This window comes from Pseudophryne corroboree, chromosome 8 (assembly GCF_028390025.1).
Source record: "Pseudophryne corroboree isolate aPseCor3 chromosome 8, aPseCor3.hap2, whole genome shotgun sequence".
Lineage (NCBI taxonomy): Eukaryota > Metazoa > Chordata > Amphibia > Anura > Myobatrachidae > Pseudophryne > Pseudophryne corroboree.
Genome location: NC_086451.1, coordinates 187,242,115 through 187,386,293, shown reverse-complemented (window position 1 = coordinate 187,386,293; position 144,179 = coordinate 187,242,115). Strand labels below are relative to the sequence as shown.

At 45.3% G+C, this 144,179-nt stretch overlaps 1 protein-coding gene and 2 long non-coding RNA genes across 4 annotated transcripts; 1 reads left to right on the top strand and 2 right to left on the bottom strand.

Moving 5' to 3' along the window:
- Nucleotides 1-48,667: 48,667 nt before the first annotated feature.
- LOC134947593 (uncharacterized) lies at nucleotides 48,668-78,588 on the bottom strand. Its single transcript, XR_010182641.1, has 3 exons — nucleotides 78,323-78,588; nucleotides 69,775-69,838; nucleotides 48,668-48,764 (listed from the first exon to the last, which is right to left on the bottom strand). It is a non-coding gene; the product is annotated as an uncharacterized LOC134947593 (long non-coding RNA).
- Nucleotides 78,589-118,251: 39,663 nt separating this feature from the next.
- LOC134948787 (uncharacterized) lies at nucleotides 118,252-126,109 on the top strand. Its single transcript, XR_010183018.1, has 6 exons — nucleotides 118,252-118,383; nucleotides 118,511-118,577; nucleotides 119,456-119,535; nucleotides 121,959-122,051; nucleotides 122,828-122,977; nucleotides 123,505-126,109. It is a non-coding gene; the product is annotated as an uncharacterized LOC134948787 (long non-coding RNA).
- On the bottom strand, nucleotides 121,946-129,444 carry LOC134948785 (serine-rich adhesin for platelets-like). 2 transcript variants are annotated; one of them, XM_063937009.1, is made up of 6 exons: nucleotides 128,324-129,444; nucleotides 127,530-127,607; nucleotides 125,614-126,078; nucleotides 125,323-125,511; nucleotides 123,314-125,178; nucleotides 121,946-122,031 (listed from the first exon to the last, which is right to left on the bottom strand). In XM_063937009.1, exons 1-5 carry the CDS (start codon nucleotides 128,775-128,777, stop codon nucleotides 123,323-123,325), a joined length of 3,042 nt encoding a protein of 1,013 aa, XP_063793079.1. In that variant the 5' UTR covers nucleotides 128,778-129,444; the 3' UTR covers nucleotides 121,946-122,031; nucleotides 123,314-123,322. The 2 variants fall into 2 exon arrangements, with proteins under 2 accessions (XP_063793079.1, XP_063793080.1); XM_063937010.1 differs by having other exon boundaries at nucleotides 123,314-125,160; nucleotides 128,324-129,032.
- Nucleotides 129,445-144,179: the final 14,735 nt, after the last annotated feature.

Sequence of the window (144,179 nt, the reverse complement as noted above, 5' to 3'; positions counted from 1 at the left end):
GGATTGGCCAAAGAAGTCACCGGGAGTTTCCCCGGGGGGGCGATTGGGCTGTGGGGCCGCCTGTCCTACGCGGCCCCGCCCCCCTCTGCGTTACCAGGCAGGCACAATCCCTGCATAATGTAATACAGTCTGCGGCCGCTGTCAGGAGAGCCGGCCCCGCAAATCACCATCTCATGCTGCCCCCCCCTTCCCCTCAACAGCTTATGCCTGTGTGCGGCCACGCCCCCCCACCCCCCGCACGGCACGTCACCAGTCAATGCTGAACAGTGAACACCCCCGCCAGCAGCTTTTGCCTGTGTCCGGCCACGCCCCCCCCCCCGCACTTCACTAGTCAATGCTGAACACCCCCCCCCCCCGCCAGCAGCTTATGCCTGTGTGCGGCCACGGCCCCCCCACCCCCCGCATGTCACCAGTAAATGCTGAACCCCCCCCCCCCCCGCCAGCAGCTTATTCTGTGTGTGTCCGCGGGCTGCTAGCGAGAGCTGTGTGTGTCAGAAGTGCTGCCCCCACTCCCCGCACGTCACCACTTCATGCTGCCACAGGCAGCTTATTTCTGGGTGTTCTGTGTGCGGCCGCAGGCCGCTATCAAGAGCATTGTCAGAGGTGCTGGGCCGGCCGCTCGCGCCCCCCCCCCCAGCACATCACCACTTCATGTTGCCACCTCCACCCACCCCCCAGCAGCTTATTCCTGTTTCAGGAGAGCTGGCCCGGCAACTCCCACCCCCCGCACGTCAGAAGTTTATGCTGCCCTCTCTCCCCCTCCTGTGTGGGCACTGCAGCTGCCAGTGAGCGGCTCCACCCCCACCCACCTGACCTGAAGAGGAGGTCCGCGCGCCAAACGTCTCAGACGTCATCAGCGCGGACCGTGCGGGAAGGGAAGGTGCGGCCGCAGTGGATTCACATGATTCTACAGTAAGAGAGGTGAGGTGTAATTTTATGTCGGGGGGGTGAGGTATTATTTTATGTCGGGGGTGTGTGAGGTGTAGTTTTATGTCTGGGGGTGTGAGGTGTACTTTTATGTCTGGGGAGGGGTGTGAGGTGTAATTTTATGTCGGGGGGGGAGGCATCATTTTATGTCTGGGGAGGGGGTGTGAGGCAGGGCCGTAACTACATATGTGCGGAGTGTGCGCTGCCAACAGGCGCAACTGGCACACTGTCCCACCCCCGCCGCAGTCGCCCGCATCCAGCGCAAAGCAGCCGTGGCGGCCCCCACCCGTGCTCGCTTGAATCCATCTGCCCACCACTGCCTACCCTCTTGGCCGCAGCTCGCCTGTCCTTTTCTGTCAGCTTGGCTGTCAGGCACCGGAGCTGTCCCCCCCTCCGCTTCCTATTTCAGAGCTCCGGAGCGCTGGGCAGCGGCTTACACATGACTTTAGGAGCCGGAGGAAGATCTGCAGCTCAGTAGCGGACCGAAGCGGTCAGATTTCCTGTCAGGCACCAGAGCTTTTCCCCCCTCCGCTTCCTATAGCACACATAACTTCAGGAGCCGGAACAGAGCTAAGGAGCTCTCTGTTATCTGCACCGTGGTCCCGGCTTCTGCTGAGATGGAGACACAGCTGTCTCCGTCTCTCAAATAAAAAGACTGGGTCTTCAGGGGGTGTTACGGATACTCAGAACCCCCCCCCCTCCTTGCGTGCTACACTGTCGGAGGAAGATCTGCAGCGCCGGAGCGGACTGAAGCTGTGTGGGGTGAGTTACAGAGGAGGGGGGAGGTTCCAACTGGCAGCGGCTCCACACTGATGTCCCTCACTGTTCCCTACATACTATCTACACCCACTCTCTCTGCTCCCCTCACTCTCCCACGGTCACTGCTTCCTACACTCACAATCACTGCTCCCTACACCCACTCTCTCTGCTCCCTACACTCACCCTCACTGCTCCCTACACCCTCACTGCTCCCTACACTCACCCTCACTGCTCCCTACACTCACCCTCACTGCTCCCTACACTCACTGTCACTGCTCCCTACACTCACCGTCACTGCTCCCTACACTCACCGTCACTGCTCCCTACACCCACTCCCTCTGCTCCCTACACTCACCCTCACTGCTCTTTACACCCACTCTCTCTGCTCCCCTCACTGCTCCCTACACTCACCGTCACTGCTCCCTACACTCACCCTCACTGCTCCCTACACTCACCCTCACTGCTCCCTACACTCACCCTCACTGCTCCCTACACTCACCCTCACTGCTCCCAACACCCACCCTCACTGCTTAATACCCTCACTGTTCCCTACACTCTACTTTACTCACTGCTCCCTACACTCACCCTCACTGCTCCCTACACTCACCCTCACTGCTCCCTACACTCACCCTCACTGCTCCCTACACTCACTGTCACTGCTCCCTACACTCACCATCACTGCTCCCTACACTCACCGTCACTGCTCCCTACACCCACTCCCTCTGCTCCCTACACTCACCCTCACTGCTCTCTACACCCACTCTCTCTGCTCCCCTCACTGCTCCCTACACTCACCCTCACTGCTCCCTACACTCACCCTCACTGCTCCCTACACTCACCCTCACTGCTCCCTATACCCACTCTCTCTGCTTCAGTCACTCACGGCTCCCTGCACTCACCCTCACTGCTTAATACCCTCACTGTTCCCTACACTCTACTTTACTCACTGCTCTCCACAACGACCAGGGACGTAACTAGGTGTGCACATTTGCCCGTGGGTGCACCATCTATAGACAACCTGACTGGCCGCCTATTCTCTCATGTGGTCCACTAATGGCCGCTCTTCTCGCTCCCCTGTGCGCTTTGTCTGCAGCAGAGCATCTGCCGTCTATCGCCCTCAGCCCCAAGCTCTCACTCTTATGCCCCTATATTTTTGTTGCACGCCTACAGCGCGCACTGGACCAATTTTTAATATGAAGGGGGGGGGGGGGGGGGGCGATGCTGCTTCTTGCACACAGCGCAAAAATGTCTAGTTACGGCACTGGTGTGAGGTGTAATTTTATGTCTCAGGGGGGGGGGGGCATCATTTTATGTCTGGAGAGGGGTGTGAGGTGTAATTTTATGTCTCGGGGGGAGGCATCATTTTATGTCTGGGGGTGTGCGAGGTGTATTTTTATGTCAGGGTGTGAGGTGTAATTTTATGTCTGGGGCGGGGAGTGAGGTGTAATTTTATGAGTGTGTGGTGTATTTTTATGGAGGTGTAACTTTATGTCTGGGGGTGTGAGGTGTAATTTTGTGGGCGTGAGGTGTAATTTTATGTCGGTGGGGATGAGGTGTAATTTTGTGGGCGTGAGGTGTAATTTTATGTCGGGGGGGGGGGGGGGATGAGGTGTAATTTTATGTCGGTGGGGGGATGAGGTGTAATTTTGTAGGTGTGAGGTGTAATTTTCTGTCGGGGGGTGAGGTGTAATTTTATGTCTGGAGGGTTGAGGTGTAATTTTATGTCTGAGGTGTTTTATGTCTGCGGCTAACCCATGGATTCTCCTTGGAGAAGTGGACCGAACATCGTGTCAACATAGGTAAGTACGTGTGTGTCGGCATGTATGTAATAAAGTTTTACTTTCACGGTGTCTGTGTCCTGTTTTTTTGGGGTATTTTTTTTGCAGTAGAACTACAGGTACCAGCGGGCCCGTTTTACCACCACATGCTGGTACTTGTGGTTCTCCAAGTACCAGCTTGCGGGGGAGGCTTGCTGGGACTTGTAGTTCTTCCACAAAAAACAATATTCTTTCATTTTACACAAGGCTATCAGCCCCCCATCCGCAGCCCATGGATGGGGGGGGACAGCCTCGGGCTTCACCCCTGGCCCTTGGGTGGCTGGAGGGGGGGGGGCCCTTGATTGAAGGGGTCCCCACTCCTCCAGGGTACCCCGACCAGGGGTGACTAGTTGGGGTTTTAATGCCACGGCCGTAGGGACCGGTATAAAACTGTCCCCCGGCTGTGGCATTATCTCCCCAGCTAGTGGAGCCCGGTGCTGTTTCAAAACATACGGGGGACCCCTACGCTTTTTGTCCCCCGTATTTTTTGCACCAGAACCGGACGCAGAGCCCGGTGCTGGTTCTAAAAATACGGGGGATCCCCTGTCATTTTCCCCCCTGTATTTTTTACAACCAGGACCGGCTCAAAGAGCCCGAGGCTGGTTATTCTTAGGAGGGGGACCCCACGCATTTTTTTTTCGGGTTTTTAACCCATTCCATTTAAAAATATATATATATATTTAAAAAAAAAAAAAAATAATACTTGTGGCTCCTAAATAGACAAACCAAGTACCTAATCCCTTCTAATATAAATAGATATGCTATTAGCAATAAAAAAAACACACAAAAACATGTTTTTAAATTTTTTTATTAGATTCCGCCAGCAAAGTGAGGCGGAATTAAATTGACGAAATTACTGTCGAAAAGCACTGTCGTCGAATCGACATTCTTCAATTGAATATACTTTTGTCGAAATGCCGCATTTTTACCACTGCAGACATGTCGAATTTTGAAAATGTCGAATTGCAAAAAGTCGAATCTGAAACGTCCATTTTTTTTTACGAAAAGTACTGTATTGCAGTGTCGAATCCAATTCGACATGTTTTTTTTTTGTCAAAAACGGCCCGTTTTTCGACTTTTGCAGCAATTTGCCGGCAATTGCATATACCCCATAGTATTCTACTTTCTAATCTATATTACACCTATATATCATTGGTATTTTAAAAAAAGTTTGGTATACCCCATAGTTATGCGCTGCTAATACAATGGGCGGGATTCAAACGTATTTCCTGCCGGCAGCCACCAGATGGTGCCCAACTGGGCTATTTAATTGTAACTCCGTTTCTAGCATGATCGCCTGCCAGCATCTGTATTCTAGTTTGCACCCCTCAGGGGTGGCGAGCTGACATGTAGAAAAATTAACCTGTTTTGACACCCAAACTGCACTTTTCTCGATTGTACCTATTAGTCCAATACTAATGGACGCGATCAGTGTGATAGGGTACAATTAAATTCCCCCTTTCATGGTGCACTTTAAATTACAGATAATAATAGTTAATATTATTAGCAGTAATGACTCCAAATCATTCAAAGTTTGATGTGTTTTATTTCAATTCAATTTCATCAAATTTGGAAAATCTTACCCCAACTTTCCAGGAACCAGGGAAACGGTAACAAAACGCAAGAAAAGGTAGAGGTAAAACAGCATAGTCTGTCAACATTGTGTAGTAATTTAATTAATACAATATTTTAAATTAAATTTGTTGGACTTCTGTCTAACGTAACTCAATTGAATGCATTGTGTATGTATACGTGGATGCGTGCATGCGTGTATACGTGCATGCGTGTGATATTGTGTGTGTGTGTGTGTGTGTGTGTGTGTGTGTATGTGTGTGTAAATGTATAACAGCTACTCTAGGACTTCTTCAATACCAACAATAAAAATATTCTGGTCTGCTCCAGTGTTATTATATATACACGTGTGTGTGTGTGTGTGTGTGTGTGTGTGTGTGTGTGTGTGCCACGCGTGTATGTATACATATATAATAGCTACTCATAGGACTTCAATACCAACAATAAAAATATTCTGGTCTGCTTCAGTGTTATTACATATACAAGTGTGTGTGTGTGCTCATATGGGACAATGTCACCTAGAGAGCTTATAGTCCTTGTTAGGGTTTGTAAGTGACTGCACATGCACAAAAGAGTGAAGGAGAAGCAAAGTCATTAATGATGAGCCAAAAGAGAGTACACAGCATTAACACACAGAAGCGGGAACCTAATTAAAAATGTTCCAATGGCAGACACTGAAAGTATGTGAATCAGTCGCCTAACTGGCTTTGATAAAATATAGATACATTACCAAAAGCAGTCAGTGGATGTGAGTATGTTACGCAGGGCCGGCTCCAGGCCTACTAGCACCCTGAGCGAGAAAATGTAAAAGCGCCCCCCCCTACCCCCCCCATGCGCGCGCCGAAGGCGCGCGCGCTCCCGGAAAAGTGGGTGTGGCCTCTGGAAAAGTGGGCGTGGCCTCGTAACTTCATATCATCAAACTATAAACATATTTTCACACAATTAGCAGCCTTACACATAGCCACAGTAGTGTTCCTTACACACAATGTCTCCAGTATAGTGCCAGATACACATAATGTGCAGTGCCAGATAGACATGACATGCCCCCAGCAGTACCAGCTACACATGACATGCCCCCCAGCAGTGCCAGCTACACACGATAGTGTTCACTTTTTAGGGCATGGTGCTGATCACAGGGAGGGCACATTTTTAAGTTAGGAGGGCAAAATGATGTACATACTGCTTGTTGTTCCCATACCCATACGTCAAAGCATGGACAGTGCGCGCCGAAGGCGCGCTGCAAAAATTAAGGGGAGTTACTTCGTGGGGAAGGTACGTGGCCACATAATAGTGGCAATTTGCATTACACCACACAGTAGTGCAGCTAATACACACTGCACCAGGTAGAACCTCCTATACACTTTGCGCCAGGCACAGCACTGAGACACATTGCACCAGGGAGAGCACTGAGACACATTGCCTAGCCACAGACGCCTAGCGGGAACACTACATGACATGCTCCCCAGCAGTGCCAGCTACACGTGACATGCCCCCCAGCAGTGCCAGCTACACGCGACATGCCCCCCCCAGCAGTGCCAGCTACACGCGACATGCCCCCCCCAGCAGTGCCAGCTACATAAATGGCCACACAGTGCCAGATATGCCCCCACAGTGCCAGATACATTAATGCCCCCACAGTGCAGATATACCCCCACAGCGCCAGATACATAAATGCCCCCACAGTGCAGATATGCCCCCACAGTGCCAGATACATCAATGCCCCCACAGTGCAGATATACCCCCACAGTGCCAGATACATAAATGCCCCCACAGTGCCAGATACATAAAATGCCCCCACAGTGCAGATATGCCCCCACAGTGCCAGATACATTAATGCCCCCACAGTGCAGATATGCCCCCACAGTGCCAGATACATTAATGCCCCCACAGTGCAGATATGCCCCCTCAGTGCCAGATACATAAATGCCCCCACAGTGCAGATATGCCCCCACAGTGCCAGATACATTAATGCCCCCACAGTGCAGATATACCCCCACAGTGCAGATATGCCCCCACAGTGCCAGATATATAAATGCCCCCACAGTGCCAGATATATAAATGCCCCCACAGTGACAGATATGCCCCCACAGTGCCAGATACATTAATGCCCCCACAGTGCAGATATGCCCCCACAGTGCCAGATACATTAATGCCCCCACAGTGCAGATATACCCCCACAGTGCAGATATGCCCCCACAGTGCCAGATATATAAATGCCCCCACAGTGCCAGATATATAAATGCCCCCACAGTGCAGATATGCCCCCTCAGTGCCAGATACATAAATGCCCCCACAGTGCAGATATGCCCCCACAGTGCCAGATACATTAATGCCCCCACAGTGCAGATATACCCCCACAGTGCAGATATGCCCCCACAGTGCCAGATATATAAATGCCCCCACAGTGCCAGATACATAAAATGCCCCCACAGTGCAGATATGCCCCCACAGTGCCAGATACATTAATGCCCCCACAGTGCAGATATACCCCCACAGTGCAGATATGCCCCCACAGTGCCAGATATATAAATGCCCCCACAGTGCCAGATATATAAATGCCCCCACAGTGCAGATATGCCCCCTCAGTGCCAGATACATAAATGCCCCCACAGTGCAGATATGCCCCCACAGTGCCAGATACATTAATGCCCCCACAGTGCAGATATACCCCCACAGTGCAGATATGCCCCCACAGTGCCAGATATATAAATGCCCCCACAGTGCCAGATACATAAAATGCCCCCACAGTGCAGATATGCCCCCACAGTGCCAGATACATTAATGCCCCCACAGTGCAGATATACCCCCACAGTGCAGATATGCCCCCACAGTGCCAGATATATAAATGCCCCCACAGTGCCAGATATATAAATGCCCCCACAGTGACAGATATGCCCCCACACTGTGGGTGGCTGTGACTAAGCAGAACTGGTCTGGACTGGTCTCTGTGTGACTCACGTGTTAAGCAGCTGCAGCAGGAGGAAGGGAAGGCGGCGGCCAGGCAGTCTGCAGCAGCGTCCCGCCTCCAGGCTATCAGTGGCTGCCTGTGCCGATGACTCATCTCTGAGGGGGAGTACTGTGGTCTGTGGGCGGTCCGCAGACGGCAGAGGCAGAGACTAAGCTGTAAGGTCTGATGATCGATTCGGCTATGTGCGCTGTGCGGCGGCGCCCGGCGTCTGACGTCAGACGCCGGAGCCGCTGCCGCCGTATAGCGTCAGCGCGGACAGCCTGTGTTACTGTGTAGTTTACATTCAGTCCGCGACCCGCCCACAGGCAGCACTCCCACCTCATGATGACGAGTCATCGGTACGGGGCAGCAGGGCGGCACGCACACACCACACACAGTCAGCCGCGGCCGTCCTCTGCTACTCGAGGCTACTACTATACTACCACTATTAGGAGGCGGGCGGGCCGGGAATGGATAAAGGGACGGATCGCTGTGTGCTGCAGTCACAGGTGCTCCAGCCAGGTTCCAATATGGCGGCGCAAGCATGCGGCGCCCATTAAGGGTGGCGCCCTGCGCGGCCGCTCTATTGGAACATGCCTGGAGCCGGCCCTGATGTTACGTACCACTGGAGTCCTGACCAAGCTTTTCTACTATCTGGAGGAGGATATGAAAGAGGACATGGATTGCCACTTTCTTCTACCTGATAGGTCTCCTTACATTTACACGCTGGTACGGACTGAGATTGGATGCTGTCATAATCAGGTTTGCTACATGTTTTTCTTAATTTTTGGTATCTAAGGATTTTTCAAATATTATTTTAATGTACATATTTTTCACTATGTGTTATTATTTTTTCTGTTTCTGGGGAACCAACACATTGCAAAGTTTCTCTAGCAATATTTCTGGAATGAGGACAAGAGTTATTCCGACATTTTTTGCAGTAACTAAGAAACTGGGATATACACAATAAAAAGTTAAGTATTTTTGATCATCATTAAAAGACATGGAAAATGACTTCTGACTACATAAGAGTGGCCATGCTGGCAAGAAGCTACACACACCACTACTGCCTCCACTGGACTGGACATGGACTGACTGATGTAACTTATTGTTGTGCTAGTTACATACTGTAGACAATCCATCCAAGATAAGAGAGCCTCCCAGCTAATAACAGAACATTTGTATCAAACTTTACAGATGGACAGAAAAAGAAAATTGAAAGGTGGTGCACAGAAGCTACGTGAGAAGAAAAAGCAGCTGCTGCCCTCAGAAGCTGAAAAGTGTACTAAGTTGACTGACCTTTTTAAGGTTACTGCAACTAGTGGGCCTTCAGTGGAACAGCAAACAGCACCAACAGATGTAAGAGAAGAGGATTACAGCAGTTCACCTTCAGCGGCACAGCAAACAGCACCAACAGATGTAAGAGAAGAGGATTACAGCAGTTCACCTTCAGCGGCACAGCAAACAGCACCAACAGATGTAAGAGAAGAGGATTACAGCAGTTCACCTTCAGCGGCACAGCAAACAGCACTAACAGATGTAAGAGAAGAGGATTACAGCAGTTCACCTTCAGCGGCACAGCAAACAGCACCAACAGATGTAAGAGAAGAGGATTACAGCAGTTCACCTTCAGCGGCACAGCAAACAGCACCAACAGATTTAAGAGAAGAGGATTACAGCAGTTCACCTTCAGCGGCACAGCAAACAGCACCAACAGATGTAAGAGAAGAGGATTACAGCAGTTCACCTTCAGCGGCACAGCAAACAGCACCAACAGATGTAAGAGAAGAGGATTACAGCAGTTCACTTTCAGCGGCACAGCAAACAGCACCAACAGATGAAAGAGAACAGGATTACAGCAGTTCAGCTGGGCCTTCAGAACTAACACCATCATCAAAAGAAGTAAGAGAAGAAAAAACTGCCAGCACCAGTGCAGAATGGCTTACTGCAACAAATACATTAAAAAAAGCAATTGGTTTCCCCAGCACCCTGAATGATAACAGTAACCAGATATAAATCCCACATGATAATAGAATTCAGAGATCTTCGTTACACATATTTGCGCAAATGTGTGGTTAAGCCCCAAAGCCGCATCAAGGCCTCTCTGTATATTTGGGGTCCCTAGCGCTATATCTAGGTGCAGGGTGTGGCACCCCAAAACACCAGAATGAGCCAGAAAGCCCAGCATGGCATACCAGTGTAAAAAACTATAGTGTTAATAAATTAGTATTTAGGAAGCCGAAGCTATAGAGAGGGTGATACAAACATGAAATGTAATTAAAATAGAGAAATAGTGTTAGAAAATTAATAAGTGAAAAGTGTTAATAGAATGTAAATGTATGCCATACTAAAGCCATCCAGCTCAGCCAGTCCAGAGGCACCACACCTCACACCTCCATTACCCCAATCTGGGTCTAATATTAACCAGCAAGGAGCCACATGATAATGGCTCCTTACTAAAATATGTCTAAGCTAAGAGCTACCTACCTTGAAGCAACCCCATAATGCTCCATGTGGCATGTCAGGGCCTGCACCTCCTCCTAATGCAGGAACCTCTCTGCCTCTCACAACAGACATATAGATTGGTAAATGCTCAATTAGCTTAGTGATATCATTCAGGTGCTCGAAAGGAAGGGGTATTTCTGAGCAAGAAAAAAAGCAATTGGTTTCCCCAGCACCCTGAATGATAACAGTAACCAGATATAAATCCCACATGATAATAGAATTCAGAGATCTTCGTTACACATATTTGCGCAAATGTGTGGTTAAGCCCCAAAGCTGCATCAAGGCCTCTCTGTATATTTGGGGTCCCTAGCGCTATATCTAGGTGCAGGGTGTGGCACCCCAAAACACCAGAATGAGCCAGAAAGCCCAGCATGGCATACCAGTGTGAGAGGTAGAGAGGTTCCTGCATTAGGAGGAGGTGCAGGCCCTGACATGCCACATGGAGCATTATGGGGTTGCTTCAAGGTAGGTAGCTCTTAGCTTAGACATATTTTAGTAAGGAGCCATTATCTTGTGGCTCCTTGCTGGTTAATATTAGACCCAGATTGGGGTAATGGAGGTGTGAGGTATGGTGCCTCTGGACTGGCTGAGCTGGATGGCTTTAGTATGGCATACCTTTACAGTCTATTAACACTTTTCACTTATTAATTTTCTAACACTATTTCTCTATTTTAATTACATTTCATGTTTGTATCACCCTCTCTATAGCTTCAGCTTCCTAAATACTAATTTATTAACACTATAGTTTTTTACACTGGTATGCCATGCTGGGCTTTCTGGCTCATTCTGGTGTTTTGGGGTGCCACACCCTGCACCTAGATATAGCGCTAGGGACCCCAAATATACAGAGAGGCCTTGATGCGGCTTTGGGGCTTAACCACACATTTGCGCAAATAAGTGTAACGAAGATCTCTGAATTCTATTATCATGTGGGATTTATATCTGGTTACTGTTATCATTCAGGGTGCTGGGGAAACCAATTGCTTTTTTTCTTGCTCAGAAATACCCCTTCCTTTCGAGCACCTGAATGATATCACTAAGCTAATTGAGCATTTACCAATCTATTTGTCTACAACCTATACATTACTTGAAGGAAGAACAGAGGAATCCGAGAGCTCTTCCTCAGATGTGGAACTCGCAGATCAGAGGACAGAAACAGAGTTATCCAGGGGAACATTGGATAGCCAGCATACAGAAGAAGATGCAAATATTTTTGCTAGGCCAAAGGAAAATGAGAGAGCTTTCTTCTTTCAATCACATCCAATACAACCAATCGATGATGACTGTCTCCCTTTTGCAGCCAAAAAGGTATTTTTACGGAAAAATGGTTCTAAACGTTCTTGGATATCCTACAGCAAGTCATCAAATGCACTATACTGCATAGTATTCTTGGCATATAGCAAATCTAATGAAAATAGTGCGTTTATAGATGGAATGAAAGACTGGATGCATACTTACCAACGCATAAATGAACACGAGACCAGCAAGCACCACACTACTTGTGCAGAAGCGCATATGCAAACTCTGAAGCACAAAGACATTGGAGAATTACTGTTTTCAGAGCAACATCAGAAAAGAAGAGAGGAGATTAAAAACAACATACAGGTAATGGAAAGGGTTGTTGAAGTCATCAAACTGATTGGTAAACGAGGATTGAGCTATAGGGGAAATAAGTCTGAAGCTGCATATGCACTGGATGATTCACTATTAGACCATGGCAATTTTCTAGAATTGCTTATTCTCCTCAGCAAGTATGATCCAGTGTTGAAGAGACATTTAGACAAAGTAGTCAAGAAAAGTCAGCAGGCGCACAGATCAGGAAGTAAAGGGCGTGGAAGTTTGTTAACATTTATCTCAAAAACAATGGCAAACAATGTAATCCAGGTAATTGCATGCTTAATAAAGAAGACTGTTGCAGATGAAGTAAGGGAAGCTGGTATGTATTCAGTACAGCTGGACACAACACAAGATATTTCATCAAGGGACCAATGTTCCATTATAATTCGGTATGTTGACAAACCGAAAGGCATCCAGGAAAGACTTATTGCTGAAGTCAATTGTACAGATTCCACAGGAAGAGGGTTCCTGGAACTTCTGAAGGGAGTACTTGAAGCAAATGGCTTGGATATAGGTCACTGCATTGGTAATGCAACAGATGGAGCTGCAAATATGCAAGGAATATACAATGGCTTTTCTACATGGCTTACCAATGAATCACCAGGACAAGTGCACGTGTGGTGTTATAGCCATATATTAAATCTTGTAATTAGTGATGCAACTCGATCACCAATTGCTGCAACATCATTCTTTTCTCTTTTAAATGGGATTGCTGTTTTTTTTAAGGAATCTTATAAAAGAATGGATATATGGGATCAGACGAGTGGACAAAGCGACGCTGGACAACATCGAAGGCTGCAAACCATTGGAGAAACACGTTGGTGGTCAAAGGATGCTGCAGTGAGCAAAATATTTGGTTTATTTGAGAACCAAAGAAGTTCCATGTATGTCGATGTCATTCTAGCACTCAGTGCAATTGTAGAATCTGAAAATAACAACACAGATTTAAGAGCAAAAGCTAGAAGTTACAAAGAAGCACTTCTTCAGTATGAAACAATAATCACAGGATTTGTTTATCTACGCATCTTTAAATTGACAACCCCATTATCTAAATATCTGCAGACTGTTGGAATTGATTTGCTAAAAGCGCATCAGATGGTGATGGGCACTGTGAACCAGCTAGAAAAAATACAACATGACATTGAAGAGATAAAATTTAGAGTCTCTGATTTTATCGACTGGGCAACAGGGGAACTTGAACAACGCAGACCAACACAAAACGTTGTCATCCATGCATCCTTTCCACCAAAGAGAATACGGAAGAGAAAAAGCATGCCTGGAGAAGCTGCATCTGAAGAACCAATTTCTGATTCATTTAAAGATTTTGAGGTAGGTGTGCATAACCGAATAATGAACACAACAATTGAAAGCCTAAAAGCAAGATTTGAGAAAAATGCAGCACTGTATAGGGATCTGACATGCTTGTCTCCTGTACAATTTGGAGAGATAAAGACCTCAATGCCTTGTGATGCGCTTCAAAAGCTGAGTGAAGTACTTGCGAAGTTTGATGTGCAAATAACGAAAGAACAGTTTCAGTCACAGTTGTTGAGTTTGGCAAATAACTGGGAAAGGCTGAAAAGATCTCTACCTGAGGAATATATTTTGAACAGCCTAGAAGAAAATGTAGATGATTCTATCATACTGATGGAGAATTGTGAAGTGGCTTACAATGAGAAGAAATCTGTCTGTAAACGATGCAACAACTGTGCAGTGTGTGTTTATTAGAGATGTGCACCGGAAATTTTTCGGGTTTTGTGTTTTGGTTTTGGGTTCGGTTCCGCGGCCGTGTTTTGGGTTCGACCGCGTTTTGGCAAAACCTCACCGATTTTTTTTTTGTCGGATTCGGGTGTGTTTTGGATTAGGGTGTTTTTTTCAAAAAACACTAAAAAACAGCTTAAATCATAGAATTTGGGGGTCATTTTGATCCCAAAGTATTATTAACCTCAAAAACCATAATTTACACTCATTTTCAGTCTATTCTGAATACCTCACACCTCACAATATTATTTTTAGTCCTAAAATTTGCACGAGGTCGCTGGATGACTAAGCTAAGCGACCCTAGTGGCCGACACAAACACCTGGCCCATCTAGGAGTGGCACTGCAGTGTCACGCAGGATGTCCCTTCCAAAAAATCCTCCCCAAACAGCACATGACGCAAAGAAAAAAAGAGGCGCAATGAGGTAGCTGTGTGAGTAAGCTAAGCGACCCTAGTGGCCGACACAAACACCTGGCCCATCTAGGAGTGGCACTGCAGTGTCACGCAGGATGGCCCTTCCAAAAAACACTCCCCAAACAGCACATGACGCAAAGAAAAAAAGAGGCGCAATGAGGTAGCTGTGTGAGTAAGCTAAGCGACCCTAGTGGCCGACACAAACACCTGGCCCATCTAGGAGTGGCACTGCAGTGTCACGCAGGATGGCCCTTCCAAAAAACACTCCCCAAACAGCACATGACGCAAAGAAAAAAAGAGGCGCAATGAGGTAGCTGTGTGAGTAAGCTAAGCGACCCTAGTGGCCGATACAAACACCTGGCCCATCTAGGAGTGGCACTGCAGTGTCACGCAGGATGGCCCTTCCAAAAAACACTCCCCAAACAGCACATGACGCAAATAAAAATGAAAGAAAAAAGAGGTGCAAGATGGAATTGTCCTTGGGCCCTCCCACCCACCCTTATGTTGTATAAACAGGACATGCACACTTTAACCAACCCATCATTTCAGTGACAGGGTCTGCCACACGACTGTGACTGAAATGACGGGTTGGTTTGGACCCCCACCGAAAAAGAAGCAATTAATCTCTCCTTGCACAAACTGGCTCTACAGAGGCAAGATGTCCACCTCATCATCATCCTCCGATATATCACCGTGTACATCCCGCTCCTCACAGATTATCAATTCGTCCCCACTGGAATCCACCATCTCAGCTCCCTGTGTACTTTGTGGAGGCAATTGCTGCTGGTCAATGTCTCCACGGAGGAATTGATTATAATTCATTTTAATGAACATCATCTTCTCCACATTTTCTGGAAGTAACCTCGTACGCCGATTGCTGACAAGGTGAGCGGCGGCACTAAACACTCTTTCGGAGTACACACTTGTGGGAGGGCAACTTAGGTAGAATAAAGCCAGTTTGTGCAAGGGCCTCCAAATTGCCTCTTTTTCCTGCCAGTATAAGTACGGACTGTCTGACGTGCCTACTTGGATGCGGTCACTCATATAATCCTCCACCATTCTTTCAATGGTGACAGAATCATATGCAGTGACAGTAGACGACATGTCCGTAATCGTTGTCAGGTCCTTCAGTCCGGACCAGATGTCAGCATCAGCAGTCGCTCCAGACTGCCCTGCATCACCGCCAGCGGGTGGGCTCGGAATTCTGAGCCTTTTCCTCGCACCCCCAGTTGCGGGAGAATGTGAAGGAGGAGATGTTGACAGGTCGCGTTCCGCTTGACTTGACAATTTTGTCACCAGCAGGTCTTTGAACCCCAGCAGACTTGTGTCTGCCGGAAAGAGAGATCCAAGGTAGGTTTTAAATCTAGGATCGAGCACGGTGGCCAAAATTTAGTGCTCTGATTTCAACAGATTGACCACCCGTGAAACCTTGTTAAGCGAATTAAGGGCTGCATCCACAAGTCCCACATGCCTAGCGGAATCGCTCCCTTTTAGCTCCTCCTTCAATGCCTCCAGCTTCTTCTGCAAAAGCCTGATGAGGGGAATGACCTGACTCAGGCTGGCAGTGTCTGAACTGACTTCACGTGTGGCAAGTTCAAAAGGTTGCAGAACCTTGCACAACGTTGAAATCATTCTCCACTGCGCTTGAGACAGGTACATTCCACCTCCTATATCGTGCTCAATTGTATAGGCTTGAATGGCCTTTTGCTGCTCCTCCAACCTCTGAAGCATATAGAGGGTTGAATTCCACCTCGTTACCACTTCTTGCTTCAGATGATGGCAGGGCAGGTTCAGCTGTTTTTGGTGGTGCTCCAGTTTTCTGTACGTGGTGCCTGTACGCCGAAAGTGTCCCGCAATTCTTCTGGCCACCGACAGCATCTCTTGCACGCCCCTCTCGTTTTTTAAAAAATTCTGCACCACCAAATTCAAGGTATGTGCAAAACATGGGACGTGCTGGAATTTGCCCATATTTAATGCACACACAATATTGCTGGCGTTGTCCGATGCCACAAATCCACAGGAGAGTCCAATTGGGGTAAGCCATTCCGCGATGATCTTCCTCAGTTGCCGTAAGAGGTTTTCAGCTGTGTGCGTATTCTGGAAACCGGTGATACAAAGCGTAGCCTGCCTAGGAAAGAGTTGGCGTTTGCGAGATGCTGCTACTGGTGCCGCCACTGCTGTTCTTGCGGCGGGAGTCCATACATCTACCCAGTGGGCTGTCACAGTCATATAGTCCTGACCCTGCCCTGCTCCACTTGTCCACATGTCCGTGGTTAAGTGGACATTGGGTACAGCTGCATTTTTTAGGACACTGGTGACTCTTTTTCTGAGGTCTGTGTACATTTTCGGTATCGCCTGCCTAGAGAAATGGAACCTAGATGGTATTTGGTACCGGGGACACAGTACCTCCAACAAGTCTCTAGTTGGCTCTGAGTAATGATGGATACCGGAACCACGTTTCTCACCACCCAGGATGCCAAGGCCTCAGTTATCCGCTTTGCAGCAGGATGACTGCTGTGATATTTCATCTTCCTCGCAAAGGACTGTTGGACAGTCAATTGCTTGGTGGAAGTAGTAAAAGTGGTCTTACGAGTACGACTTCCCCTCTGGGATGACCATCGACTCCCAGCAGCAACAACAGCAGCGCCAGCAGCAGTAGGCGTTACACGCAAGGATGCATCGGAGGAATCCCAGGCAGGAGAGGACTCGTCAGAATTGCCAGTGACAAGGCCTGCAGGACTATTGGCATTCCTGGGGAAGGAGGAAATTGACACTGAGGGAGTTGGTGGGGTGGTTTGCGTGAGCTTGGTTACAAGAGGAAGGGATTTACTGGTCAGTGGACTGCTTCCGCTGTCGCCCAAAGTTTTTGAACTTGTCACTGACTTATTATGAATGCGCTGCAGGTGACGTATAAGGGAGGATGTTCCGAGGTGGTTAACGTCCTTACCCCTACTTATTACAGCTTGACAAAGGCAACACACGGCTTGACAAATGTTGTCCGCATTTCTGGTAAAATACTTCCACACCGAAGAGCTGATTTTTTTGGTATTTTCACCAGGCATGTCAACGGCCCTATTCCTCCCACGGACAACAGGTGTCTCCCCGGGTGCCTGACTTAAACAAACCACCTCACCATCAGAATCCTCCTTGTCAATTTCCTCCCCAGCGCCAGCAACACCCATATCCTCCTCATCCTGGTGTACTTCAACACTGACATCTTCAATCTGACTATCAGGAACTGGACTGCGGGTGCTCCTTCCAGCACTTGCAGGGGGCGTGCAAATGGTGGAAGGCGCATGCTCTTCACGTCCAGTGTTGGGAAGGTCAGGCATCGCAACCGACACAATTGGACTCTCCTTGTGGATTTGGGATTTGGAAGAACGCACAGTTCTTTGCGGTGCTATTGCCAGCTTGAGTCTTTTCAGTTTTCTAGCGAGAGGCTGAGTGCTTCCATCCTCATGTGAAGCTGAACCACTAGCCATGAACATAGGCCAGGGCCTCAGCCGTTCCTTGCCACTCCGTGTGGTAAATGGCATATTGGCAAGTTTACGCTTCTCCTCCGACAATTTTATTTTAGGTTTTGGAGTCCTTTTTTTACTGATATTTGGTGTTTTGGATTTTACATGCTCTGTACTATGACATTGGGCATCGGCCTTGGCAGACGACGTTGCTGGCATTTCATCGTCTCGGCCATGACTAGTGGCAGCAGCTTCAGCACGAGGTGGAAGTGGATCTTGATCTTTCCCTAATTTTGGAACCTCAACATTTTTGTTCTCCATATTTTAATAGGCACAACAAAAAGGCACCTCAGGTAAACAATGGAGATGGATGGATACTAGTATACTTATGGATGGACTGCCGAGTGCCGACACAGAGGTAGCTACAGCCGTGGACTACCATACTGTGTCTGCTGCTAATACAGACTGGATGATAATGAGATGAAATCAATATAATATCACTAGTACTGCAGCCGGACAGGTATGTATATTTATTATGTAATGACTGATGACGGACCTGCTGGACACTGTCAGCTCAGCAGCACCGCAGACTGCTACAGTAAGCTACTATACTATAGTAGTATGTACAAAGAAGAAAGAAAAAAAAAACCACGGGGAGGTGGTATACAATTATGGATGGACTGCCGAGTGCCGACACAGAGGTAGCTACAGCCGTGGACTACCGTACTGTGTCTGCTGCTAATATAGACTGGATGATAATGAGATGAAATCAATATAATATCACTAGTACTGCAGCCGGACAGGTATGTATATTTATTATGTAATGACTGATGACGGACCTGCTGGACACTGTCAGCTCAGCAGCACTGCAGACTGCTACAGTAAGCTACTATACTATAGTAGTATGTACAAAGAAGAAAAAAAAAAAACCACGGGGAGGTGGTATACAATTATGGATGGACTGCCGAGTGCCGACACAGAGGTAGCTACAGCCGTGGACTAACGTACTGTGTCTGCTGCTAATATAGACTGGATGATAATGAGATGAAATCAATATAATATCACTAGTACTGCAGCCGGACAGGTATGTATATTTATTATGTAATGACTGATGACGGACCTGCTGGACACTGTCAGCTCAGCAGCACCGCAGACTGCTACAGTAAGCTACTATACTATAGTAGTATGTACAAAGAAAAAAGAAAAAAAAAACCACGGGGAGGTGGTATACAATTATGGATGGACTGCCGAGTGCCGACACAGAGGTAGCTACAGCCGTGGACTACCGTACTGTGTCTGCTGCTAATATAGACTGGATGATAATGAGATGAAATCAATATAATATCACTAGTACTGCAGCCGGACAGGTATGTATATTTATTATGTAATGACTGATGACGTACCTGCTGGACACTGTCAGCTCAGCAGCACCGCAGACTGCTACAGTAAGCTACTATACTATAGTAGTATGTACAAAGAAGAAAGAAAAAAAAAACCACGGGGAGGTGGTATACAATTATGGATGGACTGCCGAGTGCCGACACAGAGGTAGCTACAGCCGTGGACTAACGTACTGTGACTGCTGCTAATATAGACTGGATGATAATGAGATGAAATCAATATAATATCACTAGTACTGCAGCCGGAGAGGTATGTATATTTATTATGTAATGACTGATGACGGACCTGCTGGACACTGTCATCTCAGCAGCACCGCAGACTGCTACAGTAAGCTACTATACTATAGTAGTATGTACAAAGAAGAAAGAAAAAAAAAAACCACGGGGAGGTGGTATACAATTATGGATGGACTGCCGAGTGCCGACACAGAGGTAGCTACAGCCGTGGACTAACGTACTGTGTCTGCTGCTAATATAGACTGGATGATAATGAGATGAAATCAATATAATATCACTAGTACTGCAGCCGGACAGGTATGTATATTTATTATGTAATGACTGATGACGGACCTGCTGGACACTGTCAGCTCAGCAGCACCGCAGACTGCTACAGTAAGCTACTATAGTAGTATGTATAAAGAAGAATGAAAAAAAAAAAACCACGGGGAGGTGGTATACAATATTATATATATATATATATATTATATACAATTATATATATATATATATATATATATATATATATTAAACTGGTGGTGATTGATTATTAAACTGGTGGTCAGGTCACTGGTCACACTATCAGCAACTTGCAAGTAGTACTCCTAAGCAGACAATCACAAAATATATTATACTGGTCTGGTGGTCAGTGTGGTCACGATGGCAGTGTGGCACTGACTCTGGCAGCAAAAGTGTGCACTGTACGTTATATGTACTCCTGAGTCCTGCTCTCAGACTCTAACTGCTCCCCACTGTCAGTGTCTCCCCCACAAGTCAGATAATTAATACAGTCACACTATCTAATCTATATCACTTCAGCAAATAGTAGTAGTATAGTAGTACTCCTCCTAATAATGCTCCCCAAAATTACTACTACTGTGTCTCTCTCTACTGTCTCACTCTCTTCTCTAAACGGAGAGGACGCCAGCCACGTCCTCTCCCTATGAATCTCAATGCACGTGTGAAAATGGCGGCGACGCGCGGCTCCTTATATAGAATCCGAGTCTCGCGATAGAATCCGAGCCTCGCGAGAATCCGACAGCGGGATGATGACGTTCGGGCGCGCTCGGGTTAACCGAGCAAGGCGGGAAGATCCGAGTCGCTCGGACCCGTGTAAAAAAACCTGAAGTTCGGGCGGGTTCGGTTTCCGAGGAACCGAACCCGCTCATCTCTAGTGTTTATATGACACTGGAGCGCTACAGCTTGTTCTCTGGGGCATACCCAACCATTGGTCTAGCATACAAATACCTCCTAACACTGTCAACAACTCAAGTAGCCTGTGAGAGAAGTTTTTCCACACTGAAATATATCAAGAACAGGCTCAGGAGTACCCTTAGTGCTGAGCATTTGGAAGCATTTCTTCTGATGTCTGTAGAAAAAGACCTTCTACAACAAATAAATTCAGATACAATCATCAATAACCTATCACTGCAAAGTCCACTGCTACGCAAGGAGTTATATCTGCAGTAATATTAATAGACAAAGCCTTCTCCTTACCACCGGACCACCCTGATCATCCATTACCTGGGCGCTTGGTCAGTGCACACAGTCATCATCCCCATAAGGGTGTGAAGGAGCTGACCAGTTCCCACACCAAAACAATCCTTTTCACGCCAAAGGATCAGCTTGCATTTTCCTTCCAGTTTGTTATATTAGTGGTAACTTTACTGCAGTTAGGCTGTGCCCATAGTTAGGAGTTTCTAACACTAAAGTATTCTGTGAGTGGCTTTGTGGCGCCACAAATACCTTCAGCCCAGTTTGTATGTGAGTGTGCATGTTTGTCCTGTCCGCCAATCCCAGATAGGAGGTGACCCCTGTGTGCATACGCTGTTCACAAGCAGAAGAAATGATTAGTGTCCCAGGATCATACCCCTGTCATGTTGTCAATGGTTCTTCTACTGTCATTCTACCATTACAAGGTGTTTTTTTGTGTTTATAGTACCTATGTTGATGTATTTGTGTATACTATGTTTCTTTTATGTGTTGTGTTTTGCATTGTTAGCATAGGGTGCTTAGTTAAAGATAGTAGTACACACACACAGCCTGTAGTTGTGTTACACACTAGTGGGTCAGTTTTAGGGCCTGTGTGTTGTTAGGCTAGTGTGGCTGGGAATACTATCCTGTAGATAAGGGTAGTGCAGGCTTGAGGGAGGGCTGTTGTGTTCTTTGCATCCAGGTGCTGAGATACCGTGACTCATCCATCAATGGGACAAGTGTGATCCTGGTGAGTGTCATCTGTGTATGTAGTGTTTGGTTTGTAGGCCTGGACTGTCTGACACACATGGGTGTTAGGACAGACCATCTGTGCGTTCTACTGTTTGTCTATCCATAAGCAAATGGATTCTAGGACAGACTGAGGGCGTTTCCTGTAGGTCGGTTAGGTTGTCAGGTAGGCGATACTGGCAATGTTCACCTCAGTGTGTGAGCGCTTATAGGTGACTGCCGGGTGTCTGAGGCGCTAGCGCCCATGATGACGATAACCCGAACTACCTACTGATTTGGCAGACTCTTCCATGTTGTCTATGTCTAAACATCTTGCAGTTGCCGGGCCCTAACTTCTGTCTCTTTCCAGAGAGAGCAAGAGAGAAAGAGTTGTCGTATAGCACCATCTGTACAAATCGCCAGACTGAAGGTGAGAGCAGGTGGATCAAGGTAAGTGTCAGACTGCACCTGCACCCGCACCCATGCAGGCTCCACTACATTTCTTACATCTCCACAAACAAAAAGGAAAGTTAATGTTGATTGGATCTGGCATTCTGACATGTTTATTCCCTAAGTATATAATAACTGGTTTTGCTTTTAGTAATTGCCTCTAAAGCAGGTAAGGCTCAACACAGTTAAAATACATAACAATGATCTTGTTACATTTCAGATTGAAATGATGTTTATATTTAATGTAGGGCTGTCCAGAAGGGAAAGATTTTGGTGTTAGTTGGTCCTCTCAACATGTATTGCAATATGTGGAACTAACATTCCCTGTTTTTAATAAAGTGCAGATTAAATTAGAATGCATTAATAATGTATAGGAGTATTGATGATCCTATGTCTTTTTGTTTCCATCTTGTGGTCACAGCCCACTTTCACCCCAGCCAGGTAACACTCTTTAAAATCATTAAATACATGGACTACAGAGTAATACTTTCTAGACTTCTTTTATTTATATTAGCTTTGTGGACAAGACCTTGGCCCTCATTCCGAGTTGTTCTGCTTTTAGCAGCTTTACACACGCTAAGCCGCCGCCTACTGGGAGTGAATCTTAGCTTCTTAAAATTTGCGAACGAAAGATTCGCAATATTGCGAAAAGACATCTCTGTGCAGTTTCTGAGTAGCTCCAGACTTACTCGGCATCTGCGATCAGTTCAGTGCTTGTCGTTCCTGGTTTGACGTCACAAACACACCCAGCGTTCGCCCAGACACTCCCCCGTTTCTCCAGCCACTCCCACGTTTTTCCCAGAAACTGTAGCGTTTTTTCCCACACGCCCATAAAACGGCCTGTTTCCGCCCAGAAACACCCACTTCCTGTCAATCACATTACGATCACCAGAACGAAGAAAAAACCGTGAGTAAAATACCTAACTGCATAGCAAATTTACTTGGCGCAGTCGCACTGCGGACATTGCGAATGCGCACTAAGCGGAAAATCGCTGCAATGCGAAAAAATTTACCGAGCTAACAACTCGGAATGACCACCCTTATTGTAGCTTCACTCCAACTGGTGTTAAGTATTCACCAGTAGTCTAATAGCTGCTATTGCTTGGTGAGTACTTGCCTTTAAAAGCTGTGTGCAACTAAAGCTGTGTACACACTGTGCGATATGCACTTAACTTTTCTTACAATTTTGACTAGTCAAAATCATAAGGAAAGTTATAGCATATTGCACCATGTGTAGACAGCTTGCGATGCCGATGCAGGGTCCCGCGGGATCGGCATCGCAAGCAAAAATAGACTGTGCAGGCAAGTCAATTTTGACTCTCGTGTAAAAGATAGTCAAAATTGTCACTTAGCCAAAATCAGTATCACAAGCACAGTCATCTTTGCTTGCAATACCGACCACAGTCCATGTTGCATAGTGAGAATCGGGCATTGCCCGAATTTCACCGTGTGTATGGACCTAAAGAACCAAACAAGTTAAATATTTATATGTAGTGTAGGACTGACCAGAAGGGGAAGACTTTGGCGTGAGTTGGTCAGCTTAACATGTATTGCAATATATGGAACTAACATTCCTTGTTTTTAATAGGGCACAGGTTCTCAAATTTGGTCCTCAGGACTCCATACATGGCATATTTTCCAGGTATCCACAGAATTACAAGAGAAATAATTATCTCAACATATGCATCTTTTAAAATGTGTTAGTGAGAAATGAATACACCTGTGCATCTGCTAGGTGACCTAAATAATGTGAGCTGTGTGGGGTCTTAGGACCGAGCTTGGGAACCACTGTAATAGAATATAGCATGAAGTAGCTATAATTGCTTTACAATTTATTTAGTGAGCGTGCTGAGGATTATATGTCACCTCAGTTTTAATTTCTTAACTACTTATGCTACAGCACTATACTTTCTAAAGTTTTTTATGTTTTATATCCGGCTAATATAACATGCTCTGCCTTTTGTTGGTATAACTCCATGCACATTACATTTTGAAGTATTAATCCCGCCTACTTTGGTATTAGCTCCACCCACAGTTCATTTGGTGCCGCCCACATGAGGCCACTTTTAGAAATTTTTCCAGGGCCACTTTTGTTTCCCAATCCGCCCCTGGCCACAAGGGTCTGTACTTGGACCACTTTTGTTCAACATTTTCATCAACGACCTAACAGTAGGTCTAGAGAGCATGGTGTCAATTTTCGCAGATGATACCAAATTGTGTAAGGTCATAAATACGGAGGGGGATGCTGAGTCTCTTCAGAACTACTTAACTAAACTGGATGGGTAGCAAAATGGAGAATGAGATTCAACACAGACAAGTGTAAGGTAATGCACTGTGGGGGCAAGACCAAAATTACACCTACATACTAAATGGGGTAATATTAGGGGATTCTGTATTGGAAAAAGACTTAGGGGTTCACATAGATAACAAATTAAGCAGCAGTACCTAAAGTAGGAGTGCAGCAAAAAAGGCTAATAAGATATTAGCATGCATAAAACAGGGAATTGATGCAAAGGACGAGAGTATTATACTCCCATTATATAAATCACTAGTGAGGCCACATCTTGAATACTGTGTGCAATTTTGGGCACCATATTACAAAAAGGATATCCTGTAGCTATAAAAGGTTCAGAGGCGGGCAACCAAATTAATCAAGGGCATGGAGACGCTGGAATACGAGGAAAGGCTTGCAAGGCTAGGCATGTTTACATTGGTAAAGAGGAGACTAAGAGGGGACATGATCAACATCTACAAATATATAAGGGGTCAATACACAGAGCTTGGGAGGGACCTGTTTTCTATAAGATCAGCACAGAGAACACGTGGTCACTCGCTTAGGTTAGAGGAGAGGAGTTTCCGCACACTGAAGCAAAACGTTTTTTTCACAGTAAGGACAATATGTGTTTGGAATTTCCTGCCTGAGAGAGTAGTAACTGCGGACTCAGTCAACACCTTTAAGAATGGGTTAGATAAATTCCTATTGGATAAAGATATTCAGGGTTATGGTGCGTAGGCACGCATTATAGTTAATTTAACTAGTCCTAACATAAAAATAACTAGTCCTATAATAAGACTGCATAGGACACCACAAATAGGTTGAACTCGATGGACTCGATGTCTTTTTTCAACCTTAGTTACTATGTTACTATGTTACCTTAGTAAATTTACCCCTGTGACTTTAAGCTTATATTTAATGTCACAATTACCAACCCATATTTCTTGTTTTATTATCAACTATCTGGACCAGATAGCAGAGGAGGTTAATGATAAATTGCAGAAAGCCAGCCAAGTGGATATATCAGAACTGTGTAAGACTTGCGACCTTCCAGGAGACTTCCTGACAGAGGTGATAAAGGACTCAGCCAGAGTCATATTTCAGCAGCTCTGTATTTTAATTTATTATTATACTTCTGCTTTAGAGCGTAAATCGGTTACACCTCACAGTTAACATTTTCTGGAATACAAGAGGTCATTCAGATCTGATCGCTGGGCAGCAATTTTATAGTAGTCGTCGCCTACAAGGGGAGTGTATTTTCATTGTGCAAGTCTCTGTGCAGCCCAGGACTTACTGTTCCTGTGCGATAGAATCCTGAGGATCGGGGCCGTAGCTGACGTCAGACACCCTCCCTGAAAATGTCTGAGCCCGCCTGCGCTTTTCCAATCACTCCCTGAAAATGCTCAGTTGCCACCCACAAACAGCCTCTTCCTGTCAATCTCCTTGCAAATGCCCGTGCGAATGGATCCTTCGCACAATCCCGTCACAGGGCGCCGATGCCCGTTGCAGCCATGTGACGCACCGACACAGTGCAGTGCATACGCAGTTCAGATCTGATCGCCCGCTGCGCGAAAATGCACAGCAGTGATCAGATCTCAATGACCGTCATAGTTTTTCTGATTAACATTAGCAGCAGAGGCGGATCTTCGGGAGGCAATGGAGTCTGCTACCGCCGGGCTCATGTCCTGAAGGGGGCATTTCGCCTCCATTGTCTCCCATTCCGTGTGCTGACCTCTATTTTTCTGCTGTGAAATAGGGGCTAAGCGGAGCGTTATCAGCATACACACTTCCGCTTCCTCTATACACAGGAGCGGAGGCAGCCTGAGGAATTGCAGGACCCAATGCATGACAGCCTTAACTGTAACCCGCTGCGCTGCCCTGCTGTTGATATATGGCAGTGGAACATGCGCATGGTGAGCGCAGAGCCATAGACATTTCCTCACTGCTGCCTGAGTGCCTGCCATCTCCCTCAAGTCCCCATCACTACACACACACAGTAAGTAACATCAGCTCCAGTGACTCCACACTCTACAAACTTTGTGCCGACATTAATGGGCATGCCCATGATAATGTAACCTGCTGTAAAATAAATGTATCCCTATAATCAGTTCCTCAGGTAAACTTGCTCATATTTAGGGGGTATACTAGAAGAGTCATATGTATAGGGAGCACTATAATAATATATGATGAGTGTACCACCCAATATATATGCCACTTATATTACTTCCAATGCATATCATGACCCTTCTATCACACTCACTACAATTTATGACCTTTATAGTACTCCTAATACATACTGTGTGTAGTAAATATGCTATGTAGCCCTCCCTTTCGCTAAAAGTGTCCCCGGTATATGTCAGTGCCTCCACTAAAACCTTTGAACTACGATGTATGAATGTAGTTTAGGGGAAGTTTGAGAAAACCCTAGATAAAACTCATATTTTATCACTACTTGTGTACAACCTCCCGACCTCATGCATAAAACGGTGTTCACAGCATCAGACCGCAGTAGGAGAAAAGGGTGATCTCACCTGATGCCTTCGCCTTCGCTTTCAAAGTCAGTGGAACAGTTATCAATAAATGTAAAGACGATGCAATAAATTATAACTTTACTTTAGTTCCGTTATAGACACAACCTTTAACTTATAACATTCTAAACTAAACTATTTCAAGTGCATATCAATATGTCAATATAACTACTGTATATCTGAGATTTCCATGCCAAACACTTCACCCCAATATAAATTATATATTTGCAAATATATATGTAAGTGCACTGGTACCGTCTCTCTCTCTATTTCCCAGACCAACTGGCGAGGATCCTTGGTTAGCCATAGGTTAACCCAACAATGGTGGTGGGGATGTTTGTGGGCTTGGCCATAACACCCTAGGGGGTAGGAGAGAGTGTCAAATCATCTGTCAGTGTCCAATCTGCCTCGGTCACACTTTGATCCGGGATCTCTAACCGGGCTGACAGATAAGTGGCCCTGAGGATTCCGGTGGCCGATTTGCTGGAAGTAGTCTGTATAATCTGACAGTTCCCTGTTTTTTTCTTGTGTTTTGGGGTGCGTTGTAATACCCTAGAGATAATTTTATGGATGGGTGGCTTGAGCGATTTACATCAGTGTTTCTGCTTTATTTACAGGGGAATCACCATCCATATGTATATATATATAAAGTACCCTTCACTGTTCCGTTCGGGTACGAGTCTGGAATACACAAGGACGGTAAGTAGCTAGTGTCTCTAATTTGTATTAAATACTATGTTACACGTTATGTGGTACAGTCTCCCCTCCAGACCTGGTGAGTGTTCAGGAATGGTTTAATTCTCTGTGATCTATGTCACTGATGCTGCCATACAATGTGGATGTGGATGCCGATAATATAGCTTTGTTATAATGCCCCGGTCACTCACTATTTCTGCTAGGCTCCCATACTGGTCCAGTACATCCAGGGAGTTAGGGGAGGCGTTACCCGGCCTTAGTTCCTTCTAAAGGGGCGACTCCGGGGCGGTGCTTTCAGCTCTAGTCCTGATATGGTGCTGCACTGCTTGCCGGATGCTCCTCCCGACCTGCGGCTCCCACGATCGTGGTCTCAGCCGGGTACAGTACCCTCCCGTCTGCTGCGGCCTCAGGCAAGGCCCGCTCCCCCAGCTCTGCAGTCTCTGGGTGCCGGTCCCTTTACCGCGGGTCGAGTGTGGAGCTACCTCCGGGTAAGCGGTGGGTGGCTGGGCGGCTCTCTCTCTCTCTCTTGTTCGGTGCTCTCGTTATCCGCTCCCGGCAGCCATTCCCGTCCCGTCTCACACCACCTGCTTCTCCTCTGTCTCTCCCCGTGACGCACTCCAGTTTTTCCTAACCGACACACCATTCCTCGTGGTCCACACGCGTGCCTCCAATGTCCTCGAGCCCAACAGGGACCCGATCCTCCAGCCTGTCACCTCCGATCCCATTCATGCCAGTACAAGAAAATCCATATTAAATACAGCAACAAGCACTATTCGTGCAATGTAGTAGTACCTTGACATTGCAAATTCTTGTATACTAAATGTATACATATGCACTCTTGTACACGGGATCGGTATGAAATACCTCCAATCAAAATCCCGACGTTCAAAATACCGACACCAATTGACCGATGGTCAATATCCCGACATGGACAAAATACCGACATTTAAAATACCAACAAGGTCAAAATACCGACATGTAAAATGCCGACAGGTCAAAATACCGACATGCTATTTTTGTTGTTTTTTTGTTTGTATGTCGACATAAGTCAACATGGACACCATATAAAGTGTACCGCGTGCCTCGCTGCGCTCGGCACACTTTTATATTCCCCCTCCAGGTCCACTGGGATGGTAGAGTATGAACAAGTTGGTTTCAATGAAAAAAAATATGAAAAACTCATGTCGGTAGTTTGACCTGTCGGCATTTTACATGTCGGTATTTTGACCTTGTTGGTATTTTAAATGTTGGTATTTTGTCCATGTCGGATTTTGACCTTGTCGGGATTTTGACCATCGGTCAATTGGTGTCGGGATTTTGATTGGAGGTAAACTGACTGCATACCTTGTACACTAAACATATACATATACAGTATTAATCCATACATTTCTCCCCCTGGTGACATGCAGGATAACGTATTTACACAGGCTTGTCACCCTTTCTCAAAATATCAATCAGAATTTTGGTAACTCATCACCACTTAGCGGACATTAACATACTATCTGTGAGGAAACCACGCTTCGCTGGGATGGTGGTTACCCTCTGTGGGATTCAATTCACTCGGGCAGATCAGAATATATAAAAAATAAGTCTTTATTATGACAGCACACCATAAAATAGTCACATGTTACAGGGTAATTGGTAGCACATATCCTCCAGCAGCCTCTTGCAGTCAGCATCCATAAGTAGCAATAGAAGTAATCTGTATCCTTACCACTACCTTTTGCTAGACAGTCCTGTGTCCTCCAGCCTGGGGTACTGGCTCACACTGACCCTGTCTTGGTAGGGTTTCCTCTGGTGGCACAACGATGCCCAGCTCAGAGTGTTTCCTGCTGATGTCTGATTCACAGGATCCACCACAATAGACTCTCTTCCATTGAGACCTGCTTTCCTTATATACCTGACTGGCAGCTCCCCTCTGGTGCCAAACAGTCTACTTAGGAGGTTGGGTCAGTATATCCCAAGGCTATTTCAGCCAGTATCCTGCTGTGGAGACCCATTGTACATCCTCTGGGAGTTCTAACCTAATTACCTCCCAGATGACCTGATGACCTAGATACATAACCTGGGCTGGCAGCTATCTTACCAGTCACTTAGTCATTGTTCTGATTACATTACCAGCAACACCTATCACACCTCACACAATGGACTCACATATGTGATACAAATGGTAATGAACTAGCACAGCTGCCTGGCTCTCCTCATGTCACACACTATGGCCTGTCCTGCTATAGTCACACAATATGGCAATTGTCTTTATATCTCCAATACATACCATATTGCAGGTAATAGCAGGACACTAAATACCTAATTACATGAAATAACACATGATACACCTATGCTCTGGTGTATATACCTAGACTGGGCCAAGGATTAAAAAGTACATTATACTGTGAGAAACGAGTGATGAATATAAAGGTTCTCAGTCCAAGTCCATCTCGTTTCGTTACACTATCATACCCGAAATACGTCCACGGGGTCACCATTCTGGGGTGGACAACTCGGGGCTCGACACTGGGAGTCCCCAAATGATCATAGGTTAGTACCATGGGTGGCCTATGGAATCTTGTGGATCGAATACGCTGTGGCCTAGGTTGATCTGTTTCCATGTGGCTTCCAATCTACATGGGAACCGAAATTCTCTCCGAAGAGTCATCAGCGACACTCCTAGGTTCAGCTTCTTTATCAATATCTCTAATAGTTTCCCCCCACTCAAATGGGATGACTCCCATGTCCATCATTGAGTTCATTTCAGGCCACACCAACCCCGGGCTAAAGTCTTCATCTTGCCACCCTTAGGGGTGCGTATACGGAACATAAGGGACCTCACTAGAAAAGTATCCTGCCCCCCCTTATTATCCTCAGGGGATATCCAATCAACAGGATTGAGTGTTTCTGTGTTGGCTTCTACAACTGGAGTCTTTGTTTCCCCGCTTTTATTTAACTCCAATCGTCTATCTTGAGTATTGTCAAACAAAATATCTTGTCTAACAGGTAATAAATGATGACGGTGGTACGTAACAATGGGACCATCCCCATCCTCAGGTACCAACTGGTATACAGGAGTTCCCGGTAGTTGCTTGATTATGTTATATGGAGTCTCTTTCCATCGATTGGCTAACTTCTGACGTCGAGGAGCCCCAAGATGTTTAACAAGTACTCTGTCCCTTGGGAGTAGTACCTGTTCCTTTACTTTCTTATCGTAATTGTGTTTATTTTTCTCACCCTGCTTCAGGGACGCTTTATGGGCAAGATCAAAAGCCTCCCGTAGCTCCTTCCTCAGTCTTTGCACATACTGGGTGTGTGTAGGGGTGCGAGAGTGAGTAGCGTTTGTCCCGAGGCAAACATCGATGGGCAACCGTGCCTCCCGTCCGAACATCAGTACATAGGGAGAGTATCCCGTGGCTTCATTTACAGTGCAGTTATAAGCGTGGACTAGTTGGCACACGTGTCGCCTCCATTGGACTTTGTCCCTTGCATTGAGGGTCCCTAGCATATCAAGGAGGGTTCTATTGAACCGTTCGGGTTGGGGATCTCCCTGTGGGTGGTATGGAGAAATCCTTGATTTTTTTATTCCACAACACACACACAGTTCCTTAATCAACCTACTCTCGAAGTCCCTCCCTTGGTCAGTGTGGATCCGCGCCGGCAACCCGTAGTGCACAAAGAATTTTTCCCATAACGTCTTAGCAACTGTCATTACCTTCTGGTCGACCGTAATGTATGCTTGAGCGTACCGGGTAAAATGATCGGTCACCACTAGGATGTTGCTTTCCTTCCCAAAAGGCCCCTCTAAAGACAAGAAATCAATACAAATTAGTTCCAGGTGCCCCGAACTGTCTATATTCACCAGTTTAGCAGACGGCATGGGCACAGGTTTCCTCAGAATGCAGTTTTGGCAACTCTTGCAATAGGCTTCGATGTCTCCGTTCATGAAGGGCCAATATACCCTCTCTGCCACTAAGTAACGGGTTTTGTCACACCCTAAATGCCCATGATGGTCGTGTAGTGAGCGCAATACCATAGGAATATACACTGTTGGTAGCACTAGTTGATAGCAGATGTGCCCAGAACGGGTTATAGTCTTTCTGTACAGTATCCTCTGTTTGAGAATCAGTTTCTTCCTTTGTCGCAGTAATGCTTGGGATTTGTTGGATAGTGGCGAACTACTAACCATTCCTGGGTTAGCACTAAGGCGCATAATAACAACGGCTAGATCTGGGTCTCGTCTCTGGGCATCCCGAATTTGGTCTTGAGATAATATATCTAGTCCCCCCATCTCGGCCTGGGATATCCAACAGTACATCAATGGTAGAACAGCTTCGGACGCTCCCAGTGAGCTTACAATCTCCTGTGACCGATCCCGCAGGTTCACTATTTGGTGACATAAGCCTTGTACTGCAGGTGCCGGAACCTCTTCCTACTCGTCATTACTGCTTTTAGCAACGGGATTCGGTAAACGTAACAAAGTGTCCGCATCGATGTTACTAACCCCGGGTCGGTATCTCAACGTGAAGTGGTAGTTTGAAAGGGCAGCCAGCCACCAATGTCCTGTAGCATCTAGTCTTGCTGTGGAATTTATATAAGTCAACGGGTTATTATCAGTGTGGACAGTAAAGTGTACCCCATATAGATAGTCGTGGAACTTCTCGACCACTGCCCACTTTAGTGCAAAAAACTCCAACTTGTGTACCGCATATTTTCTCTCACTGTCTGACAATTCCCGGCTGACATAGGGTATTGGCCGCAGCCTTCCCTCATGCCATTGATACAGAACTCCCCCCAATCCATCAAAAGAGGCATCAATGTGTAGTTCGTAAGGCAATTCAGGATTGGCATAAGCGAGTACAGGGCAGTGTGTTAATCCATGTTTCAGTTGAAGGAAAGCATCCTCACACAAGCTAGTCCACCTATCTCCAAATTCTTCCTGCGACTTGAAATATTCTGACTTGGCTTTGGTCGATTTGAGCCCACTTCCATATTTCATTGGGGGGTAACCTTTAGTCAATTCCATAAGCGGTCGGGGTACACTAGAATACTGTGGTACAAATCGGCGATAGTAGCCACAGAACCCTAAAAATGAATGCAAGTCTTTTAAGTTCTTTGGATGTGGCCACTGCCGTACTGCTTCGGTCTTGTCTGGATCAGTCGATACGCCTTTCCGACTGACAATATGCCCCAGATACTTGACGGTGGTCTGGCAAAGTTGACATTTATCAATGAATAGTTTGAGACCTTTCTTCTGAAGTCTATCCAACACTTTTAACAGTCGAGCATTATGTTCTGTGAGAGTCCTTCCAAAAACGATGATATCATCTAAGTATACCAGTACCTCTCTATAGAGCAATGTCCCCTACCGTTTGTTCCATGGTCCGTTGGAATGTGGCGGGGGCCCCTTTGACCCCTTGTGGGATTTTGAGGAACTCGAAAAATCCGATAGGGCAGATGAAGGCGGTCTTAGCTCTATCCTCTGGCTTCATCGGTATCTGGTAGTACCCGCACAGCATGTCCAGAACAGAGAACAAATGACTACCTTGTAGGCAGTCCAGTGCTTCCTCCACCCTGGGCACCGTGTACTGATCTGCAATCGTACGATTATTTAAGGTACGATAATCGATGCATAACCGTATGTCTCCGTTTTTTTTATGAGCCACCGCGATAGGGGAGGCATAGGATACTCTCCGAATTGGCTATCACATGATTCTCCAGCAGTTTCTTTAAATGTTGCCGTACATCGTCAAAGTCGGCCGGTGCTAGCCGGCGGGACCTCTCGCGGAACGGCGTGGTATCGCTCAAGGTAATTCGATGTTCTACTCCTACTGCCATTCCCAAATCCCACTCGTCTATGGAAAAGACTTGCTGTCTTGCTTGAAGTTCCTCTACTAACTGATCTTGATCCTGTAGACTAATATCGCTACCTTGAAAACACTTTCGGATTTTAGAGAGAAAGCGTTTTCCAGTTGCATCCACTGTGTCACGGGGACTGGGTTTTGTGAATCCGGAATTGTGGCGTGCGGTTTGGTATCGGTGACTTTAGGCAGGATTAGCCAAGCAGGTTTTCATAGAGCTTTAAATGAGGTTCCACAGGTGCCCTAGCTGTTTACTTGTTAGAGTGGTTGCGTCGGCAGGACCTGTATGTCTGTGGCGGAAACCCGGATAGGAAGACTAGACTGGGGTAACTGAGACTCGCTGAGAGGGATGGTGACTCGGAGAGGTCAGCATACGAGGAGAAATAACCGGGTGTAGATCCAGCAATCCAGGTGAGAACTCAGGGAACAGAATGCTTTAGAAGCAATGCTGTGGAGCACAGGGAACTAGCACACACAAGGCTGTGTGAGAGACGTTGCACTGGCAATTTGCTTACCCAGAAATCACTAGATTTATACCTGCAGACTGTTTCCCATTGGTTTTGCAAACCTTGCAGGTGACTGAGTGTTTTAGATTAGCTGACCCTTCCAAGGCGGCGACGCCCATCCCGGACCTCTGCAGCTGGAAGCTGCACAAATGTTTGCTGCTGCCTCTGAGCCCTCTCCTCCCAGACATGCCTGCAAGTTGTGCCCCTCACCAGCAGCCCGCACCCCCACCGGAGGGACCGCGCCAGAGCATCCGGACAGGTAAGTACCGCTGGTCCCGGAACCCGATCCGACGGACCGTGACACACTGACTTCGTATCCAGTTTGGCAGGGGTAATGCTGTCTCCCAGGGTAGCCATAGTGACAATAGATAAACCCCCATTGTGAGAGGAGGTGAGTTCTTGATCTTGTTCCAGGCACCAGTCCGACAGCGTTTTGAAGATATTAGAGTTGGTTCCAACAATATTGGCAAAAGTATCCCTATTGTTAGGCTCGGCGGCCCTCGCCGGCGCCCTACTGTTGCCTAGGCAGCGGTCCCGGCGTGTCACAGCCGCCGCTCCACCTCCTGCCCCCGCACGGAGCCTAGCAACGCTAGGACGCCATGCGCTCTGAGCTGCACGGGGCCTAGCAACACTGCGACGCTGTGCGCGCTGGCCGCCGGACCCTTAGCAATGGGGACGCCACAGGCTACCGCGTTCCCCGTTGCTACCCAGCAACCATCCACCTGTCAGCTCTGGGTCGTGCAGCAGGGCAGCTGCGTGACATTACCAATTGAGCTTCACTGTAGCTATTGGAGGGCTTCCTGTTATATTCTCCCTTAGTGCCTGACACAGACGTCGGTGATAGCTTCCTGTATGCTGTTCCAGCCCTGCAGTATTCCCTGTCCAAGCGTGCTGTTATCTGGTCGATTCTGTTCCCTGTGGTCCTGAGTCCTGGTGTTTGGAAGCCGGTTGTGGGAGTCTTTCCAGTTCTCCAGTCGATTGTTACCTGTGCCTGTCATCTCGGGGTTCTCGTTCATTTGGGTTACTCTCCCGGTGTTGTGAGCAGCAGCTTCTGCTGCATCTTGCGGCCTAGGTCGCTGTATTCTTTTGTTATACTAGTTACTGATGTTTTGCGGAGGGTTCCGCCCTAACTGTCCTCCCCGGTACACGACAGTGCCGTGTAGGGTGTGGACAGTAGTACCTTTGTTGTCCTTTTCCTTTGGCGGCGTGCCGCACATATGTTTAGTTTTAGGGTGGTCATTCCGAGTTGTTCGCTCGCAAGCTGCTTTTAGCAGCTTTGCACACGCTAAGCCGCCGCCTACTGGGAGTGAATCTTAGCACAGTAAAATTGCGAACGAAAGATTAGCAAAATTGCGAATAGACACTTCTTAGCAGTTTCTGAGTAGCTCCACACTTACTCAGCATCTGCGATCAGTTCAGTGCTTGTCGTTCCTGGTTTGACGTCACAAACACACCCAGCGTTCGGCCAGACACTCCTCCGTTTCTACGGCCACTCCTGCGTTTTTCCCAGAAACTGTAGCGTTTTTTCGCACACGCCCATAAAACAACCAGTTTCCACCCAGAAACACCCACTTCCTGTCAATCACATTACGATCACCAGAACGAAGAAAAAACCTCGTAATGCCGTGAGTAAAATACCTAACAGCATAGCAAATTTACTTGGCGCAGTCGCACTGCGGACATTGCGCATGCGCATTAGCGGCTAATCGCTCCGTTGCGAGAAAAAAATAACGAGCGAACAACTCGGAATGACCACCTAGGTTTTTTAGTAGCCCCTAGCTCTGAGTTTGCTTTAGTTAGAGGTCCCCTTGTTATCATCCCGTCTCGGTTTACGCCTTGTCTCATATCAAGACCTGGGGGCATCGAAGTTGGGCAGACCTAATCCGCCCCTTAAACGCGGCTGCCGTAGGCCCAAGAACACATAGTCTCACAGACGTAAACTGACCACGCGGGTGAAACAACGGAGGTAGGGTCCTAGGGGTTACTGTCATTCCTTGACCTAACTATAGCATCACGTTCCTGTGCTTGGGACTTATCAACTCAATAACTCACGTTCTAAGCACAGAGAATGTAACACTTATCCCCCGGAGGATCAGGACAAACTAGTGCTACTAAAGGTAGTGGGGCTGGATGGTCAGCTAGCAATGGAGGGAATTCGATGTGAGTCCCCGTCGCTCTAGTGTGTACCCACCATTAGATTCCATCAGAAATTGGTGTAACCCGCTTGTTGATGCAAAAGTATAACAAAATCAAGGAATATATAAATACGTGGCTTGAAGCCCAATAGTTTGTTGCATGTTTATCTTGTAAATCTAAGTTGCCTAGTAGACTGTACTGTACACCATCACAGGGACATGACAAGGACATACGTGAAAGCGTGCTGTTAAAAAGATTTTCGTTTATATCATGCACGCTATGTAGAAAATGTGGTGGAGCCCTTCCCAGGGACATCCACTGTGATCTGACTCCTAAGTAGAACTCTGCAATGTACGTGAATACAGCCACTGCAGCTCAATCACAGAGCAGACCGTTTCAATCCATCAAGTCTGATTAGGTAAAGTCAAATAGAAATATTAATTTCTTGCTTATAAAACACTACTGGGCTGACCGAGGCCCCCCTGCCCTGCAGACTCTCAGTATAGGGTAACTGGGGTGCTGGTCAGAAGTAATAAGCTCCTCCTTTCTGCATGTGAGGGGACAGTGAGCTAGATGTATTAAACCTGGAGAAGTGATAAAGCAGTGTTAAGTGCAAGGTGATAACGCACCAGCCAATCAGCTCCAATATGTAAATTTACAGTTAGGAGTTGATTGGCTGGTGCGTTATCACCTTGCACTTATCACTGCTTTATCACTTCTCCAGGCTTAATACATCTGCCCCAAGTGTCTGAAATAGACAATCCTTTTAAAAGCCAATGATATATAAAACCAGTTGTTGATACAGCAGTAACAGAGAGTTTGCATGTTCTCCCCATCTTTGTGGGTGTTGCCACTGGGTGCTCCAGAAGCCACCTCTGTTCCAAAGACACGCAGATAGCATAAACGGATTCTGACTAAATAGTGTAGTCTGCCTTTGTTATTCTTAAAGAAATAAAAGTACAAAGTCCACTTGGAAATAGATATTGAAATATGGTAGTGGACTATAAATAATTGGTTGGAGATAAAGTGGACAGCTATAAACTACCAACCAATCCGCTCCTGTCATTTTTCAAACACAGCCTGTAACATGGCAGTTAGGAGCTGATTGGTTGGGACTTTATTTCCATCCAAGTCTCAGTAAATAGACCCCTAAAAGGGGGTACTGACGGGTGAGATGTGTGCTGAGCGATCTTAACACAGACTGCTCAGCACAGCGCGATGTGCTGAGCGAGGGGACGGACGGACAGGGGCCGTTCACTTCACACAGTGGTGAGGTGAGCGACCCGCTAGATTGAGCTTGCATGCAGGCCAATCTAGCACCGGCGCATTGCTATCGCTGGGGGGCATACACACGGCAGATCCGTCCTTAAAATCTAAGCAATCTAGTCAGATTGCTTAGATTTTAAACACGGATCTCTCCGTGTGTACCCCCCTTTAGTTTGAACTCTATTAAATGTCAAAAAGCCCCACTGGGTGTGTTCACATACTGCTGTACACCCTGTTCTGTTTCATCTCATTATAATGGAAAAAAAAACTATGGAAAAAAAGAAAACACTTGTGTTTGAATAAAGTATATATTTTTTCAATTGTCAACAGATAACATTATGTCTATTCTTATATACTGATATATGATATTAGTATTTGTTCTTTATTAGTGGAATTGAATGCCAAAGTCTGGGCTTTCAGCTACGTTACACATGTGCGGACAGACTAGTGATGGAGAAGCTGGAAATAAAGCCCTAATTAATAGACAAGGCCTCACTAACCACATTTCTACTGTATATGTAAAGAAAAACAAATACACATTCATAGGGAAATTCCAAAGCTGTACGTCTCAGGTTATATCTGTGGTCCTTCCCATGGGCACAATTACCATCAGGTGCAAACAATGTAATGGTGGCTGATTCCATGTTGCAATTTACCTAGTAAGAAGAGTGCTCATGCAATATGTAGGAGCACAATACGGCTACATTTCAGCCTGATTTAAGTGATACGCTGACAAAAGAAAGGACACAGGAACTTTATAGGCCCTACACACTTAAAGATTATCTGTCCAATCTGGCTGATTGGAAAGAAAATCTGGCAACGTCTGAGAGCAAATGACAATCAACCATTTGCTCACAAAATCCAGAAAATAGACAAAAACTGTTGTTCAGATAAATTGGTTTAATGAAAGAAACTTAACTAATTTGTCTAAAAGACCATTTTTGTCTGTTTTCCAGTATTTGAGAACAAATGGTCAATTGTCATTTGCTCCCATACATTACCAGATTTTTGTTCCAACCAGAAAGATTGGACAGATAATCTTTAAGTGTGTAGGGCCCTTAAAAGAAATGTGGTTTGATTGCAAGCAGATCTCCTTCCTTTTGATTCTTCCTTTTAAGGTCTCTTTCCTTTCAATCCCTTTTGTCTTTTCAATCCCCCAGTGCTCTGTGTTCCATCTGTGCAGTGAATGCTGCCTTCAGTATTTTTCCAGGTGGGATCACCCAGCTCTGACTTCAAACACAAACATCCTAAAGCGTATTTGGAGAACGTTAACTTCCTACGTGCTACATGAAAATAATAAGAAACTGATGTTATCATTTTCCATGATGATCAGAGTTAATTAGCATTTACTATATTAATAAATATATCTTTTTTTTTTATTTTTTTATTGTTTGGTAGATTTCCAATTGCCTTGGAACATGATGAAATGATTTTAGACCTAATAATAAACTGTTCATCCTATTTGACTGCATTGATTTCAGTATCTCTCTCATCAGCACTATCCACATGATAGTCAACACTATTGTTCATGAAGATACACATCTAACACATGTAAAATGATCTGTCACCACTGGGTGAATCTGCTGCCAGGGAGTAGAGTCCATACAGTATGGTTTCTCCACGTATATTGTGACCAAACCATTGATCGGCTTTAGCTGCAATAGCTGACCACCTCTAGCTGCTGAATCATTATAAATATCTGAGGCTGCAGTAAGGATAAGCTTACACCAAATAACAGAATCTCTGTCCTGAGTGGAGATAATTGTCAGTCAAATGCTGAAAAACACACACATGCAGCTGAATAGCACAGTACTGCACTTGGAGCACAGATGCTATGTAGAGATCCCTCCCAACTTTCCCACCATGGGACAATGCAGTCTTGATCAGGAGACTGCTGCTCCTAAACGGAGACACTTGGGAGGTATAGTTATTCTTTATTAAAGGTGTAATATTCCAAACTGAATCTGTGATGATTCCATGACGTGATCATAGCTAAGAATAGCTAAGAACCAGACAACCTGGTTTTGGATCTAAAAATAATGGAGCTTTTTTTGGCAAACCGCTCGAGCTCCAGAGGCCCTTCTTTCCCCCATTCACTCTTTGTGATGGGGTAAGGGAAGAGAAATTATACAAAAACCCAACAGCATCCCTCAACAGCATCTTTTTTTTATTTTGGCTTGTTGTTTCCCTTCTATGCATATGTTTCGTACTTTTACTTGTATTTTATTATCTCCACCACATTAGGGGACCATACATATTCTGTATGTTCATCTTCTTTGTATGAACCTTTTGTTCTTGTTCTAAATAAAAAGCTTAAAAAAACCAGCAGCTTTAAATTTTGTGGCAAAATTGCAGAAAAATTGTCACTTTGAAAAAAACATACATATTACAGGCTCTCTATCTTCTTGTCAAGCAGATCTAGTTGGTGGTGACTTGCGTTTTATCATTTAGTGATGTTCTTTAAGAGTCTTATTAAGGCTAGTCTTCATTTTTTTTAAATTGAAGTCAAGAAGATTTTGTTAAGGGGAAACCTAAGTTATATCCAGTGAGATGATAAATATTGAGCAGCTATTTGGGGACTCTGAGTAACTTTCCATGATGTCTCTGAAAATATAGATCATTACAAACATGGGATATAAATTTGACTGCCATAGAGCATTTAAAAAAAAAAAAAAAGGAATTACTGGAAGTTATAATAGCTGTGTCTTCCTGCAATCCTCCGTGGCAGCTGTTACAATGGCATGTACCCAAAAGCTCAGCCACATTTGCTGCGTGATCAACTAGTAGAGAATAATAATAGCTGTCCATCCTACCGCCTTGTAGAGCTCTGTCACCAAGTCCTGAACCCTATTTACCCAAAAGGTCGCCATCACTAAAGTGGAGTGGGGTCTTCATATTTCTAGGACCGTATCCCCAATCTTTATTACAAGACCGTATGATTATTTCTCAAATCGATGTAAAAATGGCTTGCTTGGAAGGGGCATGACATTTCAGACATCCTGGCGGAATCAAAAATAACTGTTCTGTATTCCTGATATCTTCTATTCTGGATAAATACATAGAGACTGCTCTCAGATTTAGTGAATGCAGTGTCTGCTAACTTGAGATGTGCACTGGAAATTTTTCGGGTTTTGTGTTTTGGTTTTGGTTCCGCGGCCGTGTTTTGGCAAAACCTCCCTGAAATTTTTTTGTCGGATTCTGGTGTTTTTTTTCAAAACCCCCTCAAAAACAGCTTAAATCATAGAATGTGGGGGTCATTTTGATCCTATAGTATTACTAACCTCAATAACCACAATTTCCACTCATTTCCAGTCTATTTTGAACACCTCACAATATTATTTTTAGTCCTAAAATTTGCACCGAGGTCGCTGGATGACTAAGCTAAGCGACCCAAGTGGCCGACACAAACACCTGGCCCATCTAGGAGTGGCACTGCAGTGTCAGACAGGATGGCACTTAAAAAAATTAGCCCCAAGCATCACATGATGCAGAGATAAAAAGAAAGAGGTGCAAGATGGAATTGTCCTTGCACCTCTTTTACGTTGTATAAACAGGACATGCACACTTTAACAAACCCATCATTTCAGCCACAGGGTCTGCCATACGACTGTGGCTGAAATGACTGGTTGGTTTGGGCCCCCACCAAAAAAAGAAGCAATCAATCTCTCCTTGCACAAACTGGCTTTACAGAGGCAAGATGTCCACCACCTCCTCATCGTCCGATTCCTCACCCCTTTCACTGTGTACATCCTCCTCACAGAGTATTAATTCGTCCCCACTGGAATCCACCATCTCAGGTCCCTGTGTACTTTCTGGAGGCGATTGCTGGTAAATGTCTCCACGGAGGAATTGATTATAATTCATTTTGATGAACATCATCTTCTCCCCATTTTCTGGAAGTAACCTCGTACGCCAATTGCTGACAAGGTGACCGGCTGCACTAAACACTCTTTCGGAGTACACACTGGAGGGGTGGCAACTTAGGTAAAATAAAGCCACTTTGTGCAAGGGCCTCCAAATTGCCTTTCTTTCCTGCCAGTATACGTACGGACTGTCTGACGTGCCTACTTGGATGTCGTCACTCATATAATCCTCCACCATTCTTTCAATGGTGACAGAATCATATGCAGTGACATTAGACAACATGTCAGTAATCGTTGGCAGGTCCTTCAGTCCGGACCAGATGTCAGCACTCGCTCCAGACTGCCCTGCATCACCGCCAGCGGGTGGGCTCAGAATTCGCAGCCCTGTTGCGGGAGAATGTGAAGGAGGAGCTGTTGACGGGTCACGTTCCGCTTGACTTGACAAGTGTCTCACCAGCAGGTCTTTGCATCTCTGCACACTTGTTTCTGCCGGAAAGAGAGGCACAATGTAGGCTTTAAACCTAGGATCGAGTACGGTGGCCAAAATGTAGTGCTCTGATTTCAACAGATTGACCACCCGTGAATCCTGGTTAAGCGAATTAAGGACTCCATCCACAAGTCCCACATGCCTAGCGGAATCGCTCCGTTTTAGCTCCTCCTTCAATCTCTCCAGCTGCATCTGCAAAAGCCAGATGAGGGGAATGACCTGACTCAGGCTGGCAGTGTCTGAACTGACTTCACGTGTGGCAAGTTCAAAGGGTTGCAATAAAACGGAGTGAAAGGAGCGCTTAAGATGTATGGAAAAAAAAAAAAAAAATAAGGGAAAAAGAAAATAATAATAAATTTAAATGAAAAAGAATTTTTCTGCAAACACCTGACCCTCTCCATGAGGGAGAAAATTTTTTTTCTCCCTCATGGAGAGGGTTTTATTGTTACCATTTTTTAAAGGAGCAGCTCCACATTATTTCTAAAGCGCGGGTTATCCATTACATATACTGCAAAAAGTTCAAAGGGTTGCACAACGCTAAAATCATTCTCCACTGCGCTTGAGTCAGGTGCATTCCCCCTCCTTTGCCCATATCATAGGCAGATGTATAGGCTTGAATGGCCTTTTGCTGCTCCTTCATCCTCTGAAGCATATAGAGGGTTGAATTCCACCTCGTTACCACCTCTTGCTTCAGATGATGGCGGGGCAGGTTCAGGAGTGTTTGCTGGTGCTCCAGTCTTCGGCACGCGGTGGCTGAATGCCGAAAGTGGCCCGCAACTCTTCGGGCCACAGATAGCATCTCTTGCAGGCCCCTGTCGTTTTTAAAAAAATTCTGCACCACCAAATTCAATGTATGTGCAAAATATGGGACGTGCTGGAATTTGCCCACATGTAATGCATGCACAATATTGGTGGCGTTGTCCGATGTCACAAATCCCCAGGAGAGTCCAATTGGGGTAAGCCATTCTGCGATGATGTTCCTCAGTTTCCGTAAGAGGTTGTCAGCTGTGTGCCTCTTATGGAAAGTGGTGATACAAAGCGTAGCCTGCCTAGGAACAAGTTGGCGTTTGCAAGATGCTGCTACTGGTGCCGCCCCTATTCTTGATGCGGGAGGTAATACATCTACCAAGTGGGCTGTCACAGTCATATAATCCTGAGTCTGCCCTGCTCCACTTGTCCACATGTCCGTGGTTAAGTGGACATTGGGTACAACTGCATTTTTTAGGACACTGGTGACTCTTTTTCTGACGTCTGTGTACATTATCGGTATCGCCTGCCTAGAGAAGTGGAACCTAGATGGTATTTGGTAATGGGGACACACTAACTCAATAAATTGTCTAATTCCCTGTGAATTAACGGTGGATACCGGACACACGTTTAACACCACCACATCTGCAAAGGCCTGAGTAATCTGCTTTGCAGCAGGATGACTGCTGTGATATTTCATCTTCCTCGCAAAGGACTGTTGGACAGTCAATTGCTTACTGGAAGTAGTACAAGTGGTCTTCCGACTTCCCCTCTGGGATGACAATCGACTCCCAGCAGCGCCAGCAGCAGTAGACGTTACACTCAAGGATCCATCAGAGGAATCCCAGTTAGGAGAGGACTCGTCAGACTTGCCAGTGACATGGCCTGCAGGACTATTGGCATTCCTGTCTAATGAGGAAATTGACACTGAGGGAGTTGGTGGTGTGGTTTGCGGGACCTTGGGTACAAGAGTAAGGGATTTAGTTGTCAGTGGGGATTTAGTTGTCAGTGGACTGCTTCCGCTGCCACCCAAAGTTTTTGAACTTGTCAATGACTTCTGATGAATGCGCTCCAGGTGATGTGTAAGGGAGGATGTTCCTAGGTGGTTAGCGTCCTTACCCCTACTTATTACAGCTTGACAAAGGCAACACACGGCTTGACACCTGATGTCAACATTTCTGTTAAAATAATTCCACACCGAAAGTGTGATTTTTTTTTTGTCATTTGGCAATATTCATCCCACGGACAACAGGTGTCTCCCCGGGTGCCTGACTTAAACAAACCACCTCACCATCAGAATCCTCCTTGTCAATTTCCTCCTCAGCGCTAGCAATACCCATATCCTCATCCTGGTCTACTTCAACAGTGACATCTTCAATTCGACTATCAGGAACTGGACTGTGGGTGCTCCTTCCAGCACTTGCAGGGGGCGTGCAAATGGTGGAAGGCGCCACCTCTTCCCGTCCAGTGTTGGGAAGGTCAGGCATCGCCACCGACATAATTGAACTTTCCTTGGGGATTTGTGATTTAGAAGAACGCACAGTTCTTTGCTGTGCTTTTGCCATCTTAACTGTTTTCAGTTTTCTAGCGGGAGGATGAGTGCTTCCATCCTCATGTGAAGCTGAACCACTAGCCCTGTACATAGGCCAGGGCCTCAGTTGTTCCTTGCCACTCCGTGTAGTAAATGGCAAATTGCCAAGTTTACGCTTCTCCTCAGACACTTTTTTAGATTTTTGGGTCATTTTACTGAACTTTAGTTTTTTGGATTTTACATGCTCTCTACTATGACATTGGGCATCGGCCTTGGCAGACGACGTTGATGGCATTTTATTGTCTCGGCCATGACTAGTGGCAGCAGCTTCAGCACGAGGTGGAAGTGGATCTTGATGTTTCCCTATTTTACCCTCCACATTTTTGTTCTCCATTTTTTAATGTGTGGAATTATATGCAAGTAATATATCAATAGCAATGGCCTACTGTACTGTACTATATATGTATACTGTTGGTCACCAAAATGCTGCACTGTAATACTATGTATACTGCTCACAAAAATGTAGCACAGATATGGAATGGATACTTGCAGTGACACAGAGCTGCAAGATACAGCAATGGCCTACTGTACTGTACTACTATAAGTATAATTATATACTGGTGGTCCCCAGTCCCCACAATAAAGCACACTGAGCACAGATATGGAGCGTTTTCAGGCAGAGAACGTAGATATTTTCAGCACACTGAGCACAGATATTTGCAGCACACTGAGCACAGATATTTGCAGCACACTGAGCACAGATTACGGAGCTTTTCAGGGAGAGAACGCAGCCACGTCCTCTCCGTTCAATCTCCAATGCACGAGTGAAAATGGCGGCGACGCGCGGCTCTTTATATAGAACACGAATCTCGCGAGAATCCGACTGCGGGATGATGACTTTCGGCCTCGTTCGGGCTAACCGAGCAAGGCGGGAAGAACCGAGGCTGCCTTGGAACCGTGTAAAAAAGGTGAAGTTCGGGGGGGTTCGTATCTCGGAGAACCGAACCCGCTCATCTCTACTGCTAACACAACTCTCTGCTTAATATAAATGTAGACATTACTATTGGTACAAAAGATGGATTGGTTCTCAGAACTACCTTATCCTCAGATATTAAGGAGGTTATTCAGAGACGGATGCAGATCTTGTTTCCCGCAGCAAGATCTGCGTCCATATCCTCACATGCTGGGGACCGCCTAGCATGTGTGTGGCGCTGCCTCACGATGCGTCCACAATTTAATTGCGGATGCATCGATTTATGGTCGACCCCTGGCAGTCGGTTCGTCGCCATTTTTTCTATTGGAGCAGCTACGTTTGACGCCATGCAGCACCCCCAAAAATGCTCACGTCATGTCCCCGTTTTGGATGCCACACCCCCACAATGCCAAAACGCCACCCCCTATACGCCCGCCATTTTCAATCATCTTGACTCTCCTTCCGAAGACTGGCGCCAGGACAATAAAAACTGACATCATGGAGTTGAGTATCGTGGTGGGGGTTAGGGATATGGCACGGCAGGGGGGGGGGGCGGAGAGATAACCATAGCAGACACCCCTGGAGGGTTAGGATTAGGGCACGGGAAGGGTAAAATATTTAGCCCCTGTCTGGTGTCGGCCTTCTCGCAGTCAGGATGCAGAGGTCGGTCATGTGACTGTCGGCATCCCGATCGTCATCATTTCATGCCCATCCCCTCTATCCCTCTCTCTATGATTTCCATACTTAACAGTAATTGCCTTCTCCTAGATGTCTGTAGGACGTCCTCCTAAAATCGTAGACTTTTGGCATTGAGGTCATGGCTATAAGTGATTTGAATGCTGTTCCTTAATAAATATTAAGCTTTTTGGAAGAATTCTATATTTTCCCATCTCTGGAGTCTGTAAGAGGATCTTACCTTCAAGAAGAACTGTGGTCCTAGCAGACATACTAGATAAGGCTGCCATCTATTTATGGACCAGACTCAATTTCAGCATTTCTTCATCATCAAACGAATGTATACATTCATTTTTTTTTAACATATACTGATGCTTTTATACCTGTGCCCTTTCCTAATGGATTAAATCTTTTACTGTCTGATGTGCTGGAAAGATTCTGTTTTTAAGAATGTGCTCATCAAAACAAGATTTTTGTACCGATATGTTTAGGAGTCTGTCCAAGGCAAATAAGATGATTGGATATACTGTAGTAGCCACCCACGTAAGATGTTCTTTTCCCTTTTGCCGTCAGGGAGACGTTATAGGTGTCTGGGATGCTGAACCAGTAGGCTGAGGAATAGTTTCCTCCCCTCTGATTGTTAGCTTGAAATCTTAGCTAATTTCATCTATTGATGAATTTTTATATGATTTGAGTGAACTGTATGTAATTTTGCTATACATGCTTCATGCTGTAGTGACAATAAAGTATTACAGGTTGAGTATCCCATATCCAAATATTCCAAAATACGGAATATTCCGAAATACGGACTTTTTTGAGTGAGAGTGAGATAGAGTAACCTTTGTTTTTTGATGGCTCAATGTACACAAACTTTGTTTAATACACAAAGTTATTAAAAATATTGTATTGAATGACCCTCAGGCTGTGTGTATAAGGTGTATATGAAACATAAATGAATTGTGTGAATGTAGACACACTTTGTTTAATGCACAAAGTTATAAAAATATTGGCTAAAATGACCTTCAGGCTGTGAGTATAAGGTGTATATGAAACATAAATGCATTCTGTGCTTAGATTTATGTCCCATCTCCATGATATCTCATTATGTTAGGCAATTATTCCAAAATACGGAAAAATCCCATATCCAAAATACCTCTGGTCCCAAGCATTTTGGATAAGGGAGACTCAACCTGTATTATCTTCTTATCTTATTGTTTCATTATCCCGTTGGAGTCATATATCTGTTTAAGCAAGAGTTTTATGTTATTCAAATTACATTTCCTAAATTAAACTTCTAATGCTCCTGTAGAATCCAATTCTGAATGGGAACATATACCTTCTATTGTATTTAAACTCCTTGTAGGGATTTGCATCGAGCACCAATGTCCAGGAACCACTGATAGCTTGCAGTTGATGGTTTTACAATCAATGGTGAAGGCCTGATGTCTGATGTTGCTTATGGATGCAATTTCTTTTCTAAGCATGCACCAGCACTGTGTTTTAGATTAGGGAATACTCTGAGATTTTCTGACTCCCTTCCAACCTAAATGTTCTAAGTGTGGAATTTTCTTAAAATGATGCAGTGGATACAAACTCCCAGTACGCCGGCATTTTATATCACATGCGTTTTTGAAACTTAGAACCCGATCTGCTGCTAGATTAGCAGACTGTTGTTTCCTAGGTAGCCAGCACTACCTTTGGTTTGTAGCTGTTGCTGGGACCAATGAGAAGACAATCCTCTGCATTGTAAAAATCATAAAACAAAAATATTGTAGCGCATATAGATTGGGCAAAAATGTATTGCTTCATTTCAAAAGATAACAAATACAATTTAATAAAACCAACAAACATAACCACCGGCCGGTAATTGAAACACATCAATATATTATTTTAAAAAAACATAAAATATGCTCTCTTCTGTCTGAACACTATTAAAAAAAAAAAAAATAGACAAAAGCTCATTCAGCAATATCCTCTTTAGTGTATATTTTGACTGCTGTATTAAATCAGTGATAAGTGGAAGGTGATAACACACCAACCAATCATTACAGGTTTCACCTTCCACTTTTGAGTTCTCCAGGCTTAATACATTTGCCCTAATGTGCCTCCCTTATACCCCTTTTACACCGGCAGCATATAACATGGGTTATTGCACATGAACGCGCATAACCTGTGTTGCTGCTTGGTGTAAAAGGGCAGAGTTGGAATAATCCGGGTCGAGTTACCCGTTATTCCAACACGGGTAGTTTGCGGGGATGAACACGTGTTCAACCCAGCAAACTGTTTAGTGTAAACGGGAGCCGGATCGCGCGTCTCCGGTCTAAATGGGGTCTGACGCGGGTCGCAGCCAGGTAGCTCCTGTGTCAGGCTCCCGGCTGCAACCCGCTATTTAGGTCTAAAAGCGGTATAAGTAGTCATTGTGTGTTACATTACACCATATAAAACATTAAGTTTTTCAGAAATGGGGACAGGAGACTTTCTAATACCCAAATCTTTCCCATCTTTGTTTATATAACTACAGAAGTCATTTCATTGGATGTGGTAGGTTTTCTAATTTTCTAGTGCTGGTCAGCCATATTGTCCTTACACACTGTATGCATTTCATTCAATATCTCATAACTAGGAAAAAGTAAACAGAAATGCGGTATGATATTAAAGTGCAGATTTTAATCTAAAAATTTCTGTAAATACTACAGTACTTATTGCACTTTCAGAAAAGACGAAGAATTTCTTGGTAGCACATAGCATAAAAAGGCTAAAGGAGGTTCAGCACAGGGGTGAGAAGAGCCTCAGTTAAAGTAGTAGTGCGTTTCAGTGGATGTGAGGCAAGCTACAGTATGTGCTGTTGCTGCACTGGGATAGAGAGCAGTTCGTAGAAAACACTGCAGCAGAGTAGATAGAGGGGGGCATACTGTACTACAACATTAAGCAAAGAGGGCAAGGGTGGTGAACATTGCACTTAGGATAGCAGTTGGGGAATTACGGTGTAAAACATACTACACAATTTTCAAACTGAACATAGTTTCACTTTGTTCCCAGTTAGCGTTAAAGCTAAAAACAGAGAAGAAACAGAGGTTGGAGGCACTTACCTCAGGAATTGAAGAGAGAAAGGGTTTAATGTAAATATTGGAGTCATGGACTTTCAAATCATGATCACCAAGTCCTACACCTATTGTTGCTATTACACGAGCCTGTGTACAAAGAAAATTCAACTTGTGTTAAAACAAATGTGGATAACGTGAAAAAGAAATAAATTCGTTGTGACAACTGTCTTATTCAAGTACATTTGTTACGTAAATCTTTAAAACATTTTTTTTTTACCATGTCCTCCAAAAGTTTTAGGCATTCTAATTAGTTCCATTTATTTAAATATTAGGACAAAGTTGTGAAAAGGAAATAAAATAAATCGTGTACAGTAAATATTAACACAGATGTACAAAATCTTATAATTTGCAAAAATACAAATGGTACTACATACTGTACTGTATGTTGCATTGCAAGTCTTAAAGACATGTAATGTTACCTTTATCAGTTTACCAATGTGGCGATTAATTATTTACAAGGACAACCAGACAATATCTGTGTTATATATGTGCAATAGTATTACGCTTTGTGCTGACACCAATGTTTGATGCAAGTACCAATTTTTACTGGTCAATTTTGTTTCTTTTAACTTTGCTACGCATATGCATGCTCAATTAAACTCTGGCTGCTATCTCAAGTAAACTTGAGTGTGGTTTCCAATAAACAATGAGAAACAGACATAGAAACATACCTAAGGAGAATCTATTTCAAATAATAAATCCGAGTAATTAAAAAACAGAATCAATTTATACACTTGCACTTTCAAAATACGGACCAAACAATGCATTTCGTTTGACCAATAGTTTAAGATAAAAAAGTATTCTGCATTAGCTAACAATAGACCAAATCACCTTACTGGTGCCAGCAAATATAACTATTCAAATAAGTATTAATGTTCTAAGTTCCAGAAGTTGTAATGACAACCTTTTTTTTTGCGTGGAAAAAAAAACTCTCAAAACACTTGTATGATGTAATAATCACTTTTTCTTGTGTCGACTTGCATAATTCAGAATGAATACCTTGATTAGGAAAATACTCCACACAATAGCTTACTGGCACTCACTGTGTCAGTATGGACTGCGCAAGCCAACACAAACACCAGCAACATAAATTAAATTAATTGCCATGTTTTTAAGCTAATGGAGCATTATATCAAACTAGTGGTACAAAAATACAATGCTTGACCTATATTAAGGGGTGGTCTTCAGGTTGCCGGTGGCAGGGCTCCCGACGTCCACCATACCGGCACTGGAATCTCGACTGCCGGCATACCGACAGATTTTCTCCCTCTTGGGGGGTCCACGACCCCCCTGGAGGGAGGATAGATAGCGTGGTGCGTGTAGCGCGCCAACGCGCCCGCAGCGAGTCCACAAGGGGCTCATTTGCACTCGCCCAGCTGTCGGTATGTCCGCGGTCGGGATTCTGGCGCCGGTATGCTGGTCGCCTGGAGCCCGACCGCAACACATACTACACCCATATTATGAATGTGCAGTTAACATAAATGTTATAATTATTAAAATTTATATTAATGTCTGAGTCAGATTAAATATTTAATATAGATACTTCTTAATGCTTTTTTTCCAAGCAAAAATGAAAGCTTTAAAAATAAAATGTAAAAATGTTAACTTAAATAATCCCCTTTGGCAACATGGAGGGATTCTTCAACATTTCAACATAGGTTTTTTACTGCATAGGTTGGCATAAATCTATTGCAGTGATCACAGAGAGACATAAGGGGTCATTTCGACCCGATCGCATGCTGCAGTTGTTCACAGCGGTTGGGTCAGAATTGCACATGCGCCAGCGCCGCTGTGGTTACCTAGCGATCGCCTCTGCCTGATTGACAGGTCGCTGGGTGGGAGGGGGGGGCACGGCGGCGTTTGGCCGCTGTTTTCAGGGCACAGTCCCCGGCCAATGCAGGCGCTGCGACCTAGGGCAGGAACGAGTAACTCCCGGCCAGCCGCAGGAGCTGCGCTGGCTGGGAGTTACTCTTCAAGTACAAAAGTATCGCCACTGTGCGACGCTTTTGCACTTGTGCTGAGGGGGGGGGGGAGACGGGGCGGTGGTGGCTGGACTGACATGCGGGGAGGACTAGTCCTGTGTGCCGGGCGTCCCCCCCGCATGTCTGGGAAGATGATCGCAGCTGTGCTATGACCCCCCCATAGTACTTTGATATAAACATGTACATATATTATATATATATATATATATATATATATTTCTGTGGGGTCCGGCACTCACTAATACTGTTGTATCTGTCCCCGTTGCCTTCCGCAAATGCAGCCAAACTGCTAGATATGGAGAGAATTTCGGCGGCACTCAGGAGAGTAAGAAACACAAACGCAGCCACTTAAAGCCACTGATCACAGCTGTGCTATGACCCCCATAGTACTTTGATATAAACATGTAAATATATAATAATATATATATATAATTATATATATATATATATATATATATATATATATATATAAATAATACACATACAAGATGGGTCACCCGATATTGCACGGGTCCATTTTGTAACGTGTAGCATCAACGTTAGCATATTATTTGGGTAGTGCCAAAAATGCTACTTAGAAACTATACAAAAGCTCTAATTACAGAAATAAAATAAAAATCTAACTAAACAAAATGTTATTTCAGTAAAACTAAATTCATATTATTTCAGCTATGACTTAATAATAATCTAGATTTATTATTTTTACATTTTTATTACAATAATTATTTTATAAAAGTCTAACAAAAACATTATATAAATTTCTTTCATTTTAACAATGCTTAGTGCTAATATTTGTACTAATACTTATATTGTACCTTATACAGTACTAATTTATAAACAAAGCTTAAAGTAAAATTAGAATTTCTGGACATTATATACAATATTGCAAGGTTTTTTTTAAAGGAGAGTGTACATAAAGATTTGTATCTGTTCCTACTCTACAGTATCCTACATACAGTTGACCATGGGAGAAGCAGTCGTCTTGTAGTTGAAGCTGCACAACTTTTAAGTGTCCATGGGATTTATTGATCAACATGGCAAAACTTAATCGTTCTGGAAATTGCAAGCGTTTACATTGAAACAGTATTTCAGATGTTATTTGTGGTATTCTCTCCACAACCAGTTTGTATTTGTGCTCCAATGACATGAGACCACAAAGCTTTTATTATTAGCCTTGTGCTATTGCAGTGCTTAGGCAGATCTAAATTTTGTAGACACCATAGCTGGTGCTTGGAGATGATCTTATCTAGAAACGCCGGTTTGGGACGTGTTGACTGTCAAAGTCAGAAAAATATCACGCTGCACATTGCCGTATATGCACCTCATGCGTGTGCCCGCTGCACGTGCATGAGCCCTCCCGTGCGTGCGTATACTCGCAGTCGCGTGCACTCGCAGGCGCACGGTATGCGCATTTACGGTAGAGTTTGTGTGCGTCTAGCGGGCGACTCAATCGTTACATATTTTAGTCATATAATGTATTTTGTAGATTATGGTCCCGTTGATAGAATCTGAAAGTTTAGTTAATGTAGCATGTTCAGAGACAGAGAGATCCCTCTTTGTTTGATACGAAGGGTCAGACAGGGGTTACACAGTGGTGTTTAGTATCCATCGGAAGGGTATATAATTAGCAATATTCCGGTGTTGGTTAGAAACGGATTAATCGCTCGTGCGTATAGTTATGACTATAAGAAGTTTATGGACATTTACTATATTTGCAGTTTATTACCCATGCGGCAGGAAACCTGAGTTCCCCTCCCACCTGAGCAGTTTGAAATAGTCACAGCCCACCTGTATGAACCAACCTATGACCTTTTGTTATAATGCTGAGACGGATTCCTGTGTCCAATGAACAATAAGAATGTAGGGACCATTGTACTGTACTGTGTGTAAGTGTATATAAAGACAAGCCGACCTGGGCCAGCCCCATTCTACTCTTCTCAACGGTTCTCATCACTGATAATCGTAGCTGGATATCCAGGAAGGCGCATGCGATTGTTTCCCCTTGTGCGTAAGTTCTCTGCAACCATTTTACCTCCTATTAATGTTGTAAGCCATTCTCTCTCTCTTTCCCCTTAAATGTAATTTTGCCATTATTGTATTTTAACGTGTAGTAATTCTGTTAGGTGTTTGTTAGTTTGGTAGTGTATAAATTGTACTGTGTATTCTTTTGCAATTGAACGTTCATTCTCTCCCTTAAAAGGTGTTAGAACCTTATACCGGTATTTGAGTGTTTATTATATTGCTAAGTGTTCTCAGAGCGTCACGGACGCTCAAACAGCTTTTAAACTAACAAGGGTTTACACTGCGTTACATTTACACCTTATCACTGCACAAAGGTTTACAGTATAAGTACATTACTTATGGTATAGTTATTAAGGTTTTATTCTGTGAGCGTCAGCGCCGCTTGTGATCTCCTCGTGGTCTCGAGCGTCCGCTACGCTGGTAGCGTATCATTACGGTAGTCGGCAGCCTATAGCGTGCTTGCCTCTACGCATTAAGCCGTGAGCGAACGTGCCGCTCGTGCGTCTCGTCCACGGCTAAGCGTCCGCTACGCTAAGTGCGTACCCTTACGGTACCACATACTCCAATAGCGTACTGAGTCTCTTAACCTTTTAGAGTGTTTAATATAGGATAAATCAGTAGGCTTTATCAATTGGGGACTCGCCCGCTCTTCACATATCTGCACTAGGTAACTTTAGCAGACATTATCGGTCAGCAAAGGGCGGGACGGTGTTATCCCTCGTAGTGCTGACCAGATAAGCGTCTGCTTCGCTTAGTAAGGAGTGCTGAGGGAATCCGGAACCGGAAGGTAAGAACAGTACGTTATTGTCTTTTAAAACTGTTTAGTTTCTGTTTTGCGTACATACGCATAAGCACACACACCTGTATTTCTTGTTTAGTAGTATTTGTCCGTATATCATTCTCCTGATTGCCACATACCAGTGATAGCGTGCTGAGAGATTTGTTGTTATTAATAGTTAAAAGATAAAAAGTAATATTCAAGGGAATAATTGTAAAAGGCACGCACACAGTCTCGCCTAGAAATACAAGGGAGATTTGGGTGGTGTCCAGTGAATGATTACAGTTAAAGATCATTTACATTGATAAACGTGTAGTGTGTTACTGTGGACGTACTTGGTCTGTGTACACGTGTCCTTACAAGGGCAGGGCGTACGCAACGCAAGGGTCGACGCACGGAGCGTATATTACGCAACGGAGCGTACGGATACGCCCACATAATACAAACCGCACGATAGTATTGTTTTAGTAGGCGATAAGGAAGTAACGCGATAATAACGCAAATCTATCTCAAATCCAAAAAGTTAAAGTTAAAAGAAAAACTTTCTCTGTTGCAATTCTTCTGGGTTAGACTATTACTGAATGAAAGGAATTCTGTACAGAAATAAGAGTGTTCGAATGTAAGAGTGTGTATATATAAGATTTCTCTTTTTTTACGGACGTGGGAACCATAGGCCATTAGAAAGAGGTACACCAGCGAGAGTGATAGCGTGGGGTGGCTTGGGAGGCGTCCCTTGTTAGTCTAGACATATTATGAGCAGTAGAGTCTGCTGTACATAACAGACCAGGAGGTCAATGACCAGGAGGTTCAGGTACAGCAGACTAGAAGTAGAGAGCACAACCGAAGAGGGTTGGTGCGAGACCCATATAGGCCAATAAAGCTCAGGCTGAAGGAATTTGCAGCCGAAATTTTCGATTCCACTGATCGTTCCGCACATAAGATTAGTTGCTTGTGTGCAGATACGATTGTACCGCATGTGATTGTATGCATTAGCGTGTCTTGAATATTCATAAGAACGCTACTTGCACATTGTTAACGTGATTTGTGTAATTTTTTTTATTTTAAGGGAAGTAGCCTGATCACTCAGGGACATTCCAACAACTGATACTTGCTGGGGAGGGTAACATACTCCCACACGCCCGAGCAAGTAGACGTTCATAGGTGCCCTAGGTTGGGTACGGAACCTCTGGGAACTTTGGTCGCCGTATTGGCCAGCGTGGGCGGGAGTTAAGTGGGCGGACCTCAAGGCAAAACCCCCACCGCAGCCTTACCCCGAACATCTTGGTTTTTGTAAGGGTTGCCGAAGACCCTGATTTGAAGTCAGAGGTAGTGAAAGCAGCACCTGCAGAGATGGGGGCCAGTTCAGGTAAGGGGCGATCAACCGAGGTTCAGGTTGATTTGGTAAACCGACCAATCGGGTCGGTAAGGTATATCATGTGTGAGAAATATGGTCATCACACAGAAATGTTGTGCAATGAATGGCAAAGGATGACTGTGCATGACGGGGAGAAGTTTCCCCGGGTAGGTAGTTTTAACCCAGAAGTATTACAGAATTTAAGGAAAAGAGTTTGCCTGATTAAATCTTCAAAAAGGCGTATTAGACATTATGACTATTTAACATTGTGGCAACAGGAAAGTGAAATACAAAGGGGGTTGGCGCAAGCCACTGGATCTAACCCTATCAGGAAACTGATAGCCACTGCACCCCCACCACCATACATACCTGGAGAGAAATTGGTTGCAGAGAATGGCACACAAGGTTATGATAAATGTATAGAAGTTAAAGATAATGTAACTAAAGTAATTAATGCTAACACTAATCCGTGCAAGTTGTACCCTGTTTTGAACTTTCCCCAGGATTGTGACCAAGAGGATGAGCCCACAACAATATCAGCACTCTCCCTAGCAGCCACCATATCAGAAACAGCAGTGGGCACGACCCAACCTGTAAGATTAGTATCAAAGGCCCCTAGCGGAGGGACAGGTGAGGTCGTATCGACTGGTAAATACGGCACCATACACTATGCTGAAACCATTTCACCACATGTTGTAGAATCTACTCAGAATGATGTTATTGGACTTAATCCCGTTAGGGTAATAGCAGTGCCAAATGGGAAAACTGAAGCCTCAGGAGCAACTCCTGTCAGGAACATCGCCATGCACTGTCCCTTTTCCCGAGCAGAATTAAGATCAATGATGTCTGAATTCCCTGATCCTAGGAAAGACTTAGTTGCATGTCAAAAGTATATTAGAGAGCTAGGAAATTCTGCAGAGCCAAATAACAAAGATTGGAGGACAGTTTTGAGGGCATGTTTACCCCCCAATGTTGATTCGTTAAAGTTTATCGCAGATTGCAAGTTAGATGAGGAAGTACCACTAACAGACGAGTATAATCAGGATAATGTAAAGAGAATCAACTTACAGTTAGGAGTATATTTTCCTGCAGTAGTAAAGTGGAATAAAATCTTTACAATAAAACAAAAAGAAGGTGAATCCACACCAGAGTATTTTCACCGGGCTCTGCAGGATATGGCTAGGTACACTGGTATAGATGACATTAAAACTAATGTACACCACAGGGAAGTAGCTGTCTCTGTATTAATGGATGGCTTAAAAGAGGTTTTAAGGAATAGAATACAAACCACTAGGCCTGATTGGAGAGGTATGTCGGTGGATGCATTGGGAGAGGCTGCTGCTGGGCATGATCGGAATATCATCAGACACAGGGAGTCACAGAGTGATAAGCTAATGGCTGTGAGCATACAGGCCCTTACTACCCGGCCACCTCAGCCCAGAACTGTGACCCCTGTGGGTAAGTCAAGAGGTATAAAATGTTATAATTGCCACAGAGAGGGACACATGGCACGTGATTGTAAGACAAAACAAATACAAAATTCATATCAACCCCCTAGGCAACGACCAGATACGAGACATTGGGATCAAGGACCGCAGGGGTGGAGCTATGAGCCACATACAGGGGAAACAAAAAGGTATCCCCCAAGAAGAGACTGGCAAATCTCTGATAGTTCCCATCTACCCCCACCACAAGTAATTGCTGCCAGTGCGATTCAGGGAGGTCACCATACCCAATAGGGGTGTGGCCATACCTGTAATCTGCAGCCAGTGAAATTAATTGCGAGTCTTGGAAGTGAACCCGAGGTCACAATTAATGTAGCTGGTAAACCATTAAATTTCCTTGTAGATACGGGGGCGGCCAAATCAGTGATAAATTCGACAGTGGGCATGAGAACCATTGGTAAGACAATTCCAGCCATGGGAGTAACGGGAGTAGTACAGCACTACCCTTTTAGCTAACCAGCAGAGATTACAATAGGGCCTTTGCATACCAAGCATTCCTTTTTGCTGGCTGCATCGGCACCAACTAATCTCCTGGGAAGAGATTTATTGTGTAAAATGGGGTGCGTCATATATTGTACTCCTGAAGGTGTATTCCTAGACATACCTGAGAACCACGCTCAGGAAGTACAAGATATGCTAGACTCCCCATCAAAATTAATGTCACATACTGTTATGATAAATAGGAGTCCATCCCAGGTAGAAGAAATGACATCCCAAATACCAGAGTCACTTTGGACAAAAGATGGACAAGACACTGGATTAATGGCAAACGTAGCTCCAGTAGTTGTGCAAGTAAAAGATGGTAGGATAGCTCCAAAAATCCCACAATACCCTCTGAAGCCAGAGGTGGAGTTAGGAGTGTACCCCGTAATAGAGCGCTTGCTACAACAGGGCATTCTGGTAAGAACATCCAGCACTGCCAATAGTCCCATCTTCCCTGTTAAAAAGAGTGGGGGCAGGGGTTACAGGCTAGTGCAGGATCTAAGGGGGATTAACAAAATAGTTGAGAGTCAGTTCCCCGTAGTGCCAAATCCAGCTGTCATCCTTATGCAAATCCCTCCCACTGCGAAATTTTTCACTGTAATTGACCTCTGCTCCGCCTTCTTCTCGGTACCTCTACACCCTGACAGCCAATACTTATTTGCATTTACATACAGAGGAGTTCAATATACATGGACTCGCTTACCCCAAGGTTTCATAGACAGTCCAAGTATTTTCTCACAAGCTCTGCATGATTGTTTACAGTCTTTCCAACCAGTGAGTGGATCAGTATTGATACAGTACGTGGACGATTTACTACTGTGTTCAGATTAATTGGAAGCGTCCCTGAGAGATACGAAACAGCTCCTGTTTCATCTTTCAGACACAGGACACAAGGTTTCCAAAGACAAGTTACAATTATGCCAGACCCGTGTGAAGTATTTGGGACACTGTCTAACACAAGGACTGAGACACCTTACCGCTGATAGAATTCAAGCAATTCGTGACATGACCCTGCCACAAACCCAGCAACAGATCAGAACGTTTTTAGGAATGTGTGGGTATTGCCGTAACTGGATCCCAGGTTTTTCCATACTAGCATTACTTTTACAGGAAATGGTCTCATCAAACAAACCTGATCGGATTTCGCATACAGACGAATCTGAGATGGCATTTGAGAGACTTAAACAGTGCCTAACGCAGGCACCAGCATTAGGTATGCCAGACTATGGGAAACCCTTTGAGCTGTACGGAACAGAAAGTGCTGGTTGCGCGGCAAGCGTCCTAACCCAAAACCACGGTGATGCCAGCAGGCCGGTAGCATACTACAGCGCTCAGCTAGATACGGTAGCGCGATCCCTCCCCACATGCTTGCGAAGTGTTGCTGCGATAGCATTGCTAGTAACAAAAAGCGAAGATGTAGTGCTAGGACACAACCTCACAATCCATACACCGCATGCAGTGTCAGCCTTGCTAAATTCGGCCCAAACCAGACACGTCTCATCAGCGCGGTTTACAAGATGGGAATTGGCATTGATGGCCCCCGTAAACATCACCATAAAGAGATGCAGCGCATTAAATCCTGCAACGTATCTCCCAGGTGTGCCTGGTCAGGCACAAAGGGTGGAGGATGAGAGTAATGGTGAAGGAGGATTTAATACAGAGAATGACACACATGATTGTATGGAATATTTGACCCAAAATTTCACGGCAATGCCTGACATCAGTGACAACCCACTAGAAGATGTAGATTTTACTTTCTACACTGACGGTAGTTGTCACAGTCAGACGGACTCGGGAGACTTGTGTACTGGATACGCAGTCGTAGATGACCAAGGCACCATAGAAGCAGAACCGCTAGGCCCACCTCACTCAGCCCAGGTTGCTGAACTGGTTGCCCTAACCAGAGCATGTGAATTGGCTAAGGGAAAGTCAGCCAATATCTATACCGATTCTAGATACGCCTTCGGGGTAGTCCATGATTTCGGAGCCCTATGGCGCCTCAGAAATTTCATGACGGCAGCTGGTACACCGGTAGCGCATGCAGCTCACATCAAAAGGCTTCTAACAGCGATACAGGAACCCGACAGAGTGGCTGTTATCAAGTGTAAAGCACATACATATAGCCAAGACCCGGTATCACTTGGTAACAGCCGAGCAGACGAAGCTGCTAAGTTAGCAGCTGGTACCCACAGACAGACAGACATCACACAACTGATGGTATTTAATACTGTCAACACACAGAAATTGTGCGAAATGCAAAATTTGTGTTCTCCTCAGGAAAAGGCAGTTTGGAGATCAAAGGATATGGCCAGGAGTCCTCAGGACTCTGGACAGATGGACATGGTAAACCAGTGGCACCAAGAGCATACCTTCCAAGTCTAGCGGAAGCAGCACACGGGCTGACTCATCTGGGCAAAGAAGGGATGTGTAAGCTAGTAAGAGCTTATTGGTGCGCCCCAGGATTTTCCTCCCATGCGGGTAAGAGAGCAATGACATGTCTTACCTGCTTGAGGAAGAATATCGGAAAGGCAATACCAACAGAACCATCTCATATCCCTCCAACAGATGGCCCTTTCCAGGTAATACAAATCGATTTCATACAATTACCCCCTTGTCGAAATTTGAAGTATGTACTAGTTTGTGTAGATGTGTTTTCAAATTGGGTCGAAGCATTTCCTGCAGCCACGAATACCGCTATGTTTACTGCTAAGAAAATTGTGCAGGAATTTGTGTGTAGATACGGTATCCCTAGAATAATTGAAAGTGATAGGGGTACCCATTTTACAGGTGATGTCTTTTAAGGAATGTGTAAGTTGATGGGAATTGATAGTAAGCTGCACACTCCGTACCGCCCCCAGGCGAGTGCGAAGGTAGAAAGAGTGAACAGCACTATTAAAAATAAATTGAGCAAAGTTATGGCAGAAACAGGATTGACATGGCCAGAACCTTTGCTCATTGTACTATACAGCATCAGAACCACTCCCAGGTCCCCTCTTAATCTGTCCCCCTTTGAAATTCTGTTTGGTCGACAACCGCATGTTATGATTAACCCTCAGGATGATTTGAAGTGTAACAATGAAGTGACTGTAAAGTACTTGGTTAAGATGAGTAAACAGCTAAGGAATCAGAATGATAATTTGAAGTTGGTGATTCCTGATCTGCCAGATAGTAATTGTCATGACATTGAACCTGGGGATTATGTAATGATACGGAATTTTCTACACTCAGGTTGCCTTATTGACAGATGGGAAGGACCATACCAAGTCTTATTGATTAGCACGACAGCATTGAAGATTGCCGAGAGAGAGACTTGGGTTCATTCGTCCCATTGTAAGAAGGTTGCTGATCCAGAGAGGTCTCGTGATAAAGAACAGACGGTAGAGGAAGTTGTATCACTGGGGTGTCTGTTTCAGGAAGATTGAGACGGCACCTGAGCATTGAGAATAATAAGATCGGAGGCAGTTGTCGATCCCCTGTTCCCTTTTATTGTTTTTCTCCACTTCCCATCCCATCTCCCTCAATTATTTTTTTTCCCCCTTCTCATTTTTCTCCATTTCCTCCTATAAGATGGACTTGCCCCAAGAGACTGTGATCCGGATTTTCCTGTTGACCATGATGTTGACCAGAGCAGTCTGTTCCGGCGATGGAGGTCGAGAGAGGTTCTGGAATGGGTTCTGATGACAGAGATGGAGGCGTAGTGTAAAGATATGAGACAGAGGGTAAAACTGTATTTATGGCATTGCAATCTTTATAGCGTTTAATGTACTTTTTATTCCTTCTGTTCCCATGTCTCTCTGGCTTGTGTCACTATTACCCCATGTGTGTGTTCATCCATTACCCTATATATTCTGTACTATAATCTTACCCAGGTAAATACAGGTGTGCTGTGACCTTGCACCTAGTGCTGTCATGTTATGTTCTTGTAGGAGAATGCCAGTCTGGTATGAGGTTACTACAGGTTATCATTGCCATGCCTATTGAGTCCATCTATGATCCTTATATGGTCACACAGGAAATACATTTGAGGACCAGGTAATGTATCTTTGAAGCTTCTCCTCCACAGGGGACAATCAGGACTTAAACCAATTTCCCTGTCATTGTTCCTTCTGTTTACTGTCCCCTGTCCCATCCTGGTCTCTCACAGACAACTCGGAGCCTGACCCAGCATGTGGTCAGCAGGAGAAGGCCAGCTGTGGGAGGGAGTAGGGAAATACCTGAGGTGGGATACCACCAATCAGGAACCTGCGTCTCCTCCCCAGGTGAGCGTGGCATGATGGGCATTTGGAAGGTTTTAAAAGAGGTTGCGCAGGTCAGCTCCTCATGTTAGTCGCAGGACTCTGGCTAAGGGGTGATTCTCTGCCAGGGTACCTTGTGGAACGCATCAACAGTGCTGTGTGGAGTTATATGTACTTACTATTGCAGGGACTAATCTGCTATCACTGCTGTGTGGACTCAGTGATAGTTCTGCTGTGTGGACCTGTTTATCTGGAACTTCTGTGTGGAATTACTGTGGACCCAAATCATCTACTGGGACTTACTATCTGGACTGCTACCTGTATACTGTTTCTGGGCTATATTTACTTCTGCTTCCTGTGAATTATCTACTACTGTGTGCGGTGAGAAATAAACCATCACTTTGGTTTCATCGGCTCTGTGTCTGAGTGATTAGAAGAACCCCGTATCTTCACATTTGGCAGGAGCGGTGGGATCATTCAGACACCAAACAATGACAGCAGGAAGCGTGAAGGCCCAGCAGAGAACAGAGGATCAGGCCATATGTAATGCAAGAGGATCTGCAGTGAGGTGGTAACAAGTGAGCAGGTGTCAGTCCTGTGCAAAAGAAAATGTTTCCGAGGAAAGAAAATGAACGCCTCAAGTCTCCCAGGGCAGTGGAGCTCGTGGATGGAGGTGTGTCGGTGTATCGGCAGGCTGGTAAGCCGGATCTGTTATTGATTGCTATAAAGATGCAGTCCATTTGGGAGTACTGGAATGAAGCTATGCGGATGATCAGTGGCTGGAGAGTATCCAGTATACAGGAAAAGTTGTGTTACCTGGGGGATGCATTCCTGCACTGTAAAAGTGAGGCAGCCTCATGGAATCTGCTGGGGGAGCCAGAGTTTGTAGAATTTAGCGAGGAAGTGAGTGCTACAGTGACCCAAGTTATACAGAGAAGTCAATATTCTGAGGCTGAAGGGCAAGTCCAGAATCAATTATCTTCTGGGCTAGAGCCAGAGGAAATATCCAAAATGGGGCCGCTGCAACCCAGGCAGATAACTGAGGGGTCCGCCTTGCAAGTGCCTGTTACCAAGGGAGCAAAGTCCTTGTCAGCGGGGCCCATAACCACATTGGAAGAAATGAGCATGGAGGAGCTGATAGCAGAATGCCAGCTGCGAGGCATCCCTTTCCAATTCTGCACTCGCAGGGAAATCCTCCAGCTTATTCTCCAGGATCAGCGGGATCCAACAAAAGCGTTCACCGATTACCGGACGTGGATCCTTCGTCTCGGCCCAGGGATGAGTGTGTGGGAACAGCTGGAGTGTCTGGAGGAGTGCTTCATTGTGGCAGAGGAAGAGGCAATGGATCGGGGGCTCCTGGATACCCCAGCATGGCTAGACCAGTGTTGCAGGGTGGATGCAGAAAGGTACCGTCTGCAACAGCTTCTCCCACACCCAAGGGAAGCAGTTGCCCGGTGTACTATGCTGGGAGAGGCTAGCGCTGAAGTGAAGGCTGTGCCCACAATACAGACATCCCAGGAGGAGCTGTGCTACACCTTCCCTTTTGCTGAGGTGGAAGATGTAGACCTAGTAACCAGCTGCCAGGGAATCAATGAAGACTGTGCCCAAGAGATCACCATGGATGGGGGAGTATTGTTCCACTCCCCGACTACAAACATACCAGTCACGGATGGCCTCTTGCTCCAGGATGCCCAGCTTATTCAGCTGGGGGAGGCTCATCGCGATGGATTGGCAATGGCAGCCCCATTCATTTCACTGAGGAAGGCTGATGAGAACATGCCCTGTGTATCTCCTGCTACCCTAACTCCACAAGAAGTTTATGAAGGATTATTCCATTTTAACGATTTGGGGAATGAGGAGCTGCGATGTGAATACTGGTACGTACCCTGTGATTCAACAGTGACATTGGTAGCAGAGACTGTTAACATAATATCAGAGCAGGAACCAGAAAAGGATGTGTTGCACCACCGTAATACCTGTGAAAGTGTGGACTGTAACTATGTGCCGAGGGATGTGCCTGCCATAAGCCAGATCCAAGCAACTACAGATCAAGTGGAGGTTGGGAGATGCCGCTTGCTATCTCGTCTCCTTTACCAGGGTGAAGGCACAGTGCCACCCACACCCCTTCCATCTGCAGAGCAAGAGCAAGTTGTGGAGATAATTGTGGAAGCTTCAGTTGTTAAAACCCTGACTGGTACCCCACCAGCTACCAAGCGCACAGGACTGGCGGGGGAGGAGGTTATCCAGGAGGAGGTGTGCGCAGAAGGAGCTGCAGGTGAGATACTGGCTTTTGAGGGGGGAGCGCGGGCACAGGACCAGCCTGTGCTGGTGACTCCCCTGCAGCCACCAGCTGAATTGTTTCTGATGAAGGGTCCATCCTCAGCACTAGGTATTGAGACCACGTGCTGTACGGAAATTTGCCAGCCCCCTAGTTGGGGTTTGAGGAAGGAAGGACTGGACAGAGTTGCGGAAGTGCTGGGGGCAGAACCCCAACATTGGCCTGCCTTTAGGCAGCTGTTCCTTGTGCAAGGGGGGGGAGGTGGAAGGTACTCCCTGCCCCGTTGTGCCAGAGGCACAGGTATTAGTACACCCAATAGGTGGGCCGGGTATAAAAGTTTGCAATGTTGCGGAGTGGGGATACCCAACATCTGAATTGCTAAATCCCCTGCTGGTGAAAATGAATGTGTCATATTGTAATATTGTCTTTGCTGGTTGTTTAACACTACTGCCTCTAACCACATGGGTCTGGTGTGACATCACCCTGTGGGACTCAGGTGGTACAACCATGCATGATGTTCTCTCCCCTGCACCCACCGCTCCTGGGTGGTAATGTTTCCTCAACACTTCAGAACAGGAATAAAAAGTAGAGGAAGGAATGCAAAGATATGAGACAGAGGGTAAAACTGTATTTATGGCATTGCAATCTTTATAGCGTTTAATGTACTTTTTATTCCTTCTGTTCCCATGTCTCTCTGGCTTGTGTCACTATTACCCCATGTGTGTGTTCATCCATTACCCTATATATTCTGTACTATAATCTTACCCAGGTAAATACAGGTGTGCTGTGACCTTGCACCTAGTGCTGTCATGTTATGTTCTTGTAGGAGAATGCCAGTCTGGTATGAGGTTACTACAGGTTATCATTGCCATGCCTATTGAGTCCATCTATGATCCTTATATGGTCACACAGGAAATACATTTGAGGACCAGGTAATGTCTCTTTGAAGCTTCTCCTCCACAGGGGACAATCAGGACTTAAACCAATTTCCCTGTCATTGTTCCTTCTGTTTACTGTCCCCTGTCCCATCCTGGTCTCTCACAGACAACTCGGAGCCTGACCCAGCATGTGGTCAGCAGGAGAAGGCCAGCTGTGGGAGGGAGTAGGGAAATACCTGAGGTGGGATACCACCAATCAGGAACCTGCGTCTCCTCCCCAGGTGAGCGTGGCATGATGGGCATTTGGAAGGTTTTAAAAGAGGTTGCGCAGGTCAGCTCCTCATGTTAGTCGCAGGACTCTGGCTAAGGGGTGATTCTCTGCCAGGGTACCTTGTGGAACGCATCAACAGTGCTGTGTGGAGTTATATGTACTTACTATTGCAGGGACTAATCTGCTATCACTGCTGTGTGGACTCAGTGATAGTTCTGCTGTGTGGACCTGTTTATCTGGAACTTCTGTGTGGAATTACTGTGGACCTAAATCATCTACTGGGACTTACTTTCTGGACTGCTACCTGTATACTGTTTCTGGGCTATATTTACTTCTGCTTCCTGTGAATTATCTACTACTGTGTGCGGTGAGAAATAAACCATCACTTTGGTTTCATCGGCTCTGTGTCTGAGTGATTAGAAGAACCCCGTATCTTCACACGTAGATTTCCAAGAACAACATAACCACCAAGCAAAGGCGAGTATCAGAAAACGATCTGGTAGCATTGACCATAGAAGGAATTGTGAAGGATTGTTAGCTGAAGAAAACTGCATCTGTAGGCATTGTGATAACTTAGTTGAGAAAGGGTGCATCAAGAAATGTCAGTCCAATTTTACATTAACATGGATCGGCATCCATTGGGTGACTATCACTCATTAGTGGGTAAGGTGTTAAACCAAACAGACTGTTGGGTATGCTCTCAAGTACCTCAAGGTCACAGCAAGTCAGGACTAGTACCATTTCCTTTAACGATAGGGGAGGTACTTGAGTTAAGTGGTGGGAGGCCGGTGGACAAGAGGTTTAATATCTCTAGTCCTCCTAGTTTGAAGCTCCACCAATACCATGTGGATAGGTCCTTAGTGTGTTTTAACATTTCCAATCCCCGAAAGCCGGGAAATTGGGAAGTGTCATGGAGTAACCAAACCATGACAGTCTCACATAGAGCCGACAGATTGCCCATAGACACAGAACTTATACGCCAGATAGCCGACCATAGGAAATTCTTTCGGTATAGGTACACCTTAGGAAGTAGGATCATGCGAGTTGGAGAAGTATCACCAGGATACTGTGCACAGATCGTACAAACTGATACGTGTACTAAACAGATGGAAGAATTAGGGTTAGGAGAGTTCACATGGAAAATCTGTAATATGGTTATGTCACACTCCGTCCCATATGTTCTCCCCGATGATGCATACTTCATATGCGGGAGGAAGGCGTATAAGTGGCTTGCCCCAAACTCAGAAGGGTTATGTTATATTGGAAAAGTACTGCCTGAGGTAATGACTGTATCCCACACAAAAATGAAAGATATTCACCGCAGTGCCCAAGCTCCTTATACTCACACTCATTACGAGCACATCGTTAAACGGCACCTGATAGAAAGAACAGAGCATCCGGCTTCTGACCTGATCCATGAATCCACCGGGATTCAATTCCTAATCGCGTTAGATATCACTCGCACCGCCAGAGGAGTGATAAATTCTAAATATATATCTGCGCTTGCAAATTTATTAGACAATATCACTGAAATGTATGATGACACATTCAGGTATACTGGGAGAGAGTTACAAACTGGTTCAGCATAGGATGATTCTCAATTATCTCACGGCTGTGACAGGCGGGTATTGTGTTACCCTAGCGACTCAGTATTGAATAAAGTGCTGCACGTATATTACAAACAGCACTGAGGACCCAGCCGAGGTCATAGACCAAAAGATGGATGACATTTTGCAATTAAAATGGGAGTTCCGAAGGAAACACAATCTCGCCCTTGCCGCTGTGGGTAATGAGCTGACCAGTTGGGTGTCATGGTTGAACCCACGAAATTGGTTCTCTGGTTTAGGAGAATGGGCCCAGGGTATTATCATGGATGTAGGGAAATTTCTTTTGTGTATTCTGGGTGTCATCATATTGGTCGGTCTGATATTTAGATGCGTTCAGGTTTTATCAAAGTGTAAACGTAGCGCCCGAGTGATGAGTTTGAGAAGTGAAGATACTGTAATAACAACGACTGATTTGATTTACGACCCAACCATTGAGACAATGTTGTGATGAAAATGTGATTCCACGGTCCGTTTCTTTCACCCGTTTCTCCATTGTTTTCCTCCAAGGTACAAAGACATCCGCTTGGAAGAAGAAGAATTTGACAACCTTTTACACAGACCATTGATGGACAATGCCATAGACCCCCAATATCCCTAGCGATTTTAAAATTTTACGATAGCCCAACACTTTTGTAAGTCTATGGACATTGAGAAAGCTTTTTGCTCAAGCAATTATAGCAAAAGCATCGGGAGACTACAGTCAACATGTACATCAAGACAAGACACCAGACAAGACTTCAATCAACAAATGTATATTAAACTCACATAGTTTATGACTGCATTTACCATAATTGCTCCTTATCTTCATCTCTACAACCTTCAGGTAATGACACACATAGTCGATAGGGAATATAGGCACAGATATCAGCACTCACATATCCCCCCCATTCATGTATCATCAACTAAAATGTGCTCCCCCATTTTGTTGCAACCAAAAGCCGAAAAGAGCTCGGTAAAGTTTGACAGCCCATCCACAGACCCGTACCACGGGATAAGAAGGAATTCAAATGTATACTTCGCAATACCTCGAAGCTTGATTTAAAACACGTTCGGCACGATGATACATGACCCCTCAAACATGGACTCATACATACATGCTTCTACTATCTCACTAGGTCATACCGTTTTCCCACCTTCTTCTCTTCTCCCTTACCCAATCATAGAAATGTATTATACATGACATATATTTTTCTCTTTTTGAACTGTTTTAGGAAGTGGCAGTTATTGGTGACTGCCAAAGGGTGGACTGTCAAAGTCAGAAAAATATCACGCTGCACATTGCCATATATGCACCTCATGCGTGTGCTCGCTGCACGTACATGAGCCCTCCCGTGCGTGCGTATACTCGCAGTCGCGTGCACTCTCAGGCGCACGGTATGCGCATTTACGGTACAGTTAGTGTGCGTCTAGCGGGCGACTCAATCGTTACATATTTTAGTCATATAATGTATTTTGTAGATTATGGTCCCGTTGATAGAATCTGAAAGTTTAGTTAATGTAGCATGTTCAGAGACAGAGAGATCCCTCTTTGTTTGATACGAAGGGTCAGACAGGGGTTACACAGTGGTGTTTAGTATCCATCAAAAGGGTATATAATTAGCAATATTCCGGTGTTGGTTAGAAACGGATTAATCGCTCGTGCGTATAGTTATGACTATAGGAAGTTTATGGACATTTACTATATTTGCAGTTTATTACCCATGCGGCGGGAAACCTGAGTTCCCCTCCCACCTGAGCAGTTTGAAATAGTCACAGCCCACCTGTATGAACCAACCTATGACCTTTTGTTATAATGCTGAGACGGATTCCTGTGTCCAATGAACAATAAGAATGTAGGGACCATTGTACTGTACTGTGTGTAAGTGTATATAAAGACAAGCCGACCTGGGCCAGCCCCATTCTACTCTTCTCAACGGTTCTCATCACTGATAATCGGGAGCTGGATATCCAGGAAGGCGCATGCGATTGTTTCCCCTTGTGCGTAAGTTCTCTGCAACCATTTTACCTCCTATTAATGTTGTAAGCCATTCTCTCTCTCTTTCCCCTTAAATGTAATTGTGCCATTATTGTATTTTAACGTGTAGTAATTCTGTTAGGTGTTTATGTTAGTTTGGTAGTGTATAAATTGTACTGTGTATTCTTTTGCAATTGAACGTTCATTCTCTCCCTTAAAAGGTGTTAGAACCTTAGACCGGTATTTGAGTGTTTATTATATTGCTAAGTGTTCTCAGAGCGTCACGGACGCTCATACAGCTTTTAAACTAACAAGGTTACACTGCGTTACATTTACACCTTATCACTGCACAAAGGTTTACAGTATAAGTACATTACTTATGGTATAGTTATTAAGGTTTTATTCTGTGAGCGTCAGCGCCGCTTGTGATCTCCTCGTGGTCTCGAGCGTCCGCTACGCTGGTAGCGTATCATTACGGTAGTCGGCAGCCTATAGCGTGCTTGCCTCTACGCATTAAGCCGTGAGCGAACGTGCCGCTCGTGCGTCTCGTCCACGGCTAAGCGTCCGCTACGCTAAGTGCGTACCCTTACGGTACCACATACTCCAATAGCGTACTGAGTCTCTTAACCTTTTAGAGTGTTTAATATAGGATAAATCAGTAGGCTTTATCATGACGGTGACATTACCAACCCAGCAATAAAGGCAGGTCGGGCCGCCAGTCTGAAAGGAGTCTCAACCGGGTCGCTTCCGGGATGGACCTGCATACAAAATCCTTGGTGTGACCCGGCATAGCAGTGTGAAAGGGGTAGAGGTGTGATTATTACAGGTTATCTAGTTCAGGAAAGCTTATACTGTGTGGAGATGACTTGAAATGGCTCCTGAAAACACAACAGTTATTTATGTCCCTTTCACACTGCCAACCTGGGTCACTGAAACCGGTTTCAATCTGTGTCACAACAGCTTGAAACCCCATTTAAACTACAACATGGACCAGGGTTATTGCCAGAGCTTCCCTCTGTCCACTCTCCATAAGCTTGTAACAGCACCAGTGTGTTTGCACTGCACTGTTACCCAGGTCCTTCCCTGTTCGCTCCCTAGATTGGACACCCAGGTCACTGTACCCCAGTTATTTTTCAGGGCCCCTTTTAGACTGAGCCTGACCAGGGACAACTCGGCAATAACCCAGGTCAGTGTAGCAGTGTAAAAGGGGTATTATGAAAAGTGGCAAAAACACAGCACATTTTATGCACCTATTTTCCATTTTGCCCAACATGCCCACATACAACTTTATTTAGCTTTTTTATTACAGTTGTTCCATAATAACCGTTTATTATACTCATCTACCCCTAAAATTGCATAAGGAGATAGTCTTTATTATTGTGTCACCTCTTTATATAGTAATTACTGCATCATTTAATTAAGTTTTTATCAATAAAAATATGTTTTGCTGTATAAAAAGAACCTCAATGGGAAGAAAATGACATTCCATTGAAAGCCACAGATCATTGGCACCACCGTAGCACCTGTAAAAGCCCTTTAGCAGGACTTGCTAAACCAAGAAAAGAACCCCTAAATGTGCCCCCTTCGCCACTTGTACTTCAGTCAAATGATTTTTGCATTTGAAAGGAGGAACCAAAAGTTCACTTATCTTACACTCAGCTAGGAACACCAAGATATGACCAGCTTGTGCTGCTATGCAAGTATACTACAGTAACCCATCTTCTATTAAAGTAGATGACAAAAATCTTACCTTTTTTCCTTCTCCATATATTAGAGGGAACTTTAAATCTTCATCTTCAATTGTCTTGTAGGCCCTATGCAGGAATAATGAATGAATAAACAATTCAGTAAGTAAGCATATCACATACTGTAACTACTAAGTAAAGTACTTAATTCTTGCTCTGTAAACCTGTTTTCATAAAAACAAGCATGCACCAGACATAGGGGTATATTCAATTAAAGTTGGATCCATTCTGACATGCATTTGTTGGAATGGATCCGACAAGGGCTATTCAATAAACTGCCAAATCCGACAGGATTTGGCCGTTCCTGACCATCTCAATCCGACTTTAAGAAAAGTCGGATTGAGATGAGGGACCTGAGAGGAGAAAACGGGGAGAGCAGCGGGGAGACGGGGGAGAGCAGCGGGGAGACGGGGGAGAGCAGCGGCTACAGCACAGCGCAGCAGGAGAATGGGGCACCGCCACCAGACCTCATGGTGGCTTCCACCTGGCTCCAGTAAGCGGGACCTCACTTGCTGGAGCTGGGTGGACGCTGCCGTGAGGTCTGGTGGCGGTGCCCCATCCTCCTGCTGCGCCGTAGCCACTGTTCTCCCCCATCTTCCCGCTGCTATTAATGTATAATGCGATAATGTATAATGAGCTGGTGCCCTCCTAGGGTATTTGGTCCCGTATTTAGATGCAGGCGGCACTCACGAAACTTAGGTTACTGTGAATATTTATTTGTCTACATCAGACATATGTTTCGGGCAGTATCCCGCCGGCTGCCATCTCCTACATTTGACATCAGCAGCACGTAGCCCATGAAGTACGTCACGTGTCGCGCGTTGGCTTGGTGGGGTATATAAGGTGTGCGATAGGCTGTCTGCACACAGACAGTATCACTCGTTGCAGTCATGGGTAAAAGGGGAGATTTATCAGAGTTGCAAAAAGGGATGGTTGTCGACATTAGGGCAAAGGGTGGCATTTCTGACACGGCGCAGGTTGTGAACTGTTCGTGTGCTGCTGTGGCGAAGGTGTATCGTTACTGGACAAATGACACCACTGCAAATAAACAACGTGGAAACTGCGGAGCACCATGTGCCATTGATGCGAGAGGTGAACATCGGCTACAAAGGTGCGTGAGGGCCGACTGACACACTAGAGTGGAGCAGCTCACCGCCAAAAGTAACCTGGGGGCTACCAGACGTGTGTCTAAAATGACAGTTTAGCCCGTCTAGCTGCTGTCCGTGCTGCACACGGCGGTTACTCTGGCAATTAGCTGGTGGTCATAATAATGTGACTCGACCGTGTGTGTATTGTGTGTGTATATAGGGCTTAATTCAGACCTGATCGCAGCAAAATTGTTCTCTGATGGGCAAAACCATGTGCACTGCAGGAGAGGGCAGATGTAACATGTACAGAGAAATTTAGATTTGGGTGGGTTATATTGTTTCTGTGCAGGGTAAATACTGGCTGCTTTAATTTTACACAGCACTTTAGATTTCAGTTTAAAAACACTCCACCCCCTGCAGTGCACATGGGGGGTAATTCCAAGTTGATCGCAGCAGGACATTTTTTAGCAGTTGGGCAAAACCATGTGCACTGCAGGGGGGGCAGATATAACATGTGCAGAGAGAGTTAGATTTGGGTGGGTTCTTTTATTTCTGTGTAGGGTAAATACTGGCTGTTTTATTTTTACACTGCAAATTAGATTGCAGATTGAACACACCACACCCAAATTTAGCTCTCTCTGCACATGTGATATCTGCCTCCCCTGCAGTGCACATGGTTTTGCCCAATTGCTAACAGAATTCCTGCTGCGATCAACTTGGAATTACCCCCATGGTTTTGCCCATTAGAGAACAATTTTGCTGCTGCGATCAGGTCTGATATATATAAATATATATATACACACACACATTTTAATCTCTGACATAACTGCGGCATATATTGAGATTTTTTTTTTAGTCTTTATTTTATATATTGCGATTTAAAAAAATGCTTGTTGTTATACCTTAAACCGTCTCTCATACATTGTTGATTTTAATGTTGCACTGGTATACCCCTTGCTTTTTTGTTTCCCTATCATTTGGGGATTGACAACCAGCAGAAAATGACAGCACACTAGTTTGTTCTTTATTATACCAAAGTAGCCCCAGTTGGGCAGTCTGCAAGTATTTGCGTTTTAAAGAAACAATTTATACCAATAAATCGTACACATCTGGCCATGTATAAAACCTAGTTTTGTGATGTTAAAACTATTCACTAAGATATACAGTGTAAACCATATGCTCGTTTTCATTGTTTGTATCAATCATTATAAATTTTTAATGTAATCATTAGTATTATTGTACTCTGTAAATGGGCGCTGCGGAACTCTTGTGGCGCCATATAAATAAAGGATAATAATAATAATAATAATAATAACATAGCTGCAATGTTAAAATAAAACTTTTTATATGAAATCATGGTATACAAGTGGCACAAAGAGCATTGTTGAGCAGTGAAACACTAAAAAGCACATAAATGATGTGACCTTCAGCTAACATTCAGCCATTGCAGTCATTATTGTAGGTTGTACTGCACGTCCTTGAGTACAACTTCATTCTGCCTGATTCAAAAATTCTTTGTTCTACAAAGCACTGAAAGATAAGTGACGAGTAAGACAGGTAGATAGAAATGTTTTAATGTTGCTCTGGGGACACTTTCTGTACATCTGAACAAAACACTAGAGGATGAAGTGTAATATTATCATAGCACAGCCACAGTACAGCACCACCTTAGGTACACTAAATACATTCCATTTACCAATTATACTACAGGGCTTAAATCCTAAGCGAATAACATTGGCATTATAATAAAGTGGAAGTAGCACAGTAGTTTATAGAACACTATTTGGGACAGAAATTAAATTGTACCCTAAAGCATTAAATAAAATGTATAGTCCTGTACATTACAGTTGGGCTGGTACTTACATGTTGCTAATGACCCATCCTGCTTGTCATGTTACATGGACTCACAATTCCACAGCAAGAATGTTTTATCCTTTCTTTTTAAACCACATCTTATCAACTACATGAGTTTTGAGTTAGATTTTTCTTTGTATATTGGTGTGTTTAATTGTTGTATCATAATGTGAGATAGCTACTAGCTAAAGTTTATTTTATTGTCTTTATTCATATGTCTAACTGTACATGCAATGGTCCTCAGTTACAAAGCAAACGCAATGGCTCAGCGCCTGATTGCTCTTCAGTCTCATACAACTATACTACTACGCGTTTCATTAAATATATATTTTGCTCCTCATTTATAGTATTAATCAAAACATGAAAGCAATCCTCAGCAGCAGAAAATGGCCCTAAAACACATCTTCTCCACCTCTTTATCTCTTTTCAATAATCATGCTCCACAAAATTGGATCTCATTTAAAGACTTCTTCGCAAAATTAGGTGCACTAATGTGCAATGTACTCCCTAAATGCAATCAGCTCTCCTTCATGAATGCCAACATCTCACTCCACAAACGTATGCGCTTTGGGAGAAATCTTGGTGATATTGCACAAATCAAGTTGCATACTGTTGCCAACGTTAATAGAACATATGGTGTGTCAAATATTTTTTGCTTCATAAGTACCCTTCAAGGACAACGTTAGCCAGCTCAGACCTGCTCAGTTTGGCTCTGACATTTAACGTAGAGCATTTGTGCTCCATTATGTTTGAGTAGCAAAATTTGTGTGACAGCTCAAAACATCTATATAATTTGAGTTCAAAGAAAAGACACCTATTAAAAACCTTGCTAATGAACCAGGTTATTTTTTATTTGTAGAAAACTGAATTTACTAGTCTCAAAATGAAATGGGGTATATATATATATATATATATATACTGTATATATACACACACATACAAATATAATCTGTGTATAGTCTGCAATCCAGCAGTACCGCTGTAAATGTGTTTAGTAGGTCATGTCACAATTCGACATATACAGTGTGTGTGTAAAATATATTTATTTATATATATATATATATATATATATATACACACTGCTAAAAAAAAATAAAGGGAACACTTAAACAACACAATGTAACTCCAAGTCAATCACACATCTGTGAAATCAAACTGTCCACTTAGGAAGCAACACTGATTGACAATCAATTTCACATGCTGTTGTGCAAATGGAATAAACAACAGGTGGAAATTATAGGCAATTAGCAAGACACCCCCAATAAAGGAGTAGTTCTGCAGGTGGTGACCACTTCTCAGCTCCTATGCTTTCTGGATGATGTTTTGGTCACTTTTGAAAGCTGGCGGTGCTTTCACTCTAGTGGTAGCATGAGACGGAGTCTACAACCCACACAAGTGGCTCAGGTAGTGCAGCTCATCCAGGATGGCACATCAGTGCGAGCTGTGGCAAGAAGGTTTGCTGTTTCTGTCAGCGTAGTGTCCAGAGCATGGAGGCGCTACCAGGAGACAGGCCAGTACATCAGGAGACGTGGAGGAGGCCGCAGGAGGGCAACAACCCAGCAGCAGGACTGCTACCTCCGCCTTTGTGCAAGGAGGAACAGGAGGAGCACTGCCAGAGCCCTGCAAAATGACCTCCAGCAAGCCACAAATGTTCATGTGTCTACTCAAACGATCTGAAGCAGACTCCATGAGGGTGGTATGAGGGCCCGACGTCCACAGGTGGGGGTTGTGCTTACAGCCCAACACCGTGCAGGACGTTTGGCATTTGCCAGAGAACACCAAGATTGACAAATTCGCCACTGGCGCCCTGTGCTCTTCACAGATGAAAGCAGGTTCTCACTGAGCACATGTAACAGACATGACAGAGTCTGGAGATGCCAAGGAGAACGTTCTGCTGCCTGCAACATCCTCCAGCATGACCGGTTTGGCAGTGGGTCAGTAATGGTGTGGGGTCGCATTTCTTTGGGGGGCTGCACAGCCCTCCATGTGCTCGCCAGAGGTAGCCTGACTGCCATTAGGTACCGAGATGAGATCCTCAGACCCCTTGTGAGACCATATGCTGGTGTGGTTGGCCCTGGGTTCCTCCTAATGCAAGACAATGCTAGACCTCATGTGCCTGGAGTGTGTCAGCAGTTCCTGCAAGACGAAGGCATTGATTCTATGGACTGGCCCGCCGGTTCCCCAGACCTGAATCCAATTGAGCACATCTGGGACATCATGTCTCACTCCATCCACCAACGCCACGTTGCACCACGGACTGTCCAGAAGTTGGCGGATGCTTTAGTCCAGAGACCCCTCAGGAGACCATCCGCCACCTCATCAGTAGCATGCCCAGGCGTTGTAGGGAGGTCATACAGGCACATGGAGGCCACAAACACTACTGAGCCTCATTTTTACTTGTTTTAAGGACATTACTTCAAAGTTGGATCAGCCTGTAGTGTGTTTTCCACTTTAATTTTGAGTTTGACTCCAAATCCAGACCTCCATGGGTTAGTAAATTTGATTTCCATTGATCATTTATGTGTAATTTTGTTGTCAGCACATTCAACTATGTAAAGAACAAAGTATTTAATAAGAATATTTCATTCATTCAGATCTAGGATGTGTTGTTTAAGTGTTCCCTTTATTTTTTTGAGCAGTGTATGTATGTATATATATATATATATATATCAGCAAGTGGATGGTACGGCACTCTGAGCGTCTGAATAAATCAATCTTAAACCAACATAGGGAACGACAACGTTACAGAATATTTCATTCATTCAGCTCTAGGATGTGTTATTTTAGTGTTCCTTTTATTTTTTTTAACAGGATATATATATATATATATATATATATATATATATATATACACACACACACACACACACACACACACACACACACAGTATATATCTCAAATCATAACAAGACCTACTAACTCTTTTATATCGGTATTGCTGAATAGCAGACTATGGGGGTAATTCCAAGTTGATCGCAGCAGGAAATTTTTTAGCAGTTGGGCAAAACCATGTGCACTGCAGGGGAGGCAGATATAACATGTGCAGAGAGAGTTAGATTTGGGTGTGGTGTGTTCAATCTGCAATCTAATTTGCAGTGTAAAAATAAAGCAGCCAGTATTTATTATCGTGCACAGAAACAAAATAACCCACCCAAATCTAACTCTCTCTGCAAATGTTATATCTGCCACACCTGCAGTTCAAATGGTTTTGCCCAATTGCTATCAAAATTGCTGCTGCGATCAACTCAGAATTAGGCCCTATACACAGATGTGTCCACGTACACCTATCCTCAAACTACACCAAATAGCAATGTTGATCACTCCGCAAACTTTGCTCCTTATCCACACCAAAACACTAATCCTAGGTACCTACAGTAGTATACTGTTTGTGAACGATGATGGAAGATTGAAGAAAAAATAGCACAATGACGGAGAATTAGCAAAGTTGAGGAAAAAGTAGAAAAGACAGGTCCAACAGAGTGACCCCCACCAAGCATAAATGGGGATTATTCACAACTTTATACCAATTCCTTTGTGACAAAACACCTGGTACACTATGGGGCAGATCAATTAGCCATGGGACTTTCTGCACGGCTACAGCTACAGGTTTGACTCTTGGAGTTACTCAATGACTTGCCAGTTTCCATGCTCGGTAAGCCTGCAGCTAACATGCATTAATCCCTAGTTCTCAGGTTAAGTGCTCAGAGCTATGGAGTTTCCCCATGTCGTAAACCAAACTTGGTGACTTTAATGTGGATATATTCTCACAGCTGCTGAGGCTGCAACAAAAAATCCACGTTAAGTGTACCTTCTGGGCTTACTGTGTGGGGCAGTGGCAGTAACTGAACAGCTCAGGGCAGTGCTGAGGCCGTGCACTGGTAACTGAGCCAGCCCCTATATGTGCGAAGTAAGATGCAAGAAAAAAAATACGATTTTAAACCTACCGGTAAAGCTTTTTCTCCTAGTCCGTAGAGGATGCTGGGGACTCCGTAAGGACCATGGGGTATAGACAGGCTCCGCAGGGGACATGGGCACTATAAAGAACTATAGAATGGGTGTGCACTGGCTCCTCCCTCTATGCTCCTCCTCCAGACCTCAGTTAGAGAAACTGTGCCCCGAGGAGACAAACAGTACGAGGCAGGGCCGGTGCTAGGGTGTTTGGCGCCTCCCTGCAAACTATAAATTTGCGCCCTCTCTCCAATACTTAATAAAGGGAAAGCACACACTGAAGGCAAGTGAGGTCTCACAAGGAAGGGGTGTGCCCACACAATTGTACCCCAAATTCTAATTACACCACACAGTAGCACAAAAGTATCGTCAGTATGTAGTGCCCCTATTTCATATTACGTCACACAGTACTGCCCCATATTCACGTTATGCTACACAATAGTGCCCCATATACACAATTCCCATGATAGCACATAATAATGCCCACGGTATCAGTGCCACGTATACAGTTACACATAATAATTCTCACAGTATCCGTGCCGCTTACACATAATAATGCCCACGGTAGCAGTGCCGCTTATACAAACAATAATGCACACGGTATCAGTGCCGCTTATACACATAATAATGCCCATGATATCAGTGCCGCTTATACACATAATAATGCCCATGATATCAGTGCCGCTTACACACACAATAATGCCCACGGTATCAGTGCTGCTCACACACACAATAATGCCCACGGTAGCAGTGCCGCTTACACACATAATAATGCCCACGGTAGCAGTGCCACTTACACACATAATAATGCCCACGGTAGCAGTGCCGTTTACACACATAATAATGCCCACGGTAGCAGTGCCGATTACACACACAATAATGCCCACGGTAGCAGTGCCGCTTATACACATAATAATGCCCATGATATCAGTGCCGCTTATACACATAATAATGCCCATGATATCAGTGCCGCTTACACACACAATAATGCCCACGGTATCAGTGCCGCTTACACACACAATAATGCCCACGGTAGCAGTGCCGCTTACACACATAATAATGCCCACGGTAGCAGTGCCGCTTACACACATAATAATGCCCACGGTAGCAGTGCCGCTTACACACATAATAATGCCCATGGTAGCAGTGCCGCTTACACACACAATAATGCCCACGGTAGCAGTGCCGTTTACACACACAATAATGCCCACGGTAGCAGTGCCGCTTACACACACAATAATGCCCACGGTAGCAGTGCCGCTTACACACATAATAATGCCCACGGTATCAGTGCCGCTTACACATAATAATGCCCACGGTAGCAGTGCCGCTTACACACACAATAATGCCCACGGTATCAGTGCCGCTTACACACACAATAATGCCCACGGTATCAGTGCCGCTTACACACACAATAATGCCCACAGTAGCAGTGCCGCTTACACACACAATAATGCCCATGGTAGCAGTGCCGCTTACACACATAATAATGCCCACGGTATCAGTGTCACGTATACAGTTACACATATACGTGTGTGCTACTTATACACATGCCCACAGTTTCAGTGCCACTTATACATATAATAATTGCGCTCTTCCCCCCACCCCCTAGATAGATAGAGCTCTGGTAACAAAAAAAATATATAGAAAGCACACACTTACAGCAGCAGCATTCTTCAATACATTAGAAAACAGGTTTCAAAGAGTTAAACTCGGCCTGCTCTGACCACACTCAAGCCCCTGCATCAGCATGTTGTAGAGGGGGAGGGCTGGAGAGCAGGGAGAACGGAGAACAGCATCATGTCATAAATCACAAGCAGGCTGCAGCTGCAGCCAGGACATGGAATAGAAAGTGAAAGTGGCCAGCCTGTGCGGACGATGGAGTGCATCCCCCCCCCCCCCCCCCTGCGTGTTCTGCTGGTAGGAGGAGGGAGGGAAGATCTGCTGGTGGACTGGTCTCGAGCCTCTTGTTGCTATGGCAGCCGGCAGCAGCAGCGCACAGCAGCGGAGTCTCAGAGCAGGGAGAGCGCCTCTCTTGGCCAGCGCCTCCCTGCTTTGCAGACTCTGCTGAGCGGGTTGCGCCGGCTCTGGTACGAGGAAAGGATTTTTGTTAATCTAAGGGCAAGATTCATACCAGCCCACACCATCCAGACCGTATAACATGGAATATACGAACCAGTTAACAGTATGAAACAAAACAGCATCAGCCCGAGACTGATCAAAACTGTAACATAACCCTTATGTAAGCAAACTATATACAAGTCCTGCAGAAGATAGTCCGCACTGGGATGGGCGCCCAGCATCCTCTACGCACTAGGAGAAAAATATTTACCGGTAGGTTTAAAATCTTATTTTATCTTACGTCCTAGAGGATGCTGGGGTCTCCGTAAGGACCATGGGGATTATACCAAAGCTCCAGACCGGGCGGGAGAGTGCGGATGACTCTGCAGCACCGATTGAGCAAACAGTAGGTCCTCATCAGCCAGGGTATCAAACTTGTAGAACTTTGCAAAAGTGTTTGACCCTGACCAAGTCGCCGCTCGGCAAAGCTGTAATGCCGAGACGCCTCGGGCTGCCGCCCAAGAAGAGCCCACCTTCCTAGTGGAATGGGCCTTAACCGAATTTGGTAACGGCAATCCAGCCGTAGAATGAGCCTGCTGAATCGTGTTACAGATCCAGCGAGCAATAGTCTGCTTAGAAGCAGGAGCGCTAACCTTGTTGGCTGCATACAGGACAAACAGAGCCTCTGTTTTCCTAACCCAAGCCGTCCTGGCTACATACATTTTTAAGGCCCTGACTACATCAAGGGACTCAGAATCTTCCAAGACCCCTGTAGCCACAGGCACCACAATAGGTTGATTCATATGAAACGATGAAACCACCTTAGGCAAAAATTGAGGATTCTGCTCTATCCACATGGAAAATCAGATAGGGGCTTTTGTGAGACAAAGCCGCCAATTCAGACTCCCGCCTTGCAGATGCCAAGGCCAACAACATGACCACCTTCCAAGTGAGAAATTTTAATTCCACCGTTTGAAGAGGCTCAAACCAGTGAGATTTCAGGAACTGTAACACCACGTTAAGGTCCCATCAGTGGCGTAACTACTGCCCCCGCAGCCCTCGCGGTGGCTTGGGGGCGAGGGGCTGCGGGGGCGCCACTGATTTAGCGCAGATTGATATGCATGTCAATCTGCTCCTGCTAACCCTCCCTGCTGTGTTGGAGGGACACGGAGGGCACAGCGCGCGCCTCTCCTGTGTCCCTCCTGCATCATCTCCGGTGGCCGCGGGTCTAATAAACGAAGTGCCGTTCGTGATCTCTGATTGGCTCACGAACCGGCACTTTGTTTATTAGACCCGCGGCCGCCGGAGATGATGCAGGAGGGACACAGGAGAGGCGCGCGCTGTGCCCTCCGTGTCCCTCCAACACAAACCAGCGGGGGAGCGGCGGAGGGGGCATATACCGCACTGGGGGGGGAATATCTGGCACTGGGGGCATATGTGGCACTGGGGGGGGGGGATCTGGCACTGGGAGCATATCTGGCACTGGGGGGGGGGATATCTGGCACTGGGGGCATATGTGGCACTGGGGGGAATATCTGGCACTGGGGGCATATGTGGCACTGGGGGGGGGAAATCTGGCACTGGGAGCATATCTGGCACTGGGGGGGGAATATCTGGCACTGGGGGCATATGTGGCACTGGGGGGAATATCTGGCACTGGGGGCATATGTGGCACTGGGGGGGGGAAATCTGGCACTGGGAGCATATCTGGCACTGGGGGGGAATATCTGGCACTGGGGGGGGATATCTGGCACTGGGGGCATATGTGGCACTGAGGGGGAATATCTGGCACTGGGGGCATATGTGGCACAGGGGGGGTATATGTGTACCTGGCACATAGGGGGGCTATGTTGTGCACTGGGATCATGTGAGTACCTGACACCGTGGGGTAATATCTGGCACTGGGGACATATGTGGCACTGGGAGCACAGCCCTAGCAACAAGCACTACCCCCTAGCAACGAGCATGACACCCAGTGCATGATACCCCTGGCAACGAGCATGACACCCTGAGCATGAAAACCCCTGGCACCGTGCATGGAACCAAGAGCAGTAAACCCCTGGCAACGAGCATGACACCCAGTGCATGAAACCCCTGGCAACGAGCATGACACCCAGTGCATGAAACCCCTGGCAACGAGCAGGTAATTTAAAAGTAATTAGAAGCCTTACTGTAGGACTTAATGTGTAATTGGCATTACAGTGTGTGGCATAATGTATCACGGACATTGCGGTGTGTCATAATGTGTCACAGGCATTACGGTGTGTGGCATACTATATCACAGGCATTGTGGTATGTGGTATAATGTCTCAGGGTCATTGCAGTGTGGCATAATGTATAACGGGCATTGCGGTGTATGGCATAGGGTATAACGGGCATTGCGGTATGTGTCAGGCATTATGGTGTGTTGTATACTATATCACGGGCATTGTGGTATGTGGTATAATGTATCAGGGGCATTGCAGTGTGTAGCATAATGTATAACGGGCATTGCGATTCCTGTCATAATGTGTCGGGGGCATTACGGTGTGTTGTATACTATATCACGGGCATTGTGGTATGTGGTATAATGTATCGGGCATTGCAGTGTGTAGCATAATGTATAACGGGCATTGCGATTCCTGTCATAATGTGTCGGGGGCATTACGGTGTGTGGCATAATGTGTCGGGGGCATTATGGTGTGTGCATTTTGTGTCATGTGCATTATTGAGTGTGGCATAATGTCTAAGGGCCATTGCAGTATGTGGCCTAATGTATACTGGGCATTACTATAAGGAGGAAAAATTACAAATAATGTAAGGGGCATGAATCAGGATTATTTTTCTTTCCCGTGGTGGCTAACGTCTGGGCGTGCAGGTTGGAAAACTGCGGTATAGCGTAGTCTTTTCCTGCAATGCCACTCCCCTTTATGTGAAGCCACACCCATCACAACGAAGCCACACACCCTATTTTGCGTCGCGCGCGCATTTATCCCTTTAATAGTGCCAATTGTGGGGGATGGGGCGCCGAATAATTTTTTGGCTTGGGGGAGAAAAATTTCTAGTTACACCACTGGGTCCCATGGTGCCACTGGAGGCACAAAAGAAGGCTGGATGTGCAGCACTCCCTTTACAAAAGTCTGGACTTCTGAGAGAGAAGCCAATTCCTTCTGAAAGAAAATCGATAGGGCCAAAATCTGTACCTTAATGGAGCCTAATTTTAGGCCCATATCCACTCCTGTCTGTGGAAAGTGGAGAAAACGGCCCAGATGGAAATCTTCAGCAGGAGCATTCTTGGCTTCACACCAAGATACAAACTTTATCCAGATACGGTGATAATGCTTCACCGTCACCTCCTTCCTAGCACTTATCAGAGGCTAGGATTCGGCGTTCAACCGCCATGCCGTCAAACACAACCACGGTAAGTCTTGGAACAGACAGGGCCCCTGCTGCAACAGGTCCTCTCTGAGAGGAAGAGGCCACGGATTCTCTGTGAGCATTTCCTGAAGCTCTGAATACCAGGCCCTGCGAGGCCAATCTGGAACAACGAGTATTGTTTGCACTCTTTTTCGTCTTACGATTCTCAGTATTTTTGAGATGAGTGGAAGAGGAGGGAACACATAGACCGACTGAAACACCCACGGTGTCCCCAGGGCGTCTACTGCTACTGCCTGAGGGTCCCGTGACCTGGCACAATACCTCCGAAGCTTCTTGTTGAGGCGTGACGCCATCATGTCTATTTGAGGAAGTCCCTAAAGACTTGTTATCTCTGCAAAAATTTCTTGATGAAGTCCCCACTCTCCTGGATGGAGATTGTGTCTGCTGAGGAAGTCTGCTTCCCAGTTGTCCACTCCCGGAATGAATACCGCTGACAGAGCACTTAAGTGATTTTCTGCCCAGCGCAGAATCCTGGTGACTTCCGCTATTGCCACTCTGCTCCTTGTCACGCCTTGGCGGTTTACATGAGCCACAGCTGTGACGTTGTCTGATTGAATCAGAACCGGTAGGTTGTGAAGAAGATTTTCCGCTTGTCGAAGGCAGTTGTATATGGCCCTTAATTCCAGTATGTTGATGCATAGACAAGCCTCTTGGCTTGACCATAGTCCCTGAAAATTCCTTCACTGTGTGACTGCTCCCCATCCTCGGAGGCTCGCGTCCGTGGTCACCAGAACCCAGTTTTGAATGCCGAACCTGCGACCCTCTAGAAGGTGAGCACTCTGCAGCCACCACAGGAGAGACACCCTGGCCCTGGGGGACAAGGTTATTTTCTGATGTATTTGAAGATGGGACCCGGACCACTTGTCCAGAAGGTCCCACTGAAAAGTCCTCGCATGAAACCTGCCGAAGGGGATGGCCTTGTAGGTCGCCACCATTTTCCCCAGTACTCGAGTGCATTGATGTACTGACACTCTCATCGGTTTTAACAGGTCTCTGACCATGTTCTGGAGTTCCTGGGCTTTTTCCATCGGGAGAAAAACCCTCTTTTGTTCTGTGTCCAAAATCATGCCTAAGAACGACAGCCGAGTCGTAGGAACCAACTGTGACTTTGGTAGATTTAGAATCCAGCCATGTTGTTGCAGCACTCTCAGGGAGAGCGACGCGCTTTTCTGCAACTGTTCCTTTGATCTCGCTTTTATCAGGAGATCGTCCAAGTACGGGATAATTGTGACTCCTTGCCTGCGCAGGAGCACCATCATTTCCGCCATTACCTTGGTGAAAACCCTCGGGGCCGTGGAAAGCCCAAACGGCAACGTCTGAAACTGGTAATGACAGTCCTGTACAGCAAATCTCAGGAATGCCTGAAGAGGAGGATATATGGGGACGTGAAGGTAAGCATCCTTTATGTCTAGTGACACCATAAAATCCCCCCCTTCCAGGCTTGTGATAACCGCCCAGAGCAATTCCATCTTGAACTTGAACCTTCTTAAGTACAGGTTTAGGGATTTTAAGTTTAGAATGGGTCTGACCGAGCCATCCGGTTTTGGGACCACAAACAGGGTTGAATAGTATCCCTATCCCTGTTGATTTAGGGGAACTTGGATAATCACTTGCTGTTGACACAGCTTTTGAATTGCAGCTAAAACTATCTCCCTCTCTTTTGAGGGAGGAGGCACGTCTTCGAATTCCAGCTTGTAGGCTTGGGATATAATTTCCATCCCCCAAGGATCCACGTCCGACTGAACCCGGACGTGGCTGAAAAGTCGAAGACGTGCCCCCACCGGCGCGAACTCCCTCAGTGGAGCCCCAGCGTCATGCGTGGATTTTGTAGAAGCCGGGGAGGACTTCTGCTCCTGGGAACTAGCCGTAGCAGGCATTCTTTTCCCTTTCCCTTTACCTCTGGCGAGGAAGGAAGATCCCCGACCTCTTCTGGACTTATGCTACCGAAAGGACTGCATTTGATACTGTGGTGTTTTCTTTTGCTGTGGGGGAACATAAGGCAAAAAGGTAGATTTACCCGCGGTAGCTGTGGAAACCAGATACGTGACACCTTCCCCAAATAAAACTTCACCCTTGTAAGGCAAAACTTCCATATGCCTTTTTGAATCGACATCACCCGTCCATTGGCGGGTCCACAGCATTCGCCTAGCAGAAATGGCCATGGCGTTGGCTCTCGAACCTAGAAGCCCAACGTCTTTCATATATAAGACTGCGTCTTTAATGTGACCTAAGGTCAATAAAATGGTATCCCTATCGAGGGTATCAAAATCAACGGACAAGGTATGTCCAAGCTGCTACAGCGCTACAAACCCACGCCGATGCTATCGCCAGCATGAGTAAAGCCCCTGTATGTGTATATATTAATTTTAAAGTCGTTTCCTGTCTGCGATCAGCAGGATCCTTGAGGGCTGTCGTGTCTGGAGACGGTAGCACCACCTTCTTGGATAAGCATGTTAAATCCTTGTCCACCCTGGGCGAGGACTCCCAGCGTACCCTGTCCTGTGCAGGGAAAGGATACGCCATAAGAATTCTTTTGGGAATCTGCAGTTTTTTGTCTGGAGTTTCCCAAGCCTTTTCAAATAACGCATTCAGCTCATGAGATGGGGGAAAGGTTACCTCAGGTTTCTTTTCCTTAAACATGTGTACCCTCGTGTCAGGGACAGAGGGGTCATCTGTGATATGCAAAACATCTTTTATTGCAATAATCATATAATGAATGCTTTTGGCCACCCTTGGGTGTAACCTTGTATCATCGTAGTTGACACTGGAGTCAGAATCCGTGTCTGTATCAGTGTCTGCTATTTGGGATAGGGGACATTTTTGAGACCCTGAAGGGTCCTGTGACACCGTCAAAGCCATTGATTGACTACCTGTATTATCCCTGGACTCTGCTTTGTCTAATCTCTTATGTAACAAAGTCACATTTGCATTTAAAACAATCCACATGTCCAACCAATCAGGAGTCGGTGTTGCAGACGGAGACACCTCAATCATCTGCTCCACCTCCTCCTTAGATGGGCCTTCCACTTCAGACATGCCGACACACGCGTACCGACACCCCCCCACACACAGGGATATATTTATATGGAGACAGTTCCCCAATAAGGCCCTTTGGAGAGACAGAGAGAGAGTATGCCAGCACACACCCAGCGCCAACTGACACTGGAACAAAATTCCCAGATAACAGCGCTTTTATGATTATCTGTATATACCTATACACTCACTGCGCCTTCCAAGTGCCCCCCCCCCTCTTTTTTGCCCTGTGTCACCATGTTCAGCAGGGCAGAGTCCGGGGAGCCAGCTTCTCTGCATGTGCTGTGGAGAAAAATGGCGCTGGTTAAAGCTGTGGGATCAAGCTCCGCCCCCTCAGCGGCGTGCTTTGGTCCCGCTCATTTTGATTAATACTGGCGGGGGAATTAATATATATTGCCACCTCAGCTTATATATGCCTTTTAGCCAGTCCTAGAGGTCTTTTATTGCTGCCCAGGGCACCCCCCTGCGCCCTGCACCCATCCGTGCCATGCAGTGTGTGTTGTGTGTGGGAGCAATGGCGCGCAGCGTTACCGCTGCGCGTTACCTCAGAGATGATCTGAAGTTTTCTGCCGCCTTTGAAGTCTTCTTTCTTCTTATACTCACCCGGCTTCTATCTTCCGGCTCTGCGAGGAGGATGGCGGCGCGGCTCCGGGACAAACGGCGAGGGTGAGACCTGCGTTCCGACCCTCTGGAGCTAATGGTGTCCAGTAGCCTAAGAAGCAGTGCCTATCATTTAAGTAGGTCTGCTTCTCTCCCCTCAGTCCCACGATGCAGGGAGCCTGTTGCCAGCAGAGCTCCCTGAAAATAAAAACCTAACAAAATTCTTTTTCAGAGAAGCTCAGGAGAGCTCCCCTGTAATGCACCCAGTCTCCTCTGGGCACAGGATCTAATTGAGGTCTGGAGGAGGGGCATAGAGGGAGGAGCCAGTGCACACCCATTCTGAAGTTCTTTATAGTGCCCATGTCTCTTGCGGAGCCCGTCTATACCCCATGGTCCTTACAGAGTCCCCAGCATCCTCTAGGACATAAGAGAAAAAAATCAGTAACTACACAAGACACGTTCTTTACACCGATTCCACTGCGACATGAAAAACTAGCACACTATTTGTGAGCTAAGACACATAACGGATAAAAAAAAAGCAGTTGGAAGTAGTAAAATGGAAGAAATAGTATGCAGCACGGGAATTGCACCGCATCTTACATCATATGGTGCAAAAGGGATAGGTGCATATGTATGCATCTGTAAAACTCAACGGATATTGTAAAACTAGTTAAAAGGGGATGACTGCCTTCCGAGGATTTACTGGTTTGTACATCACCTCCTGCAACTTTTGCTGATATGCTTTATATTTCCGGTTTTCTTCCATGCTTTTCTGACACTTCTTCACTTGTCTGGCATGATCACATCAGATGCGACCAGACCGGCAAGTGCCTTATCTGATTTGGTCACAAAGGATGCAACCAGTCAGACAGCATGTGCTTTACCTGGTAGCTGCGGGGCTGTAAAAATGAAAGTTATGATGGTGGCAAATTTTACGATGTCTGCAAAACCGATTTTTTAGAGATAGAATTTAAAAAAAAAAAATATTTTCTTTTTTGTTTTTTATTTTGGTTAAGTTTAAATACATAAGTTAACTTTTTTTTGGAAAAAAATCAATAGTCAATTAAGTGGTTACTTTATATGATGGTTATAACACCATTTAGGAGTATTAAATGACCATGTACAAATGTGTTTATTAGAAAAAGGGACTGCTGAAAATAAAACCTATAATTAAAAAAGAATAGTACAGAATACCAACAGAGCGCATAAGTCAGAGTTTCTCTCCACCATTACAGTTCAGGTTTTAAGGATATCAAAATGGTTCAGAGGAGGCCAAATGGTTAAATCAAATACACTCAGGTACTAATTAAGTCACCTATGCTAAAGCATGGCTATCCTTAAAAACTCGACTGCAATGGCAGAGTTTGGGAAACTTTGGCATAAGGAATGAAAAATGTGTTGGATGCGAGGATGCTGTACGAAGTAAAGTGGGGTACACACGGAGAGATCAGTGCTTAAAATCTAAGCAATCTTGCTAGATTGCTTAGATTTTAAGCACGGATCTGCCATGTGTATGCCCTCCAGCGATAGCGATGCGTGGCCGCGCGCATCGCTATCGCCGGTGCTAGATTGAGCCTGCATGCAGGCTCAATCTAGCAGGTCGCTCACTTCACCGTTGTGTGAAGTGAGCGGCACCCCGTTTGCTTTCCCCCTCGCTCAGCACATCGCGCTGTGCTGAGCGGGGTGAGAGATGTGTGCTGAGCGGTCTGTGTTAAGATCGCTCAGCACACATCTCTCCCGTGAGCACCCCCCTTTAGTCTCTAAACATCTGTTTTTTGGGGTTTTTTGTTTTTTTTAAATAGGTTTCAACTAAAGGCTGGAAGATTCAACACCACAAGCAATGCACTTTACTGAAGAGCACTCACCATTAAATCAAGCTAAAGTGACCTTCTGAAGGCCTTGCAATCACCAGCTTATGTTTATAATGCATTACTGGAAAGAACCAAGAAAGGTAGGTCATATATTGGGGACTTAACTGTCTGTCTTGTTAGTCAAATTTTCTATTCATTGCTGGAAGGATTGTGAAAGATTTGGATCACTATAGCACCCATTAGAATTTCTCTATTTTGATGCTCATGTAATTTTTTTTTTTATATTGAACACAATAAAAAATAAATAAATCATAATGCGAGTCTCCGCCACCACAATCTATTCAATACATATAAATGGTAAGTCACAACTGAAAGCTGGCTAATATATGTTTTCCTCTCCTTGCTTTATAATTCTAACAAAGAATAATAAACACTTTTTTGTTTCAATAAAGAGGAACCAGAAACTCTCACAATAAAAGAAAAAGGTCACTGCGGAGCAATTGAAATGGATTTAAGGTAAAGTCTCTTTTAATCAGATCCTCAAAGACTGAAAGACCTTTTTTTGTTAAAAGAGGGAATAATTCCCCAATGCTTAGCGGCATGGCAGAGCTCCAAAGGCTCAGCTGAAGGAGAATATATTCCTGCATACTAGTATTATTTAATGAAATAGAGTCAAATGAATCATGCCCAGATGTAAACCTTCCCGGTGCCCATCTATTCAGTGTAAATAAAAGCACGTACAAAGGTATAGTTTTACAATAGGGATGCAAAGCTATTTATGAATATTCATATTATTAGTTGAATATGCATATCATTAGTTGAAATGTGTTATTCTCCATACAGTTCATTAAAATAGGTCTTGACATTAAAATAAAAATCTGCTTCATTTACATTTTCCATTTCTCTTACTTCCCTATAAAGTGTTCCTCTCACCATCCCCTTATGTATCTCTGTGCAGTCACTATACTGTATCTCTAGAACTGCACTGACACACTGACATGTATCTCTCTTAGGGGTCTATTTACTAAGCCTTGGATGGAGATAAAGTTGCTGGAGATAAAGCACCAGCCAATCAGCTTCTAACTGACAAGTGACAGTTAGGAGCTGATTGGCTGGTACTTTATCTCTAGCGACTTTATCTCCATCCAAGGCTTAGTAAATACACCCCTTACTCCCAGTCACGCCTTATTGCTCTACACTTAATGCTACCTCTATGCCTCATTTGTCACATACTTATTGCTCTCTCAATTGTAATATGCTAACCCATTTTTTATTGCTGTTTTGATCAACAGCTCCTATCCTGTCCCTTGGCCTTGGTGTTCTTTACTGCTATACCCCAACTATTTTCTGTTTACTGTTAATCTCTCCGCATTGTGTTCCCTGATATATTCTGCCCCCTCCAGCCTCAATTCACTTCCTACTAGACATATGCCTTACCCATACCTCTGCCGAAATATATTTTTGCCGAATCTTGACGGAATATATCCCACTAAAATCTTCACCTCTTTTTGTGCCTGATTGCCTGAGGAGGGAAGGGAATCTTTCATCACTAGGTCATACATTATCCCCGTCTACCCACTTGCTTATCTGCAATAAGTATAAAAAGCAAAGGAATGGAGTCTGCACTAGATACTCCCCCCTTACTCAAGTCAGCCCAGAATGGTTGAGAATGGGTATGGGGGAATTTGAAATGTTTAATAACCAACTTCAAAAGTTTTCTTTCTTAGCAATATTCCACTCCGATCCACTGGATCAGATGGCATAGCGTTCAAAACGGAGCATATCGGGCAGTGTGCATGCCCTATATGCATGCTCCTGCGATTGCTAGCAATATCGTTAGGTTTGATGTACTGCACATCAAATCTAGCAATATCGCTAGTTCCTTGTTTATGCTAATGAAGGACAGAACATGATCGTTCCGTCCTTCATTAACTTTGCTGTAGCGTGTATGGGCGATCTGGGTTGATGGGCATTCGTGCCGATGTTGGAACGAAGGCCCGTTGTCCCAGTGTGTAGCCTGCTTAAGGCTGTATTACATAACAATTCTTGGACTGGTTATGGTTGCTAAACAGCATCATAGTGTTACAAATTTGCATTGATTGTGGAAAAAGTTGCAGCTGTAGAGTATTGTAACAAAATCGTACTGGTACAATGAACCAGCTTTGTAAGTAGAGGACATATGCTATAATGGTTGATTGAGGTTGATGATCAAATTAAGTATCTATCCCTAAATTAGAGACCATTACCTGTCTGCGTAACTACAAGGTTATATTAAATTGGAATTATGAAGATCTCTTATTATATATTGACCAATGAGGATACTATGAGGGTCATTCCGACCGGTTCGCACGCTGCGGTTCTTCGCAACGGTGCAAACGGGTCGGTTCTGCGCATGTGTGCCAGACGCAATGCGCACACGCATCGTTGCAGTCGCTGGGCAACGACAAGAATAACAAAGAAATCAAGAAGAGTGACAGGCGGAAGGCGTTCCGGGGCGTCAACTGACCATTTTCTGGGAGTGGAGCAGCGAACACAGGCGTGTCCAGGCGTTTGGAGGGCGGATGTCTGACGTCAATTCCGGGATCTTCATCACTGGATCCATCGCACAGGGTAAGTAACTGCAGGGCTGGTCTTGTTTCACACAAAACTTTTTTAGCATAGCAGGGCTGCACAAGCGATCGCAGCCTTGCTATGCTAAAATACACTCCCCCATAGGCGGCGTCTAGTTGATCGCACGAGCAGCAAAAAGTTGTTAAGTGCAATCAACTCGGAATGACCCCCTATCTTACATACTTCAATTTTGCCCTTTTTCCTGCACGATTAAACAAGTGTGTCAGTGATTTGACTTGATATTGTCAAGTTTGGTTATATAACCAGTATAATTAGGGTTTACACTGTTAAACTATTATATAGCAACTAGTTACCAGCACGTCAAAATGACAGAACAACATAACAGTAATGTCAGCGCTAAAAGCTGTGTGAACACTTGAATTGCAGTGTCGGGTGCCATCTACTGGCTGCTGGCATGCAACACACTTGACTTCCCCCCCACAGAGGTGAAGAGCAGCATTAGCCTTTAATTATATAGGATAAAGATACAGAAAATAGGATTTTACTTACCGGTAAATCTATTTCTCGTAGTCCGTAGAGGATGCTGGGGACTCCGTAAGGACCATGGGGATAGACGGGCTCCGCAGGAGATAGGGCACTTTAAGAAAGCTTTGGATTCTGGGTGTGCACTGGCTCCTCCCCCTATGTCCCTCCTCCAGACCTCAGTTAGAGAAACTGTGCCCAGAGGATATGAACAGTACGAGGAAAGGATTTATGTAACCTAAGGGTGAGATTCATACCAGCCACACCAATCACACCGTATAACTTGTGATAAACTACCCAGTTAACAGTATGAACAAGTAACATAGCCTCGGTTCAAGACCGACCAACTATAACATAACCCTTATGTAAGCAATAAATATATACAAGTCTTGCAGAAGAAGTCCGCACTTGGGACGGGCGCCCAGCATCCTCTACGGACTACGAGAAATAGATTTACCGGTAAGTAAAATCCTATTTTCTCTAACGTCCTAGAGGATCCTGGGGACTCCTTAAGGACCATGGGGATTATACCAAAGCTCCCAAACGGGCGGGAGAGTGCGGATGACTCTGCAGCACCGATTGAGCAAACAGGAGGTCCTCCTCAGCCAGGGTATCAAACTTATAGAACTTTGCAAAGGTGTTTGACCCCGACCAAGGAGCAGCTCGGCACAGTTGTAGTGCCGAGACCCCTCGGGCAGCCGCCCAAGAAGAGCCCACCTTCCTAGTGGAATAGGCCTTAACCGATTTAGGCAATGGCAATCCTGCCGTAGAATGCGCCTGCTGAATCGTGTTACAGATCCAGCGAGCAATTGTCTGCTTTGAAGCAGGAGCGCCAACCTTGTTGGCCGCATACAGAACAAACAGAGCTTCAGTCTTCCTGATCCTAGCTGTTCTGGTCACGTAAATCTTCAAAGCCCTGACCACATCCAGGGACTCGGAGTCCTCCAAGTCCCGTGTAGCCACAGGCACGACAATAGGTTTGTTCATATGAAAAGATGAGACCACCTTGGGCAGAAATTGAGGACGAGTCCTCAACTCTGCCCTATCCACGTGAAAAATCAGGTATGGGCTTTTATATGTTAAAGCCGCTAATTCCGAAACACGCCTTGTAGAAGCTAAGGCCAACACCATGACCACTTTCCAAGTGAGGTATTTCAACTCAACTGTTTTGAGTGGTTCAAACCAAGGTGACTTGAGGAAACTTAATACCACGTTAAGATCCCAAGGCACCACTGGAGGTACAAAGGGAGGCTGAATATGCAGCACTCCCTTCACAAAAGTCTGTACTTCAGGAAGAGAAGCCAATTCTTTTTGAAAGAAAATGGTTAAGGCCGAAATTTGGACCTTTATCGACCCTAATTTTAGGCCCAAATTCACTCCCGTTTGAAGGAAGTGAAGCAGACGGTCCAAATGGAACTCCTCCGTAGGAGCAGCTCTGGCCTCACACCAAGAAACATATTTCCGCCATATACGGTGATAATGTTTCGATGTCACATCCTTCCTAGCCTTGATCAGGGTAGGAATGACCTCCTCCGGAATCCCTTTTTCAGCTAGGATCCGGCGTTCAACCGCCCTGCCGTCAAACGCAGCCGCGGTAAGTCTTGGAACAGACAGGGCCCCTGCTGCAGCAGGTCCTGCTTTAGAGGAAGAGGCCACGGATCTTCTGTGAGCAACTCTTGCAGATCTGGATACCAAGTCCACCTTGGCCAATCTGGAACAATGAGAATTGTTCTGACCCTTCTTAGTCTTATTAATCTCAACACCTTGGGTATGAGAGGCAGAGGAGGAAACACATAGACCGATCTGAACACCCATGGTGTCACCAGAGCGTCTACCGCTACCCCTGAGGGTCTCTTGACCTGGCGCAATACCTCTTTAGCTTTTTGTTGAGACGGGACGCCATCATGTCTATTTGAGGCAGTCCCCACCGATCCACGATCTGTGTGAAGACTTCTTGATGAAGTCCCCACTCTCCCGGATGCAGGTCGTGCCTGCTGAGGAAGTCCGCCTCCCAGTTGTCCACCCCCGGGATGAACACTGCTGATAGTGCGCTTACATGGCCTTCCGCCCAGCGCAGAATCCTAGTCGCCTCTGCCATGGCCACTCTGCTTCTTGTGCCGCCTTGGCGGTTTGCATGAGCCACTGCCGTGATATTGTCCGACTGAATCAGAACCGGTTTGTTCTGAAGCCACTCCTCCACCTGGCGTAGGGCGTTGTAAATGGCCCTTAACTCCAGGACATTGATGTCGAGACAAGTCTCTAGGCTTGACCAGAGACCTTGGAAATTTCTTCCCAGTGCGACAGCCCCCCAACCTCGAAGGCTCACATCCGTGGTCACCAGGATCCAGTCCTGAATGCCGAACCTGCGACCCTCTAGGATGTGAGCACTGTGCAGCCACCACAGGAAAGATACCCTTGCCCTGGGAGACAGGGTGATCCGTTTCTGCATCTGTAGATGGGACCCGGCCCATTTGTCCAATAGGTCCCATTGGAAAGTCCTCGCATGGATCCTGCCGAAGGGGATGGCCTCGTATGAAGCCACCATCTTCCCCAGAATCTTTGTGCAATGATGCATCGAAACCTTTTTTGGCTTTAAAAGGTTCCTGACCAGGGCTATGAGCTTCTGAGCCTTCTCCACTGGAAGAAAAACTTTTTTTTGGTCTGTGTCTAGAATCAGGCACAAAAAGGTCAGACACGTTGCAGGTACTACCTGGGATTTCAGTAAATTGAGAATCCAGCCGTGCATCTGCAACGTCTTCATGGACAGAGACACGCTGTCCAGCAACTTATCCCGAGATCTCGCCTTTAAAAAGGAGATCGTCCAAGTACGGGATAATTGTGACTCCCTGCCTGCGCAGGAACACCACCATTTCCGCCATTACCTTGGTGAAAATTATCGGGGCCGTGGAAAGACCAAACGGCAACGTCTGAAATTGGTAGTGACAATCCTGTACTGCAAATCTCAGAAACGCCTGGTGAGGGGGAAAATCGGAACATGAAGGTATGCATCCTTTATGTTCAGGGACACCATCCAATCCCCTCCCTCCAGGCTGGTGATGTCCATTCTGAGTGATTCCATTTTGAACTTGAACCTCTTCAAGTACAGGTTCAGGGATTTTAGATTTAGAATGAGTCTGACCGAACCGTCCGGTTTCGGTACCACAAACAGGAATGAATAATAACCCTCTCCTTGCTGGAGATGAGGAACCTTGATTATCACCTGTTGAATGTACAATTTGTGAATTGGCGCTAAAACTAGTCTGCTTAGAAGCAGGAGCACCCAGTTTGTTGGGTGCATACAGGATAAAAAGCGAGTCAGTTTTCCTGACTCCAGCCGTCCTGGAAACATAAATTTTCAAGGCCCTGACTACGTCCAGTAACTTGGAATCCTCCAAGTCCCTAGTAGCCGCAGGCACTACAATAGGTTGGTTCAAGTGAAAAGCTGATACCACCTTAGGTAGAAACTGGGGACGAGTCCTCAATTCTGCCCTATCCATATGGAAAATCAGATAAGGGCTTTTACATGACAAAGCCGCCAATTCTGACACACGCCTGGCCGAAGCCAAGGCCAATAACATGACCACTTTCCACGTGAGATATTTCAGATCCACGGTTTTAAGTGGCTCAAACCAATGTGATTTTAGGAAACTCAACACCACCACGTTGAGATCCCAAGGTGCCACTGGAGGCACAAAAGGGGGCTGAATATGCAGCACTCCCTTTACAAATGTCTGAACTTCAGGCAGTGAAGCCAGTTCTTTCTGGAAGAAAATCGACAGAGCCGAAATCTGGACCTTAATGGAACCCAATTTTAGGCCCATAGTCACTCCTGACTGTAGGAAGTGCAGAAATCGACCCAGCTGAAATTCCTCTGTTGGGGCCTTCCTGGCCTCACACCACGCAACATATTTTCGCCAAATACGGTGATAATGGTTTGCGGTTACTTCTTTCCAGGCTTTAATCAGCGTAGGAATGACTTAATCCGGAATGCCCTTTTCCTTTAGGATCCGGTGTTCAACCGCCATGCCGTCAAACGCAGCCATGGTAAGTCTTGGAACAGACAGGGCCCCTGCTGTAGCAGATCCTGTCTGACCGGTAGAGGCCATGGGTCCTCTGATATCATTTCTTGAAGTTCTGGGTACCAAGCTCTTCTTGGCCAATCCGGAACCACGAGTATCGTTCTTACTCCTCGTCTTCTTATTATTCTCAGTACCTTTGGTATGAGAGGCAGAGGAGGGAACACATAAACCGACTGGTACACCCACGGTGTCACTAGAGCGTCCACCGCTATTGCCTGAGGGTCCCTTGACCTGGCGCAATATCTCTCTAATTTTTTGTTTAGGCGGGACGCCATCATGTCCACATGTGGCCTTTCCCAACGGTTTACCATCAGTTGGAAGACTTCTGGATGAAGTCCCCACTCTCCCGGGTGTAGGTCGTGTCTGCTGAGGAAGTCTGCTTCCCAGTTGTCCACTCCCGGAATGAACACTGCTGACAGTGCCAACGCATGATTTTCCGCCCATCGGAGAATCCTTGTGGCTTCTGCCATCGCCATCCTGCTTCTTGTGCCGCCCTGTCGGTTTACATGGGCGACTGCCGTGATGTTGTCTGATTGGATCAGTACCGGCTGGTATTGAAGCAGGGGCCTTGCCTGACTTAGGGCATTGTAAATGGCCCTCAGTTCCAGAATATTTATGTGTAGGGACGACTCCTGACTTGACCAATGTCCTTGGAAATTTCTTCCCTGTGTGACTGCCCCCCAGCCTCGAAGGCTGGCATCCGTGGTCACCAGGACCCAGTCCTGTATGCCGAATCTGCGGCCCTCTTGAAGATGGGCACTCTGCAGCCACCACAGTAGAGATACCCTGGTCCTTGGGGACAGGGTTATCAGTCGATGCATCTGAAGATGCGATCCCGATCACTTGTTACAAAAGGTCCCACTGAAAGGTTCTTGCATGGAACCTGCCGAATGGATTTGCTTCGTAGGAAGCTACCATTTTTCCCAGGACTCGTGTGCAGTGATGCACCGATACCTGTTTTGGTTTCAGGAGGTCTCTGACTAGAGATGACAGCTCCTTGGCTTTCTCCTGCGGGAGAAACACTTTTTTCTGTTCTGTGTCCAGAACCATCCCCAGGAACAGTAGGCGTGTGGTAGGAACCAGCTGTGACTTTGGAATGTTTAGAATCCATCCGTGCTGTTGTAGCACTTCCCGAGATAGTGCTACCGCGACCAACAACTGCTCCTTGGACCTCGCCTTTATAAGGAGATCGTCCAAGTACGGGATAATTAAAACTCCCTTTTTTCGAAGGAGTATCATCATTTCTGCCATTACCTTGGTAAACACCTTCGGTGCCGTGGACAGTCCAAACGGCAGCGTCTGGAATTGGTAATGGCAATCCTGTACCACAAATCTGAGGTACTCCTGGTGAGGATGGTAAATGGGGACATGCAGGTAAGCATCCTTGATGTCCAGGGATACCATGTAATCCCCCTCGTCCAGGCTTGCAATAACCGCCCTGAGTGATTCCATCTTGAACTTGAATTTTTTTATGTATGTGTTCAAGGATTTCAAATTTAAAATGGGTCTCACCGAACCGTCCGGTTTCGGTACCACAAACAGAGTGGAATAGTAACCCCATCCTTGTTGGAGTAGGGGCACCTTGACTATCACCTGCTGGGAATACAGCTTGTGAATTGCCTCTAGCACAGCCTCCCTGCCTGAGGGAGTTGTCGGCAAGGCAGATTTAAGGAAACGGCGGGGGGGGAGACGCCTCGAATTCCAGCTTGTACCCCTGAGATACTACTTGAAGGATCCAGGGATCCACCTGTGAGCGAGCCCACTGATCGCAGAAATTTTTGAGGCGGCCCCCCACCGTACCTGGCTCCGCCTGTGGAGCCCCACCATCATGCGGCGGACTTGGAAGAAGCGGGGGAGGACTTTTGTTCCTGGGAACCTGCTGTTTGTTGCAGCCTTTTTCCCCTACCTCTGCCTCTGGACAGAAAGGACCCGCCCTTCCATGTGCCTTTTCGAATCTGCATCCCCTGTCCACTGCCGAGTCCATAAGCCTCTCCTGGCAGAAATGGACAATGCAATTATTTTAGATGCCAGCCGGCAGATCTCCCTCTGTGCATCTCTCATGTATAAGACTGAGTCTTTTATATGGTCTATGGTTAACAGAATAGTGTCCCTGTCTAGGGTGTCAATATTTTCCGACAGGGAATCTGACCACGCAGCTGCAGCACTGCACATCCATGCTGAAGCAATAGCTGGTCTCAGTATAATGCCTGTGTGTGTATATACAGACTTCAGGATAGCCTCCTGCTTTCTATCAGCAGGCTCCTTTAGGGCGGCCGTATCCGGAGACGGTAGTGCCACCTTCTTTGACAAACGTGTGAGCGCTTTATCCACTCTAGGGGGTGTTTCCCAACGTGACCTATCCTCTGGCGGGAAAGGGTACGCCATTAGTAACTTTTTAGAAATTACCAATTTTTTATCGGGGGAAGCCCACGCTTCTTCACACACTTAATTTAATTTTTCAGATGGGGGAAAAACTGTTGGTAGTTTTTTCTCCCCAAACATAATACCCTTTTTTGTGGTACCTGGGTTTATATCAGAAATGTGTAATACCTCTTTCATTGCCTCAATCATGCAACGAATGGCCCTAGTGGACATTAAATTTGACTCTTCGTCGTCGACACTGGTATCAGTATCCGTGTCGACATCTGTGTCTGCCATCTGAGGTAGCGGGCGCTTTAGAGCCCCTGATGGCCTTTGAGGTGTCTGGGCAGGCACGAGCTGAGAAGCCGGCTGTCCCGCATTTGGCTTGTCGTCAAATTTTTTATGTAAGGAGTCGACACTTGCACGTAATTCCTTCCATAAATCCATCCACTCCGGTGTCTACCCCGCAGGGGGTGACATCACATTTATAGGCATCTGCTCTGCCTCCACATAATTTTCCTCATCAAACATGTCGACACAGCCGTACCGACACACCGCACACACACAGGGAATGCTCTGACAGAGGACAGGACCCCACAAAGCCCTTTGGGGAGACAGTGAGAAAGTATGCCAGCACACACCAGAGCGCTATATAATACAGGGACTAACTGAATTATTTCCCCTTATAGCTGCAATAAATTATTATACTGCGCCTAAATTTAGTGCCCCCCCTCTCTTTTTTACCCTTCTGTAGATTTCAGACTGCAGGGGAGAGCCAGGGAGCTTCCTTCCAGCGGAGCAGTGAGGGAGAAATGGCGCCAGTGTGCTGAGGGAGATAGCTCCGCCCCTTTTTCGGCTGACTTTTCTCCCGCTTTTTTATGGAATCTGGCAGGGGTATTTATCACATATATAGCCTCTGGGGCTATATATTGTGATTATTTTGCCAGCCAAGGTGTTTATATTGCCCTCAGGGCACCCCCCCCTCCCCCCCAGCGCCCTGCACCCATCAGTGACCGGAGTGTGAGGTGTACATGAGGAGCAATGGCGCACAGCTGCAGTGCTGTGCGCTACCTTGGTGAAGACTGAAGTCTTCTGCCGCCGATTTTCCGGACCTCTTCTTGCTTCTGGCTCTGTAAGGGGGACGGCGGCGCGGCTCCGGGAACGAACACCAAGGACGGGTCCTGCGTCGATCCCTCTGGAGCTAATGGTGTCCAGTAGCCTAAGAAGCCCAAGCTAGCTGCAAGCAGGTAGGTTCGCTTCTTCTCCCCTTAGTCCCTCGTTGCCAGCAGGTCTCACTGTAAAATAAAAAACCTAAAATATACTTTCTTTCTAGGGCCTCAGGAGAGCCCCTAGTGTGCATCCAGCTCGGCCGGGCACAAAAATCTAACTGAGACTTGGAGGAGGGTCATAGTGGGAGGAGCCAGTGCACACCAAGTAGTCTAAAAGCTTTCTTTTAGTTGTGCCCAGTCTCCTGCGGAGCCGCTATTCCCCATGGTCCTTACGGAGTTCCCAGCATCCACTAGGACGTCAGAGAAATATCTGAATTTGTTGTGTCACCTAATATTCAGTCATTCCATATGTGATAGGTCAAAGAGGATTTAATAGTTGAATATTGGGACAAATAGATTTTACTTTGAGCACAATGTTATACCCTCTGGAATGTTAGGGGGCCAGGAGTATAAGTCTTTGGAGAGCATCATATGCAGAACTTTATCCTCTGAACTAGGGAGGTAAGGCTAGGTAGGAGGTGAACTGAAGTAGTAGCTAGATTTACAGAAGCAGAGATGGAGAGAGGAGGAGGGCAAATGTGGCTTACGATTACAAAATTATATTTTTGTTGAAGAAGTCTAAATGATTGTTTAGTTTAAAAGGAGAAACATACCCTTGATGCACAAAAGTGAATGCTTACTACAGAAACATCTGAATAATTACAGTTTTTTATGGTGTTTTATGTTAATTAAAATGCAATGTATAGCAATGGACTTTCACCAATTGATTCAATACTTATTAGGAGGTATTTACACCAAGCCGTGGCATGAATTGCTTCCAGTGCCTTGTAGCTTGTTGGTAGATAAAAGGCATTATTTCTGTTTTATAGTGTATCTCACACTAAAACAAATATTAATGTTAAGTAAAACAAGGTCCCATTTTGGCTAGGTCCACCTTAGAAAGTTAAGTGAGCATTAGGCATGCAAGATAGAATACTGTATATGAAGCACAATGTGATAAAACAAATTCTATAAAATTTGTGACAATATGGTTTATGTTGCTTATTAAAAGAATATTTTTTATTGCAACTCAGCTTTAACCAACCTACTAAAATTGATAAGAAAAGTTTTTCTGGAGCAATCCTAAAGTTCAATAAACACCTTTTTAAAGGTGGAAAGGTCCTGAACCAATTGGGAACAATGAAATAATCACATAGATTAAGTGAGTTAAATTAGAGTCCAAACTTATTTGCTGGGTTCAAATTATAATTTTCTTTATTTTTGCAAAAGTATAACGTGATAGAAGTACTTTGTCATAGATTTATGCACTCCTGATTAAGAACATATTTTATCCTTTAATGAGCTTAAGATATCTGAAAAATTATAAAAAAATTTACACTTATGTATGATAGAATGAGCAATACCAAAGGTACGATAAAAAAAATAATAATCATACAATTAAAAAATAAGATTTTACTCACCGGTAAATTTATTTCTCGTAGTCCGTAGTGGATGCTGGGAACTCCGTAAGGACCATGGGGAATAGCGGCTCCGCAGGAGACTGGGCACAACTAAAGAAAGCTCTAGGACTACCTGGTGTGCACTGGCTCCTCCCTCTATGACCCTCCTCCAGACCTCAGTTAGGATACTGTGCCCGGAAGAGCTGACACAATAAGGAAAGGATTTTGAATCCCGGGTAAGACTCATACCAGTCACACCAATCACACCGTATAACTCGTGATATTATACCCAGTTAACAGTATGAAATATAACTGAGCCTCACTACAGATGGCTCATAACAATAACCCTTTAGTTAGGCAATAACTATATACAAGTATTGCAGAAAATCCGCACTTGGGATGAGCGCCCAGCATCCACTACGGACTACGAGAAATATATTTACCGGTGAGTAAAATCTTATTTTCTCTGACGTCCTAGTGGATGCTGGGAACTCCGTAAGGACCATGGGGATTATACCAAAGCTCCCAAACGGGCGGGAGAGTGCGGATGACTCTGCAGCACCGAATGAGCAAACTCAAGGTCCTCCTCAGCCAGGGTATCAAATTTGTAGACTCTTGCAAAAAGTGTTCGCACCCGACCAAGTAGCAGCTCGGCAAAGTTGTAAAGCCGAGACCCCTCGGGCAGCCGCCCAAGAAGAGCCCACTTTCCTCGTGGAATGGGCTTTTACAGATTTAGGGTGCGGCAGTCCAGCCGCAGAATGTGCAAGTTGAATCGTGCTACAGATCCAGCGAGCAATAGTCTGCTTAGAAGCAGGAGCATTCAGCTTGTTGGGTGCATACAGGATAAATAGCGAGTCAGTTTTCCTGACTTCAGCCGTCCTGGAAACATATTTTCAGGGCCCTGACCACGTCTAGTAACTTGGAGTCCTCCAAGTCCCAAGTAGCCGCAGGCACCACAATAGGTTGGTTCACATGAAAAGCTGATACCACCTTAGGAAGGAATTGGGAATGAGTCCTCAATTCCGCCCTATCCATATGAAAAATCAGATAAGGGCTTTTGCATGACAAAGCCGCCAATTCTGATACACGCCTGGCCGACGCCAAGGCCAACAGCATGACCACTTTCCACGTGAGGTATTTTAGCACTACGGATTTAAGTGGCTCAAACCAATGCGACTTCAGGGAATCCAACACCACGTTGAGATCCCACGGTGCCACTGGAGGCACAAACGGGGGCTGAATATGCAGCACTCCCTTAACAAAAGTCTGAACTTCAGGCAGTGAAGCCAGTTCTTTTTGGAAGAAAATGTACAGAGCCGAAATCTGGACCTTAATGGAAACCAATTTTAGGCCCATAGTCACTCCTGACTGTAGGAAGTGCAGAAATCGACCCAGTTGAAATTCCTCCGTTGGGGCCTTCCTAGCCTCACACCAAGCAACATATTTTCGCCATATGTGGTGATAATGTTTTGCGGTCACATCTTTCCTAGCCTTAATCAGCGTAGGAATTACTTTCTCCAGAATGCCTTTTTCCTTTAGGATCCGGTGTTCAACCGCCATGCCGTCAAACGCAGCCGCGGCAAGTCTTGGAACAGACAGGGCCCCTGCTGGCTGCAGCAGGTCCTGTCTGAGCGGCAGAGGCCATGGGTCCTCTGAGATCACTTCATGAAGTTCTGGGTGCCAAGCTCTTCTTGGCCAATCCGGAACCACGAGTATAGTTCTTACTCCTCTTCTTCTTATTATTCTCAGTACCTTGGGTATGAGAGGCAGGGGAAGGAACACATACACCGACTGGTACACCCACGGTGTTACCAGAGCGTCCACAGCTATCGCCTGAGGGTCCCTTGACCTGGTGCAATATCTTTTTAGCTTTTTGTTGAGGCGGGACGCCATCATGTCCACCTGTGGCCTTTCCCAAAGGTGTACAATCATTTGGAAGACTCCTGGAAGAAGTCCCCACTCTCCCGGGTGGAGGTCGTGCCTGCTGAGAAAGTCTGCTTCCCAGTTGTCCACTCCGGGAATGAACACTGCTGACAGTGCTAACACATGATTTTCCGCCCATCAGAAAATCCTTGTGGCTTCTGCCATCGCCATCCTGCTTCTTGTGCCGCCCTGTTGGTTTACATGGGCGACCGCCGTGATGTTGTCTGACTGGATCAGCACCGGCTGGTGTTGAAGCATGGGTCTTGCCTAACTTAGGGCATTGTAAATGGCCCTTAGTTCCAGAATATTTATGTGTAGGAAGTCTCCTGACTCGACCATAGTCCTTGGAAGTTTCTTCCCTGTGTGACTGCCCCCCAGCCTCGAAGGCTGGCATCCGTGGTCACCAGGACCCAGTCCTGTATGCCGTATCTGCGGCCCTCTAGAAGATGAGCACTCTGCAGCCACCACAACAGCGACACCCTGGCCCTTGGACACTTGGTTATCAGCCGATGCATCCGAAGATGCGACCCGGACCACTTGTCCAACAGATCCCACTGGAAGATCCTTGCATGGAACCTGCCGAATGGAATTTCTTCGTAAGAAGCTACCATCTTTCCCAGGACTCGTGTGCATTGATGCACCGACACCTGTATTTGTTTTAGGAGGTCTCTGACTAGAGATGACAACTCCTTGGCCTTCTCCTCCGGGAGAAACACTTTTTTCTGTTCTGTGTCCAGAACCATACCCAGGAACAGTAGACGTTTCGTAGAAACCAGCTGCGACTTTGGAATATTCAGAATCCAGCCGTGCTGTTGTAGCACTTCCCAAGATAGTGCTACTCTGACCAACAACTGCTCCCTGGACCCCGCCTTTATAAGGAGATCGTCCAAGTACGGGATAATTATAACTCCCTTTTTTCGAAGGAGTATCATCATTTCGGCCATTACCTTGGTAAATACCCCCGGTGCCGGGGACAGACCAACGGCAGCATCTGGAATTGGTAATGACAGTCCTGTACCACAATTTTGAGGTACTCCTGGTGAGGAGGGTAAATGGGGACATGCAGGTAAGCATCCTTGATGTCCAGTGATACCATGTAATCCCCTTCGTCCAGGCTTGCAATAACCGCCCTAAGCGATTCCATTTTGAACTTGAACCTTCGTATATAAGTGTTCAAGGATTTCAATTTTAGAATGGGTCACACCAAACCGTCTGGTTTCGGTACCACAAACATTGTGGAATAGTAACCCCGGCCTTGTTGAAGGAGGGGTACCTTGGTTATCACCTGCTGGAAGTACAGCTTGTGAATTTGCCGCCAGTACTACCTCCCTTTCTCTGAGGGCAGCAGGCAAGGCTGATTTGAGGTAACGGCGAGGGGGAGTCGCCTCGAACTCCAGCTTGTATCCCTGTGATACTACTTGTAGAACCCAGGGATCCACCTGTGAGCAAGCCCACTGGTCGCTGAAGTTCCCGAGACGCACCCCCACCGCACCTGGCTCCACCTGTAGAGCCCCAGCGTCATGCGGTGGACTCAGAGGAAGCGGGGGAAGATTTTTGATCCTGGGAACTGGCTGTCTGGTGCAGCTTTTCCCTCTTCCCTTGTCTCTGTGCAGAAAGGAAGCGTCTTTGACCCGCTTGCTTTTCTGAAGCCGAAAGGACTCTACCTGATAATACGGTGCTTTTTTAGGTTGTGAGGAAACCTGAGGTAAAAAAATTTCTTCCCAGCTGTTGCTGTGGATACGAGGTCCCAGAGATCATCCCCAAACAATTCCTCACCCTTATAAGGCAGAATCTCCATGTGCCTTTTAAAATCAGCATCACCTGTCCACTGCCGGGTCCCTAATACCCTCCTGGCAGAATGGACATTGCCTTAATTCTGGATGCCAGCCGGCAAATATCCCCCTTTGCATCCCTCATATATAAGACGACGTCTTTAATATGCTCTATGGTTAGCCAAATAGTATCCCTGTCGAGGTAACAATCTGACAGGGTAACAGACCACGCTGCAGCAGCACTCTCCATGCTGAGGCAATTTCAGGTCTCAGTATAGTACCTGAGTGTGTAAATACAGACTTCAGGATAGCCTCCTGCTTTTTATCAGCAGGCTCCTTCAAAGTGGCCGTATCCTAAGACGGCAGTGCCACCCTTTTTTTTTACAAACGTGTGAGCGCCTTATCCACCCTATGGGATATCTCCCCACGTGACCTATCCTCTGGCAGGAAAGGGTACGCCATCAGTAACTTTTTAGAAATTACCAGTTTCTTATCGGGGGAACCCACGCTTCTTCACACACTTCATTCACTCATCTGATGGGGGAACAAAACACTGGCTGCTTTTTCTTCCCAAACATAAAACCCTTTTTTAATGGTACTTGGGTTAATGTCAGAAATGTGTAACACATTTTTCATTGCCGAGATCATGCTACGGATGTTCCTAGTGGATTGTGTATATGTCTCAACCTCGTCGACACTGGAGTCAGACTCCGTGTCGACATCTGTGTCTGCCATCTGAGGTAGCGGGCGTTTTTGACCCCCTGATGACCTGTGAGACGCCTGGGCAGGCGCGGGCTGAGAAGCCGGCTGTCCCACAGCTGTTACGTCATCCAGCCTTTTATGTAAGGAGTTGACACTGTTGGTTAATACCTTCCACCTATCCATCCACTCTGGTGTCGGCCCCACAGAGGGCGACATCACATTTATCGGCATCTGCTCCGCCTCCACATAACCTTCCTCCTCAAACATGTCGACACAGCCGTACCGACACACCGCACACACACAGGGAATGCTCTGACTGAGGACAGGACCCCACAAAGTCCTTTGGGGAGACAGAGAGAGAGTATGCCAGCACACACCAGAGCGCTATATAATGCAGGGATTAACACTATAACTGAGTGATTTTTCCCAATAGCTGCTTGTATACACAATATTGCGCCTAAATTTAGTGCCCCCCCTCTCTTTTTAACCCTTTGAGCCTGAAAACTACAGGGGAGAGTCTGGGGAGCTGTCTTCCAGCTGCACTGTGAAGAAAAAATGGCGCCAGTGTGCTGAGGGAGATAGCCCCGACCCTTTTTTCGGCGGACTTCTCCCGCTTTTTTATGGATCTCTGGCAGGGTTATTTTACACATATATAGCCTGTATGACTATATATTGTGTAGATTTGCCAGCCAAGGTGTTTAATATTGCTGCTCAGGGCGCCCCCCCCAGCGCCCTGCACCCATCAGTGACCGGAGTGTGAGGTGTGCATGAGGAGCAATGGCGCACAGCTGCAGTGCTGTGCGTTACCTTGGTGAAGACCGAAGTCTTCTGCCGCCGATTTCCAGGACCGTCTTCTTGCTTCTGGCTCTGTAAGGGGGACGGCAGCGCGGCTCCGGGACCGGACGATCGAGGTCGGGCCCTGTGTTCGATCCCTCTGGAGCTAATGGTGTCCAGTAGCCTAAGAAGCCCAAGCTAGCTGCAAGCAGGTAGGTTCGCTTCTTCTCCCCTTAGTTCCTCGTAGCAGTGAGTCTGTTGCCAGCAGATCTCACTGAAAATAAAAAACCTAAAATATACTTTCTTTTTCTAGGAGCTCAGGAGAGCCCCTAGTGTGCATCCAGCTCAGCCGGGCACAAGATTCTAACTGAGGTCTGGAGGAGGGTCATAGAGGGAGGAGCCAGTGCACACCAGGTAGTCCTAAAGCTTTCCTGCGGAGCCGCTATTCCCCATGGTCCTTACAGAGTTCCCAGCATCCACTAGGACGTCAGAGAAATAAAGCCTAAAACTTAAAAGTCCAAGATGAAAGTAAAATGTATCCAGTTTTTTGCATTTCAAGGAATATATCTGTTTCCTCAGGCAGAACAAATACAATGTTTTACTTACTATAGGATAAAATATGTCCTTGCTCAAAATGTTCTCAAATCCTGTCTCATGACTGGTCCAGGGTTTATCTACCTTGAATAAGTTTATTATTAGAATTAGGTGCTGGGAGAAGCTTTTTCATATTGTCTTTGGGCTGTTGGGAAGCTCCTTATATTTTTTCTCAGGACCACACAATGTTCTTCAAGTCATTTTCCTAGGGGCTCTATCAAGAAATATTTTTTTCTGTGCTCTAAACATGCTAGACTACTGATAATGTCTATACAGGTTGAGTATCCAATATCCATATATTCCGAAATACGGAATATTCCGAAATACGGACTTTTTTGAGTGAGAATGAGATAGTGAAACCTTTGTATTTTGATGGCTCAATGTACACAAACTTTGTTTAATACACAAAGTTATTAAAAATATTGTATTAAATGACCTTTAGGCTGTGTGTATAAGGTGTATATGAAACATAAATGAATTGTGTGAATGTAGACACACTTTGTTTAATGCACAAAGTTATTAAAAATATTGTCTATAATGACCTTCAGGCTGTGTGTATAAGGTGTATATGTAACATAAATACATTCTGTGCTTAGATTTAGGTCCCATCTCCATGATATCTCTTTATGGTATGCAATTATTCCAAAATACGGAAAAATCTGATATCCAAAATACCTCTTGTCCCAAGCATTTTGGATAAGGGATACTCAACCTGTATTATCTTAGACCGAAAAGCTATACCTCTAGATACACTATTACTGTGGAGCCGCTATGGCCGCTAGACTGACTACACGTGCTACGCACTTTGTACGCTATTTGCGTACAGAGACCGGCACGTGGTACGCACTTGGCGTACACACGCCGCGCTAGTGTACAGAGTACACACAGCGAGCGCACACACAATTGATAACCTTTAAACCTTGTTAATGATACAATGCAATGATATGATTACCCTTTTAACCCTTAGCAGCAAAGTACCGCAACAATGTTATATCTTAAACCTTAAGTAGCACTGACGGTATAAAGTACCCGCAGTGCGTACACCTTATCAATACTTATACACTTTATACAGATAAATACACTCTAAAACCCTTGCAGGAAAGTGAAGACACAACACTGATTTGTAGTTGAAACCACAGGGTTCTAAGGCCACAGTGGATTAATTCCAAAAAGGTAAACAGTACAAATCATACACTACAGACTAACAAAATAAATCTAAACAGAATAATGGCTACAGAGAATGTACATACGTGAGAATGTTCGCAAGAGCAACCCGGCCGGTCCTCCGCTGGTCATACAGATAGCGTTCAGAGTCTTCTGACCGACCAGGCAACAATGGGCTTTTTATACACAACATGCATACACAATACAATGGTCACTGTAATCTCATTGTCCATTGGACACAGGGATGTGTCTTTACATTACAGAAGAGGTCATAGGTGGATTTGAATAAATGGGCGATGTCTTTCTTCAACTGCTCTTGTGGGTGGTACCCTCTGGATTCCCGCCGCATACATAATATACAGTAAATACAGTTAATGTTCATATTCTACTTTTGCACATAACTATACGCAGGAACATGCAATCTTTCTCTAACCAACACCGGAATGTTACCCTCAAAATACCCTACAGCTGGATACTAGACATCACCTTCCAACCTTTATCTGACCCTTCCTATCATGCAAAGGTGAATCTCTTAGTACATGAACTGTTTAAACTATTAATACTCGCTGATGTGGTGCAAGGGAACTATGGGTACAAAATGCACTATTTGGGTTAAATATGTAAAGTTCTAAGAACCCTCTATGCGCTCACAAACTCTACCGTAAATGCGCATACCATGCACTAAGGCGCATGACCGTGGGGAGCTACTTTACGCAAATTGCGGATATGTGCACGCACGGCAGACTGAGTGCACGCGCAGCGGGCATGTGCATGGGGTTAGTACAAGGCATATACATTACAATATTTTTCGACTTTGACACTACCTAATGGGAAAATTATCTTACAGACAAATAGCAAATGCTGATTACATGGCTCCTCGTATAAGAGATACAATACAAAATGTCTCACCAGCCAGTCATATTAAAGTCCCTGTACAGCATCATCTTGCCCAGCTCCTTGCGTTGCACTCTCCTTGGAAATTCTAAATGTGTAAACTCATTTCCGAGCAGGTGGGGCTGTAAGAAAGCCTGAAAGACAATAAAAAACAGAAACATAGGAACTTAGAATATAGAATATTTATTATACATTATAAAGATCTGGGATGCATTAAACTAAATGTGAGCCATATTTTGTATATTCCACTAAGCAGTGGTGCGTAAATGCTCAATCTAATGTCATTTTAGTTCCCGGAAAAGTGACATCTTTCAAAAATTATGGGGAATAAGGAGGATTAAAATTTGCACGTTGCTACAAGTTTCTGGGTTAAAGTGAAATTGCAAAGCACATCCTGGATTCATTGCACCGCTAATTAGGATGGGTTTGTAAAGCTGCATTTAGTAACAATTCACGTAAATAAAACATAAACACAAATTTTAAATAAATTACTTTTAATCAAAAATGAGCCACGCCTTTATAGCTCTGTACCATGTGTGTTTCTTTAGGTTAGGGGTGTATCTAGGGGTCGGAGCGCCCCCGGCAAAGTAAGGGACTGGCACACACCCCCTTATATTTTAAATAAGCATGGTGCGACGCCAAAAATAAAGTAGTGTGGCCTCATGGAGATAGGGCGTGTCCACACATTAGTACCAATTCAAATTACGCAACACAGTAGTGCAACCTTATTCATATTACACCACACAGTAGTCCCCGCTATTCTGCATTACTCCACACAGTAGTCCATGTTACTCACATTACACAGCATTGAAGTTCCCCTTACTCACATTACACGACACAGTAGTCCCCTTAATCACGTCTGGAATGCCGTGAATGAGGTAAGTATTGGAGATTCGTGATGAAGGGGCAGAGACATGAATGGGGCCAGCCATTATACTAGTGTGTATATTATATACTGTGGCATTGCACTCAGAGGGACCAAACCTTTTCAGTGGCACTGCAGGACACCATGTTCATGATCAGCAGCAGCCTGTCCATGATCAGCAGTAACCTGTCACAAATTTGGGGGGTGGGGGGGGGGAGGTTTGAGGCACTGGTAAGAGGAGGGTTAGAGACAGATGGAGATAGGCGACATAAGATGAGGGGGGCAGAGGCACAGATAAATGTAGAAGGGGCAGAGTTACATATAATGGAGGGGTGGCAGATGCATATATAATAAAGGGGGGCACAAGTATAGATAATGGAGATGTGTAGGTGGAAGAGGCACAGATAAAGAAGTGGGGGCAGATGCACTGATAATGGAAGGAGGCAAGAGAACAGATAATGGTGTGCGGAAAAGGCACAGATGTAGAGAGAGAAAGTGGCACAAATGGGAAACGTCTTATTGCCTTTATTACTTTCTAAATGATCTGGCCATTGGAAGAATAGAGGAGGGGAGTGACAGGGAGAAAGAGGAAGAAGTAAAACTGGTCTGGACTGCAGTTCCATAAGAGAGAAAGGGGACCCAGCTCATATTCCCTGTGCCCCCATATCAATGTGGCTCAATCCTAGCTGCAAACGGCTCCTGTGCTCCTATGGCAGTGATGGCTAACCTTGACACTCCAGCTGTTGTTGAACTACACATCCCAGCATGCTCTGCATCAGTTTTAGCAAGGCCAAATAGCAAAACTGTTGCAGGCCATGCTGGGATGTGTAGTTCAACAACAGCTGGAGTGTAAAGGTTAGCCATCACACTGTCCTATGGGAAGTCCCTCCTGTGCATGGCGGAAGTCCCTGTAGACACGTCAGGAGATGGGGAGAGGGGCAGAGCATACGGAGGAGTGACATGTGCAACGCTGCCCATTGTAATCAACGTATATTAGTAGAAGTGCGTCTGGCAGAGAAGAAGCCGGGCACAGTACTACTATTATACCTTACAGTGGGCAGTGCTGTGATGATGCATCCATAGGCGGGCAATGCGGGTGGTGGATGGTGAGTAGTGCTGAGCAGTAATCCGTCCATGGCCACCGGTGGCACCACCGTGCGACGCCCCCTCCTCGGCCAGCGCCCCTGGTGAGTGCCATCCTGGCCAATAGCTAGATACACCCCTGCTTTAGGTAAATCATGTCCTGCTCATGTTCATGTTTAAAAACACTTGTGTCTGCAGAAGCCTATGCAAGGCCATGGAGAACCTTGTTACCAAGTCAGCAGGAAGCTGAGCGGAGTGAACAGTCCACATCTTACTGGAGATGCGCATATAGTACAACTGAAATCAATGTAACACGGAGCAGGAACTGGAGGAATATCACAGACGGATGGTTCCAACCTAGATAGCACGAATGGTAAGCTATACTTATGTACAAAAAACCCCCACTAAAGAATAGTTACTCTATATTAGGTATGAACAAAGAAAAGATTTATTATGTAACTATTATAAAGTAGTTTAGGAGTATTATCTTGCCTTGTGGTGGTTTATAAGCTTTTCAGTCTGGCACTTCCATATAGTTTACATAAGCAATAATATACTGTATACATTTACTTAGGCACTCATGTACTGTACAAAACTGAGAAAACAAAGTATCTTTGGTTCTACTTTATGTTGCATTGATCTCTTGAAGGAAGGTGGATAACAAAAGAACACTGGTGGGCTAGGTAGTGGGAACATGGCAGGCACTGTACAAACAAGGAAGAAATCAGCCGACATCATAGTGTAAAACAGTTACAGGTATGTCTTACCTGGTATTACTTTTATTTCAATGCCGACAGAACATGTCGACATTCAGCTTATACAAACATATACAGAGAAAGAAAAGAAAACTCTTTTGTGGGCACACTCTTCACAATCGGTAAATACCGTATGTTATATGTAAATTTTAAAACGTAACTTTTAATTAATTATCATTCAAATAGTTAAGTAACTCACTACGACTAGTTGGAGATGTCTGAGATGTAAGAGATGTACAAAGTGGGAAAGTAGACATGCACAAATATTATACAAACACAATACAGCTTCACATCACTGGTTTCTAGATTGATATTGATACGCTCATACGCTTATTCTAAAATTAATATTACTAGAAGAATGGGTGTATGTTCTGGTCAATTTCCATTCATTATGAATTGCAGGTTTGCTGTCATGAATCGAGCTGCATCCTTCCGCCTTGACCAGTACAGAGGAACTGTATTAGTGAGGCCACAATGGGCCGGGCATACCAGGGAGCCCCACTTGGGTATATACGGTACCTAATATTTGAGCAAAACAATGATGTTGGTTGAGGATAAGTAAAGAAGGAAGAGTAGAGTGCTTCTGCTGTTAGTGTGTGCTAGTTGGTATCCGGACGGCTTATCGATCCAGCAAAGACCGACAACCAACAGATCGACAACCTAAAATCGAACTTAACTTGATCGACAACACTAAAAGGTCGACAAACATTACATCGACAACAACAATAGGTCGACAACACCATGTCCGACAACAAAACAACACCGACAAACACAACATAGACACATGACAACATCGACAACATGTTCACAGACAAAAGAAAACATAGAACGGAAATATCACAGACATCACAATCATCGACAACAAACATATAGACATTCAAACTGATCGACACGAAACATATATACAAACCAATAGTTCGATAATACACTCATAGACAAACACAAACCTAGACAACAAGAAACATAGACAACAAATAGATCGACAACAAACAGATCGACACAACATTAATAGACATCACATGGAACAGACACACCGTAAGATAGACAAACATAAAGGTCGACAACATTAAAACAGACAACAAACAGATCGACACAACATTAATAGACATCACATGGAACAGACTCACCGTAAGATAGACAAACATAAAGGTCGACAACACTAAAACAGACAACAAACAGATCGACACAACATTAATAGACATAACAATAATAGACCTACCAATATTTCTACACTTTCCTCTTATGCGTGGAACTACAAGTCCAAGGCTGCCCGCCAATCTCCCACAAGCCTTTACCCACTGCCGCCAATCATTCCCTGCATGGTACACTATCCCCCCCCCCCCCCCATCCCTGCGCACCCCTCTATTTCTGGACGTACACTCCTATGTGTTCTCTTCACACCCCACCCCCCTGCACCCCATCAGGCGTCTTGCATTAGACGCTACCCCCGTTGATAGCTTCAGCCGCCCGACTCTCCTCTTATGCCTGGAACTACAAGTCCAAGGCTGACCCCCAAGCTCCCACAAGCCTCTTATACCTGGAACTACAAGTCCAAGGCTGACCGCCAAGCTCCCACAAGCCTCTTATGCCTGGAACTACAAGTCCAAGGCTGACCGCCAAGCTCCCACAAGCCTTTACCCACTGCCGTCAATTATTCCCTGCATGGTACACTATCCCCCCCCCATCCCTGCGCACCCCATCAGGCGTCTTGCATTAGACGCTACCCCCGTTAATAGCTTCATCCGCCCGACTCTCCTCTTCTGCCTGGAACTACAAGTCCAAGGCTGACCGCCAAGCTCCCACAAGCCTTTACCCACTGCCGTCAATTATTCCCTGCATGGTACACTAGCCCCCCCCATCCCTGCGCACCCCATCAGGCGTCTTGCATCAGACGCTACCCCGCTAATAGATTCAGCCGCCCGACTTTCCTCTTATGCGTGGAACTACAAGTACAAGGCTGCCCGACAATCTCCCACAAGCCTTTACCCACTGCCGTCAATCATTCCCTGCATGGTACACTATCCCCCCCCCCCCCCCATCCCTGCGCACCCCTCTATTTCTGGACGTACACTCCTATGTGTTCTCTTCACACCCCACCCCCCTGCACCCCATCAGGCGTCTTGCATTAGACGCTACCCCCGTTAATAGCTTCAGCCGCCCGACTCTCCTCTTATGCCTGGAAATACAAGTCCAAGGCTGACCGCCAAGCTCCCACAAGCCTCTTATGCCTGGAACTACAAGTACAAGGCTGACCGCCAAGCTCCCACAAGCCTCTTATGCCTGGAACTACAAGTACAAGGCTGACCGCCAAGCTCCCACAAGCCTCTTATGCCTGGAACTACAAGTCCAAGGCTGACCGCCAAGCTCCCACAAGCCTTTACCCACTGCCGTCAATTATTCCCTGCATGGTACACTATCCCCCCCCCCATCCCTGCGCACCCCATCAGGCGTCTTGCATTAGACGCTACCCCCGTTAATAGCTTCAGCCGCCCGACTCTCCTCTTATGCCTGGAACTACAAGTCCAAGGCTGACCGCCAAGCTCCCACAAGCCTTTACCCACTGCCGTCAATCATTCCCTGCATGGTACACTATCCCCCCCCCCCCCCTCCCTGCGCACCCATACTAAACAAATTAAATCATGTTTATGTCTCCCTTACACCCCTATCTGTAGACTCCAAGTCTCTTACATACAAACACCATACTAATCCGAGTCACATAAAGTTCACCACTTATCTTATTGTCTCCTCCAGACCCCATGTCTCTCCTGTCAAAACCTTTGAATGATCACGCACCCAAGAACATGTTGGGTGCGTGTTGTTTTCAAACTCCAAATAATAAAACCCCCCCCCAGACTATTCTATGCACCCTCATTGAAGTCATCACCCTTCCCAAATTTACACCCCCCCCAATCCATCCAAAATGAAAAGCTTCCTCCGCTAATTTCCAAATCAAATACCCTCCTCTAAAGCATGGAACTACAAGTCCAAGGCTGCCCGCCAATCTCCCACAAGCCTTTACCCACTGCCGCCAATCATTCCCTGCATGGTACACTATCCCCCCCCCCCCCCCCCATCCCTGCGCACCCCTCTATTTTTGGACGTACACTCCTATGTGTTCTCTTCACACCCCACCCCCCTGCACCCCATCAGGCGTCTTGCATTAGACGCTACCCCCGTTAATAGCTTCAGCCGCCCGACTCTCCTCTTATGCCTGGAACTACAAGTCCAAGGCTGACCGCCAAGCTCCCACAAGCCTTTACCCACTGCCGTCAATTATTCCCTGCATGGTACACTAGCCCCCCCCATCCCTGCGCACCCCATCAGGCGTCTTGCATCAGACGCTACCCCCGTTAATAGCTTCAGCCGCCCGACTCTCCTCTTATGCCTGGAACTACAAGTCCAAGGCTGACCGCCAAGCTCCCACAAGCCTTTACCCACTGCCGTCAATTATTCCCTGCATGGTACACTAGCCCCCCCCATCCCTGCGCACCCCATCAGGCGTCTTGCATCAGACGCTACCCCGCTAATAGATTCAGCCGCCCGACTTTCCTCTTATGCGTGGAACTACAAGTACAAGGCTGCCCGACAATCTCCCACAAGCCTTTACCCACTGCCGTCAATCATTCCCTGCATGGTACACTATCCCCCCCCCCCCCCCCATCCCTGCGCACCCCTCTATTTCTGGACGTACACTCCTATGTGTTCTCTTCACACCCCACCCCCCTGCACCCCATCAGGCGTCTTGCATTAGACGCTACCCCCGTTAATAGCTTCAGCCGCCCGACTCTCCTCTTATGCCTGGAAATACAAGTCCAAGGCTGACCGCCAAGCTCCCACAAGCCTCTTATGCCTGGAACTACAAGTACAAGGCTGACCGCCAAGCTCCCACAAGCCTCTTATGCCTGGAACTACAAGTACAAGGCTGACCGCCAAGCTCCCACAAGCCTCTTATGCCTGGAACTACAAGTCCAAGGCTGACCGCCAAGCTCCCACAAGCCTTTACCCACTGCCGTCAATTATTCCCTGCATGGTACACTATCCCCCCCCCCATCCCTGCCCACCCCATCAGGCGTCTTGCATTAGACGCTACCCCCGTTAATAGCTTCAGCCGCCCGACTCTCCTCTTATGCCTGGAACTACAAGTCCAAGGCTGACCGCCAAGCTCCCACAAGCCTTTACCCACTGCCGTCAATCATTCCCTGCATGGTACACTATCCCCCCCCCCCCCTCCCTGCGCACCCATACTAAACAAATTAAATCATGTTTATGTCTCCCTTACACCCCTATCTGTAGACTCCAAGTCTCTTACATACAAACACCATACTAATCCGAGTCACATAAAGTTCACCACTTATCTTATTGTCTCCTCCAGACCCCATGTCTCTCCTGTCAAAACCTTTGAATGATCACGCACCCAAGAACATGTTGGGTGCGTGTTGTTTTCAAACTCCAAATAATAAAACCCCCCCCCAGACTATTCTATGCACCCTCATTGAAGTCATCACCCTTCCCAAATTTACACCCCCCCCAATCCATCCAAAATGAAAAGCTTCCTCCGCTAATTTCCAAATCAAATACCCTCCTCTAAAGCATGGAACTACAAGTCCAAGGCTGCCCGCCAATCTCCCACAAGCCTTTACCCACTGCCGCCAATCATTCCCTGCATGGTACACTATCCCCCCCCCCCCACCCATCCCTGCGCACCCCTCTATTTCTGGACGTACACTCCCATTCTTCTCATACCTCCCCCTGTACCCCTTTATGTGCCTCTAATGAGACTCTGGCACCTACAAAGTTATTTCTATTGCGTGTCGCTACAAGTCTCATTCCGGACCATGAACAATCGTATGACGGCACTCTCCATATATTATTGACAAACCTCTCTAAGTATACATTTTTTATATTTTATACTAGTATAGGTATGTATCCTAATAAAAGTTTTTTATTTAAATCCAATCAATATCCCAACGTTTTACCCTTAAAAAATATTTGTTAATTTTAACCCTCCCACTTATTTAAATTTAAAGTTTTGGCCATTGGTTACATTTGAATATATTTTAACTCTCCTCCCTCTTCAAAATGCTATAAAGAGTTACTCTTAGCTCAGGTCTACATAATCGACATTCATCCAGCCTTCTGATCAAGTACTCATTCGTATTTCAACTATGGCTGATGAACCTTCATGTCGTTTGGTTCCTTCTACAAGAGGAATGCTCTTAAACATAGACGGATATCTTTTGGCAAAAAACAAGCAGCGTGGTGATGTCGTCTATTGGCACTGCACAGAGAGGAAGACCGGCCCTTGTTCATGTTTTGCAAAGACGACCATTGTTGCAGGACAGCACCAACTTAATACTCATGGAGAACATACTCATACTCCGAAGGCTGAAAAAACAGATGTTGCCATTGCCAAGGCATCAATAAAGCAACGTGCAAGGGATACCAATGATCCACCATCTGTAATAATTCAAGCGGTTACTGCCCAAATGCCGTCTACTAGTGCTGCCTGTCTTCCTAACAGTGAATCCCTCCGTAAACTTGTGAAAAGGGTAAGGAGAGCGGATTGCCCACCTGAGCCAACCACACTCGATGATATTGATATCCCACATAATTTGGAATACATTGATGGGATAAAATTTCTTGGAAAGGACAGTACTTTCCACAACGAAAGGACACTATTATTCAGTACAGAAGCTAACTTGCGGAAGCTTCATGAGGCACCGTATTGGGTAATGGATGGCACTTTCAAAACGTGTCCAACCCTATTTAGACAAATATACTCAATTCATGCTATGGTTGGCACAGATGACAGTACGCAACGCTTCGTCCCACTGGTCTATGGATTGCTTAGTAGCAAAAGTGAGGTTTGTTATATCCGTTTTTTAGAAGACCTACAGGATTATGCACAGGAATATGATATTCTATTTTCTCCTCTTTACATTTTGACAGATTTTGAGAATGCTGCAATACAAGCAGCTAAACAAGTTTTTCCGAGTAGCACACATAAGTGTTGCTTGTTTCATTTAGGTCAAAATATTTGGCGAAAAATTCAATCATGTGGCTTATCTGTACAATATGGACGTGATCATGCTTTTGCTATGAAACTTAGGAACCTTCAGGCACTTTCCTTCCTCCCAGCAGACGAAATCCCTGCTGCATTTGAACAATTAAAATCAGAAATGCCTCCTAATGCTGCTACATTAGTAACTTATTTTGAGGAGACATATATATTGGGGCGGCTTAGAGAACGAACCAGAAGTCAAAACAGATGTCCCCCACTGTTTCCACCATGCATGTGGTCAGTGCATGACAATATGGTTGGTGGGATTCCAAGGACCCAAAATAAGTTGGAAGGATGGCACAGGAGATGGAATATTCTCCTGGGAGAGAAAAAGTTTGGAGTCTACAAACTTATCTCCTATCTTCACAAGGAGCAACAAATGACCACCAAGCTCATTGAAAAAGTAACCTTTAATGTTGCCCGAACACCAACCAAACGTGAAAATACTGCTCGAGAAGATGCACTACAGAAATGTTTTGCCCAACTTGGTTTCATAGATTTGATGGAATTTCTAAATGCCATTGCCTTCCATCTCAAGTTGGAGTAACTTTAAAACTAATTCTAAACATAGTTATTTTTTCATTTTAAAGTTAAGTTTCATATTTTCTATGGTTTATTTTTCATTAGTTGACTTTCAATCATTTAAAATACCATAAAAAAAAAACCACTTTTCACATATTGAATTTTCGGGTGCTATCATTACTGGTAAGTAGAATTTTTATAATTATAGAAATTAACTATTATTCAAGTATTTTCTACATTATGTTTTCCATTCTAAAATATACATCAATCAAAAATCTCTAGCTATATTTTAAAGATTTAAAATATAATGGTTTCCCATTTCAGTTTAGCACAGTTGTACCCATGTAATGTTTTTCATAAAGTTTCCCTTCATTAATTTTAACATAAATTTTATTAATATTCTTCAATTAAAACAATTATATTGTTTATCAAACAGATTTACAATATTTTCTATATCAAAACAAATATATATATATATTTGGTTGCACCATTTTTGAAATCCTATTTTTACTGCAACGGTTAGATTTTTTTATTTGCCTAATTCATGGTGTACATGCTGTGGTTCTCCATTTGCTGTTGAAATAAACATCCCAGCATGCACTCTCACAGGTTTGCTTTTATTATATTTAAACATGTTGTCCATGCTTGCTGGGAGGTGTATTTAAAATGCCGAAGGAAACCATGGACTAGGTAATGGTTAGGCAACCTTTGTCTCACCAACTTCTGTGTAACTAAACTACCCAGCATGCACTGCCACAGTGTTGGCATCACTATAATAAAAAAAAAGTTTAAAGGCATGCAGTATGCTGTGGTTCCATAACTCATTTAGACACATGCTGTGTTATCCTGGCCTTATCCTTATGAAATAACTGTTTTTAACACAATGAGATAAATTCTAATTTATGTATAAACTGTAAAAATGCAAAACAGTGATAGGTATTAATTAAATTATTAATGTTTTCTTGTGCATGTAACATACTAAATATTATGATTGGTTAATAACAATCTTACATTGTTACACCTCATTTCTCAAACAAGCAATACCCCCTTCCCTTAAATTTGATTATTTTTTTAAATTATAAAGAATTTATTAGCACACAAATGTCAATATAGTATAGTAGACACTAACTCTAAATTGATGTAACTGTAATGGTCTGCATGCAGGCTCAATCTAGCAGCAGCGATAGCGATGTTCGTCACCGCGCATCGCTATCGCAGAGGGGGCTACACACGAGTGATATGTGCAGAAAATCTAATCAATCTAGTCAGATTGATTAGATTTTAGCCATGGATCTCTCCATGAGTACCCCCCTTAATATTGCTCTCTAAATTGTATACAATTTCAAAGTGCATATCAACTATTCTAAACATTTGCTAACTTTTCTGCATTGCTAATATATTTACTCAATTTTTTTAAATTAGTTTACTGTTCTGACCTCCCAATCATCATCTGCAAGCCAAAGAAGATTTTTTCTCCTTATTACTTTCCAGGTAATATGCATTTTAAAACAATTTGATGTAGATAATTTGTCTTCTATTTATGTACCTTAATCATCTGTTCTAATGTAATAGTTTAATCTTGACATTGTTAATTATATTTTTTTTTCACCTAAACTAGTTATCTTGTTTGCCCTTCCAATCAACTGCAATCCGCTGATTAGGACTCCTCATTATTTGGTTTTGCGGTAACTATACCTATTGAAACAGTTTTTATCATTTTTATATTTAGCCTGTTTACGTACTTTAATCAGCTCTTAACAAAACATATTACATACATTAAATAATATTTTTAATTTATTTCTTACATAATCTTGTTAACTGTTATGACCTTTGAAATGTCTGATATCCATATCTTCATTTTTAGATTCATTCCTTTTTTTTTATTTAATTATAATTCTAAACTAAATTGTACTTCTAACATGAATCCTGGAATCATGTACCTTTAAAAATATTAACATATCTAAAATGAACATATTTGCTTTACCTATACACTAATATATATATTACTACACAGGACCATATCTCTAACTTTGGAAATGCCTAGTATGGATCCACTCTCTATTGTTAATATTACATAACAATAAAATATTATTCAACTGAATATATTTATTTGAAAAAATATCATATTTAACTATATTGTTATGACAGCAATATATTTAACATTTTCCTATTGAATTATTTTAAACAATAACCAAAATCAAATGTTCGTAATTTTTATCCATCATTAATATAAACACTGTCAGATTAGGATGGCAATAGTATTTCCACATCTTCTTCAGAAACTGTGTATATTTACCAAAATATAGTACAATAATAAAATTATACAATACTAATAAAACTGTGTAATATCTCTCAATGTTTGGGTATTAAAGTTGACAGATTTTTACCCTTAATGTAAACTAAAAAAAAATTACTCTTAGATTAACAAATATGAAAAAAAATTTTTTTTTTGTTTTTATATTATTATATAGAAAACACGTAAAAAAAATTCCTTTTTTAAATTTTTTTATTGAATCATCATTGTTTGTGCACACAGTGTATGACTATTTTTTTTTCAATACAGGAAAAGAAACTTGATCCACAATGAATCCACAACAAAGAATATGAAAACCATCTTGATCCTACATAACATAATCTGATGCGGTGATATTATTCTTATTAATCTTTATTATAGAAACATATACAATATATTTTTTTCAAGATTTATTTATAAATCTATTACCAGTTATAATATGTTAACCTGTTCAAAGTTCACCCTTTAGAAAATAAAAGTTTTATTCATTGAAAATACTATGTTAGCTTATTGTTTTTATTATTATTCCTCATACTTACAGCACCCTAAAACTTAAATGACGCAATATGTGGGAAATACATACGCGTGTATGTCTTTGAGGGAAACATGGGAAATGATGATAGCGTCAATTGGCTAGATGGTTTACGCCATCAAAGAACCATATATATTTGCTAATCTGATCCCATCCTTACCTTCATAATTTTAATTTCCAATTCCAATTTTTTATATATCAATATTAAAAATTTACTATTTTGCGAGTTTGGAAGCAAATTTGTGTAATGTGTACATTAAACACACAAATATGTTCCGATTGGTAATCTATTCAAATATTATTGCAAATACAATTAGAATATATAAATAGTGGGAGCGCAGAATGAATCCAATATATTATTTTATTTAAAATATTAATATGTCATCCACATAAAAATGCAGTACATGAACTAGCCTAAGAAAAAACAATTGATATTATATAAATGTAAACGAGACTGCCATATCTCCTGAACAAATATGAATAAAAATCCTTTAATAAACCCTAGTTAGGGCTGCATTAATGCTTCATGAAAATCAGCCGTGCGTCCACGAGCTGAAATGATTGTAAAAAGGAGACTGCTAAAAAGTGCCTCTGTTATAAGTCACTGTCCTCCTTATACACAATAGAATCTCATTGGTAGAGAGTGTCCCAGTACTGGACTTGCGGACAACCGTGCTGTAGTATTATGTGGCAAATGGATAGTGATGGTCAAATTCTATTTGTGGTATATCACCTGATGTAGAAGCCTCTCCGTCAAAGGCGCTGTACTGAGCCGGGTTTGCTGGGGCTCTGTGCAGTGAACGTACAGCTGGTCTCGTCACCGGTGTACCATCCAGATGAACACGGTAGTTTAATTCTGCTGAAGGATGCTGTACCAGTCTGGATATGCAACAGTGTAAAAATACTGGAGCAGCAGATTCTCCGTCCGCTGGTGGAAAAATCTGTATTAATTGCGGCTACGGTCCACTGGATGCATGCGGGTCACAGGGTGTTAAGAGAATATAGCAGTCCAAATGAGGTACTTCAAAGGAGTACCTTAACGCGTTTCTCGTCCCACAACGCTGGCCGTTTCATCAGAAGGAAATGAATTTTATTTCATTTCAAAGGTACTCCTTTGAAGGACCTCATTTGGACTGCTATATTCTCCTGACACCCTGTGAGCCGCATGCATCGAGTGGACCGTAGCCGCAATTAATACGGATTTTTACACCAGCGGACGGAGAATCTGCTGCTCCAGTATTTTTACACTGTTGCATATCCAGACTGGTACAGCATCCTTCAGCAGAATTAAACTACCGTGTTCATCTGGATGGTACACCGGTGACGAGACCAGCTGTACGTTCACTGCACAGAGCCCCAGCAAACCCGGCTCAGTACAGCGCCTTTGACGGAGAGGCTTCTACATCAGGTGATATACCACAAATAGAATTTGACCATCACTATCCATTTGCCACAGAATACTACAGCACGGTTGTCCGCAAGTCCAGTACTGGGACACTCTCTACCAATGAGATTCTATTGTGTATAAGGAGGACAGTGACTTATAACAGAGGCACTTTTTAGCAGTCTCCTTTTTACAATCATTTCAGCTCGTGGACGCACGGCTGATTTTCATGAAGCATTAATGCAGCCCTAACTAGGGTTTATTAAAGGTTTTTTATTCATATTTGTTCAGGAGATATGGCAGTCTCGTTTACATTTATATAATATCAATTGTTTTTTCTGAGGCTAGTTCATGTACTGCATTTTTATGTGGATGACATATTAATATTTTAAATAAAACAATATATTGGATTCATTCTGCGCTCCCACTCTTTCTTTTTTCACACTCACTTTGATCCATTGTTGGGGCAGCCCGCCCACAACTGGTGAGCAGCCGCCTGAATCCAACTACATATAGTGTGTGTATTTTAGAGCGCAAATCTTTTGTATATATTTTTTGAATATATAAATGCATTGTTAAGCAAATGCAAATTATTAACAATACAAAACTTGCAATAATTTTTTTGGGATATTATTAGAATATAAATTATATATATATGCATGAACAATCACTGTAATATGGAATATGTGTCTGTACATATATTTTCTCTATTTTTATCTTGAACATATTAGTATGTGAACCCCACCAACATGAACAAACCAAAACAAAACAAAATAAATTTAGAACATTTTCAGGAATGCACGACTTGAAGTATCTCAGAAAGTATATTCCTATTATCGATTTGTCTTTTCAAACAGGACACATGGATGACTCTGTATCCCTCTGTCTTCAGTTCCTTCACCCTGGCTCGCAAGACCGTTTGTGACATATCTAAAAATGAAGTAAAACAGGTAAGTTCTTGAAAGTTAATTTCCATACTTTTGTCCACCTTATCTTTAACTGTAGTCTTCATTTTAAAAGAAATGCAAGGTTTAAAGGTAACAACCCTAATTATAATAAAATATTACAATATATATTTCTCATTGTGACTCTAGATCAGTAGTGCACCGAAGATTTTTCCATCATTTGTATTAGCAATGGTTAAGTTAAAGATATACAAGCACTATAGTAATGGGTTCCATCATAAATTATGTTTCACGGCACAGACAAAATTATCATGTCCAAACAACCCCAAAATATTGCAAAAATCACCATTCAATGGAAGCACTACTGACTAATAAAATACATTCTGAAAGAATGCATTTCTTGGACAAAGCAATGCCGTATGTCTGAGTTTAATTTATTAGTCTGCGGTGCCGATGTTTGATGTATGTATATATATATATATATATATATATATATATATATATATATATATAGTGTCAGTTTGTACTGTGCTCCAAACAATAAATACAATATGCTGCAGTGACCTCCTCGTCAGCTTGGCATAAGATGACTATGTAGATGAAAGGTAATCGGCTGCACTCACACTGCCGTATTCAATGATGCAAAAAGTGTCCCTTTATTGCCTACATGTTTTGTTAAAAATCCCCTTCTTCAGGGACAGATTTCTGTCCAAATAACTTGAAAATATCTACATATATTTAAAAGTTTATTATATCCTGTTTAACACTCTTCTTCCTTATGTCTTTACTCTTTTTTTATTTGTTTTCCTTTTATATTTCAGGCAACTTTGTCTACATGTGTGTTTCCAGAGCTCTGGTCCTCTACATAAAACAAAGATATTTGTATGCTACATGCCAGCATTTTGCTTATACTCCACTCTTGTGATGTCTAAACTTGTAGCCTATAACACTCTGCTAAGACTGTATCCAAAGTAAATCAAATGATGTTTTTTTTTTGAAAAATTTACAAACCATACACAAAATTACAATAGAAAATCAATGTAGGATTAACTTAGTTTCCTATTGAGTTTGGTGATTCAAACTCACAATTTGAATAAGAAGCCTATGGCTAAAACTAATTAAAAATAATAAATGTTAGTGTTATATGTAGGATTTTTTAAGTGCAGGATGATGATCGTTGAGTAGGGCACATTTGTTATCTTGAGGAAACACATTTTTTATGTTACGTTTTTCAAAAAAAGCATAGCACATATGTCTCACCATATTTAGTTATCTGATAATGCAATCTATATACATTTATTAATTACCTTTAATATTTAAGCTTCATCCTCATCGTTAGCTTCCTGTCTCTTCCAATGTTGAATTTGAATATTTGCACGCTCTAATCTGACTCGAAGATCCATATTCTCATCATAGCTTGAGCTAGGTCGATAAGCCAATTGCAATCTTGAATGCACTTCTGATGCTACAGCTATGCTTCTCAAATTTGTGTTTTCAGGGCTGTATTCAGAGGGTACAGGTGCAGCGGTGGATTTATACTTTCCTGTTGCAGCGGTGGATTCTGAGGGTCCTGAGTCAGCGGTGGATTCTGAGGCAATTTGTCCAGTAGTGGATTCTGAGTGTCCTGGTTTTGGCTTCAATAAATAGGGCCCTGGTGCAGTGGTGGATACATTGAGGCCTCTATAAGCAGTGGATACATAGTCTCCATGTAAGTTGTTGTATACATAGGGTCCTGATAAAGTGGAGGATACATAGGGTCCTGTAAAAGTAGTGGATACATAGGGTCTTGATGCAGGGATGGATACATAGGGTTCTGCTAAAATTGAGGATACATAGTGTCCTGTTACAGTCGTGGATACAGAGGGTTCTGTTGCAGTGGTGGATACATAGGGTCCTGCTGAAGTGGAGGATACATAGGGTCCTGTAAAAGTAGTGGATACATAGGGTCTTGATGCAGGGATGGATACATAGGGTTCTGCTAAAATTGAGGATACATAGTGTCCTGTTATAGTCGTGGATACAGAGGGTTCTGTTGCAGTGGTGGATACATAGGGTCCTGCTGAAGTGGAGGATACATAGGGTCCTGTAAAAGTAGTGGATACATAGGGTCTTGATGCAGGGATGGATACATAGGGTTCTGCTAAAGTTGAGGATACATAGTGTCCTGTTACAGTCGTGCATACATAGGGTTCTGTTGCAGTGGTGGATACATAGGGTCTTGGTGCAGGGATGGATGCATAGGGTCCTGCAAAAGTGGAGGATACACAGGGTCCTGTTTCACGTATGGATACATAGGGTCCTGATAATGTCGAGGATACATAGGGTCCTGTTAAAGTAGTGGATACATAGGGTCTTGGTGCAGGGATGGATACATAGGGTTCTGATAATGTCGAGGATACATAGGGTCCTGTTAAAGTAGTGGATAGATAGGGTCCTGCTGCAGTGGTGGATACATAGGGTCCTGGTAAAGTGTAGGATGCATATGGTCCTGTTAAAGTGGTGGAAACATTGGTACTTGCTGCAGCAGTGGATACAGAGTATACTGGTAAAGTGGTGGATACATAGGTTACTGTTGCAGTGGTGGATACATAGGGTCCTGGTAAAGTGGTGGATACATCTGTTCCTGCTGCAGGGGTGGATACAGATTCTCCTGGTAAAGTGGTGTATAGATAGGTTCCAGGTGCAGCGCTCGTTGCATACTCTCTGTGTGTAGAGCTTGTTACATAGTCTCCACGTGTACAGCTGGATACAAAGGTTCCTGCTGTAGCATTGGATATACAAGAAGGATTATCTGATCTGGACATTCTTTGTCTTTCTTCTGTCAACAGTTGCATGAAAGTGGAAATCATGCGTGTGATGGTAATAGTCTCATACTGCCATGCTAGCATTTGATTTATACTGTGCTGCATCTGTTGGTAGTTGATTGCTGCCACATTCTGTGATGAAACAAGATGATCGTAAAAATTTGCAAGAGTGACAAGTGCTTGATTCTGTTGTCTTTGTGTTGTGTTGAGAATCTGTATATTATTATTCAGCTGATTTATTTGATGTTCAATTTTTTTCATTTCTTCATTTCTATTCCTCTCAATTAGCTGCATGGTTTCCTTTAAAGAATCCTGTTGGCTAATGGTTTGTGATCTGCTAACGTCACATTCTGTGTGTATAAAAAGTTCTAGGTACAGTTAATACATCAATTTACAGACAATTTATTAAGTATAGTTAGAAGAACCAAAAAATCAAGTTATAAAAAAACCAGTATCTATTAATGATAGTGGATCTCATTAAAATCTATGTTTTATACATTAAAAAAATTTACCTTGATTTGTAGAGTCCAGGAATTGGTCTTGAAGACCATGGTCAATTACACTAGAATGTGCAGTCTCTGCATTCAATTCCACCTGGTTGGTATCTTCTGTATCAATATTACTTTTCTGGCTGTGCAATACAGGCTCCTCATTAATGTTATCCTGTGTCTGTGTGGCAGTCACCATGTTGCTTTCTATGGCTTAAAACATAATAGATAAATACCATTAATCTTAAACATAGTTTTTAACCATATTGAATATCAATGATAGTACATTTTAATTATATTGATCAAAATAAATACCTTTATCTAACATTAAAGGGTTTAGCATGGTTGAATTTTCTTCCTCCATGAAAGGATCATCCATTGTTGATTGTTCTTGCCTCATGGATGTTTCATTTACCGTGGAAGTCTCTACCGTAGTGGAACTTTGAACCACAGAAGAATATTCTTGCATCATTGATGTTTGGTCCGCCGTGGAATGATCATCCACTCTTGCCGAATGTTTCAGCATTGATGGTTCGGCCACAAAGGAAGTATCATCCACTGTCGAAGTATGTTGCAGCATTGATGGTTGGTCCAACATGGTAGCATGGTCCGCTGTTGCATCATGATGCAGCATTGATGGTTCGTCCACCATGGAAGGATTGTCCAATGTTAAAATATGTGGCATCACTGATGGTTCATCCGCAGTTGGAGGAAAATTGTCTGTCATAACTGTTTTTGTTTCAGAAAAAGAAACTTTCCTTGAAATTGTTGTAAAGGAACCTGAAATAAATAATAGGTATATTTAACATTGCATACATATAAATACATAATATTTGATAGACATTACAATATTTCTAGCATTATAAAACTGTGTAAAGCATACCTCAAAAATGTATTTACTTATATTTTTTTACTAATATTTTTTAATACATATAATATTTTATTATATTTATTATTATTATTTTATTACAACAGAAAAAAAGCCTTTTTGGCTCAATAATATAGCTTCTAATCCAATTTTTGATTTATTTCTACAACATAGGGTAAAACATTATAGCTAGCACAATATTATTTTACAGTAGGAGGGCATGTTTATAAAATTAGAATAAGATGCTAGATAGCATGTGTGTATGTTTTTAGGTTCAACGCTAACTCAGGAAAGTAGGTAGCAATTTACAACACACTGTGGAAATATTTGACTAAAAATCTGTAAAAAAAAAAGGTGAGTCTAATACAAAGCTCTAACACTTATCTGTGTGGCCGGTAAGGGGGTGACAGTTAAAAATCATTACTGGTCGGCCTTGCGTGGATGAATAGTGACAAGACATAAGTGTATGGAGAAGGGTTGTCGGTACTTAGTTATATAGTAAAAAATTTCAACATGGGTTTTTAATTCTGTTTTTGTTCTCACATTCCTCGTTAAGTGATGTGTTGTGTAAGGTGCCTAGCTCAGCTACCGCTGTATTATTTGCAGGTTCCCATTCCCAATTGTTGTCCAAGTTGATCCTTAAATAGGAAGAAAAATAACTAATTAAATTAAGAAGGTTGGACTCAGGTCTACTTATTTCTCATGTCAATCTAATGACCATGTCTACATAATAAATGTTGACTTTTAGTAGCCCAATCAATGTTTATCTACCTAATGACCTCCTACATGAAAAAATTAAGTTCGGATATCTTACATATATAACATAGTGAGGGTTGCCTGTAGTCCACACATTTACAGCATTTAGAAGAGTAGCATCAGCAGCAGGATTGGGCTGACAAAGAATGGCATAATTCTCCTTTGCGCCTGCAATTTTACCCATTGGCGGCAGCAGCGTTCGTAGAATGTCCTTTATAAGTGTAATTATTGATAATCAATTACAAAGTAATCAGTTAACTTTTGGTATATCTCGTTGATAAAACGAGAGACATAAGTAAGAGATTTTAATTTAATTAATTTATTTTGATTATACTAGCATTTACTTAGCAATTAACTATTTTTTTCAGCTAATAATTATATATGTATTTAAAAAAAAAAATTACATTGATTTTTAATTATGACCAAAGTATTTATTTTGGCTCAATAGAACAAAGAAATTAACAGTATATGTTTTCATATGCACTATATTTTGAAATATCTTACATAAACTATTTATTATCTAACTCACGATATAACATCATACAATATTGCAAACATTATTTACTGTTTAGTTGTAACGTTTTTACTTTTGTTTTAAATTTTTTACCAGACTGTTGCTCTTCCAAATTCTTCTGCTTTTTCTTATGTGTTTTCTTTTGATTTTTTTCTTGAGCAACCTTAAGTTCTTTAGCAAATATAAAAAATAAAATAAAAATATTACAGTTACTAAACATTTTAATATCACACACACACACACACACACACACACACACACACACACACACACACACACACACACACACACACACATTGAGTAAACCTTATCCTAAATGATGGGTTCAGGTACTAATTTGGATATACAATTTGAAAGTATTTGTACTAACTGCATATTATAATGAGATCGCATGGCGATGGTGTCCAAATTGAAGCACAGAGTGCATTTATGTTTAATATACACATTATACACAAACCCGTAAGGTCATTTTATACAATTTTTTAACATACTTTGTGCATTAAACAAAGTGTGTGTATATTTACACAATTAATTTGTTTCATATACACATTATACAAACAGCCTGAAGGTCAATTTATGTAATTTTCTTTATAATGTTGTGTATTAAAATAATTATTTTCACATTTGCCATCATAAAACAAATTTTTCACTATCTTACTCTCCCATTAAAATATATGTGTAAACATATTTTATTTTATTGATTGATATTGGGCTATGGCATACTCCACCTATGTTTGTGTGTATATAGATATAGACACACACACATCTGGTGGATTGATATTTTTCATGGACAATACGCTAATATATCTATCTATCTATCTATCTATCTATCTATCTATCTATCTAGATATAGTTATATACATATTTATAGTTTGTAAAATAGTTACCCTGGGAACCAGTGGGTGGCCTCTCGTCATCTTGTACCATTCTAAAGTGCTCTTCTAGTTTTTTCTCCCAAACCTTTTGGAGTTTTCTTCTACACTTTATTTTATGATTTGTCTTCCTCTTACAGTCACGTAGTCTCTTTTTGCAGCTTTCAGGAGTTCGATGTATATCTCGAGCTGTAGACACAGATTTTGCTATTTCTTCCCAAGTATTATTTTTAAATTTCTGGTGTACATTAAAAGCTTCGGGACCAAATAGCTGACATGTATGATGAATAACTTGGTCAATGAGGGTGTCTGTTTCATCATCTGTGAACTTTGGGGCCCTGTGGATGCTTCCTTCATCAGGAGATTCATATTCATCATGAGAAGCATCACTGTGACTCTTCTGACTGTGAGATGTTTCAGCTTCATCTTGAGTAAGTGAGGTTCGTTTTCTGCTACCACCCTCTGCCATTTTTTAAAACTAAGACAATCTAAATAAAGACAAAGATTTACTAAATAATTCTATATATATGTTCTATAATTTTTTTCTATTAATCATTTATTAATTAAGAATTATGTTTTCAATTTATCTGGAGCCATGCACTGATACTTAGATGCCAAATAATTCACTAGCCTTGAAACATCCATCGATGGTAGTAAACCATCTGTTTCTCCCCATCAATGTTAAAATTATTCAAACCTGATATAGACCTTGAAAAAGGGACAGCATAGTCCAGAAACGCGTTGGTTTGCCATGCTGTGCCTTATTCCATAATCAAGACGGACAATCTCTGCATGCTTTGGGTAACATTTGTGATTCTAAACTCTGGAGCCTACTGCTTTCTCAACACCTGCGGCTCACACCAAATATAAGGGTACGATCACTTTCCTGCCTTCATTGTGAATCACAACGTGTTTGAGATTTTTTTTTTTCATATTTTTTTTCTTTTATGAAATATTTTACATTATACATTATACATATCAGCGGATTGGTTGCCATGGACAACTTCTCCACTGGCTCACTTTAACACACTTTTCAATGCTTCATGAATAGATCACTATGGGAGAGACGTCATGAGATCTCTGCCATAGCAGCGACGTACAGACACTAGAGGTCAGTAATGACCTCTAGTATCTGTCACTGGAGACGGCTACAGCGGACGCCCACACAGTCCACGGCGTCTGCTGCAGACGGGGAGCGGGCAGGCGGCGGTGACTGCGGACACAGGACGCAGCGCACTGGGCGTATGCACTGCTTGAATGCACAAATAACCGCTCATGGCAATACCAAATCAATATCAGCAGCATAACTATTTCTCAAGTAACAGTGTTTTAAGTGGGATGGCCATGGGTGTGTTCAGCTGCGATGTGAAAAGTGTGAGTGGACAAATATGGTCACTAAAGGGTCTATTCATACAGAAAACGAAAACATAATTGATACTTATCACTACACATCGCATTGCTTTGATGCGATGTATAGCTGTGATAAGTAGCAATTAATGTATACTTACCCTTAAGACGATGCGCTGCGGTGTCTAGGGCTATTGCGGTGAGGTCTGCTCCAGCGGTCCTTCCCAGCGATGCGCGGGGTACAGCGGAGGGTCACTTTGCGCATGCGCAGGGTGTTTACCTCCCGTCAGCCCGCAGTAGTTGCTGTGAGGTCGGGGGGCAGAGCCAGCGCGAGGTGCAGAGCAGTGATCGGGGAAGCATTGAGCTTCCCTGATGTCTCCGCACTACAGTTCAGGTTACGGCGTCCTGAGATGGCGAACCTGGACTCCATGGAGAAGCGGAAAGCAGAGCTTTCCACACCTTCATGAATCGCACTCACCATTCAAAGGTATGGTGATGCGATTCAGGCACAGAGCGGGGGTAACGCTGGAGAAGTCAGAGACTTCTACACGTTAACCCGCTCTGTGAATTGCAGTAGGCAGAGAAAAGCCCTGTTTACCGCCAAAAAAAGGTCTTTTCAATGCTACATGAATAGACCCCTAACTGTGCTATGGGAGACCATATATGGTTTCAGTCATAGATGGCCATCCTAGCTTCCATGAAAGACCCGCTGACCAATCAAAGATCAGGGGTGGTGAGTCACGGGTGCTGTGGTCTAAACTACGATCGTTATAAAAAAAAAATATATATATATATATATATATATATATATATATTTTTAGAACATACATAAATATTGGTTTAGGCTGAGATAGTGATGTACAGAAAACATAGGTTCTCCACCATCGCTGGGAAAAGTATTCTACATCGGTCATAAACCTTGAATTAATTTGATTCATAGATGAACGATAGTCATCCCTAGTGTATTTATCTATGTGGGATAGCACAAATGTATGTTGTGACAATAATCCTTCCTCACATCCAAGACACAGTTGCCACACCCTGCAGGGCTCTGCAATGTGATAAGGGTTGGGTGACATAGCTGTGTATCTGTGCAGTGATGCTAGATGTCTTTAGCATGATGAACAGGCAGCCAAGCATGGAGTTTAATCGGCGCCATTTTGTAATTGGGAACGTACTGTCAGTCACTCTGACTGCAAAACGGCAATAAAACACAGCTATGTTATCACAAAACCAGATAAGTTTACAAAGCCAGATAAAACTGTTCCAGTAACTGTAGTACGATTGGTTGTAATGGATGCAGGGCCGAGGTGTGGTATGGTTAGCAGAGGGTATCTTTAAGATGGATGTAACACATTAATGTAGATTGCTGCATTTGACTGTCAGAAGGAGTTAATCTAAAAAAACCAAGCAGCTAGTGATAGTGAACTCGGTATTATGTAGATCTTGAGGAGGAAACATTTATAAAGAGTGTGTGTGTTTTGTATTTGTCTGAAACGACCTATATTTTCTTCTAACTGTGAAGAATAGAATTAGATGAAAGTTTGAAATTTACCTTAACAGGAAATACAATTATCTTATTGTAAAAAATCAATAGAATACAGCATACCCGGTTTAGTGGTCTCTGGCGCAGTGGGTAAATACAGATTACTTACGCTGACACTCATGAGCGCTGTTCTCAAAATGGCGCCTAAGCAAGGGTCGATCTTGGCTTTTATAATCAATGTGAAACAAACCATCCTACTGCCTAATATTCTAAGTTTCTCATTGGTTCAGCTGTGTGGTAAGATAATGCATCATCTGACATATATCATATCCAACCAATTGGATATCGGAAGCTGAATAATGGGTTTGGTTTGAGGGGGTAGGGCGTTGGACTTTTTAATTATTGGCATGAGTTATTTTTTTTTGGGGGGGGAAATATAATCCTTTTGAAAAGTTTAAGGACTAGTGTTAGCTTAACATAAAGCATCCAGCAAGGTCTCATGAATGCCAGGGTGACAAGGGCTGTCATGAATGGCTGTCAAGAGACACACACACACACACACACACACATACACACACACACACACACACACACACACACACACACAGACAGACACACACACTCACTCCCACACACTCACTCCCACACACTCACTCCCACACACTCACTACTTGTCCAACCCATGCTGCCAGGCAGGGATAGCTTGAAGACCTTGGGGCTGTCAGGGATGTGAGAGGGCAGCCTGGGACATGTAGTGCCATGCCTTGTGGGGGAGGACTAGGAGCGTCCCGTTTAGCGGCTAGCCATGGGCGTCTCATCAGTGAAGGCTTGCAGCTGTGCCTTGATGAGGGCGCCCTGTCATCGCGGGGTGCAGGACACACACACACACACACACACACACACTCACTCCCACACACTCACTCCCACACACTCACTACTTGTCCAACCCATGCTGCCAGGCAGGGATAGCTTGAAGACCTTGGGGCTGTCAGGGATGTGAGAGGGCAGCCTGGGACATGTAGTGCCATGCCTTGTGGGGGAGGACTAGGAGCGTCCCGTTTAGCGGCTAGCCATGGGCGTCTCATCAGTGAAGGCTTGCAGCTGTGCCTTGATGAGGGCGCCCTGTCATCGCGGGGTGCAGGACACACACACACACACACACACACACACACACACACACTCACTCCCACACACTCACTCCCACACACTCACTACTTGTCCAACCCATGCTGCCAGGCAGGGATAGCTTGAAGACCTTGGGGCTGTCAGGGATGTGAGAGGGCAGCCTGGGACATGTAGTGCCATGCCTTGTGGGGGAGGACTAGGAGCGTCCCGTTTAGCGGCTAGCCATGGGCGTCTCATCAGTGAAGGCTTGCAGCTGTGCCTTGATGAGGGCGCCCTGTCATCGCGGGGTGCAGGACACACACACACACACACACACACACACTCACTCCCACACACTCACTCCCACACACTCACTACTTGTCCAACCCATGCTGCCAGGCAGGGATAGCTTGAAGACCTTGGGGCTGTCAGGGATGTGAGAGGGCAGCCTGGGACATGTAGTGCCATGCCTTGTGGGGGAGGACTAGGAGCGTCCCGTTTAGCGGCTAGCCATGGGCGTCTCATCAGTGAAGGCTTGCAGCTGTGCCTTGATGAGGGCGCCCTGTCATCGCGGGGTGCAGGACACACACACACACACACACACACACACACACACACACTCACTCCCACACACTCACTCCCACACACTCACTACTTGTCCAACCCATGCTGCCAGGCAGGGATAGCTTGAAGACCTTGGGGCTGTCAGGGATGTGAGAGGGCAGCCTGGGACATGTAGTGCCATGCCTTGTGGGGGAGGACTAGGAGCGTCCCGTTTAGCGGCTAGCCATGGGCGTCTCATCAGTGAAGGCTTGCAGCTGTGCCTTGATGAGGGCGCCCTGTCATCGCGGGGTGCAGGACACACACACACACACACACACACACACACTCACTCCCACACACTCACTCCCACACACTCACTACTTGTCCAACCCATGCTGCCAGGCAGGGATAGCTTGAAGACCTTGGGGCTGTCAGGGATGTGAGAGGGCAGCCTGGGACATGTAGTGCCATGCCTTGTGGGGGAGGACTAGGAGCGTCCCGTTTAGCGGCTAGCCATGGGCGTCTCATCAGTGAAGGCTTGCAGCTGTGCCTTGATGAGGGCGCCCTGTCATCGCGGGGTGCAGGACACACACACACACACACACACACACACACACACACTCACTCCCACACACTCACTCCCACACACTCACTACTTGTCCAACCCATGCTGCCAGGCAGGGATAGCTTGAAGACCTTGGGGCTGTCAGGGATGTGAGAGGGCAGCCTGGGACATGTAGTGCCATGCCTTGTGGGGGAGGACTAGGAGCGTCCCGTTTAGCGGCTAGCCATGGGCGTCTCATCAGTGAAGGCTTGCAGCTGTGCCTTGATGAGGGCGCCCTGTCATCGCGGGGTGCAGGACACACACACACACACACACACACACACTCACTCCCACACACTCACTCCCACACACTCACTACTTGTCCAACCCATGCTGCCAGGCAGGGATAGCTTGAAGACCTTGGGGCTGTCAGGGATGTGAGAGGGCAGCCTGGGACATGTAGTGCCATGCCTTGTGGGGGAGGACTAGGAGCGTCCCGTTTAGCGGCTAGCCATGGGCGTCTCATCAGTGAAGGCTTGCAGCTGTGCCTTGATGAGGGCGCCCTGTCATCGCGGGGTGCAGGACACACACACACACACACACACACACACACACACACACTCACTCCCACACACTCACTCCCACACACTCACTACTTGTCCAACCCATGCTGCCAGGCAGGGATAGCTTGAAGACCTTGGGGCTGTCAGGGATGTGAGAGGGCAGCCTGGGACATGTAGTGCCATGCCTTGTGGGGGAGGACTAGGAGCGTCCCGTTTAGCGGCTAGCCATGGGCGTCTCATCAGTGAAGGCTTGCAGCTGTGCCTTGATGAGGGCGCCCTGTCATCGCGGGGTGCAGGACACACACACACACACACACACACACACTCACTCCCACACACTCACTCCCACACACTCACTACTTGTCCAACCCATGCTGCCAGGCAGGGATAGCTTGAAGACCTTGGGGCTGTCAGGGATGTGAGAGGGCAGCCTGGGACATGTAGTGCCATGCCTTGTGGGGGAGGACTAGGAGCGTCCCGTTTAGCGGCTAGCCATGGGCGTCTCATCAGTGAAGGCTTGCAGCTGTGCCTTGATGAGGGCGCCCTGTCATCGCGGGGTGCAGGACACACACACACACACACACACACACACACACACACTCACTCCCACACACTCACTCCCACACACTCACTACTTGTCCAACCCATGCTGCCAGGCAGGGATAGCTTGAAGACCTTGGGGCTGTCAGGGATGTGAGAGGGCAGCCTGGGACATGTAGTGCCATGCCTTGTGGGGGAGGACTAGGAGCGTCCCGTTTAGCGGCTAGCCATGGGCGTCTCATCAGTGAAGGCTTGCAGCTGTGCCTTGATGAGGGCGCCCTGTCATCGCGGGGTGCAGGACACACACACACACACACACACACACACACACACTCACTCCCACACACTCACTCCCACACACTCACTACTTGTCCAACCCATGCTGCCAGGCAGGGATAGCTTGAAGACCTTGGGGCTGTCAGGGATGTGAGAGGGCAGCCTGGGACATGTAGTGCCATGCCTTGTGGGGGAGGACTAGGAGCGTCCCGTTTAGCGGCTAGCCATGGGCGTCTCATCAGTGAAGGCTTGCAGCTGTGCCTTGATGAGGGCGCCCTGTCATCGCGGGGTGCAGGACACACACACACACACACACACACACACTCACTCCCACACACTCACTCCCACACACTCACTACTTGTCCAACCCATGCTGCCAGGCAGGGATAGCTTGAAGACCTTGGGGCTGTCAGGGATGTGAGAGGGCAGCCTGGGACATGTAGTGCCATGCCTTGTGGGGGAGGACTAGGAGCGTCCCGTTTAGCGGCTAGCCATGGGCGTCTCATCAGTGAAGGCTTGCAGCTGTGCCTTGATGAGGGCGCCCTGTCATCGCGGGGTGCAGGACACACACACACACACACACACACACACTCACTCCCACACACTCACTCCCACACACTCACTACTTGTCCAACCCATGCTGCCAGGCAGGGATAGCTTGAAGACCTTGGGGCTGTCAGGGATGTGAGAGGGCAGCCTGGGACATGTAGTGCCATGCCTTGTGGGGGAGGACTAGGAGCGTCCCGTTTAGCGGCTAGCCATGGGCGTCTCATCAGTGAAGGCTTGCAGCTGTGCCTTGATGAGGTCGCCCTGTCATCGCGGGGTGCAGGACACACACACACACACACACACACACACACACACACACTCACTCCCACACACTCACTCCCACACACTCACTACTTGTCCAACCCATGCTGCCAGGCAGGGATAGCTTGAAGACCTTGGGGCTGTCAGGGATGTGAGAGGGCAGCCTGGGACATGTAGTGCCATGCCTTGTGGGGGAGGACTAGGAGCGTCCCGTTTAGCGGCTAGCCATGGGCGTCTCATCAGTGAAGGCTTGCAGCTGTGCCTTGATGAGGGCGCCCTGTCATCGCGGGGTGCAGGACACACACACACACACACACACACACACACTCACTCCCACACACTCACTCCCACACACTCACTACTTGTCCAACCCATGCTGCCAGGCAGGGATAGCTTGAAGACCTTGGGGCTGTCAGGGATGTGAGAGGGCAGCCTGGGACATGTAGTGCCATGCCTTGTGGGGGAGGACTAGGAGCGTCCCGTTTAGCGGCTAGCCATGGGCGTCTCATCAGTGAAGGCTTGCAGCTGTGCCTTGATGAGGGCGCCCTGTCATCGCGGGGTGCAGGACACACACACACACACACACACACACACACACACACACTCACTCCCACACACTCACTCCCACACACTCACTACTTGTCCAACCCATGCTGCCAGGCAGGGATAGCTTGAAGACCTTGGGGCTGTCAGGGATGTGAGAGGGCAGCCTGGGACATGTAGTGCCATGCCTTGTGGGGGAGGACTAGGAGCGTCCCGTTTAGCGGCTAGCCATGGGCGTCTCATCAGTGAAGGCTTGCAGCTGTGCCTTGATGAGGGCGCCCTGTCATCGCGGGGTGCAGGACACACACACACACACACACACACACACTCACTCCCACACACTCACTCCCACACACTCACTACTTGTCCAACCCATGCTGCCAGGCAGGGATAGCTTGAAGACCTTGGGGCTGTCAGGGATGTGAGAGGGCAGCCTGGGACATGTAGTGCCATGCCTTGTGGGGGAGGACTAGGAGCGTCCCGTTTAGCGGCTAGCCATGGGCGTCTCATCAGTGAAGGCTTGCAGCTGTGCCTTGATGAGGGCGCCCTGTCATCGCGGGGTGCAGGACACACACACACACACACACACACACACACACACACACTCACTCCCACACACTCACTCCCACACACTCACTACTTGTCCAACCCATGCTGCCAGGCAGGGATAGCTTGAAGACCTTGGGGCTGTCAGGGATGTGAGAGGGCAGCCTGGGACATGTAGTGCCATGCCTTGTGGGGGAGGACTAGGAGCGTCCCGTTTAGCGGCTAGCCATGGGCGTCTCATCAGTGAAGGCTTGCAGCTGTGCCTTGATGAGGGCGCCCTGTCATCGCGGGGTGCAGGACACACACACACACACACACACACTCACTCCCACACACTCACTCCCACACACTCACTACTTGTCCAACCCATGCTGCCAGGCAGGGATAGCTTGAAGACCTTGGGGCTGTCAGGGATGTGAGAGGGCAGCCTGGGACATGTAGTGCCATGCCTTGTGGGGGAGGACTAGGAGCGTCCCGTTTAGCGGCTAGCCATGGGCGTCTCATCAGTGAAGGCTTGCAGCTGTGCCTTGATGAGGGCGCCCTGTCATCGCGGGGTGCAGGACACACACACACACACACACACACACACACTCACTCCCACACACTCACTCCCACACACTCACTACTTGTCCAACCCATGCTGCCAGGCAGGGATAGCTTGAAGACCTTGGGGCTGTCAGGGATGTGAGAGGGCAGCCTGGGACATGTAGTGCCATGCCTTGTGGGGGAGGACTAGGAGCGTCCCGTTTAGCGGCTAGCCATGGGCGTCTCATCAGTGAAGGCTTGCAGCTGTGCCTTGATGAGGGCGCCCTGTCATCGCGGGGTGCAGGACACACACACACACACACACACACACACTCACTCCCACACACTCACTCCCACACACTCACTACTTGTCCAACCCATGCTGCCAGGCAGGGATAGCTTGAAGACCTTGGGGCTGTCAGGGATGTGAGAGGGCAGCCTGGGACATGTAGTGCCATGCCTTGTGGGGGAGGACTAGGAGCGTCCCGTTTAGCGGCTAGCCATGGGCGTCTCATCAGTGAAGGCTTGCAGCTGTGCCTTGATGAGGGCGCCCTGTCATCGCGGGGTGCAGGACACACACACACACACACACACACACACACACACACACTCACTCCCACACACTCACTCCCACACACTCACTACTTGTCCAACCCATGCTGCCAGGCAGGGATAGCTTGAAGACCTTGGGGCTGTCAGGGATGTGAGAGGGCAGCCTGGGACATGTAGTGCCATGCCTTGTGGGGGAGGACTAGGAGCGTCCCGTTTAGCGGCTAGCCATGGGCGTCTCATCAGTGAAGGCTTGCAGCTGTGCCTTGATGAGGGCGCCCTGTCATCGCGGGGTGCAGGACACACACACACACACACACACACACACACTCACTCCCACACACTCACTCCCACACACTCACTACTTGTCCAACCCATGCTGCCAGGCAGGGATAGCTTGAAGACCTTGGGGCTGTCAGGGATGTGAGAGGGCAGCCTGGGACATGTAGTGCCATGCCTTGTGGGGGAGGACTAGGAGCGTCCCGTTTAGCGGCTAGCCATGGGCGTCTCATCAGTGAAGGCTTGCAGCTGTGCCTTGATGAGGGCGCCCTGTCATCGCGGGGTGCAGGACACACACACACACACACACACACACACACTCACTCCCACACACTCACTCCCACACACTCACTACTTGTCCAACCCATGCTGCCAGGCAGGGATAGCTTGAAGACCTTGGGGCTGTCAGGGATGTGAGAGGGCAGCCTGGGACATGTAGTGCCATGCCTTGTGGGGGAGGACTAGGAGCGTCCCGTTTAGCGGCTAGCCATGGGCGTCTCATCAGTGAAGGCTTGCAGCTGTGCCTTGATGAGGGCGCCCTGTCATCGCGGGGTGCAGGACACACACACACACACACACACACACACACACACTCACTCCCACACACTCACTCCCACACACTCACTACTTGTCCAACCCATGCTGCCAGGCAGGGATAGCTTGAAGACCTTGGGGCTGTCAGGGATGTGAGAGGGCAGCCTGGGACATGTAGTGCCATGCCTTGTGGGGGAGGACTAGGAGCGTCCCGTTTAGCGGCTAGCCATGGGCGTCTCATCAGTGAAGGCTTGCAGCTGTGCCTTGATGAGGGCGCCCTGTCATCGCGGGGTGCAGGACACACACACACACACACACACACACACACACACACACTCACTCCCACACACTCACTCCCACACACTCACTACTTGTCCAACCCATGCTGCCAGGCAGGGATAGCTTGAAGACCTTGGGGCTGTCAGGGATGTGAGAGGGCAGCCTGGGACATGTAGTGCCATGCCTTGTGGGGGAGGACTAGGAGCGTCCCGTTTAGCGGCTAGCCATGGGCGTCTCATCAGTGAAGGCTTGCAGCTGTGCCTTGATGAGGGCGCCCTGTCATCGCGGGGTGCAGGACACACACACACACACACACACACACACTCACTCCCACACACTCACTCCCACACACTCACTACTTGTCCAACCCATGCTGCCAGGCAGGGATAGCTTGAAGACCTTGGGGCTGTCAGGGATGTGAGAGGGCAGCCTGGGACATGTAGTGCCATGCCTTGTGGGGGAGGACTAGGAGCGTCCCGTTTAGCGGCTAGCCATGGGCGTCTCATCAGTGAAGGCTTGCAGCTGTGCCTTGATGAGGGCGCCCTGTCATCGCGGGGTGCAGGACACACACACACACACACACACACACACACTCACTCCCACACACTCACTCCCACACACTCACTACTTGTCCAACCCATGCTGCCAGGCAGGGATAGCTTGAAGACCTTGGGGCTGTCAGGGATGTGAGAGGGCAGCCTGGGACATGTAGTGCCATGCCTTGTGGGGGAGGACTAGGAGCGTCCCGTTTAGCGGCTAGCCATGGGCGTCTCATCAGTGAAGGCTTGCAGCTGTGCCTTGATGAGGGCGCCCTGTCATCGCGGGGTGCAGGACACACACACACACACACACACACACACTCACTCCCACACACTCACTCCCACACACTCACTACTTGTCCAACCCATGCTGCCAGGCAGGGATAGCTTGAAGACCTTGGGGCTGTCAGGGATGTGAGAGGGCAGCCTGGGACATGTAGTGCCATGCCTTGTGGGGGAGGACTAGGAGCGTCCCGTTTAGCGGCTAGCCATGGGCGTCTCATCAGTGAAGGCTTGCAGCTGTGCCTTGATGAGGGCGCCCTGTCATCGCGGGGTGCAGGACACACACACACACACACACACACACACACACACACACTCACTCCCACACACTCACTCCCACACACTCACTACTTGTCCAACCCATGCTGCCAGGCAGGGATAGCTTGAAGACCTTGGGGCTGTCAGGGATGTGAGAGGGCAGCCTGGGACATGTAGTGCCATGCCTTGTGGGGGAGGACTAGGAGCGTCCCGTTTAGCGGCTAGCCATGGGCGTCTCATCAGTGAAGGCTTGCAGCTGTGCCTTGATGAGGGCGCCCTGTCATCGCGGGGTGCAGGACACACACACACACACACACACACACACACACACTCACTCCCACACACTCACTCCCACACACTCACTACTTGTCCAACCCATGCTGCCAGGCAGGGATAGCTTGAAGACCTTGGGGCTGTCAGGGATGTGAGAGGGCAGCCTGGGACATGTAGTGCCATGCCTTGTGGGGGAGGACTAGGAGCGTCCCGTTTAGCGGCTAGCCATGGGCGTCTCATCAGTGAAGGCTTGCAGCTGTGCCTTGATGAGGGCGCCCTGTCATCGCGGGGTGCAGGACACACACACACACACACACACACACACACTCACTCCCACACACTCACTCCCACACACTCACTACTTGTCCAACCCATGCTGCCAGGCAGGGATAGCTTGAAGACCTTGGGGCTGTCAGGGATGTGAGAGGGCAGCCTGGGACATGTAGTGCCATGCCTTGTGGGGGAGGACTAGGAGCGTCCCGTTTAGCGGCTAGCCATGGGCGTCTCATCAGTGAAGGCTTGCAGCTGTGCCTTGATGAGGGCGCCCTGTCATCGCGGGGTGCAGGACACACACACACACACACACACACACACACACACTCACTCCCACACACTCACTCCCACACACTCACTACTTGTCCAACCCATGCTGCCAGGCAGGGATAGCTTGAAGACCTTGGGGCTGTCAGGGATGTGAGAGGGCAGCCTGGGACATGTAGTGCCATGCCTTGTGGGGGAGGACTAGGAGCGTCCCGTTTAGCGGCTAGCCATGGGCGTCTCATCAGTGAAGGCTTGCAGCTGTGCCTTGATGAGGGCGCCCTGTCATCGCGGGGTGCAGGACACACACACACACACACACACACACACACACACACACACACACACACACACACTCAATAGCTTTGTTAATGTCGATACGTTAAATTTCTAACATTTACCTGTCGACCTATTAACTGTCTAGCTTAATTTAAGTCGATGTTCTAAGAGTCGACCTTTTATTTGTCGATCTAATATCTGTCTACCTTTGTTAATTTCGATATGTTAAATTTCTAACATTTACCTGTCGACCTATTAACTGTCTAGCTTAATTTAAGTCGATGTTCTAAGAGTCGACCTTTTATTTGTCGATCTAATATCTGTCTACCTTTGTTAATTTCGATATGTTAAATTTCTAACATTTACCTGTCGACCTATTAACTGTCTAGCTTAATTTAAGTCGATGTTCTAAGAGTCGACCTTTTATTTGTCGATCTAATATCTGTCTAGCTTTGTTAATTTCGATATGTTAAATTTCTAACATTTACCTGTCGACCTATTAACTGTCTAGCTTAATTTAGGTCGATGTTCTAAGAGTCGACCTTTTATTTGTCGATCTAATATCTGTCTAGCTTTGTTAATTTCGATATGTTAAATTTCTAACATTTACCTGTCGACCTATTAACTGTCTAGCTTAATTTAAGTCGATGCTATAATCGTTCGATCTTTTAGTTGTCATACTATTTATATTGTCGGACTTCTCAATGTCGATATATGTTCCGTCTAGGATGCGTATGCCGAACACAATGGTATGTCTAACTTTATGAATCGATTAGTTACACGTCGTACTAATGTGTTTGTCGACTAAAATGACATCGACTTTAAACCCAAGTCTACCTTGTACATGTCGACCTAAACAGTCTGTCTATCTAGCGCTGCCGATCAAAGTGCTGTCTGCAAACACTACATCGATACCGCGTCCCAGACCCGTGGTTCCTTGCTTTTGACATTCAGATTATGTCAACATTGTTATTAGAATGTCAACATACTATTTTTTCTGTTGCTCTGTTCTTAACCTTAACTGAAATGTTGACATAATGAAAGGTCATCATTTCGATATTAACATTCTGTCTGTGTTGACATTTTGCAGGTATCAACATTAATGATGATGACATTCTAACCATTTGGGCCTGAAACAGGTTACCACAGATATTACTTAGCAGCAATAATCTTTGGAAGCCTGGACATTTTCAGAGACATTGTCAGCATTCACTCACATTGCTCCCGAAGGATGGTGTCACATGGTGTTGTCACAGTGCCGGCCATATGACGCAGCTTATTATTTTTCAAGTGAGAAGATCCCTTCCTCACCTATTGGCTATACAGTTCTACTTTTTATAGTCCACAAGCATTTAGTTTTTAATGTACAAAAAAAAGATACAGTACCATCTACAGTCTAGAGATGATCTAACAGCCTTCACTACCACCCACTGCATTTCTGTTGCATTTGTTTGCCTTATTCCCTACAAAACTAAATAAAATTATATTTAATTTAATTTTTGTTCTAAGATATTGGGACAAAAAATTTTTTCAAACTTCTCTCTCAAAAGTTTTTTTTTGATAGGCCTGCTTAGGAGCAGTAAAAGGTAACTGCATAGTTTTAAAGGTCAGGCTACTTGTGGATCATGTGGTCACTGATATCTGAGCTTGATGAGCAAGAGGAAGATCGAGATTGGCTCTCACAGTGTGAGCTAACTACACTGCCCACATCTTGCTGGCTCTGGGGTTTCCTGTACTACTAATTAAAGATTTGCTGAACTGGAGTTACAAGATTCAATTGTGTTGGTCAATGCTCCCCAGATAATTGGTTAGGTTGGTTCCAAGCTGTTATAGCTAATCTGCCTTTGAAGCAATGGGTCCATTCTGGTTCTATGTACAGATGTGTCCTTGTACAATATTGCTGCAGTCGCACCAAACAGACTGTGCAACTCTGGTTGTGCCGAGCATATTTTTAGCTCGGAAATGTGTCTTAGTTGCAATGTGGCTAAGACGCACTGATTCATTTTATATGCAACACTTGTATAACTGTGTACATCCGAGTCTGAATCTGTACATGAAGAGCTTTGAAGCAGCAATCAAATTTTTTCCCACACCAAGTTCCGTTGTGCTTCGTATATAGACTCATTCGCACATAGATATACAAATCTTGCATATCAAATTAATCAGCACATTCTACTGATGCGTCTTAGTCGCAGCATATTGCAACAAAGACGTATTTCCGGACATGAAAAAGATGCTCTGCGGAAGCAAAGTCACACAGGACCTGGTTGCTCACTCGCGCCAGGCGTCTCACGCCACTTTGGCGAATTCAAGCTAGGTGTATTCCACTTGTTTGGTTCCACTTTTATACATGTCTTTTAAATAGAGATGTGTACTGGACATTTTTCGGGTTTTGTGTTTTGGATTCGGTTCCGCGGCCGTGTATTGGATTCGGGCACGTTTTGGCAAAACCTCCCTTAAATTTTTTTGTCGGATTCGGGTGTGTTTTTGATTTGGGTGTTTTTTTTTCAAAAACCCCTCAAAAACAGCTTAAATCATAGAATTTTGGGGTAATTTTGATCCTATAGTATTATTAACCTCAATAACCATCAATTCCACTCATTTCCAGTTTATTCTGAACACCTCACAATATTATTTTTAGTCCTAAAATTTGCACCGAGGTCGCTGGATGACTAAGCTAAGTGACCCAAGTGGGCGGCACAAACACCTGGCCCATCTAGGAGTGGCACTGCAGTGTCAGACAGGATGGCACTTAAAAAAATAGTCCCCAAACAGCACATGATGCAAAGATTAAAAAAAAAAAAAAAAAAAGAGGTGCAAGATGGAATTGTCCTTGGCCCTCTCACCCACCCTTATGTTGTATAAACAAGACATGCACACTTTAACAAACCCATCATTTCAGCGACAGGGTCTGCCACACGACTGTGGCTGAAATGATTGGTTGGTTTGGGCTCCCACCAAAAAAGAAGCAATCAATCTCTTCTTGCACAAACTGGCTCTAAAGAGGTAAGATGTCAACCTCCTCCTCATCGTCCGATTCCTCACCCCTTTCACTGTGTACATCCCCCTCCTCACAGAGTATTAATTCGCCCCCACTGGAATCCACCATCACAGGTCCCTGTGTAATTTCTGGAGGCAATTGCTGGTAAATGTCTCCACGGAGGAATGTATTATCATTCATTTTGATGAACATCATCTTCTCCACATTTTCTGTAAGTAACCTCCTACGCCAATC

Bases quoted from the DNA above. Each gene is read 5' to 3' on its own strand.
- LOC134948785 (XM_063937009.1), bottom strand. From the start codon at position 128,777: ATGGCAGAGGGTGGTAGCAGAAAACGAACCTCACTTACTCAAGATGAA. The intron at 126,079-127,529 runs GTAAAAAATTTA...TATTTATTTCAG, and splicing joins TTTGGAAGAGCAACAGTCTG to GTTCCTTTACAACAATTTCA. The intron at 125,512-125,613 runs GTATTTATTTTG...TTATGTTTTAAG, and splicing joins CCCTTTAATGTTAGATAAAG to CCATAGAAAGCAACATGGTG.